This window comes from Dromaius novaehollandiae, chromosome Z, assembly GCF_036370855.1.
Source record: "Dromaius novaehollandiae isolate bDroNov1 chromosome Z, bDroNov1.hap1, whole genome shotgun sequence".
Classification (NCBI taxonomy): Eukaryota; Metazoa; Chordata; class Aves; order Casuariiformes; family Dromaiidae; genus Dromaius; species Dromaius novaehollandiae.
Window position 1 is genome coordinate 154,824 of NC_088132.1, and position 108,522 is coordinate 263,345.

The 108,522-nt window shown below is 56.0% G+C and overlaps 3 protein-coding genes and 2 long non-coding RNA genes across 5 annotated transcripts; all 5 read right to left on the minus strand.

The window, feature by feature from the left end:
* Positions 1 to 217: 217 nt before the first annotated feature.
* On the minus strand, positions 218 to 13,855 carry LOC135324857 (maestro heat-like repeat-containing protein family member 7). Its single transcript, XM_064501860.1, has 23 exons — positions 13,726 to 13,855; positions 13,122 to 13,198; positions 12,755 to 12,877; positions 12,385 to 12,464; positions 12,065 to 12,169; positions 11,839 to 11,959; positions 11,449 to 11,535; positions 10,558 to 10,650; positions 9,940 to 10,120; positions 9,464 to 9,573; positions 8,913 to 9,062; positions 8,562 to 8,716; positions 8,002 to 8,149; positions 7,193 to 7,377; positions 6,966 to 7,103; positions 6,137 to 6,251; positions 5,552 to 5,689; positions 4,511 to 4,687; positions 3,488 to 3,643; positions 2,567 to 2,668; positions 2,027 to 2,129; positions 1,602 to 1,661; positions 218 to 1,260 (listed from the first exon to the last, which is right to left on the minus strand). The coding sequence occupies exons 1-23, from the start codon at positions 13,853 to 13,855 to the stop codon at positions 1,067 to 1,069; spliced, it is 2,928 nt and encodes a 975-aa protein (XP_064357930.1). The 3' UTR covers positions 218 to 1,066.
* Positions 13,856 to 20,274: 6,419 nt separating this feature from the next.
* On the minus strand, positions 20,275 to 26,506 carry LOC135324791 (uncharacterized). Its single transcript, XR_010386053.1, has 2 exons — positions 25,084 to 26,506; positions 20,275 to 24,198 (listed from the first exon to the last, which is right to left on the minus strand). It is a non-coding gene; the product is annotated as an uncharacterized LOC135324791 (long non-coding RNA).
* A 4,430-nt stretch (positions 26,507 to 30,936) lies between these two features.
* On the minus strand, positions 30,937 to 44,574 carry LOC135324858 (maestro heat-like repeat-containing protein family member 7). The gene is made up of 23 exons (XM_064501861.1): positions 44,445 to 44,574; positions 43,841 to 43,917; positions 43,474 to 43,596; positions 43,104 to 43,183; positions 42,784 to 42,888; positions 42,558 to 42,678; positions 42,168 to 42,254; positions 41,277 to 41,369; positions 40,659 to 40,839; positions 40,183 to 40,292; positions 39,632 to 39,781; positions 39,281 to 39,435; positions 38,721 to 38,868; positions 37,912 to 38,096; positions 37,685 to 37,822; positions 36,856 to 36,970; positions 36,271 to 36,408; positions 35,230 to 35,406; positions 34,207 to 34,362; positions 33,286 to 33,387; positions 32,746 to 32,848; positions 32,321 to 32,380; positions 30,937 to 31,979 (listed from the first exon to the last, which is right to left on the minus strand). Exons 1-23 carry the CDS (start codon positions 44,572 to 44,574, stop codon positions 31,786 to 31,788), a joined length of 2,928 nt encoding a protein of 975 aa, XP_064357931.1. The 3' UTR covers positions 30,937 to 31,785.
* Positions 44,575 to 50,999: 6,425 nt separating this feature from the next.
* LOC135324787 (uncharacterized) lies at positions 51,000 to 56,906 on the minus strand. Its single transcript, XR_010386048.1, has 2 exons — positions 55,809 to 56,906; positions 51,000 to 54,923 (listed from the first exon to the last, which is right to left on the minus strand). It is a non-coding gene; the product is annotated as an uncharacterized LOC135324787 (long non-coding RNA).
* Positions 56,907 to 62,482: 5,576 nt separating this feature from the next.
* Positions 62,483 to 76,123, minus strand: LOC135324859 (maestro heat-like repeat-containing protein family member 7). The gene is made up of 23 exons (XM_064501862.1): positions 75,994 to 76,123; positions 75,390 to 75,466; positions 75,023 to 75,145; positions 74,653 to 74,732; positions 74,333 to 74,437; positions 74,107 to 74,227; positions 73,717 to 73,803; positions 72,826 to 72,918; positions 72,208 to 72,388; positions 71,732 to 71,841; positions 71,181 to 71,330; positions 70,830 to 70,984; positions 70,268 to 70,415; positions 69,459 to 69,643; positions 69,232 to 69,369; positions 68,403 to 68,517; positions 67,818 to 67,955; positions 66,777 to 66,953; positions 65,754 to 65,909; positions 64,833 to 64,934; positions 64,293 to 64,395; positions 63,868 to 63,927; positions 62,483 to 63,525 (listed from the first exon to the last, which is right to left on the minus strand). Exons 1-23 carry the CDS (start codon positions 76,121 to 76,123, stop codon positions 63,332 to 63,334), a joined length of 2,928 nt encoding a protein of 975 aa, XP_064357932.1. The 3' UTR covers positions 62,483 to 63,331.
* Positions 76,124 to 108,522: the final 32,399 nt, after the last annotated feature.

Sequence of the window (108,522 nt, forward strand, 5' to 3'; positions counted from 1 at the left end):
GAGCTGCCCCTCCAATGTTCCTCTCCCCCAGGGCTGCCTGCAGGAGACTTTCTCAGCAGTGGTGGGGAAGGGGTGCCAGGTGGCCCCCAAGCTCAGTGGGCCTTGGCTCACCTTCTTGCTGTGGTCACATGAAGGTTGGCAGCGTGGTGATCTCCAGGTGGCTGTGGGCCAGGTCAGGGAGCACCTGCTTGTGGCATACGATGACACAGACCTGAGGTAGGGTAGTGCAAAAGATCTTTTATTGAAAACACAATGGCTGGTTATACAGCAATCTAGCTCAGCCACTCCTCCAAGTATATCCTAGGCACTGTGGCATCTTGTGATAGGTAGGAAGACGTCTTCTGATGCCTGGCAGGCAGGCAGGACAGTCCAGCAGGATAGGCCCACCGCAGCTGCTGGCACGTAGGCAGGAAGGCACATGATCACTGGCAACTCACATGCACACATTCTGGCCACAAATCATAGTTACTACATCATTACTTTCTGCTTTAAAGGTTCTCTGCTGTCTTACACAGTGCCATCCTGTTTTGGTCCCCAACACAAACCCTCATCTGAAAGGGGTAAAATCTCTGTGCAAATAATGCATCATCATGTTGAAGGGGCACCCTCAAGCATCTTCCTGCTCTTACTTTTGGCTTTTGAAGTCACGGCGTGTGAAGAGCTCCATCTGCAGAGGGCCAGCAGCCTCTAGGGCCTGTGCAGAGCTCTGGGCTCTGAGGCACTGGTGCCAGGATGGGCAAAGCCAACGGTGCATGGGCACAGGGACTCACAGCCCTTGGCGTGCAAAGGGGAGCTTGCAGCACAGCAGCTGACTTTGCTGCTGAGGCCAGAGTGTGTGATCCTGATGCCTTCAGGGCCTGAGTTTTCCACCGCTTTGTTTGCACAAAGGAAAGACACTGACACGTGCTGAAGAGACAGGGCTGCTTGTTGGGGAAAAGCTCAGCAGAGGGTGGACTGGCAGCACAAGGCTGGGCTGGGCTGGGCCTGAGGGCTGGAGCTGTCCTGGGGCCAGGGAGGGAGGCCAGGAACAGCCCCAGGTGGCCGCTGTGTGCAGAGCAGCCTGGCATCAGGACACAGGCGAGCTCCAGCAGCAAACACGGCCAGCTCCCCAAGGACGGTGCCACCTCTCCCACGCTCTCCTCAGACGGTAGCACAGGCCTTGGTGGGTGCCTCCAGTCCCTGGAGCTCGCAGCAGCAGGATGGTTTGAGTGGCCAGGGAAGAGATCGACGGGCTGATGTCCTTCTCCAAACCTTGCAGGGCTGAGAGAGAAAGGACCAGAGCAGAGATCAAGCCTGTGGACCTGCACAGACCCCAGGCATCCCCTCCTGACAGGGCCAATCCCACCCAGCTCATCCCACGGCCAAGAGGGAGTGGCAGTGGAGTGGCGGGAGGTTGGGGGGGGGGGGAATGCATCAGCTGGCAGTTGCTGGCCAGCAACGTCCCCAAAGCCCCTGACATCTTCTTGACGCTCTACCCACACGGCACCTGCTCTGCACGGGCAGCAGAGCCCTCCTCGCCTGGGGCAGGGATCAGAGCTCGCCGCCCAGAGTTGGTCTTCCTCCTCGCCAGCACCAGCTGGTGCCCCGCTGCCCTCACTCACCCTTGCAGATGTCCTCCAGTTTCTCCTTGCTCCGGCCCCTCAGGCACTGCCCAGCAAGCCCTAGGCACACACACAGCCCCTCACAAATCTTGCTGCCCAGCCCACCCCCAGCAGTAAAACTCTGCTCCGTGCCTTCCAGCCTGGCTGTGTGCCCTCCTCCCCTCAGGCAGGGCTGACCCCCCGGGTGCTTTCCCCCGTGCGACACCCAAGGAAGCTGGGAAGCTGGGCGGGACTGAACAAGGCTCCCACCAGCCCCACGTGCCTGGGCAAAGATGGGAGAGGGTGACGTGGAGCCCCCAGGCACCGCGTCAGGCACTGGGGGCTCCAGCAGCCACAGCAGCGCCACTTCCTGCTGCCAGCGCAGCAGCCAGGCCTTGGGTCAAGCTGCCCCAGGACAGAGAGGGACCCCAGGGGTTGCCACTCACCAGTGAACCTCACGGCTGCCTCCCGCAAGGGCTCCTGTGGGCTCTGCAAGCACGACAGGCTGTGGCGCAGGTATTCTCCTGCCCTTCTGCTGTCCCTCGCCAGCTGGGGAGAGCACAAGAGCACGGGCTTGGCACGCACCCTCCTCACCCAGCCAGGCACTCCCTCCGCCCAGCACTGGCCTCCCCAGCCTTCCCCTGCCAGGACGCTCACCACTCCCACACACAAGCTGTGCAGTGCTGAGGCTTGGAGGCAGCAGGGGGCTGGCTGCTCCCCAGGGATGCTGCAGTGCTCTCCTGCTCCCAAGGCCTGGCTGGGTCAGGGACTGCTTTAGCATCCCAGGGGCCAGTGAGGGGAGAGGCGCCTGGAGAAGAGCCCTCCGGGGCAGTGTGCTTGGAGAAGGGCAGCAGCAGTGCAGCTCCAGGCTGGCAGCCCCACGCTGCAGCTGTGGCGAGGGGCACAGCTGCCTGCCTCACACATTGGGCAGGGAGGGGGACAGCCCTTGTCCGGGCTGCGTCTGAGGGCTTTGGGGCTGGCCTTACCAGGCACTCGCCGATCCTCCACGTCTGTGCTGCCGCGGTCAGGTGTCCCAGCTGCTCCCACTTGAGGAACTTGGCAGCACCAAGGAGGGCTTCCTGCGAGGCCTGCACAGCAGCAGAGACTGAGAGATGCCATCGCAGCCCAGGGGAGAAGACCCTGCACCCTCCTCCCCCTGGCAAGCCTCACAGCCTTTCCCTGCCCAGCTGGGCACCCAATCTGCCACGGTTCCATGCCCTGGGCACAGACATGGGGCAACCACCATCTCAGGCACCTCGCTCTGCCGCAGCAGCACAACAGACACCCACCCCCAAGAGCTGCTGAGCTGGAGGTAAGGCCAGGAGGAGGCTGAAGGGCTGCAGTCGCACAGACACCCAGGCAGGACTCAGCTTCACACAAGCATTCCCAGCACAGTGCTTGGCTCCCCAGCCTGATCCATTGCTGCTCCCTTGTGCCCCGGGGCCAGAGCAGGGTACTCGGGATGCAGGGCCAGTCCCCTCTCCTGGCTGCATCTCCCTCCCTGGCACTCTGCCCTCCCCGGGCTCAGGGGCTGTGCAACTTGTTGGCTCCCAAAATGCCTTGCCAGTGCTGCACCTCTCGGTGTGCACCAGGGGCACTGCGGGCACAGGGTGAACTTAGTGAGCAGGGGGTCTCTTCCTGCGGTGGGCGTGCCTGAGGGAGCTGGGGCATGCCCCGGCCCAGACACCTCCAGGGCCCCTGGGCAGAGCACAGCAGCAACAGGGAATGGGGGTCAAAGCCCGGCCTCGCACACCTGCAGGCACAGCTGGGAAGCCCCGAGGGGCTACAGTGCTTAGGCCCTTGCAGCCACGGGCTGCTGTGGCACCAGGGAGAGCAAGTCTGGGAAATGCCATGCCCAGCTCCTTGGCCCCTTAGAAACTTCTAAGACCCTGGTTAGAAATCCATACCTGGGCCACGTTCAGGATCTCGTCATGCAAATGGAAGACCAGGGGGAGCAGGCTCCTGTGCACTTGCTCCTTCACCTGCTTATCTCTGCTGCCCACTACAGCCTCCATGACATCTTTGAAGAGGTGGATGGAGAGCTCTCGCACGTGCCTAGGCTCCTGGTGGGAAGGAAGAAGCAAGGGGCATCTCAACACTGGCTGCTCCAAGACCACGATCAGCACGGGGATCGGCATGGCAGATGTGGGCACAAATACTTCGGGCCCTCACTCCGCACCGAGGAGCTGTGGGCCAGGTCTGCAGCCATTGCAAAATGGCCCCAGGCCCACGCAGGGCAATGCAGCAGGCTTCTGTAACACGCTGTGGCCAGGCAGAGCAGAGCTGGGGGAGATGTCCGTGTCTGCAATAGCTCCTCTGGCCCTGGCCACACTCCCGCTAGTCACCCCCAGCAGAGGCCCACAAGAGCTGCCCCAGGAGACGCACCGAGGAGGAGACAGGGAAGGCCCTCCACAGCAGCTCTTGCATGCATCCCCATCCGCTCCAAGCCCCACCTGCCTGCCACGGCAAGCGGCAAGAGCGCATCTGCAGGGATGGGCAGCAGCAGGACAGGCTTCCCTGAGCTCTGCCTGCCTGCCCCTCCTGGGCAACCTTTCTTGATTGCCTGGGGGCTTGCTCCGCGCTCCCCAGCTCAAGAGGCTGGCAGAAAGAGGCAGCCACGCGGCATGGCCTCTCCCTCACGCCCAGGCCTGCTTCTGGCATGGCAGGGGCCAACCACAACATGGAGCAGCCACGGGCAGAGAGGGCGCTGCCTCAACCTAGTCCTGCACACCAGGACACCATGGGCAGGACAAGGCAATGACCCCACATCCACAAGGCAAACAGTTTCCTGACAGCACCCAGGGCCTGTGGTGGAAAGCGCAAATTCGCATGCCGGGGGCATGCGCACAGGGGAAAACACCACAGCCGTGACGCCGCACACAGGCTCACAGACATGCCAACAGGGCCCCCAGCTCTTCCCCCAGCCTTACGTCATCAAAGAGCGGCAGGAGCTTCTCCAACAGCTGCAGAGCGATGCCAGCCACCCTCTCTCTGGCCATGACATGGACCACATGGCTGAGCACCACCAAGGCCTTTGTGCCAATGTCCCTGTCCACATCCTGCAGCTGCTCCATGAGGAGTGGCACCAGGAAATGCATTCTTCGTACCTGCGTGAAACACAACCTCGATTTCTGAAGAAAGACACCTGGCCCTGGCAACGATGCTTGCCTTATTGGACACCATCTTCCTCTCTGGCTTTCCAGAAGCAGGCACAGCAATTACTGCAGCAACCTGCTGCCACGCAGGGCTTACTGGCACAGCCACAGGGGGTGTGGCGACTGGGGGCATAGGCAGGGAGGAGACACCAGCATGGGCTCCTCTCCACCTGACCAGTAGCCCTCTTCTGCACCACACTTGACTGGGCAGGGGCGCTAGTGGCTAACACTGTCTGGAAAGCTGCCCAGGCCACGAGCAGTCTCAACCCTAGCAGGCTTCTTTCCCGTTGGGGCTCAGTGCCCCATTGCCAAGGGCCTGCAGGCACCTACCCCTTGTGCACAGGGGCTGCAGTGTGGCGCGGCACAGCGCAGAGACCCCCCCTCCGCAAGGCAGCACTCAGCATGCCGTGGCCCCTGCCTGGTGGGGGCTGCTGCCTCACGGCCCCAAAGCTGCGTGTGGCATTAGCCTGGCCCTGCGCTCAGGCTTGCCTTCCACCACGCAGCAGGATGCTCCCGCTGGGCACAGCACTCCCACCACACAAGCTCTTTGGAGCTGTCCTGCTTGGTGCAGGGCCAGGAGCTCTTGCTGGTGCAGCCACAACATGCAGTGGCAGGAGCGCTTTCAGGCATGCACTGGTGTCTCTCACTGTGTGCCACAGCCAAGGGCCTGGCCCAAAAGACTCGGGGAGATGCACAGGGCAAGGGCAGAGCTGCAAAGTCCAGCAAAGTCCAAGCTACTGTGTTACCCAGACACCCCCCCCCCCCCCCCCAGCCCCACGCTGCCGGCACGGGTTCACCCGGCTGACCCCTGCTCACCGTCTCCTCCCTCTCACACAGCAGGACGAGGCCTCTGAGCACCAGCCCGCGCATCACCCCGCAGCGACTCTGCAGATACCTCCCAAGGACAACCAGCACATCCTCATCTTCTCCACAAAGGTCACCGCAGGCCAGCAGCTGAAACACACAGCACAATGAGACTGGCACTGTCAGCAGCACTCCCTGCCTCGTGCAGTGCTGCATCCCACCAACAGCTCCGGGCAAGGCCACCGGGCCCAGACGAAGCCCGCCACAAAGGCACCCTTGAGTGCGGAGAGCCCCTGGGGCCCCACTCTCTGCCCGGGGCCTCACTGCACCGCACAGATTGCTCGCCTGCTCCTCCACACTATCTGCAGCCTCTTATCCGCATGCCTTTGAGCAGATGGGCAAGAGAGCTGCCACAAGGCAGGCAGGAAATGCAGGTGGGCACAAGAGTTACCCCGCCACAGAGGGGCCAAGCCCCGGGTAGTAATCACAGTGCACCTGCTCCCCAGCTCCACTCACTGCCGTCCACCCCTCAGCGGGGGCACAGGACACTAGAGGGGATAGGGGCACGCCAGGTGCACCGCCTGCCAGCACACTCACCTCCACCAGGAAAGCCATGGCAGGGATCTCTTGCAAGGCCTCCTCCCTGCGGAGCAGCTCTGTCAGCCGCTGCAGCATGAAAGCACGCAGGTGACTTGATGTCTTCCTCATCTCTCTGGCAGAGGGAAAAAGGCACCATTGCTCTTGAGCAGCAAGGAAAATCTCTTCTGGCATCACCCTGCCCCATCCCTCTCGTCTGTCCCCCATGGCCTATGACAGGCAGGGCAGGGCAGGACCAAGTTTCTGCTCAGCTCCGGCAGCCGACCGCATTTGCTCGTGGACACGTGGTCTTTCCCCACCACACCTCACCATGAGGAAGCCACTGCCCAGCAGCATTCGGCTCCTTTTGGCGCCGGAGACTGGAAAAACATCCTTCCGGTCCTGAAGTCAGCCCTGACAACGCGACCCATTTCCTGCTCACTTTAGATTCATGCCCCCCATGGGCTCTTCCACTAATCCTCTGGGCATCCTGACCCTTCCCTGCTTGGCTGCCCTTGCGGGGGCTGCCTGCACACAGTGCCTGCGGCTCGCTCTCAAGGGCACGAGCCCAGGCCCCGTGTGAGGGGACTCCAGGCCTTTGTGAGGTGAGTGCTCCTGGCCCCCACACTCTCTTGTGCCTGGAAACACCCATTCTCCCTCGGCAGCTTGCAAAGCCTGGCAGCGACGGAGTGGCAGCTCCCTTGGCCGCTCTACTCGGCCACGCCTCACTCACAAGTGCTGAAGCTGCAGCCCCGTTCCTTGAGGCCTGGGCACCCCTGCGGGCTTGGTGGTGTGCCCCATCTGCAGGGCAGAAAGCCTGGGGGCACAGCAGGGACAAGGGGGCTCTCACCTGGCCAGCAAACCCACTCCCCTGTAGAGGGTCTCTGTGCTGAGCAGCAGGTCCCAGCCACGCTTCCTCTCCATGAGCAGCACCTGCGCCTCATAGCCAACACAGCACAGCAGCGCTTTCATCGTCTGCACTGTGAACCTGTGTGCAGAGCAAAGCCCAGGTCACACCGGCACCCCTGGCCCTGCCCCCAGGTCCACAGCAGAGATGGCGGGGCTGAGATGCAGCACCTCACGGCACTGCTCAGAGCAGACTCTTCCCCTTGGCATTCCCTCCAGATCTCGGCCTCCTCTGGCGACAGCTCTGTGGTGAAGGAAATCTGGAAGAGCAGCACCAGGAAGAGCTGGTGGAAAAAGGCCTCCACCTCCTGCAGGTAGCTGGACTGCTGGAGGATCTCATGAAGCGCTCGTGTTGCCTGCCAAAAACACACAGAGACAGCTCTCGCTGCGGAGACGTCCCTGTCGCACGGCCCCAGCACCACCGGGCGTGAGGCTCAGACACTGCCCTGGGCCACGGGACATGCAGAAGGAGTGCACGGTCTGGCTGTCCACCCAGACAAAAGCTGTGGGCGCTCTGTGGACTCAGCTCCTCTTCATGATGTGGACACAACAACCCTTCCTGGGGCGGCGGGAATGTTGCCCTGGGGGCCCTCGATGCACAGGCCTGCCCGGCATGTGCCTTGCTCCTGCCAGGCCCCTAACCATGCCCCGCACACTAAGCTAGACCCTAACCCAGGTTTCCAGCCCACTAAGCAAGGTGCAGGGGCAGAAGAGGGGGGGAAGGCCACCCAGACAGGGCTCCAGGGTTGTGTGTAGAGGGCCTCATGCAGTGCACTGCAGCCCAGGGTGCTGCCGCAGCGCAGGCCTCCCCAGTGGAGCTGGGCAGGGCCCTGCCAGCCGTAGCCCTGACGGGCTGTGCCTGTGCGCCCTGGGGGAGGGCACAGCCTGGGGGTGGATGGGGAAGGGGAGGACTCCCTGCCTCTCGCCCACAGAGGTGAGCCCAGCCCTGGGAGCGCGCGAGGCCTCGGCCGGAAACTCACGGCCAGGGAAAAGACGTCTGTGTCGTCCCCATCCGAGGTGAATATCTCGTGCAGCGGCCAGTCCTCCAGCACGCTGAGCAGCTCCTGCAGCACCCTCTCCGCAGCCTCGGGCTTCGAGACCAGCAGCCTCCACATGGCCGCGGCAGCACTGCAGGCCCAAAGCACCCTGTCAGCAGCTGCCGCGGCCACAGCACCGTGGCCTTGGCGGCCCCAGAGGGCCTGGGCTGGCCACCAGCCCTGCCTCTGCCCACTGCCCTCTGCCCACTTGCTGGCCGCGCCCAGCCGGCCCTGCCCCACCTCCCAGCAGACAGCCAAGCTCGAGCACACAGCTTGCGGGGCAGGCAGGGAGCAAGGCAGCTGGGCTCTGGGGCTGACGGCACACAGACGGTTGGCTCTGGCTGATGCGGCCCTGCCTGATGCACCGTGGCTGGCACAGGGGCACAGCGGGAGGGCCCAGCCCCTCAGCACTCTCTTGAAAAGCTCCATCAATCTGGCAGACCACATGGGATGAGCCCAAAAGGCTGCGAGGCCCCCAGCACTAGAGACACCTGGGCGCATACCTGTCGCATGATGGGCAACACCGCAACAGGGTCATGACCACGTCTTCAGGGTACGTGCAGGTCAGCTTCAGGAGGGCCCTGTCCAGGCTGAGCCGGGCAGACACCTCTGTGATGGAGAGCACGCTTCTCCAGATGCACCTCACTATCTTGGGCACCTGGAGGGGACACGGCGCAGAGTGGGGCTGCTGCCGGAGTGCAGCCATTTGCCCAGCTCCCACTGAGAACGGCATCCCTTGCCACCGCTCTGTGCTGGCCTCAGGGGGGGCCGCCTGTCTGGCAGACCTGCAGTCAGGGGGAAAAACATCCCCCGGAGGGCTCGAACCCCGGCCACACCACCCGCCACCTACTCACATGCTCCATAAGGCAGGCATCCTCTGTCACAAGGACATCCAGCATGTGAGCAGCTGCCTGCGTGTCATAGGCGCTGCAGGCTCTCATGGCCCTGATGGCCATGACAATGACGTCTGTGCTCTCAGAGGGCTGCAGGTATTTCCCAACTACCTACAGGAGGAAGGGCAGCAAGCAAGGCGCATACGTCACACCCCGTGTCCCGACTGCGCTGCCTGCCTCAGCAGCGAGTGGCCCTGGAGACAGACACGGGGCAGGGCTGGCACAGCCACCCCCGGCGAGCCAGGAGCTGGGGCCCTGCTGGGCTGGGGGACAGCACTGGGCAGCAGGCGGATGGTTGGGCTCAGGGGCCCCGGGCGCTGCTCCTGCGCGCGACCAGAGCTCGCTGGCGGCAAGAGGGAAGCCTTTGCCTAGTCCCGGCCCACGGACTGTGTGAGCCCTCTCCCCAGGCACCGCAAGGCCCCGGCAGCCCCGCCGCTGAGCAATCCCTCTGCTCGTCCAAGCCGCGTGCTGACCCCTGGGCTGGCAGTCCCAGCCAGGGAGGTGCTCCTTACCGTCAGGAGTTGCCTGGCATCGCTGGACTGTGAAAGACAGAAGGCGTTGATTGCTTCCCAGTCCTTCTGGAGCTGCAGGTGCTCTGGGCTAGCCGGCCACTGCTCCCTGCCTGGACAGGAGGGGAAACGCAGGGCCCTCAGCGGGAAGGCTGCGTGGGTGCCCGCGGCCCACTGAGGGCGTCAGGGAGGACTCTCCCCTGGCAGCCCAAGAGGGCACGCCAGAAATGTCTGGGGAGCAGGATCCCCTGGGAGGGTCTGGGCCTACGGCAAGGCGGGGGGGAAGGAGCAATTGCTTTCAGGAATACAGCGAGGCAGAACGTCTTGGACCAGACTTTCTGCTCTGAAGCAAGAAAGGAGGCCTCAGCGTAGCAGGTGCTGCCAAAGGGTTTCCAGGTCACTGCTAAGCAGCACAGGCACGAGGCTCTGGCGGCTGGGTGGCTGCGTCTGGAAGGACCCAGCCCAGCGCAGCTACTCACTCTCTTCCCGCAGGATGAATCTGCAGAGGTGCCGAAGAGCAGCCGCAGCCCTGTCACTAGTCCCCTGCTCCTCGTAGGCACAGCAGAGCGTGAGACACCCCACCAGCTGCCCCAGGATTGGGAAATGCTTCTGTCTCCCATGGCCAGAGCTGTCGCTGGTTTCTTCAAAGTGGTGCTGGGCCTGGGGGCACAGGAAGCGCTGGCACCAGGGCTGAGGGGCACCGGTCAGGACCAAAGGCCCAAACCCACAGTCCATCGAGAGCTGGAGCCCACGTGAGCCAGAGCTTTGGGGGGCCCTGCTGGCCCTGGCTCCCAAAGCAGCCGTGCAGCAGCCGAGAGCGGGGAGGGCTGCCACACCTGCTGGGCCCACGACCTGTGCCCAGGGCAGGCCTGCCCTGCGCAGGGCTGGCGGCACAGTCGGCTCATGAGGGAGCTGGGACCACAGCGGGAAACCCAAAGAGGCAGGGCTGAGATCTTAGCCTCTGGGCAGGGTCTTGCTGAGGGCCCTGACCTCTGCCCAGGCCTCCCTCGGAGGCAGCCCGGACCTGCAGGGCACGCCGGGGCCCTGGCAAGGTGTCATGGGGTGGCTGGAGCATGCCTGCACCAGAGGCTCCTTACCTGCAGCAAGGAAGAGCTCACCAGCCTGGCAATCCGCCCCACGGCCCTCACACGCGCAGCTGCTTGCTTGGACTCCGTGAAGGGCAGCAGGACCTGCGAGGAGAAAAGCTGCTGGTCTGGTCTCCCCTGCGCCCTGACTGCTGCTCCGAGGCAGGCAGCTCTGCTTAATGCCTGGCCAGGTTTATGCGTTGGATCCTCGGAGTGGGAGCAAAGCCTGCAAGCAGGTTCTTGCCTCCAGAGGGCCTCGCAGCAGTGGGGCAAATCCCCCAGGTGAACCTGCTGTGGCCACGCTGGTAGCCGGAGCCCGTTGCTACCGCAGCTCCTGCTCCTTTCCAAAACTGGCCCTCCGGGCCTTCCCCAGTACCAGGAGGCTTTGGGGCCAGCACCACCTTGCTGCTGGGCACTCAGGGTGCTGGCCTAGGAGGAAGTCCCAGGGGCAAAGCTTCCAGCCTGACATGGGCAGGTCCCAGGGGGCCGCCGCCCTGCTCGGCCCTGGGGAGGAGAGCACAAGGGATGGGGGAGCCGAGGGGCAGCAGTGGCAGCTGCCCACTGTGTGGGGCCGAGGGAGGAGGCTGCAACTCCTTGCCCTGCTTTGGGGCCAGGGAAGCTTTGGGACAGTATTGGCCTGGAGGCACAGTGGGCAGCACTTTCCCCTGACACTGCAGGAATGAGGGGAGGGGAAGGGATGCTGACTGCCGCCAGGAGACACTGGGCTCACGGAAGAGCGCCGTGGAGAGCTCCGCTCCCGCAAGGCAGCCGGGACCCCCCCCCCACAGCGTGCTCTCTGCAACTGGTGCTGGGCAGGGAGGGGGCGGGGGTCACCTGAGGGTGTAACTTCCCTTCGCGGTGAGGGACTGGCCCTGTGAACCCCACTCTTGGCAAATACCAGACCTTCAGGATGATCTGCATCTCCAGCAGCTGAGAGGCAGGGCAGCTGAGCACCAACACCTGCAGCATGCTGTCCATGGCGTCCAGGGTCTGCAAGGAGGACAGAGGGTCAAGGCGCTTCTTCCCCAGTGCCCCTCGCCTGCCGCAGAGGGGCTCGAATTCCTCCTGCTTGAGGGGGACACCCATGGCCCTGCGGAGCCCAGGGAGAGGCCCTGGCGCAGGGGAGCTGCTGCACAGGCCCAGCCTGGCGGCACTGCCTGGGGCAAGGGGAAGAAGGGAGGCGGGTGGGAAAGCCAAGCTGGGATCCTGCCCCAGCTTGGAGCTTACAGCACAGGCGAGCCAGGGACCACTCCGGAGAGCCTGGCAGGCCTCCGTAGCCCAGCCAGTGCATACCTTGGAGTAGAGGGAAGCATTCAGGCTCTGTGCATCCTCCCTTGGAGGCAGGGAGAAGACGCTGCAGAAGCAGGCATGCAGCAGGCTGTTGTTTTCGCTCTCCGGAACCAGATGCACTTTGCTGCAAGCAGAGAGAGGAGCCTTTCAGTCCCTGAGGCTGGCAGCAGTCCCTTTATGCCCTGAGAAGGTTTTTGCGGACCTTGGGGCGGGAGACCGGGGAGGATACGTGCAGTAGGTGGGGGAGCCACCTCTTGCCCCCAGCATGCTGGCCAGGCACAGGCAACAGTCCTGGCAGGTGGGGCCCGATGCCCTCTCCATCTCCTGCTTCACCCTTTGGGGGAAAGCCCAGGAGACACAGGGTAGCCCCAGGGCCCTGTCTGCCCTCCCGTCTCCACCACTCTCGGGCCCAGCCCAGCAGAGAGCAGAGGCCCAGCACACGGCACTGGCAGATTGCCCCAGCACGGGGGATGCCTCCCTGCTAGGACTGGGGCCATCGGGGCCATATGGTGGGGAGGCCTGGGCCAAGCCAGCAGCTGGGGCAGCTACCTCATGGCACTGATGGCGAGCATGACTTGCTGCCGCACTGCACTGCCCATGTGGTCGCTGGGCTCCTCTTGCAGCAGCACCTGGAGAGCACAGCCGCGACGGGCCATGGGAGCTGCCAGTGCCCAGCGAGCAGCCTGCAGGCCCGGCAGAGCCCGGGTGCCCCCATCCCAGCACTGACACTCAGGGCGGCCCCCTCGTTGCCCAGCGCCCAGTTCGCAGGGGTCCTCAGGGGCTCCTGCAGCCCCGCAGTGGGAAGAAGGGCTGCGCCCACGAGCCATGACCACACACCTCCCTGTGCTTGCACACCCCCATCCTGCCCTCGTTGGTGTGCCAGTGCCCCCTCCACCAGCCCGACCGGGGGTCCCCTCACCTCCAGCGTCTCAGCCAGTTCCAATCTGCACAGCCAAAGCTGCTCCCGTAACCAGGCGTTGGAGCTGGCCGCTGTGCACAGAGTGCAGACAGAGGCCAGAAACCGCAGCTTCTCGGCCTCTTCCTGGTACCAGGAGCAGAGGGACAAACAGAGAGCGTAAGAGGCGCACAGCCACGGCCAGCAGCACCACAGCACTGCAGCGCCTGCAGCCAAGTGTGGGGCACCTGGAAGGGAGCAGCCCTCCCCAGCCAGCAGCCCCCAGAAGGGAGGGGGCTGGGGTGGGGGTGGGGGGCTTCTGAGCATGGCACCCCCGCAGGCACCCACCAGGAGATGCAGGCACAGCCCAGAGGGAAAGGGCAACAGGTACCTTTCCTCGGTGGCTCAGAAAGGCATGCAGGTGCTCCAGGGCTTCCGCCTCCTCTCTGGGAAGAGCCAGGCTGGGAGCTGATGGAGAAAGAGAGCAGGCAGAGCTGTAAGGGCTGGCAAAGAGAGGAGAGGGGAGAGCCGAGCCCTCTGCGCAGCTGCACGCCTGCAATCCCGCACACAGCGAGCCCTGGGCCAGGCACCAGCAACGGGGCACGGAGACCCCATCTCCCCTGGGCTCGTCAGGGTTGGGAGGTGCCCAGCGGACGGGACGGGACAGCACCGGACAGCGTGGGGCGCAGCGCTGGAGCACAGGTCAGCGCCTCCAGGTCAGGAACTCGCTCGCAGACAGGCAGGAAAGGTCCCTAGTGCATGGCTGCCTGGTGCCGCCCCAGCTGCCTCTCCCTGCCCGGCCCAGGGAGCGGGAGCTGGGTCCCCTCTGCTGCTCTGCCCCCGGGGGATGCTGTGCTGCGGTGGGCTGCCAAGCCCCAGCAGGCCCCGACGTTCAGGGCCCCAGGGCGCCCGCAGCAGCCTGACGGGAGGCTGTGGCAGAGCGGGGTGGGTCACAGCCCCCGGCCTGCCCAGCGCAGCGGTGCCCCCTCACTCACCCATCAGCAGTGCCTGGGGCACACACCCCTCATGGGGCTGCGGCTGGCTGCTGCTCTCCGCAAGGACCCCGGCCTCCTCCACCTGCTCCTGCCAGGCCACCCTGGGGCGGCTGGGGGGTCTCTCCGCCATCCTGGAGGACACAGCAAAGGCTCCGTGGGGCTGCCTGGGGGTGCCAGGGAAAGACGTGGGTGTGCTCGGGGGCTCCTCCGCCAGCCCTGCACACTCCTGCCCTGTCCCGGCGCCGTCCTGGCGGACACTGTGGAGCTGAGGCCACGCCGGCACCTGGCAACGCTGCGGGGTGTCACAGGAGCGCTGTCACAAAGGGCCCCGCTGTCACCCTAGTGCGTGCGGCCTGTCACCAGCCCGGGGAGGGGCAGGGCGCGTCCCCTCGGGGGCACAGGGCCGTCTCGCCCCCCCACCCGCAGCACCTCTCTTTGCCCTCAGCATGCCCTGGTCCCCTCAGAGCCGCTCTGATCCTCCTCTGGTGCCCCTTGAGCAGTGCACCCAGCCCCTGCCCTCAGCCCCTCTATGAGCGCCCCACGGGGACAGACTTGGGATGAGGTGTGAAGGCGATGAGCCCCGAAGGAAACCTCTCCTCCAGCGGGGCACCCTGTGGGCTGCTTCATCGCCACCACCAGCCACCCGCTGGGGAGCACGGCCAAAGCCAGAGGTCCTCACCGTGGGCCTGGCATCCCCAGGGCCCTGCCAACACCCGGCACCCCACAGGGCTCCTGGAGGGCTCTCTGTGAGATCAGCACCCTTGGGTGTCTCTGTGAAGTGCCTGTACACTCATGCCTGCAGCAAGGGGAAGAAATGGGAGGAATTTGAGATCTGTGTGCAGCTGCAGGGCTGTGGTCTCGCTGGGATCACAGAGACGTGGTGGGAGAGCCCGCACGCATGGAGTGGTGCAGTGGATGGATGGATGGATACAGGCTCTTTAGGGAGGCCCGGCGGGGAAGGCGAGGAGGGGCAGCCGCCCTGCGTGGGAGGCAGCAGCAGGAACGCATGGAGCTCTGCCTGGGGGTGGGTGGTGGTCTGACTGGGAGCTGATGGGTAAGGACACAGGGGCACACCAGCATGGGTGACATTGTTGTGGGAGTTTGCTGTAGGTCCCCTAGCCAAGCAGGTGAGGTAGATGAGGCCATCTACAGACAGCTACGAGTAGCAGTGCCCCTGGTCCTCTTGGGGCACTCCTCTTGAATCAGCCTGGTATCTGCTGGAGGGACAACGCAGCAGGGCCCAAGCAATCCAGGAGGTTCCTGGAGAGCATTGAGGACAAGTTCCTGAGAGTGGTGATGGAGGACAGGGGCTCTGCTGGACCTCCTGCTTGCAAAGAAGCAAGGGCTGGTCAGGGATGGGCAGGTCATGGGCAGCCTTGGCTGCAGTGACCAGGAGGTGATGGTGGCGCGCAGGATCTTGAGAGGAAGGAGCGGGGCAAAAAGCAGCATTACAAGCCTGGCCTGCAGGAGAGCAGACTTTGGCCTCTTCAGGGATCTGCTTGGAAGACTCCTAGGGGGCAGGGAATGGGGGGGGGGGGGGGGCCACGAAGGCACTCAGCTCCTTCTCGCAACCTCAGCACTGAGATCCCTGGGGCAGGATCTTGCTGTGCTGGAGGGAAGGCATCTGCCGAGGGAGCAGGCCAGGGCTGGGACAGTGCATGGAGCCCATTTCTGCTTGCTAGCTTGGATTGCTAACCGCCCTGCTGAAACACAGGACAGGTGCCTTGCGCACCTTCAGAGCAGCATCAGAGCAGTAAAACCCTCTTCCTGGGCCCTGCAGCCACCTTTCATCAAAACAGCCCATCTAGAAACTCTCCCAGACAAAACGTTGCCCAGAGGCTCCCTGGGCAGGTGCCCGCAGGAGGCGGGCTGAGAGCAAAGGGAAGGAGCCACGGGGAGAAGGACAGCGGCAGCTTCCCACCCACTTGGGGAGCGCAGGGGAAAGAAAGCGTGTCCGGTTTGCTGGCAGCTTTTTGTCTGGCTGTACAGAGACAGCTTTTCCCCCTGGGGAACACTGTCAAGCATCTCCCTGATGCCGTATGTAGCTCTTCAATCCCCAGAGGGCTCACTCAGGCCCCTGGGTCATGAAAGAAGCAAGTGGAAGGACCACGGGGCTCACCAAAGGCACACAGAAGGCTCTGGGGTGCACTGAAATGCATCCCGAGAGGGATGGGGCCATGCCAGAAAGCACCCTGAGGGATCTGAGAGGCACTGAAAGGCATCCAGAGCAATCTACGGTGGGACAAACAACACGGCAAGGGCCTGAGAGATGCCAAGGGCACAGGGAGCACCCAGGGATGCACCAAAAGGCTCTCAAAAGCCTCTGGCGTGCACAGCAAGGCAATCAAAGGCTCCCGGGACTCACCACAAGGCACTCGAAGGCTCTTGGGAGGCAACAAATGAACTTGGAGGCCCCTTGAGGTTGCACCAAAAGGCACACGGAGAACCCAGCCCACACCATGCCTTGCCCAGAGGGCCCCTCTCTGCACCAGAAGTGTTGCAGAGGCCCCTGGGGCACAGCAAAAGGCACACGGGAGGCCCTCAGCGGAGGGAAAGGCCAAGCCAGTGATTGGGGATAGGCTGCCGACTGCTCAAAGAGCTCTTGGGCTGCTCTCTATTTGCTGCTTTACGCACCTCCTCGGTGCCTGGCAGCCAGTGTCTGCTGCACACGCTGGACGGGCATAGCTAGAAAAGCTTCTTCCCCTGGCAGGGGCACTGCAGAGGAGGCTGCTCTTCCGTGTCTGCCAAGTCCTCAGGTGCCCAGGGGCAAAGTGGGGCTGGGTGCAGGTCCAGGCCATCTCACGGAGTCGCTGCTAAAACTTCTGCAGTGCCGGCTGTGCTAAGGCTAAGGCTAAGGCTAAGGGACTAAGGCGACCCTTCATTTCCCCCAGCCTTTCCTTTGGCACACAGAGGGCCCCGTCACCAGCCCACGCTCTAGACTGCTCCCAGCTCATAACCACAGGGAAAACAAAGCAGTACGAATACCCTGCTGACAGCTGCTGAGAACCAGCAAAAGGAAAGAGGTGACGAACCGAGACAGGGATTTGGGGAAGCCCTCCTCTCCTGACCTGGCCCAGCCCGCACGCATGGGCTGTGCTGACCTAGGAGCCTCCAGGGAACCTGCCCTGACCGGGGGAGGCAGCCCTGGCAGAGCCAGCTGCTGCAGCGCAGCACCCAGTGCCACCCTCGAGAGAAGCAGCGAAAGAATCAGGGTTAGGGAGTGTGCCTGTGGCTTTGCTTGCCGGTTTCACTGGCCTCCAGTGCAGGGGGCTGCAGTGAGAGCAGGATCCGGATGGCTGCTCTGGTCATTGCAGAGCATCCTGCCTGGGCTGCGCTGGGAGGGACAAGGCTGAGCTGGGCTGGACGGAGGGTGCCGGGTGTCACGGCAGAAAGGGCAGAAGCCAGGGCAGGTGCTGTTGGCTGCCTGCTGCCCGCGTGGGGCTCTTGTCTGGGACGCTTGGTGTGCTGCAGCCTGAAAGGGAGGGGGAGAGGGCTCAGGTGGGACGTGAGCACTTCTCCCTCTCCTTCCTCACACTGGCACTGCCCTGTGCTATACCTGGAGCCACGGCAGAATTTCAGCCAAGCCTAGCATGCCCGGAATGGCACTAGAGACACTCCTCGAGGCCCAGCCATGCTGGGGCTCTGCCCGGCCCCAGCCTCATGCAACACAACAGCTTTGCTCTGCCTGCTTCGAGAGCAGGCGTGGGAACTCTCCCGGCACTGTCCTGCCTGGGTGCCGGGCTTGGCTCTCACGCCTTTGGGGAATTTGCCGTGCAAAGAGACTTCTCCTGACAACCCCCGCCATGGGCACACACACTCCCATCATCTGTGCTGAAAGCGTCCCCCTTTTGACAGCCATCCCAGGGACCCAGATAGCACAAAACTCCTTGCTCCGCCACCAGCTCCTGCAGGACCTAGTCCCAGCTCCCTCCCACTCGGAGGGGGGGGCGGGGGAGGGGGGGGACCAGGGCAGCGCTGCCCCACTCCTGCCACCAGCCCCAGCCAGCCCCAAACCTCTTCCTTTCCCCCCAACCCTGCTCCCCAGGGAAGGGGCACGTTCAATAGCCCTCTGCACCCTGGCCTCTTCCCTTGCTACTCCCCCACGTGGGGCCACCCTGTTACAAGACAACCCTGAGAAGCTCAGAAAGAATGTTCATACTGTTTAAACTAGGCAGATTAGGATAACTTCTATCTCTATGTTCTGAAAAGAAGCAGTCTTTAATCAAAGGCATCCTAGAACTGCTAAAGCCCTAAAAGAAACATTAAATCAAAATGTTTTATTTCTAGGTATGTATTGCCAATTTGGGAAAAGAATTGGAGGTCCAGGTATCCCTAACTGAACTGTCCTCATTATAATACAAAAAATCACGCCCATAGGTCAAAAAGACCAGTGCCCAGGTGAAGACCCCTCCCCTGAGCATGCGTAGGAGTAAAATGGTGTGTAAGCAAAATTATAGTTGTATGTAAATCACTAACAAATCAGTGTAAAAGGGAAAGTTGCAAACCCGGCAATTTGTTTGTATAAATGCTACTTGAAAAGCTGAGGTGCTTGATCTGTGGGAAACCACTGAGCACCCAGGCTTGCGCAACTCTGAAATAAATAAGCAAATGTCTCTCCTCAGTGTGTAATTATTGGCTTATTGCACACCGGGCAACAAATCCACTTTTCGGACAACACCCACAGCGTCCCTCCTATTCTCCCTGCCCTCCCCATTTCCAAGAGGGACAGCCCCAGCCCCTGGGGACAACCCTGCCTGGTCACAGCAGAGATGGAAAATGCTTCCTGCCCTGTACCAGGGAAAACCAGGGAAATTCCACTGTCCCCAATGACCTATAGGGACTCTTGCATGAGCGGCACATGTCCGGTAAGACACAGACACAGCAGTTCACTGCTGCAGGGCTGAGGAGGCACCGGCACCTGGAACTGCAGCTCCTGGCCTGCCACAGAGCACGACGCGGCCGGCTGGTGGGAACCCCGCTGGCAGAGACCTGCCGCCCGCCCGCCATCGTCACCCAGTAGCCCAGTCTGAGAAGACTACCGCTCCCGGCATGCCGCGCAAAACAACATGGCCGCCCGGAAGCCCAGTGCCGGAAGACTGCTGCTCCCGGCATGCTGGGGGCCGCAGCGCTCGGTGAGGTTTGACGCCGTGGAGATTCCGTTCCGTCCCGCCCCTCTTCCTTCCCGTCCCCCCCCGCCATCCTCCCCAGTCCCCCCGGAAACCGCCGCAGAGCCCCGAGCGCGGCCCCGCGAGCCCCAGCACCGGCCCGAGGCTCCCCCGACACCCCCGCGACTGGCCCCGGCTCAGCTCCGACACTGCCGCTGCCCCCCCGCGACTCTCCCTGGGGCTTCCCCTGCGATTCCTCCTCCCTCTCCCCGACACGCCCCCCGCCCGGCGCTACTCCGCGCAGTAAACCGCACCATAGCCCCGCCGCACCCCCTTCCTCCCCCCACCACGTCCTCGGCCCCCACCGCCCCGGCGCACCGCCACCTCCAGCCCTAGTGCTGTTTCCCCTGGCGCTCCCCGGTTGTGCCGCATCACCCAGGACGCTCCCATCCGCCCGGACCCCCGGCACATGCAGAACCCGCAGCCCCGAGTGTGGCGCCCCCGGGCCCCGCTCACCTCTTCTGGGGGGCAGCTGCTGTGCCGGTCCCAGCAGGCAGTGCTCGGCCATGGCTCCGTTGTCACAGGCTGGCCCCCGCACGAGCTTCCCCCAACTGCAGCCCCAGCTCCGGTGGGTGCCCACCCCCTGCCATGGCCACCAGCCCCACCTGGGGCTCATCCCACCCCCACCAGCTCCCCCTGGCATTCATCCCAGCCCCAGGGCCCACAGCTGCAGCCCATCAGAAACTGGGGAGGGGGCATGGCCATCAGCCCCTTCAGGGACAGCTGGGGCTGCCAGGGCAGCAGAGGCACCCCCACTCCTGAGAGCAGCTTGCTGAAAGCTGAAGGGAAAGCCCTGGGGTGTAGAGAGAGGAAAGGGGAGTAGGCAGAGGACAAGAGAACAAATCGAGAGCTCTGGGTGCAACAAAAGTAGAAAAAGGCAATGATAGAGCAAACACAGTGACTCTGGGGGCATCAAAAGGCAAAGGAAAGGCCCTGGGGGCAAGCCAAAATACAAATGAAGGGCCTTGGTGCACACCAAAGAAGCCATAAGGCATGTCACAGTTCAATGCAGCTGACAGCATGGTGCCTGCAGGCTCCCCCCATCCCCATGGAAACACTGTCTCCCAGCTCCAGGTACATAGGCCCTGGCCCCAGACACACAAGCGACACTGGGGAGTGCCAAAAGCAAATCCAGGAGCAGTCTGGGGACCTCATGCAGCCCTGGAGGGGCTCTGGCTGCCCCCACAATGATGGGAAACCCCCAAGAGCCACGAGGGTCCAGGCAATGCAAGGAAAATTCCCCACAGCTCTGTGAACAGCACTGGGCTCCCTGGGAACCACAGGGACTCCAAAGTACAAGGAACTCAGGGACCAGCTCCCAGCCCTGGACACAATGTGTGAGCTCCTCCCCAGGCATCATCTTCAGGAACGACAGACATGAGCACAAAGAATAAAGCAACTGTTTATTGTTTTACTGTGCAGAAACAACACCTGAAAGCAAGTCTGCCATGGAGCTTGGTGCCAGCATGCTTTCCCTTACCTGTGATACCTGAAGAGTCATCACCACACCAGCATCCATCTGTTTGTCAGGGAAGGGTCAGCTCCTGCTGCTGCCCTTGACATGGCAGGTGTCTGAGTAGCTGACAGCCTACTCCTCTGCTTTTTCCTTCAGGGATAGGATTCAGCTCTGAGAGTTGAGAGGAAAATGCCTGATCCCACCTGTCTGCACTTCTGCCCTGCAAGACACTTCCACAGCTCTCAGCTCACCCATCACATTGCCAGTCTCTGTGATAGGCCAGCGCCATATGCAATCCAGCACTCAGGTCAGTGCAGAGCTGAATGCTGGGTACAGGGGGAAGGTTACCAAGCCCAAAGAAGGGTTCACAGCCTGCTGCTTAGCCTTCGGGGCTTACAGTTTATTATCTAAGGATTTAGCCCTTTTCCTTTATCAGCAAGTCATAAGCCTGAATGTTAAGTGACAAACTGCAAGTCTTAGAACCCCAGTGGTTGCCAAAGCTTTAAAATTTACGGATGGGGTTGGATTTTAAGTTCTGTGCCCTGATCGCTAAATGAGCAAACCGTAACCCTTGACTGATAAAGGCTGAGCCCCACAAAATAAAGTAATAACCCATAACTTCTGAGTGAGAGACCCTCAACAACAAACTAAACAATAAACCTTAAGTGAAAAATCCCAAACCCTCGGCTTTAAGCAAGAAACACCAAAGCACTCATGAGCATGAAAACAGTAAAGAGAAGCCAAGGAGTTTTTCCCGCAGCTTAGGAAGTTTCCCCTTCTTTTAGAAGCATAGCAGAACAGGAAGACACACACCAGGATCGTGTTACAGTTGCTGTTTATAGGCTTGTTTTTTAGCCACCATTCAAATGTGAGCATGTGCAAGAATCACTCCACAGGACTGCACTAAGCTGCACTTCCACTGCACCTACCTGAAAGCCTGCAAGCACTAATTCATCTCCGGGTCAGGCAATTAGTATGTTTGGTCCTCTCAGCTCCGTGGGCAAACAGCCACAGCCAGCGACGCCAGTGACCACACCCAGGGGACAACTGCCTCACACCTCCCAGCCCCGCTCACATACGATGCAGCCCAGGACTTAGCTGTGTCCACACTGCAAGTCAGAGCTCATCCTCCACGGCCGGCCGCGCATCTCTGCAGAGCTCCCAGCTGTGACCAGGCTCCTTTGACTGCCCAGCTGGGCTTTGGCACCTGCAAAGAGGTCAGAGCAGTTACTGAGAGGCCGGGCAACTGCACAGCCCTCCTGCTAGAACTGCTCCCTAGTCCAAGGCCTGTGATTGTTCCCACAGTTGTGACCGACCCTCCGTGCTGCTTCAGTCACCCTCTCTGGTACCATTTCATCACAAAGGTGTCAGAGCGGCTCTCACGGACAGTCAGGCTCACTCAGGCACCCGGCCACCTCCAGCCTTCGCTAGATGGTCCTCTGCAGGGAAACTCTGCCTCTGACGGACACTCTCAGAAAGCACTGCCCAGCCAAGGCAGGATAGAAACTAAGGCCTCCAAAAGCTCCATACTCCGGAGAGATGGAGCTGATGGGAAACCGACTCGTGCTACTGGTACTGTAGGTTATGCTTTCGCTGTGTACTATGGTGCTGTTGCTTGTACACATGTAACCCCATTTCTCTGCTATAGCAAAGTTACTTTTGTAGCTGGCTCCTGAAAGAAACCATAACTTGTGAAAGCAAAAAGTCCAGGTAAGGCAGTTGCGTACTTAAGACATCAGTTGTGAAGGACCTTTACTCTCAAAGCACAAACAATACTGGAACCCCTGGGCTTCAAAGAAAGAAGCCACCTGGAAGGTGTGTGGCCCAACATTAATAATACTAGAAGCAGAAATTGTTTGGAGGGGGCCAGAGCAGCAAAAAGCAAGGAGTTCCAAGGAAAGAAATGAGCCAGAAGCTATGTAAATGATCGCACTTGCTAAGATAAACTCCAAGCATTCTTCATCAGCAAGCGACAGTGGGGAGGGCAGTGGGGGTGTTGACAGCACAGCACAGCCCCTTGGGAAGCACTAGATCAACAACATGGGTTGAGCTGGAGATGTAGGGAAGACACCAGTTTGCATCAAGGCAGACCTGACAGAAAAGTGGGCTCGATGCTGGCGTTGTGATCATGACTCAAGCTGCACCGCGTGGCAGCCCCGTCTGCACACAGGCGGACAAGATGTGGTAACTGCAGACTGCACTGACGAGAAGCAGTCGACAACAGCAGCAGCTCCAGACCGCCCTACCGCAGGCACCTGTCCTAACACCCGAGTACTTGGAGCCTCTGCTGCTCTCTGCCTCCACGACACCTTCCCCAGGAGCCTCTTTGCTGTCTACTACATACCCCACAGCATCTCTGGCCCATTCGTGCTTCCCCCACTGCACAGCCACAGCCCTGTGCCTCTGCAGGCAGAGTCACTGCAGCGGTGTCTGATGTGACCCGAACCAGGCAGACCGATGGCACCCTCTGGGTGCTGCTGATCATTCTCTCTGCTGAGCACCAACCACCTCTTGGCACCTGCCACACTAGACAAAACACACAGAAATGACAGACCTTCAGCTGGACACAGGGACAGGGAGCAGAACAGAAGAAAAGAGGGGTAGAGAGCTTGGCAGAGGGATGGAGAAAGAAAGAGAAGGACAGAAACCTGGCCCCAGGGTCAGGGTGCTGGACTAGAAGGACTAGAAGGAGAGGGCTAGAAGGCCACACAGATGGATGGGGGGCTGCACAGAGGACTGGGGAGCAGAAGAGAGCAAAAGAGGGAAGGGGAGGTGGGCAGAAGAATAAAGAGGGGCAAGGAGGGAAGGGGAGGCAGGCAGAGGGACAGGGAGCAAAAGAGAAGGGAAGAGAATCAAACAGAAGAAGAGGGACTGGAAAAGAGGGACAGGGAGCCGGTCAGAGTGATGGAAAGAGAATGAAAATGATGACTAGCTGGCCAGAAGGGTAGAGAGAGAAAAAGAGGGAGGGGAATTCAGACAGAGAGATGGGATAGAACAGGGGAAAAGAGGGACAGGGAGGCAAACAGATGGATGAGGAGCTGAACAGAGGGATGGAACTAGAGAGAGAGGGCTGGAGAGGCGGGCAGAGGGCCAGGAAGGCAAAGAGAAGTACAGAGAGACAGATGAGAGTGGCAGACGGATGGGGAGCTGGACAGAAGGACAGCAGGCAGGTAGCGGGATAGGGAGAGGAAGAGGATGCTGAAAAGCTGGATAGAGTGATAGGGAGCCAGTTAGAGGGACATAAATACTGACAGAGGGATGGAAAGAGTACAAGAGGGATGGGGAGCTGGCAGAGGAATGAGTAGCTAAACAAAGGGATCGGCACCGGACAGAGCCATGGGGAAAGAAAGAGAAGGATGGCGCGCTGGACAGAGGGACAGGGAGTGGAACTGGATGGATCTGGACAGCCCAGAACAGCACTTGCCACGCTCCAGCCCCACTCGCCTGCCAAGCACAAAGAGGTCTCTGCACACTGCTGTGCCCAAAGTCCGCTTCTGGGCCTGCTTACCTGTTTCCCTACAGCTCCGGGGTGTCTGCGTCTGCAAGAGCCAGCGTGCATGCACAGGCCCAGACGGGGGAGGAACCTTGTGTTCAGTCATGGTATTTTACTACTCCTTGTGCATTAGCCCCTTTCAGATGCTTAACCCCAAATGCCCTCAGCCCTTAACAACTTCAGTACCCATGGCACCTGGTTTCTCTCTGCTCTCAAATCTTCCTTGCTCTTTCCTGTCTTGTTTGAAAACCCTCCCAGACCCCTTCTGTACTTACATGCTTCCTCAAAACAGGATCACTGAAAGCAACAAAATGGGCTGAGCTGCTCCTCTTTGAGTTGCTGGCCCTCAGAACAGCAGCCTGCAAATGAATCAAACCACCAGAGTCACTGGCAGACTCTCCTTTTGGAGCTTTTTCTCCCCACCAAAGCTTTAAGGATGGTTCCCTAACCTGGGCAAATGCAGATCCTCCCTTAAGCACTCTAGCAGTTTTTATTCTGGGGTCCCAAGTCACTGTTATGACATTAAGCAGCAAAGCACAGAAAAGACAGGTGGGGTCACAGCTTATCCATCTAGCCACAAAAATTCCTATTTTAGGCCTCACTGGTTATTCAGTATATGCACACAAGCAAGGTAAATGAGAATACGCAAGCCACAAATACCGCTTGCCCCAACCCCTGTTTTGGAAGCCATGACGACAGTCGGGCTTGCCGTGACAGGGAAGTTAGACTAAGCAGCTGATAGCGATTAATCTTTAGCTGATAGCGATTAATCTTTTGGAAACCCTCTGCATCCACATTTTTGGCACAACCGTGCTCTGCACCTCAGTCAATTCAGACACGCACAAGATCCACTGCTTGTAACACTTGCACAGTAACCCCCCCCCCCCCCCCCCGGCTCTTTAAGATTAGCACCCATTGTGCCACTTGGATAGATGATAATCTGCTGTCTATTTGTTTCCCTGACGTTACTACTTTAGGGGGGATTGAGCAGATTGAATTACCTCTGTGCTATCAAAGGTAAAAGTCTCCAAGATGGTTACAACCTAGACTGCTGCTGAACAGTCTTTCTCACAGCTGGAGAATTTTTGTTCTGGCCCCAAAGGATGATGCTGCTGGCACCCACTTTCCCTTACCGACGTTTTCTAACAGTGCTGCTCCCATGGAGTCAGCAGGTGAAAAGCACTGCTGAAAAAGGCTTGCCTTGTCCTGGGAATTTGAGGGCAGGAAGTGTTACAGCCACTTACTCCCGGTTAGTGAAAGCAGCGTCACATTCCTTGTTCCAGCTCCGTTCCCGACTTCCTTCCAGTCATTTCCACCATGGTCTGCTGCTACTGGCAAAGCCATGTTAACACTGCTGGAGGAAATTACATCCTCCTAAAATTGCTCCAAGTTGGAACTGATGAGAAGGAGCCTTAATTCCACAAGGCTTTAAGCCTGCTTCTATCTTCTGTCTTCCTGTTTCCGCAAATACCATTGCCAGGTAACTACCTGGGGGTTGCACTAATTGAGCCTTCCTGAAGTTGGTCTCTTAATTTTGCACTTCAGACACTTCTCTCTCTCATTCTCACTTGCACACAGAGGCTCTTCTCACTACCACACAGAGGACCAGAGGTGCGGAGTGACCATGCATGGCTGAGAAAATGGTGCAAGAAAGAGGAATTCCAAATCACTAGGAACTATAGAAACATGTAAAACAGAAGGAACCTAGAGAGGAGGCATGGCCTTCCTCATAAGCAACATGCAATCAGTCTGCTGACATTTACAATTGCAAAAAAAGAAAAGATACAAGAGAGTTGAACCTAAGAATTACAGAAAAGCCAACAAGTGTGAAAAAGGGCCTAGTTTGGGGTGATGCATACTGTAGAAGTAAAGATCTAAAATCTTTGTATTCCTAAGTAAAGCCTAAGGTAAAGAGAAACTAATGGGGCAGCTATAAAAATAAAAATATTTTCAAGTTGCAGGGAGAACATTTGAAGACATTGCGTCGGAGATCATACATTATTACCGATTAGGAAAGGCTAAGAAGAGATCCAAAATAATTATTCTGATGGGGGGGGATTAAGGTAGCCCTCAAAAAGTGGAAGTTATGCTCAGAGGCAGAAAACAGAAGTGGCCACAAACTTTCACTTTAAAGCACAATACCTCAGGCCTGAAAAGAAAAATAGTTTGAGGAAAACAATTTGCAGACAGCATGAGAACTGATGAGTATTTTCTCAGCCATGTGAGGAACTGGAAGACTATCAAAGAGTTTGTAAGGCCAATTGATGGTCAAAACTTAAAGAGGGTACTGAAAGTGGATTTTTTGCACCCATTTTACTTCAGGCAAACTTGAGAAAGTTCCGGGGGGGGGGGGGGGGGATGCTCCCCCCCCCCACCTGCCATCTGGTGCCAGTTACAAGCAGTCTGCATTCCTGTACTTCACACTCTGAAAGGGAGGATGTCAAGACTCTGAGATAACACCTGCTTGGGCACCAGGACCCTGAGAAACAGCCTCCTCTCACTGCTGGGGCAGTGTTAATTATGGTGGTCTGGACTATCTCCTCCTCATCAGGACCTTGAGAGAGAACACCTGCTTTCACAGCTGGGGGGGTGTTAATCATTGCAGACTGCAATTTACTCCTCCTTACCCCAGCTATGGGATCTCTCCTTGGGACCACCACTGAAAGAGTAAAGCGGTCATTTGCAAACTCCTTTCTTCAGTGCTGAAGAGTGCTCAAGGCAGCTAGCCTGCCATTGGGGGTGTCTGGCCACCCCCTGCACACCCCATGACTGTGGGTGCAATCATCATAACAGTGATGGAGGAGAGTCGAACCCTGCAGTAGCCAAAAGCTAGGGACTGGGACTGTGTGAAGAGAACTGCAACTGGCCTAGTGACTCCACCTTCCCCTGAAGGGTAGAAATAGGTTGACCCCAAAGGCCCTCTTTGGCTCTCTGTGGGTGACAGGGAGCCTGCCAACTTGCAGATCCCCTTGGGACAGGGATGCCCTCCCACAGTTACTTCCCTGGGATTGAGTGTACATTGGCTGCTGAGGCAACGTGTGGATAAGATCAGTTAGAATTGTTTTGCCTCGTTCATTTGTTTGGGTAGTTACAGTTAGTATAAATTAGCTAGCTTTGTCTGTTTACTAAGTAGCTACTGTTAGTGTAATTAGAAAATAAATACTCTAGTTGAGCTAAGTTTCTGTTAATAAGAAGTGTTGCTTTGTACCGTTGTAACTTGTGCAGTAAATTTTGATCTTTGAAACAAGTTGTGCAGTAAATCTCCTCCCCTCCCTCGTGCCACAAGAAACCCACACAGTCCAGAACTGCAAGGTATTGGTTGTTCTGCAACAGCATGCAAAGGCAAGATTGCCGTGCCTTGAGACATTGCCATGAGACACTGTTGTTAGGGGAGCCGTTTTAACACGGTGGCACTGCTGTTAGTAGGCTGTGAGTAGGCCTGGTATAAGTTTCGGGAGGGGAGGAAGCCAAGAGGGGCGCTTGTTCTGGGGCAGCATTAGACATGCAAAGGTAAGACTGGCATGCCTAGAGCTCTTCTCTGTGATCCCTGGTTGGTGGGTGAGCCTTTTTAGCAGGGTAGCACTTGTTAGGGAAATTTCCTACTCTACTCTAGTTTTGGAGAGAAAGAACATGCAAGGTCATGCGCCCTACAAGCAGAACATCTTGCATGACCTTGCCTTAACCATGCTTTTTGTACAAAGTTGAGGAACTGCGAAGAAACCAGTCTAATCCAGCCAGCAGTACGAAAGTGGCTCAAAGGTAGCACCAGGAAAGGTGCAAAATCAGCTAATGAATAATTACAAGATGCACCATCTAAGGCTGGCATGAAACTATCTCATACTATAACATAGCAAGGGAACTGGTAGAACTAAGAATCCTAGATAGTTCTGGCTGGTTATGTAAACGAAAGTCTTGAATATAGAACAATTTACTATCACTTTAAAAGTTGTAACAAAAATATTGCTCAGGGTCCTTCCTGTGCTTCCAGCCAAGAGGCACCTTATAGCTGGCAATAAAACTTTAAAAACTTAGAAATCCGACTCCTGCTGCTCATTACCGGTGCCTGTGAATGAACAAAAGAGAAGAGAGCATTTTAGCAGTTTGGGGACCCAGATATGGGACCCAGGGGGCTTCCAATCTGGTGAGTGCCAGAACCACATTCAACACAGCTGGCCCAGGGTGATTTCACCTGACAGTCCTTGTGGTGTCCATACTCACTAGGGAGGTACTAAAACCGCGTCAGCACGAGTCATGGGGGGGTTCAGTAAGGAAGGTAAAATGGGAAAGGCTTCAGGAAGTAAGGCAAAAGTCTGAGGAACATCCAAGTGATTTTTTTGAATTGCTTGTGGCAAGTCCTATTACGCTATGGAGGGATGTCTGTGGAAAATTTTAGTGAAAGGCTGGCAGCGAGCTATTTGTCCAGCAAGCGGCACCAGATATCTAGAAGTATTTCAGAAAACATGCTCCAGGATGGCAGGAGAGAATTTACAGAAGATACTATCGTTAGCAACTTACATATGTGATGGACGGTCAGAAAAAGGAAGGAAGGAGAAGGAAAGACGAAAGTGGGAGGAAGTGAGTATGTTGGCACCAGCACTGGGAGGAATTCCAAAGGTTAAAAGAAGGGGAATAAATGTGAGAGGATGAGGTCAAAAGGGAAGAGGGACCCGAGGAGCAGGAATGGGTAGGGGACGGTTGGACCCAAATTGATGTGCATATTGTAGGAAATATTGAAAAGAGATTTACAAATGATTACACTGTCAAAAAACACTAAATTGATACAGTATGTAGATGACTTGTTGATTGTGAGTACTGATTGTGATTTTTTTTTTTTTTGGGGCTGGATACTAAAATATTGTTGTGTGCTCTAACAGAAAAGGGACATAAAGTCTCTCTTGCCAAAATGCAGTTGTACCAGTGTCGCGGCCCAAAAGGAGTCGTTCAGGACAACCTCCCTCCTCTTGGGACCAACGACAAAGTTCATGATGCCCTTGGACTGAATTAAGGTGAAACGACACCAGCCAACCAGTTTTAAGATTTAGTAACACAAAGTTAAGGCATGTGGTCAAATAGGATCAACTAGGTAGACAAGTCCCGTGTCAACAAAAAGGAGGGAAAAAGAGAGAAAAAGGGGAAAAGAGAGAGAGAGGGGAAAAGAGATCACCACCCGTGGATCCAGCGGCATCCCCTTGGTCCTCTTCCTTTGGGAGTCTCAGCAGTGGGGGGGGGGGGGGGGGGTAAAGGGGGGGGCTCCCGTCTGGTGGTAGGTGGGTCCTCTTCACCCGCCGCTCTGAGTCCAGTGATGTTCTGCTGACTCCACTCCAGTCCTTCACTCGTCACAAACAAGCCCCACCCCCTTCACCCAGTCTGCAGTTTTTATAGGTTCTTGCCCCGCCTCTGGGAGGTGCTTCCTCACTCCCCATGCAGATTAGCGGTCTTTAACTGTAACACCCTTTAACTGTAATGGTGCCTCATGCAGTGAAAATTGTCCTGACCCAGCAGGGTCACTCATTAGTTACCCACTAATGGTTGCATTGGTCTGAGCTAGTTTTCTGCGCTGAACCAAATGTGGTTTTAGAACAGTGTGATATGCTAAACCCAGCTACTTTGCTACCAGAAAGACTGCAACCCAAAGAAAAAGTAATTCACAGTTGTCTGGAAGTGACAGACTTGAGGCCAACCATTCCACCTACTCTGAAAGAAGAGCCCCTGCGCAATCTGGATTTACTCTTGTTCTGTGATAGATCATCATCCTATGAAAAGGGTCAAAGGGCTGCAGGGTATGCAGTAGCTATGCAACATATAGGACTGGAAGCTGGATCCCCTCGAGGACGATTTGGGGCTCAGGCAGCAGAATTGATAGCCTTAACCCGAGCATGTATTATAGCCACAAATAAGACTGCTAATATCGATATGGACTCCAAATAGGCTTTGGAACTGGTATTTGGAACGGGAATAGTTTGGAAAGAGAGAGGCTTCTCAACGGCAGTAAGACACCAAATAGCCCACTGACATCAGATTTTAGAGGAATTGAACTATCTGAAGGGAGGCTGTGAAGAGGATGAGGCCAGACTCTTCTCAGTGGTACCCAGGGGCAGGATGAGAGGCAGTGGGCACAGAAACACAGGAAGTTCCGCCTGAACATCAGGAAAAAAATTCTTTACTGAACGGGTGACTGAGCCTTCAAAGAGGCCGTCCAGAGAGGTTGTGGTGTCTCCATCCTTGAGGTACTCAGAAGCCATCTAGACAACATCCTGGGCAATGTGCTCTCGGTGACCCTGCTGAAGCAGGGAGGTTGGACTAGAAGCTTTCCAGAGGTTTCTTCCATCCTCAACTGTTCTTGGATTCTGTGATGGCCCTGGCGGGTGCTTTGTCTTCTGGTGGTGCTTGCTTGTCTTCCGGGGCTAAAGGCAAGGGCCTTGTGCAGGTTACAAAGCTTGTTCCTGCTATCAATTCCTGGAGTTGTGATCTTTGTCAAAAAAAGCATCCCTTGGGGCTGCAGGCCTGCTTTTTGGTAGCAGTGGGAGGCTTAGTTCCCATCAGTGTTAGTGGACTTAGAGAAGGGCTGTTCCTCTCCCAGCACAGCACTTCTTACCAGAGTGCTCCCCAGAACAAACCTTGTGGGAGCCTATTTGTGCTGAACAGGAGCAGCAGCTGGGGCTGCCCAGGAAGGGCTGGGGCTCAACGGCTGCCCCATCTGCTTTGCCGACTCTTACGGCACACATGATGCTCCAGCCCTTTGCAGCATGCTGTCTCTTTGGGTGCCCTCCTGGCATCTGCCGGGACTTTACACGCTCCATCTAGGCTCTCCTGCCTGTGCTCCCAGTGCATGCTGGGCTATGGGGCTGGGAACACCCATGGCCAAGCTCAGGACTGGCAGGAGCTGCCCCTCCAATGTTCCTCTCCCCCAGGGCTGCCTGCAGGAGACTTTCTCAGCAGTGGTGGGGAAGGGGTGCCAGGTGGCCCCCAAGCTCAGTGGGCCTTGGCTCACCTTCTTGCTGTGGTCACATGAAGGTTGGCAGCGTGGTGATCTCCAGGTGGCTGTGGGCCAGGTCAGGGAGCACCTGCTTGTGGCATACGATGACACAGACCTGAGGTAGGGTAGTGCAAAAGATCTTTTATTGAAAACACAATGGCTGGTTATACAGCAATCTAGCTCAGCCACTCCTCCAAGTATATCCTAGGCACTGTGGCATCTTGTGATAGGTAGGAAGACGTCTTCTGATGCCTGGCAGGCAGGCAGGACAGTCCAGCAGGATAGGCCCACCGCAGCTGCTGGCACGTAGGCAGGAAGGCACATGATCACTGGCAACTCACATGCACACATTCTGGCCACAAATCATAGTTACTACATCATTACTTTCTGCTTTAAAGGTTCTCTGCTGTCTTACACAGTGCCATCCTGTTTTGGTCCCCAACACAAACCCTCATCTGAAAGGGGTAAAATCTCTGTGCAAATAATGCATCATCATGTTGAAGGGGCACCCTCAAGCATCTTCCTGCTCTTACTTTTGGCTTTTGAAGTCACGGCGTGTGAAGAGCTCCATCTGCAGAGGGCCAGCAGCCTCTAGGGCCTGTGCAGAGCTCTGGGCTCTGAGGCACTGGTGCCAGGATGGGCAAAGCCAACGGTGCATGGGCACAGGGACTCACAGCCCTTGGCGTGCAAAGGGGAGCTTGCAGCACAGCAGCTGACTTTGCTGCTGAGGCCAGAGTGTGTGATCCTGATGCCTTCAGGGCCTGAGTTTTCCACCGCTTTGTTTGCACAAAGGAAAGACACTGACACGTGCTGAAGAGACAGGGCTGCTTGTTGGGGAAAAGCTCAGCAGAGGGTGGACTGGCAGCACAAGGCTGGGCTGGGCTGGGCCTGAGGGCTGGAGCTGTCCTGGGGCCAGGGAGGGAGGACAGGAACAGCCCCAGGTGGCCGCTGTGTGCAGAGCAGCCTGGCATCAGGACACAGGCGAGCTCCAGCAGCAAACACGGCCAGCTCCCCAAGGACGGTGCCACCTCTCCCACGCTCTCCTCAGACGGTAGCACAGGCCTTGGTGGGTGCCTCCAGTCCCTGGAGCTCGCAGCAGCAGGATGGTTTGAGTGGCCAGGGAAGAGATCGACGGGCTGATGTCCTTCTCCAAACCTTGCAGGGCTGAGAGAGAAAGGACCAGAGCAGAGATCAAGCCTGTGGACCTGCACAGACCCCAGGCATCCCCTCCTGACAGGGCCAATCCCACCCAGCTCATCCCACGGCCAAGAGGGAGTGGCAGTGGAGTGGCGGGAGGTTGGGGGGGGGGGGAATGCATCAGCTGGCAGTTGCTGGCCAGCAACGTCCCCAAAGCCCCTGACATCTTCTTGACGCTCTACCCACACGGCGCCTGCTCTGCACGGGCAGCAGAGCCCTCCTCGCCTGGGGCAGGGATCAGAGCTCGCCGCCCAGAGTTGGTCTTCCTCCTCGCCAGCACCAGCTGGTGCCCTGCTGCCCTCACTCACCCTTGCAGATGTCCTCCAGTTTCTCCTTGCTCCGGCCCCTCAGGCACTGCCCAGCAAGCCCTAGGCACACACACAGCCCCTCACAAATCTTGCTGCCCAGCCCACCCCCAGCAGTAAAACTCTGCTCCGTGCCTTCCAGCCTGGCTGTGTGCCCTCCTCCCCTCAGGCAGGGCTGACCCCCCGGGTGCTTTCCCCCGTGCGACACCCAAGGAAGCTGGGAAGCTGGGCGGGACTGAACAAGGCTCCCACCAGCCCCACGTGCCTGGGCAAAGATGGGAGAGGGTGACGTGGAGCCCCCAGGCACCGCGTCAGGCACTGGGGGCTCCAGCAGCCACAGCAGCGCCACTTCCTGCTGCCAGCGCAGCAGCCAGGCCTTGGGTCAAGCTGCCCCAGGACAGAGAGGGACCCCAGGGGTTGCCACTCACCAGTGAACCTCACGGCTGCCTCCCGCAAGGGCTCCTGTGGGCTCTGCAAGCACGACAGGCTGTGGCGCAGGTATTCTCCTGCCCTTCTGCTGTCCCTCGCCAGCTGGGGAGAGCACAAGAGCACGGGCTTGGCACGCACCCTCCTCACCCAGCCAGGCACTCCCTCCGCCCAGCACTGGCCTCCCCAGCCTTCCCCTGCCAGGACGCTCACCACTCCCACACACAAGCTGTGCAGTGCTGAGGCTTGGAGGCAGCAGGGGGCTGGCTGCTCCCCAGGGATGCTGCAGTGCTCTCCTGCTCCCAAGGCCTGGCTGGGTCAGGGACTGCTTTAGCATCCCAGGGGCCAGTGAGGGGAGAGGCACCTGGAGAAGAGCCCTCCGGGGCAGTGTGCTTGGAGAAGGGCAGCAGCAGTGCAGCTCCAGGCTGGCAGCCCCACGCTGCAGCTGTGGCGAGGGGCACAGCTGCCTGCCTCACACATTGGGCAGGGAGGGGGACAGCCCTTGTCCGGGCTGCGTCTGAGGGCTTTGGGGCTGGCCTTACCAGGCACTCGCCGATCCTCCACGTCTGTGCTGCCGCGGTCAGGTGTCCCAGCTGCTCCCACTTGAGGAACTTGGCAGCACCAAGGAGGGCTTCCTGCGAGGCCTGCACAGCAGCAGAGACTGAGAGATGCCATCGCAGCCCAGGGGAGAAGACCCTGCACCCTCCTCCCCCTGGCAAGCCTCACGGCCTTTCCCTGCCCAGCTGGGCACCCAATCTGCCACGGTTCCATGCCCTGGGCACAGACATGGGGCAACCACCATCTCAGGCACCTCGCTCTGCCGCAGCAGCACAACAGACACCCACCCCCAAGAGCTGCTGAGCTGGAGGTAAGGCCAGGAGGAGGCTGAAGGGCTGCAGTCGCACAGACACCCAGGCAGGACTCAGCTTCACACAAGCATTCCCAGCACAGTGCTTGGCTCCCCAGCCTGATCCATTGCTGCTCCCTTGTGCCCCGGGGCCAGAGCAGGGTACTCGGGATGCAGGGCCAGTCCCCTCTCCTGGCTGCATCTCCCTCCCTGGCACTCTGCCCTCCCCGGGCTCAGGGGCTGTGCAACTTGTTGGCTCCCAAAATGCCTTGCCAGTGCTGCACCTCTCGGTGTGCACCAGGGGCACTGCGGGCACAGGGTGAACTTAGTGAGCAGGGGGTCTCTTCCTGCGGTGGGCGTGCCTGAGGGAGCTGGGGCATGCCCCGGCCCAGACACCTCCAGGGCCCCTGGGCAGAGCACAGCAGCAACAGGGAATGGGGGTCAAAGCCCGGCCTCGCACACCTGCAGGCACAGCTGGGAAGCCCCGAGGGGCTACAGTGCTTAGGCCCTTGCAGCCACGGGCTGCTGTGGCACCAGGGAGAGCAAGTCTGGGAAATGCCATGCCCAGCTCCTTGGCCCCTTAGAAACTTCTAAGACCCTGGTTAGAAATCCATACCTGGGCCACGTTCAGGATCTCGTCATGCAAATGGAAGACCAGGGGGAGCAGGCTCCTGTGCACTTGCTCCTTCACCTGCTTATCTCTGCTGCCCACTACAGCCTCCATGACATCTTTGAAGAGGTGGATGGAGAGCTCTCGCACGTGCCTAGGCTCCTGGTGGGAAGGAAGAAGCAAGGGGCATCTCAACACTGGCTGCTCCAAGACCACGATCAGCACGGGGATCGGCATGGCAGATGTGGGCACAAATACTTCGGGCCCTCACTCCGCACCGAGGAGCTGTGGGCCAGGTCTGCAGCCATTGCAAAATGGCCCCAGGCCCACGCAGGGCAATGCAGCAGGCTTCTGTAACACGCTGTGGCCAGGCAGAGCAGAGCTGGGGGAGATGTCCGTGTCTGCAATAGCTCCTCTGGCCCTGGCCACACTCCCGCTAGTCACCCCCAGCAGAGGCCCACAAGAGCTGCCCCAGGAGACGCACCGAGGAGGAGACAGGGAAGGCCCTCCACAGCGGCTCTTGCATGCATCCCCATCCGCTCCAAGCCCCACCTGCCTGCCACGGCAAGCGGCAAGAGCGCATCTGCAGGGATGGGCAGCAGCAGGACAGGCTTCCCTGAGCTCTGCCTGCCTGCCCCTCCTGGGCAACCTTTCTTGATTGCCTGGGGGCTTGCTCCGCGCTCCCCAGCTCAAGAGGCTGGCAGAAAGAGGCAGCCACGCGGCATGGCCTCTCCCTCACGCCCAGGCCTGCTTCTGGCATGGCAGGGGCCAACCACAACATGGAGCAGCCACGGGCAGAGAGGGCGCTGCCTCAACCTAGTCCTGCACACCAGGACACCATGGGCAGGACAAGGCAATGACCCCACATCCACAAGGCAAACAGTTTCCTGACAGCACCCAGGGCCTGTGGTGGAAAGCGCAAATTCGCATGCCGGGGGCATGCGCACAGGGGAAAACACCACAGCCGTGACGCCGCACACAGGCTCACAGACATGCCAACAGGGCCCCCAGCTCTTCCCCCAGCCTTACGTCATCAAAGAGCGGCAGGAGCTTCTCCAACAGCTGCAGAGCGATGCCAGCCACCCTCTCTCTGGCCATGACATGGACCACATGGCTGAGCACCACCAAGGCCTTTGTGCCAATGTCCCTGTCCACATCCTGCAGCTGCTCCATGAGGAGTGGCACCAGGAAATGCATTCTTCGTACCTGCGTGAAACACAACCTCGATTTCTGAAGAAAGACACCTGGCCCTGGCAACGATGCTTGCCTTATTGGACACCATCTTCCTCTCTGGCTTTCCAGAAGCAGGCACAGCAATTACTGCAGCAACCTGCTGCCACGCAGGGCTTACTGGCACAGCCACAGGGGGTGTGGCGACTGGGGGCATAGGCAGGGAGGAGACACCAGCATGGGCTCCTCTCCACCTGACCAGTAGCCCTCTTCTGCACCACACTTGACTGGGCAGGGGCGCTAGTGGCTAACACTGTCTGGAAAGCTGCCCAGGCCACGAGCAGTCTCAACCCTAGCAGGCTTCTTTCCCGTTGGGGCTCAGTGCCCCATTGCCAAGGGCCTGCAGGCACCTACCCCTTGTGCACAGGGGCTGCAGTGTGGCGCGGCACAGCGCAGAGACCCCCCCTCCGCAAGGCAGCACTCAGCATGCCGTGGCCCCTGCCTGGTGGGGGCTGCTGCCTCACGGCCCCAAAGCTGCGTGTGGCATTAGCCTGGCCCTGCGCTCAGGCTTGCCTTCCACCACGCAGCAGGATGCTCCCGCTGGGCACAGCACTCCCACCACACAAGCTCTTTGGAGCTGTCCTGCTTGGTGCAGGGCCAGGAGCTCTTGCTGGTGCAGCCACAACATGCAGTGGCAGGAACGCTTTCAGGCATGCACTGGTGTCTCTCACTGTGTGCCACAGCCAAGGGCCTGGCCCAAAAGACTCGGGGAGATGCACAGGGCAAGGGCAGAGCTGCAAAGTCCAGCAAAGTCCAAGCTACTGTGTTACCCAGACACCCCCACCCCCCCCCCCAGCCCCACGCTGCCGGCACGGGTTCACCCGGCTGACCCCTGCTCACCGTCTCCTCCCTCTCACACAGCAGGACGAGGCCTCTGAGCACCAGCCCGCGCATCACCCCGCAGCGACTCTGCAGATACCTCCCAAGGACAACCAGCACATCCTCATCTTCTCCACAAAGGTCACCGCAGGCCAGCAGCTGAAACACACAGCACAATGAGACTGGCACTGTCAGCAGCACTCCCTGCCTCGTGCAGTGCTGCATCCCACCAACAGCTCCGGGCAAGGCCACCGGGCCCAGACGAAGCCCGCCACAAAGGCACCCTTGAGTGCGGAGAGCCCCTGGGGCCCCACTCTCTGCCCGGGGCCTCACTGCACCGCACAGATTGCTCGCCTGCTCCTCCACACTATCTGCAGCCTCTTATCCGCATGCCTTTGAGCAGATGGGCAAGAGAGCTGCCACAAGGCAGGCAGGAAATGCAGGTGGGCACAAGAGTTACCCCGCCACAGAGGGGCCAAGCCCCGGGTAGTAATCACAGTGCACCTGCTCCCCAGCTCCACTCACTGCCGTCCACCCCTCAGCGGGGGCACAGGACACTAGAGGGGATAGGGGCACGCCAGGTGCACCGCCTGCCAGCACACTCACCTCCACCAGGAAAGCCATGGCAGGGATCTCTTGCAAGGCCTCCTCCCTGCGGAGCAGCTCTGTCAGCCGCTGCAGCATGAAAGCACGCAGGTGACTTGATGTCTTCCTCATCTCTCTGGCAGAGGGAAAAAGGCACCATTGCTCTTGAGCAGCAAGGAAAATCTCTTCTGGCATCACCCTGCCCCATCCCTCTCGTCTGTCCCCCATGGCCTATGACAGGCAGGGCAGGGCAGGACCAAGTTTCTGCTCAGCTCCGGCAGCCGACCGCATTTGCTCGTGGACACGTGGTCTTTCCCCACCACACCTCACCATGAGGAAGCCACTGCCCAGCAGCATTCGGCTCCTTTTGGCGCCGGAGACTGGAAAAACATCCTTCCGGTCCTGAAGTCAGCCCTGACAACGCGACCCATTTCCTGCTCACTTTAGATTCATGCCCCCCATGGGCTCTTCCACTAATCCTCTGGGCATCCTGACCCTTCCCTGCTTGGCTGCCCTTGCGGGGGCTGCCTGCACACAGTGCCTGCGGCTCGCTCTCAAGGGCACGAGCCCAGGCCCCGTGTGAGGGGACTCCAGGCCTTTGTGAGGTGAGTGCTCCTGGCCCCCACACTCTCTTGTGCCTGGAAACACCCATTCTCCCTCGGCAGCTTGCAAAGCCTGGCAGCGACGGAGTGGCAGCTCCCTTGGCCGCTCTACTCGGCCACGCCTCACTCACAAGTGCTGAAGCTGCAGCCCCGTTCCTTGAGGCCTGGGCACCCCTGCGGGCTTGGTGGTGTGCCCCATCTGCAGGGCAGAAAGCCTGGGGGCACAGCAGGGACAAGGGGGCTCTCACCTGGCCAGCAAACCCACTCCCCTGTAGAGGGTCTCTGTGCTGAGCAGCAGGTCCCAGCCACGCTTCCTCTCCATGAGCAGCACCTGCGCCTCATAGCCAACACAGCACAGCAGCGCTTTCATCGTCTGCACTGTGAACCTGTGTGCAGAGCAAAGCCCAGGTCACACCGGCACCCCTGGCCCTGCCCCCAGGTCCACAGCAGAGATGGCGGGGCTGAGATGCAGCACCTCACGGCACTGCTCAGAGCAGACTCTTCCCCTTGGCATTCCCTCCAGATCTCGGCCTCCTCTGGCGACAGCTCTGTGGTGAAGGAAATCTGGAAGAGCAGCACCAGGAAGAGCTGGTGGAAAAAGGCCTCCACCTCCTGCAGGTAGCTGGACTGCTGGAGGATCTCATGAAGCGCTCGTGTTGCCTGCCAAAAACACACAGAGACAGCTCTCGCTGCGGAGACGTCCCTGTCGCACGGCCCCAGCACCACCGGGCGTGAGGCTCAGACACTGCCCTGGGCCACGGGACATGCAGAAGGAGTGCACGGTCTGGCTGTCCACCCAGACAAAAGCTGTGGGCGCTCTGTGGACTCAGCTCCTCTTCATGATGTGGACACAACAACCCTTCCTGGGGCGGCGGGAATGTTGCCCTGGGGGCCCTCGATGCACAGGCCTGCCCGGCATGTGCCTTGCTCCTGCCAGGCCCCTAACCATGCCCCGCACACTAAGCTAGACCCTAACCCAGGTTTCCAGCCCACTAAGCAAGGTGCAGGGGCAGAAGAGGGGGGGAAGGCCACCCAGACAGGGCTCCAGGGTTGTGTGTAGAGGGCCTCATGCAGTGCACTGCAGCCCAGGGTGCTGCCGCAGCGCAGGCCTCCCCAGTGGAGCTGGGCAGGGCCCTGCCAGCCGTAGCCCTGACGGGCTGTGCCTGTGCGCCCTGGGGGAGGGCACAGCCTGGGGGTGGATGGGGAAGGGGAGGACTCCCTGCCTCTCGCCCACAGAGGTGAGCCCAGCCCTGGGAGCGCGCGAGGCCTCGGCCGGAAACTCACGGCCAGGGAAAAGACGTCTGTGTCGTCCCCATCCGAGGTGAATATCTCGTGCAGCGGCCAGTCCTCCAGCACGCTGAGCAGCTCCTGCAGCACCCTCTCCGCAGCCTCGGGCTTCGAGACCAGCAGCCTCCACATGGCCGCGGCAGCACTGCAGGCCCAAAGCACCCTGTCAGCAGCTGCCGCGGCCACAGCACCGTGGCCTTGGCGGCCCCAGAGGGCCTGGGCTGGCCACCAGCCCTGCCTCTGCCCACTGCCCTCTGCCCACTTGCTGGCCGCGCCCAGCCGGCCCTGCCCCACCTCCCAGCAGACAGCCAAGCTCGAGCACACAGCTTGCGGGGCAGGCAGGGAGCAAGGCAGCTGGGCTCTGGGGCTGACGGCACACAGACGGTTGGCTCTGGCTGATGCGGCCCTGCCTGATGCACCGTGGCTGGCACAGGGGCACAGCGGGAGGGCCCAGCCCCTCAGCACTCTCTTGAAAAGCTCCATCAATCTGGCAGACCACATGGGATGAGCCCAAAAGGCTGCGAGGCCCCAAGCACTAGAGACACCTGGGCGCATACCTGTCGCATGATGGGCAACACCGCAACAGGGTCATGACCACGTCTTCAGGGTACGTGCAGGTCAGCTTCAGGAGGGCCCTGTCCAGGCTGAGCCGGGCAGACACCTCTGTGATGGAGAGCACGCTTCTCCAGATGCACCTCACTATCTTGGGCACCTGGAGGGGACACGGCGCAGAGTGGGGCTGCTGCCGGAGTGCAGCCATTTGCCCAGCTCCCACTGAGAACGGCATCCCTTGCCACCGCTCTGTGCTGGCCTCAGGGGGGGCCGCCTGTCTGGCAGACCTGCAGTCAGGGGGAAAAACATCCCCCGGAGGGCTCGAACCCCGGCCACACCACCCGCCACCTACTCACATGCTCCATAAGGCAGGCATCCTCTGTCACAAGGACATCCAGCATGTGAGCAGCTGCCTGCGTGTCATAGGCGCTGCAGGCTCTCATGGCCCTGATGGCCATGACAATGACGTCTGTGCTCTCAGAGGGCTGCAGGTATTTCCCAACTACCTACAGGAGGAAGGGCAGCAAGCAAGGCGCATACGTCACACCCCGTGTCCCGACTGCGCTGCCTGCCTCAGCAGCGAGTGGCCCTGGAGACAGACACGGGGCAGGGCTGGCACAGCCACCCCCGGCGAGCCAGGAGCTGGGGCCCTGCTGGGCTGGGGGACAGCACTGGGCAGCAGGCGGATGGTTGGGCTCAGGGGCCCCGGGCGCTGCTCCTGCACGCGACCAGAGCTCGCTGGCGGCAAGAGGGAAGCCTTTGCCTAGTCCCGGCCCACGGACTGTGTGAGCCCTCTCCCCAGGCACCGCAAGGCCCCGGCAGCCCCGCCGCTGAGCAATCCCTCTGCTCGTCCAAGCCGCGTGCTGACCCCTGGGCTGGCAGTCCCAGCCAGGGAGGTGCTCCTTACCGTCAGGAGTTGCCTGGCATCGCTGGACTGTGAAAGACAGAAGGCGTTGATTGCTTCCCAGTCCTTCTGGAGCTGCAGGTGCTCTGGGCTAGCCGGCCACTGCTCCCTGCCTGGACAGGAGGGGAAACGCAGGGCCCTCAGCGGGAAGGCTGCGTGGGTGCCCGCGGCCCACTGAGGGCGTCAGGGAGGACTCTCCCCTGGCAGCCCAAGAGGGCACGCCAGAAATGTCTGGGGAGCAGGATCCCCTGGGAGGGTCTGGGCCTACGGCAAGGCGGGGGGGAAGGAGCAATTGCTTTCAGGAATACAGCGAGGCAGAACGTCTTGGACCAGACTTTCTGCTCTGAAGCAAGAAAGGAGGCCTCAGCGTAGCAGGTGCTGCCAAAGGGTTTCCAGGTCACTGCTAAGCAGCACAGGCACGAGGCTCTGGCGGCTGGGTGGCTGCGTCTGGAAGGACCCAGCCCAGCGCAGCTACTCACTCTCTTCCCGCAGGATGAATCTGCAGAGGTGCCGAAGAGCAGCCGCAGCCCTGTCACTAGTCCCCTGCTCCTCGTAGGCACAGCAGAGCGTGAGACACCCCACCAGCTGCCCCAGGATTGGGAAATGCTTCTGTCTCCCATGGCCAGAGCTGTCGCTGGTTTCTTCAAAGTGGTGCTGGGCCTGGGGGCACAGGAAGCGCTGGCACCAGGGCTGAGGGGCACCGGTCAGGACCAAAGGCCCAAACCCACAGTCCATCGAGAGCTGGAGCCCACGTGAGCCAGAGCTTTGGGGGGCCCTGCTGGCCCTGGCTCCCAAAGCAGCCGTGCAGCAGCCGAGAGCGGGGAGGGCTGCCACACCTGCTGGGCCCACGACCTGTGCCCAGGGCAGGCCTGCCCTGCGCAGGGCTGGCGGCACAGTCGGCTCATGAGGGAGCTGGGACCACAGCGGGAAACCCAAAGAGGCAGGGCTGAGATCTTAGCCTCTGGGCAGGGTCTTGCTGAGGGCCCTGACCTCTGCCCAGGCCTCCCTCGGAGGCAGCCCGGACCTGCAGGGCACGCCGGGGCCCTGGCAAGGTGTCATGGGGTGGCTGGAGCATGCCTGCACCAGAGGCTCCTTACCTGCAGCAAGGAAGAGCTCACCAGCCTGGCAATCCGCCCCACGGCCCTCACACGCGCAGCTGCTTGCTTGGACTCCGTGAAGGGCAGCAGGACCTGCGAGGAGAAAAGCTGCTGGTCTGGTCTCCCCTGCGCCCTGACTGCTGCTCCGAGGCAGGCAGCTCTGCTTAATGCCTGGCCAGGTTTATGCGTTGGATCCTCGGAGTGGGAGCAAAGCCTGCAAGCAGGTTCTTGCCTCCAGAGGGCCTCGCAGCAGTGGGGCAAATCCCCCAGGTGAACCTGCTGTGGCCACGCTGGTAGCCGGAGCCCGTTGCTACCGCAGCTCCTGCTCCTTTCCAAAACTGGCCCTCCGGGCCTTCCCCAGTACCAGGAGGCTTTGGGGCCAGCACCACCTTGCTGCTGGGCACTCAGGGTGCTGGCCTAGGAGGAAGTCCCAGGGGCAAAGCTTCCAGCCTGACATGGGCAGGTCCCAGGGGGCCGCCGCCCTGCTCGGCCCTGGGGAGGAGAGCACAAGGGATGGGGGAGCCGAGGGGCAGCAGTGGCAGCTGCCCACTGTGTGGGGCCGAGGGAGGAGGCTGCAACTCCTTGCCCTGCTTTGGGGCCAGGGAAGCTTTGGGACAGTATTGGCCTGGAGGCACAGTGGGCAGCACTTTCCCCTGACACTGCAGGAATGAGGGGAGGGGAAGGGATGCTGACTGCCGCCAGGAGACACTGGGCTCACGGAAGAGCGCCGTGGAGAGCTCCGCTCCCGCAAGGCAGCCGGGACCCCCCCCCCACAGCGTGCTCTCTGCAACTGGTGCTGGGCAGGGAGGGGGCGGGGGTCACCTGAGGGTGTAACTTCCCTTCGCGGTGAGGGACTGGCCCTGTGAACCCCACTCTTGGCAAATACCAGACCTTCAGGATGATCTGCATCTCCAGCAGCTGAGAGGCAGGGCAGCTGAGCACCAACACCTGCAGCATGCTGTCCATGGCGTCCAGGGTCTGCAAGGAGGACAGAGGGTCAAGGCGCTTCTTCCCCAGTGCCCCTCGCCTGCCGCAGAGGGGCTCGAATTCCTCCTGCTTGAGGGGGACACCCATGGCCCTGCGGAGCCCAGGGAGAGGCCCTGGCGCAGGGGAGCTGCTGCACAGGCCCAGCCTGGCGGCACTGCCTGGGGCAAGGGGAAGAAGGGAGGCGGGTGGGAAAGCCAAGCTGGGATCCTGCCCCAGCTTGGAGCTTACAGCACAGGCGAGCCAGGGACCACTCCGGAGAGCCTGGCAGGCCTCCGTAGCCCAGCCAGTGCATACCTTGGAGTAGAGGGAAGCATTCAGGCTCTGTGCATCCTCCCTTGGAGGCAGGGAGAAGACGCTGCAGAAGCAGGCATGCAGCAGGCTGTTGTTTTCGCTCTCCGGAACCAGATGCACTTTGCTGCAAGCAGAGAGAGGAGCCTTTCAGTCCCTGAGGCTGGCAGCAGTCCCTTTATGCCCTGAGAAGGTTTTTGCGGACCTTGGGGCGGGAGACCGGGGAGGATACGTGCAGTAGGTGGGGGAGCCACCTCTTGCCCCCAGCATGCTGGCCAGGCACAGGCAACAGTCCTGGCAGGTGGGGCCCGATGCCCTCTCCATCTCCTGCTTCACCCTTTGGGGGAAAGCCCAGGAGACACAGGGTAGCCCCAGGGCCCTGTCTGCCCTCCCGTCTCCACCACTCTCGGGCCCAGCCCAGCAGAGAGCAGAGGCCCAGCACACGGCACTGGCAGATTGCCCCAGCACGGGGGATGCCTCCCTGCTAGGACTGGGGCCATCGGGGCCATATGGTGGGGAGGCCTGGGCCAAGCCAGCAGCTGGGGCAGCTACCTCATGGCACTGATGGCGAGCATGACTTGCTGCCGCACTGCACTGCCCATGTGGTCGCTGGGCTCCTCTTGCAGCAGCACCTGGAGAGCACAGCCGCGACGGGCCATGGGAGCTGCCAGTGCCCAGCGAGCAGCCTGCAGGCCCGGCAGAGCCCGGGTGCCCCCATCCCAGCACTGACACTCAGGGCGGCCCCCTCGTTGCCCAGCGCCCAGTTCGCAGGGGTCCTCAGGGGCTCCTGCAGCCCCGCAGTGGGAAGAAGGGCTGCGCCCACGAGCCATGACCACACACCTCCCTGTGCTTGCACACCCCCATCCTGCCCTCGTTGGTGTGCCAGTGCCCCCTCCACCAGCCCGACCGGGGGTCCCCTCACCTCCAGCGTCTCAGCCAGTTCCAATCTGCACAGCCAAAGCTGCTCCCGTAACCAGGCGTTGGAGCTGGCCGCTGTGCACAGAGTGCAGACAGAGGCCAGAAACCGCAGCTTCTCGGCCTCTTCCTGGTACCAGGAGCAGAGGGACAAACAGAGAGCGTAAGAGGCGCACAGCCACGGCCAGCAGCACCACAGCACTGCAGCGCCTGCAGCCAAGTGTGGGGCACCTGGAAGGGAGCAGCCCTCCCCAGCCAGCAGCCCCCAGAAGGGAGGGGGCTGGGGTGGGGGTGGGGGGCTTCTGAGCATGGCACCCCCGCAGGCACCCACCAGGAGATGCAGGCACAGCCCAGAGGGAAAGGGCAACAGGTACCTTTCCTCGGTGGCTCAGAAAGGCATGCAGGTGCTCCAGGGCTTCCGCCTCCTCTCTGGGAAGAGCCAGGCTGGGAGCTGATGGAGAAAGAGAGCAGGCAGAGCTGTAAGGGCTGGCAAAGAGAGGAGAGGGGAGAGCCGAGCCCTCTGCACAGCTGCACGCCTGCAATCCCGCACACAGCGAGCCCTGGGCCAGGCACCAGCAACGGGGCACGGAGACCCCATCTCCCCTGGGCTCGTCAGGGTTGGGAGGTGCCCAGCGGACGGGACGGGACAGCACCGGACAGCGTGGGGCGCAGCGCTGGAGCACAGGTCAGCGCCTCCAGGTCAGGAACTCGCTCGCAGACAGGCAGGAAAGGTCCCTAGTGCATGGCTGCCTGGTGCCGCCCCAGCTGCCTCTCCCTGCCCGGCCCAGGGAGCGGGAGCTGGGTCCCCTCTGCTGCTCTGCCCCCGGGGGATGCTGTGCTGCGGTGGGCTGCCAAGCCCCAGCAGGCCCCGACGTTCAGGGCCCCAGGGCGCCCGCAGCAGCCTGACGGGAGGCTGTGGCAGAGCGGGGTGGGTCACAGCCCCCGGCCTGCCCAGCGCAGCGGTGCCCCCTCACTCACCCATCAGCAGTGCCTGGGGCACACACCCCTCATGGGGCTGCGGCTGGCTGCTGCTCTCCGCAAGGACCCCGGCCTCCTCCACCTGCTCCTGCCAGGCCACCCTGGGGCGGCTGGGGGGTCTCTCCGCCATCCTGGAGGACACAGCAAAGGCTCCGTGGGGCTGCCTGGGGGTGCCAGGGAAAGACGTGGGTGTGCTCGGGGGCTCCTCCGCCAGCCCTGCACACTCCTGCCCTGTCCCGGCGCCGTCCTGGCGGACACTGTGGAGCTGAGGCCACGCCGGCACCTGGCAACGCTGCGGGGTGTCACAGGAGCGCTGTCACAAAGGGCCCCGCTGTCACCCTAGTGCGTGCGGCCTGTCACCAGCCCGGGGAGGGGCAGGGCGCGTCCCCTCGGGGGCACAGGGCCGTCTCGCCCCCCCACCCGCAGCACCTCTCTTTGCCCTCAGCATGCCCTGGTCCCCTCAGAGCCGCTCTGATCCTCCTCTGGTGCCCCTTGAGCAGTGCACCCAGCCCCTGCCCTCAGCCCCTCTATGAGCGCCCCACGGGGACAGACTTGGGATGAGGTGTGAAGGCGATGAGCCCCGAAGGAAACCTCTCCTCCAGCGGGGCACCCTGTGGGCTGCTTCATCGCCACCACCAGCCACCCGCTGGGGAGCACGGCCAAAGCCAGAGGTCCTCACCGTGGGCCTGGCATCCCCAGGGCCCTGCCAACACCCGGCACCCCACAGGGCTCCTGGAGGGCTCTCTGTGAGATCAGCACCCTTGGGTGTCTCTGTGAAGTGCCTGTACACTCATGCCTGCAGCAAGGGGAAGAAATGGGAGGAATTTGAGATCTGTGTGCAGCTGCAGGGCTGTGGTCTCGCTGGGATCACAGAGACGTGGTGGGAGAGCCCGCACGCATGGAGTGGTGCAGTGGATGGATGGATGGATACAGGCTCTTTAGGGAGGCCCGGCGGGGAAGGCGAGGAGGGGCAGCCGCCCTGCGTGGGAGGCAGCAGCAGGAACGCATGGAGCTCTGCCTGGGGGTGGGTGGTGGTCTGACTGGGAGCTGATGGGTAAGGACACAGGGGCACACCAGCATGGGTGACATTGTTGTGGGAGTTTGCTGTAGGTCCCCTAGCCAAGCAGGTGAGGTAGATGAGGCCATCTACAGACAGCTACGAGTAGCAGTGCCCCTGGTCCTCTTGGGGCACTCCTCTTGAATCAGCCTGGTATCTGCTGGAGGGACAACGCAGCAGGGCCCAAGCAATCCAGGAGGTTCCTGGAGAGCATTGAGGACAAGTTCCTGAGAGTGGTGATGGAGGACAGGGGCTCTGCTGGACCTCCTGCTTGCAAAGAAGCAAGGGCTGGTCAGGGATGGGCAGGTCATGGGCAGCCTTGGCTGCAGTGACCAGGAGGTGATGGTGGCGCGCAGGATCTTGAGAGGAAGGAGCGGGGCAAAAAGCAGCATTACAAGCCTGGCCTGCAGGAGAGCAGACTTTGGCCTCTTCAGGGATCTGCTTGGAAGACTCCTAGGGGGCAGGGAATGGGGGGGGGGGGGGGGGGGGGGCCACGAAGGCACTCAGCTCCTTCTCGCAACCTCAGCACTGAGATCCCTGGGGCAGGATCTTGCTGTGCTGGAGGGAAGGCATCTGCCGAGGGAGCAGGCCAGGGCTGGGACAGTGCATGGAGCCCATTTCTGCTTGCTAGCTTGGATTGCTAACCGCCCTGCTGAAACACAGGACAGGTGCCTTGCGCACCTTCAGAGCAGCATCAGAGCAGTAAAACCCTCTTCCTGGGCCCTGCAGCCACCTTTCATCAAAACAGCCCATCTAGAAACTCTCCCAGACAAAACGTTGCCCAGAGGCTCCCTGGGCAGGTGCCCGCAGGAGGCGGGCTGAGAGCAAAGGGAAGGAGCCACGGGGAGAAGGACAGCGGCAGCTTCCCACCCACTTGGGGAGCGCAGGGGAAAGAAAGCGTGTCCGGTTTGCTGGCAGCTTTTTGTCTGGCTGTACAGAGACAGCTTTTCCCCCTGGGGAACACTGTCAAGCATCTCCCTGATGCCGTATGTAGCTCTTCAATCCCCAGAGGGCTCACTCAGGCCCCTGGGTCATGAAAGAAGCAAGTGGAAGGACCACGGGGCTCACCAAAGGCACACAGAAGGCTCTGGGGTGCACTGAAATGCATCCCGAGAGGGATGGGGCCATGCCAGAAAGCACCCTGAGGGATCTGAGAGGCACTGAAAGGCATCCAGAGCAATCTACGGTGGGACAAACAACACGGCAAGGGCCTGAGAGATGCCAAGGGCACAGGGAGCACCCAGGGATGCACCAAAAGGCTCTCAAAAGCCTCTGGCGTGCACAGCAAGGCAATCAAAGGCTCCCGGGACTCACCACAAGGCACTCGAAGGCTCTTGGGAGGCAACAAATGAACTTGGAGGCCCCTTGAGGTTGCACCAAAAGGCACACGGAGAACCCAGCCCACACCATGCCTTGCCCAGAGGGCCCCTCTCTGCACCAGAAGTGTTGCAGAGGCCCCTGGGGCACAGCAAAAGGCACACGGGAGGCCCTCAGCGGAGGGAAAGGCCAAGCCAGTGATTGGGGATAGGCTGCCGACTGCTCAAAGAGCTCTTGGGCTGCTCTCTATTTGCTGCTTTACGCACCTCCTCGGTGCCTGGCAGCCAGTGTCTGCTGCACACGCTGGACGGGCATAGCTAGAAAAGCTTCTTCCCCTGGCAGGGGCACTGCAGAGGAGGCTGCTCTTCCGTGTCTGCCAAGTCCTCAGGTGCCCAGGGGCAAAGTGGGGCTGGGTGCAGGTCCAGGCCATCTCACGGAGTCGCTGCTAAAACTTCTGCAGTGCCGGCTGTGCTAAGGCTAAGGCTAAGGCTAAGGGACTAAGGCGACCCTTCATTTCCCCCAGCCTTTCCTTTGGCACACAGAGGGCCCCGTCACCAGCCCACGCTCTAGACTGCTCCCAGCTCATAACCACAGGGAAAACAAAGCAGTACGAATACCCTGCTGACAGCTGCTGAGAACCAGCAAAAGGAAAGAGGTGACGAACCGAGACAGGGATTTGGGGAAGCCCTCCTCTCCTGACCTGGCCCAGCCCGCACGCATGGGCTGTGCTGACCTAGGAGCCTCCAGGGAACCTGCCCTGACCGGGGGAGGCAGCCCTGGCAGAGCCAGCTGCTGCAGCGCAGCACCCAGTGCCACCCTCGAGAGAAGCAGCGAAAGAATCAGGGTTAGGGAGTGTGCCTGTGGCTTTGCTTGCCGGTTTCACTGGCCTCCAGTGCAGGGGGCTGCAGTGAGAGCAGGATCCGGATGGCTGCTCTGGTCATTGCAGAGCATCCTGCCTGGGCTGCGCTGGGAGGGACAAGGCTGAGCTGGGCTGGACGGAGGGTGCCGGGTGTCACGGCAGAAAGGGCAGAAGCCAGGGCAGGTGCTGTTGGCTGCCTGCTGCCCGCGTGGGGCTCTTGTCTGGGACGCTTGGTGTGCTGCAGCCTGAAAGGGAGGGGGAGAGGGCTCAGGTGGGACGTGAGCACTTCTCCCTCTCCTTCCTCACACTGGCACTGCCCTGTGCTATACCTGGAGCCACGGCAGAATTTCAGCCAAGCCTAGCATGCCCGGAATGGCACTAGAGACACTCCTCGAGGCCCAGCCATGCTGGGGCTCTGCCCGGCCCCAGCCTCATGCAACACAACAGCTTTGCTCTGCCTGCTTCGAGAGCAGGCGTGGGAACTCTCCCGGCACTGTCCTGCCTGGGTGCCGGGCTTGGCTCTCACGCCTTTGGGGAATTTGCCGTGCAAAGAGACTTCTCCTGACAACCCCCGCCATGGGCACACACACTCCCATCATCTGTGCTGAAAGCGTCCCCCTTTTGACAGCCATCCCAGGGACCCAGATAGCACAAAACTCCTTGCTCCGCCACCAGCTCCTGCAGGACCTAGTCCCAGCTCCCTCCCACTCGGAGGGGGGGGCGGGGGAGGGGGGGGACCAGGGCAGCGCTGCCCCACTCCTGCCACCAGCCCCAGCCAGCCCCAAACCTCTTCCTTTCCCCCCAACCCTGCTCCCCAGGGAAGGGGCACGTTCAATAGCCCTCTGCACCCTGGCCTCTTCCCTTGCTACTCCCCCACGTGGGGCCACCCTGTTACAAGACAACCCTGAGAAGCTCAGAAAGAATGTTCATACTGTTTAAACTAGGCAGATTAGGATAACTTCTATCTCTATGTTCTGAAAAGAAGCAGTCTTTAATCAAAGGCATCCTAGAACTGCTAAAGCCCTAAAAGAAACATTAAATCAAAATGTTTTATTTCTAGGTATGTATTGCCAATTTGGGAAAAGAATTGGAGGTCCAGGTATCCCTAACTGAACTGTCCTCATTATAATACAAAAAATCACGCCCATAGGTCAAAAAGACCAGTGCCCAGGTGAAGACCCCTCCCCTGAGCATGCGTAGGAGTAAAATGGTGTGTAAGCAAAATTATAGTTGTATGTAAATCACTAACAAATCAGTGTAAAAGGGAAAGTTGCAAACCCGGCAATTTGTTTGTATAAATGCTACTTGAAAAGCTGAGGTGCTTGATCTGTGGGAAACCACTGAGCACCCAGGCTTGCGCAACTCTGAAATAAATAAGCAAATGTCTCTCCTCAGTGTGTAATTATTGGCTTATTGCACACCGGGCAACAAATCCACTTTTCGGACAACACCCACAGCGTCCCTCCTATTCTCCCTGCCCTCCCCATTTCCAAGAGGGACAGCCCCAGCCCCTGGGGACAACCCTGCCTGGTCACAGCAGAGATGGAAAATGCTTCCTGCCCTGTACCAGGGAAAACCAGGGAAATTCCACTGTCCCCAATGACCTATAGGGACTCTTGCATGAGCGGCACATGTCCGGTAAGACACAGACACAGCAGTTCACTGCTGCAGGGCTGAGGAGGCACCGGCACCTGGAACTGCAGCTCCTGGCCTGCCACAGAGCACGACGCGGCCGGCTGGTGGGAACCCCGCTGGCAGAGACCTGCCGCCCGCCCGCCATCGTCACCCAGTAGCCCAGTCTGAGAAGACTACCGCTCCCGGCATGCCGCGCAAAACAACATGGCCGCCCGGAAGCCCAGTGCCGGAAGACTGCTGCTCCCGGCATGCTGGGGGCCGCAGCGCTCGGTGAGGTTTGACGCCGTGGAGATTCCGTTCCGTCCCGCCCCTCTTCCTTCCCGTCCCCCCCCGCCATCCTCCCCAGTCCCCCCGGAAACCGCCGCAGAGCCCCGAGCGCGGCCCCGCGAGCCCCAGCACCGGCCCGAGGCTCCCCCGACACCCCCGCGACTGGCCCCGGCTCAGCTCCGACACTGCCGCTGCCCCCCCGCGACTCTCCCTAGGGCTTCCCCTGCGATTCCTCCTCCCTCTCCCCGACACGCCCCCCGCCCGGCGCTACTCCGCGCAGTAAACCGCACCATAGCCCCGCCGCACCCCCTTCCTCCCCCCACCACGTCCTCGGCCCCCACCGCCCCGGCGCACCGCCACCTCCAGCCCTAGTGCTGTTTCCCCTGGCGCTCCCCGGTTGTGCCGCATCACCCAGGACGCTCCCATCCGCCCGGACCCCCGGCACATGCAGAACCCGCAGCCCCGAGTGTGGCGCCCCCGGGCCCCGCTCACCTCTTCTGGGGGGCAGCTGCTGTGCCGGTCCCAGCAGGCAGTGCTCGGCCATGGCTCCGTTGTCACAGGCTGGCCCCCGCACGAGCTTCCCCCAACTGCAGCCCCAGCTCCGGTGGGTGCCCACCCCCTGCCATGGCCACCAGCCCCACCTGGGGCTCATCCCACCCCCACCAGCTCCCCCTGGCATTCATCCCAGCCCCAGGGCCCACAGCTGCAGCCCATCAGAAACTGGGGAGGGGGCATGGCCATCAGCCCCTTCAGGGACAGCTGGGGCTGCCAGGGCAGCAGAGGCACCCCCACTCCTGAGAGCAGCTTGCTGAAAGCTGAAGGGAAAGCCCTGGGGTGTAGAGAGAGGAAAGGGGAGTAGGCAGAGGACAAGAGAACAAATCGAGAGCTCTGGGTGCAACAAAAGTAGAAAAAGGCAATGATAGAGCAAACACAGTGACTCTGGGGGCATCAAAACGCAAAGGAAAGGCCCTGGGGGCAAGCCAAAATACAAATGAAGGGCCTTGGTGCACACCAAAGAAGCCATAAGGCATGTCACAGTTCAATGCAGCTGACAGCATGGTGCCTGCAGGCTCCCCCCATCCCCATGGAAACACTGTCTCCCAGCTCCAGGTACATAGGCCCTGGCCCCAGACACACAAGCGACACTGGGGAGTGCCAAAAGCAAATCCAGGAGCAGTCTGGGGACCTCATGCAGCCCTGGAGGGGCTCTGGCTGCCCCCACAATGATGGGAAACCCCCAAGAGCCACGAGGGTCCAGGCAATGCAAGGAAAATTCCCCACAGCTCTGTGAACAGCACTGGGCTCCCTGGGAACCACAGGGACTCCAAAGTACAAGGAACTCAGGGACCAGCTCCCAGCCCTGGACACAATGTGTGAGCTCCTCCCCAGGCATCATCTTCAGGAACGACAGACATGAGCACAAAGAATAAAGCAACTGTTTATTGTTTTACTGTGCAGAAACAACACCTGAAAGCAAGTCTGCCATGGAGCTTGGTGCCAGCATGCTTTCCCTTACCTGTGATACCTGAAGAGTCATCACCACACCAGCATCCATCTGTTTGTCAGGGAAGGGTCAGCTCCTGCTGCTGCCCTTGACATGGCAGGTGTCTGAGTAGCTGACAGCCTACTCCTCTGCTTTTTCCTTCAGGGATAGGATTCAGCTCTGAGAGTTGAGAGGAAAATGCCTGATCCCACCTGTCTGCACTTCTGCCCTGCAAGACACTTCCACAGCTCTCAGCTCACCCATCACATTGCCAGTCTCTGTGATAGGCCAGCGCCATATGCAATCCAGCACTCAGGTCAGTGCAGAGCTGAATGCTGGGTACAGGGGGAAGGTTACCAAGCCCAAAGAAGGGTTCACAGCCTGCTGCTTAGCCTTCGGGGCTTACAGTTTATTATCTAAGGATTTAGCCCTTTTCCTTTATCAGCAAGTCATAAGCCTGAATGTTAAGTGACAAACTGCAAGTCTTAGAACCCCAGTGGTTGCCAAAGCTTTAAAATTTACGGATGGGGTTGGATTTTAAGTTCTGTGCCCTGATCGCTAAATGAGCAAACCGTAACCCTTGACTGATAAAGGCTGAGCCCCACAAAATAAAGTAATAACCCATAACTTCTGAGTGAGAGACCCTCAACAACAAACTAAACAATAAACCTTAAGTGAAAAATCCCAAACCCTCGGCTTTAAGCAAGAAACACCAAAGCACTCATGAGCATGAAAACAGTAAAGAGAAGCCAAGGAGTTTTTCCCGCAGCTTAGGAAGTTTCCCCTTCTTTTAGAAGCATAGCAGAACAGGAAGACACACACCAGGATCGTGTTACAGTTGCTGTTTATAGGCTTGTTTTTTAGCCACCATTCAAATGTGAGCATGTGCAAGAATCACTCCACAGGACTGCACTAAGCTGCACTTCCACTGCACCTACCTGAAAGCCTGCAAGCACTAATTCATCTCCGGGTCAGGCAATTAGTATGTTTGGTCCTCTCAGCTCCGTGGGCAAACAGCCACAGCCAGCGACGCCAGTGACCACACCCAGGGGACAACTGCCTCACACCTCCCAGCCCCGCTCACATACGATGCAGCCCAGGACTTAGCTGTGTCCACACTGCAAGTCAGAGCTCATCCTCCACGGCCGGCCGCGCATCTCTGCAGAGCTCCCAGCTGTGACCAGGCTCCTTTGACTGCCCAGCTGGGCTTTGGCACCTGCAAAGAGGTCAGAGCAGTTACTGAGAGGCCGGGCAACTGCACAGCCCTCCTGCTAGAACTGCTCCCTAGTCCAAGGCCTGTGATTGTTCCCACAGTTGTGACCGACCCTCCGTGCTGCTTCAGTCACCCTCTCTGGTACCATTTCATCACAAAGGTGTCAGAGCGGCTCTCACGGACAGTCAGGCTCACTCAGGCACCCGGCCACCTCCAGCCTTCGCTAGATGGTCCTCTGCAGGGAAACTCTGCCTCTGACGGACACTCTCAGAAAGCACTGCCCAGCCAAGGCAGGATAGAAACTAAGGCCTCCAAAAGCTCCATACTCCGGAGAGATGGAGCTGATGGGAAACCGACTCGTGCTACTGGTACTGTAGGTTATGCTTTCGCTGTGTACTATGGTGCTGTTGCTTGTACACATGTAACCCCATTTCTCTGCTATAGCAAAGTTACTTTTGTAGCTGGCTCCTGAAAGAAACCATAACTTGTGAAAGCAAAAAGTCCAGGTAAGGCAGTTGCGTACTTAAGACATCAGTTGTGAAGGACCTTTACTCTCAAAGCACAAACAATACTGGAACCCCTGGGCTTCAAAGAAAGAAGCCACCTGGAAGGTGTGTGGCCCAACATTAATAATACTAGAAGCAGAAATTGTTTGGAGGGGGCCAGAGCAGCAAAAAGCAAGGAGTTCCAAGGAAAGAAATGAGCCAGAAGCTATGTAAATGATCGCACTTGCTAAGATAAACTCCAAGCATTCTTCATCAGCAAGCGACAGTGGGGAGGGCAGTGGGGGTGTTGACAGCACAGCACAGCCCCTTGGGAAGCACTAGATCAACAACATGGGTTGAGCTGGAGATGTAGGGAAGACACCAGTTTGCATCAAGGCAGACCTGACAGAAAAGTGGGCTCGATGCTGGCGTTGTGATCATGACTCAAGCTGCACCGCGTGGCAGCCCCGTCTGCACACAGGCGGACAAGATGTGGTAACTGCAGACTGCACTGACGAGAAGCAGTCGACAACAGCAGCAGCTCCAGACCGCCCTACCGCAGGCACCTGTCCTAACACCCGAGTACTTGGAGCCTCTGCTGCTCTCTGCCTCCACGACACCTTCCCCAGGAGCCTCTTTGCTGTCTACTACATACCCCACAGCATCTCTGGCCCATTCGTGCTTCCCCCACTGCACAGCCACAGCCCTGTGCCTCTGCAGGCAGAGTCACTGCAGCGGTGTCTGATGTGACCCGAACCAGGCAGACCGATGGCACCCTCTGGGTGCTGCTGATCATTCTCTCTGCTGAGCACCAACCACCTCTTGGCACCTGCCACACTAGACAAAACACACAGAAATGACAGACCTTCAGCTGGACACAGGGACAGGGAGCAGAACAGAAGAAAAGAGGGGTAGAGAGCTTGGCAGAGGGATGGAGAAAGAAAGAGAAGGACAGAAACCTGGCCCCAGGGTCAGGGTGCTGGACTAGAAGGACTAGAAGGAGAGGGCTAGAAGGCCACACAGATGGATGGGGGGCTGCACAGAGGACTGGGGAGCAGAAGAGAGCAAAAGAGGGAAGGGGAGGTGGGCAGAAGAATAAAGAGGGGCAAGGAGGGAAGGGGAGGCAGGCAGAGGGACAGGGAGCAAAAGAGAAGGGAAGAGAATCAAACAGAAGAAGAGGGACTGGAAAAGAGGGACAGGGAGCCGGTCAGAGTGATGGAAAGAGAATGAAAATGATGACTAGCTGGCCAGAAGGGTAGAGAGAGAAAAAGAGGGAGGGGAATTCAGACAGAGAGATGGGATAGAACAGGGGAAAAGAGGGACAGGGAGGCAAACAGATGGATGAGGAGCTGAACAGAGGGATGGAACTAGAGAGAGAGGGCTGGAGAGGCGGGCAGAGGGCCAGGAAGGCAAAGAGAAGTACAGAGAGACAGATGAGAGTGGCAGACGGATGGGGAGCTGGACAGAAGGACAGCAGGCAGGTAGCGGGATAGGGAGAGGAAGAGGATGCTGAAAAGCTGGATAGAGTGATAGGGAGCCAGTTAGAGGGACATAAATACTGACAGAGGGATGGAAAGAGTACAAGAGGGATGGGGAGCTGGCAGAGGAATGAGTAGCTAAACAAAGGGATCGGCACCGGACAGAGCCATGGGGAAAGAAAGAGAAGGATGGCGCGCTGGACAGAGGGACAGGGAGTGGAACTGGATGGATCTGGACAGCCCAGAACAGCACTTGCCACGCTCCAGCCCCACTCGCCTGCCAAGCACAAAGAGGTCTCTGCACACTGCTGTGCCCAAAGTCCGCTTCTGGGCCTGCTTACCTGTTTCCCTACAGCTCCGGGGTGTCTGCGTCTGCAAGAGCCAGCGTGCATGCACAGGCCCAGACGGGGGAGGAACCTTGTGTTCAGTCATGGTATTTTACTACTCCTTGTGCATTAGCCCCTTTCAGATGCTTAACCCCAAATGCCCTCAGCCCTTAACAACTTCAGTACCCATGGCACCTGGTTTCTCTCTGCTCTCAAATCTTCCTTGCTCTTTCCTGTCTTGTTTGAAAACCCTCCCAGACCCCTTCTGTACTTACATGCTTCCTCAAAACAGGATCACTGAAAGCAACAAAATGGGCTGAGCTGCTCCTCTTTGAGTTGCTGGCCCTCAGAACAGCAGCCTGCAAATGAATCAAACCACCAGAGTCACTGGCAGACTCTCCTTTTGGAGCTTTTTCTCCCCACCAAAGCTTTAAGGATGGTTCCCTAACCTGGGCAAATGCAGATCCTCCCTTAAGCACTCTAGCAGTTTTTATTCTGGGGTCCCAAGTCACTGTTATGACATTAAGCAGCAAAGCACAGAAAAGACAGGTGGGGTCACAGCTTATCCATCTAGCCACAAAAATTCCTATTTTAGGCCTCACTGGTTATTCAGTATATGCACACAAGCAAGGTAAATGAGAATACGCAAGCCACAAATACCGCTTGCCCCAACCCCTGTTTTGGAAGCCATGACGACAGTCGGGCTTGCCGTGACAGGGAAGTTAGACTAAGCAGCTGATAGCGATTAATCTTTAGCTGATAGCGATTAATCTTTTGGAAACCCTCTGCATCCACATTTTTGGCACAACCGTGCTCTGCACCTCAGTCAATTCAGACACGCACAAGATCCACTGCTTGTAACACTTGCACAGTAACCCCCCCCCCCCCCCCCCGGCTCTTTAAGATTAGCACCCATTGTGCCACTTGGATAGATGATAATCTGCTGTCTATTTGTTTCCCTGACGTTACTACTTTAGGGGGGATTGAGCAGATTGAATTACCTCTGTGCTATCAAAGGTAAAAGTCTCCAAGATGGTTACAACCTAGACTGCTGCTGAACAGTCTTTCTCACAGCTGGAGAATTTTTGTTCTGGCCCCAAAGGATGATGCTGCTGGCACCCACTTTCCCTTACCGACGTTTTCTAACAGTGCTGCTCCCATGGAGTCAGCAGGTGAAAAGCACTGCTGAAAAAGGCTTGCCTTGTCCTGGGAATTTGAGGGCAGGAAGTGTTACAGCCACTTACTCCCGGTTAGTGAAAGCAGCGTCACATTCCTTGTTCCAGCTCCGTTCCCGACTTCCTTCCAGTCATTTCCACCATGGTCTGCTGCTACTGGCAAAGCCATGTTAACACTGCTGGAGGAAATTACATCCTCCTAAAATTGCTCCAAGTTGGAACTGATGAGAAGGAGCCTTAATTCCACAAGGCTTTAAGCCTGCTTCTATCTTCTGTCTTCCTGTTTCCGCAAATACCATTGCCAGGTAACTACCTGGGGGTTGCACTAATTGAGCCTTCCTGAAGTTGGTCTCTTAATTTTGCACTTCAGACACTTCTCTCTCTCATTCTCACTTGCACACAGAGGCTCTTCTCACTACCACACAGAGGACCAGAGGTGCGGAGTGACCATGCATGGCTGAGAAAATGGTGCAAGAAAGAGGAATTCCAAATCACTAGGAACTATAGAAACATGTAAAACAGAAGGAACCTAGAGAGGAGGCATGGCCTTCCTCATAAGCAACATGCAATCAGTCTGCTGACATTTACAATTGCAAAAAAAGAAAAGATACAAGAGAGTTGAACCTAAGAATTACAGAAAAGCCAACAAGTGTGAAAAAGGGCCTAGTTTGGGGTGATGCATACTGTAGAAGTAAAGATCTAAAATCTTTGTATTCCTAAGTAAAGCCTAAGGTAAAGAGAAACTAATGGGGCAGCTATAAAAATAAAAATATTTTCAAGTTGCAGGGAGAACATTTGAAGACATTGCGTCGGAGATCATACATTATTACCGATTAGGAAAGGCTAAGAAGAGATCCAAAATAATTATTCTGATGGGGGGGGATTAAGGTAGCCCTCAAAAAGTGGAAGTTATGCTCAGAGGCAGAAAACAGAAGTGGCCACAAACTTTCACTTTAAAGCACAATACCTCAGGCCTGAAAAGAAAAATAGTTTGAGGAAAACAATTTGCAGACAGCATGAGAACTGATGAGTATTTTCTCAGCCATGTGAGGAACTGGAAGACTATCAAAGAGTTTGTAAGGCCAATTGATGGTCAAAACTTAAAGAGGGTACTGAAAGTGGATTTTTTGCACCCATTTTACTTCAGGCAAACTTGAGAAAGTTCCGGGGGGGGGGGGGGGATGCTCCCCCCCCCCACCTGCCATCTGGTGCCAGTTACAAGCAGTCTGCATTCCTGTACTTCACACTCTGAAAGGGAGGATGTCAAGACTCTGAGATAACACCTGCTTGGGCACCAGGACCCTGAGAAACAGCCTCCTCTCACTGCTGGGGCAGTGTTAATTATGGTGGTCTGGACTATCTCCTCCTCATCAGGACCTTGAGAGAGAACACCTGCTTTCACAGCTGGGGGGGTGTTAATCATTGCAGACTGCAATTTACTCCTCCTTACCCCAGCTATGGGATCTCTCCTTGGGACCACCACTGAAAGAGTAAAGCGGTCATTTGCAAACTCCTTTCTTCAGTGCTGAAGAGTGCTCAAGGCAGCTAGCCTGCCATTGGGGGTGTCTGGCCACCCCCTGCACACCCCATGACTGTGGGTGCAATCATCATAACAGTGATGGAGGAGAGTCGAACCCTGCAGTAGCCAAAAGCTAGGGACTGGGACTGTGTGAAGAGAACTGCAACTGGCCTAGTGACTCCACCTTCCCCTGAAGGGTAGAAATAGGTTGACCCCAAAGGCCCTCTTTGGCTCTCTGTGGGTGACAGGGAGCCTGCCAACTTGCAGATCCCCTTGGGACAGGGATGCCCTCCCACAGTTACTTCCCTGGGATTGAGTGTACATTGGCTGCTGAGGCAACGTGTGGATAAGATCAGTTAGAATTGTTTTGCCTCGTTCATTTGTTTGGGTAGTTACAGTTAGTATAAATTAGCTAGCTTTGTCTGTTTACTAAGTAGCTACTGTTAGTGTAATTAGAAAATAAATACTCTAGTTGAGCTAAGTTTCTGTTAATAAGAAGTGTTGCTTTGTACCGTTGTAACTTGTGCAGTAAATTTTGATCTTTGAAACAAGTTGTGCAGTAAATCTCCTCCCCTCCCTCGTGCCACAAGAAACCCACACAGTCCAGAACTGCAAGGTATTGGTTGTTCTGCAACAGCATGCAAAGGCAAGATTGCCGTGCCTTGAGACATTGCCATGAGACACTGTTGTTAGGGGAGCCGTTTTAACACGGTGGCACTGCTGTTAGTAGGCTGTGAGTAGGCCTGGTATAAGTTTCGGGAGGGGAGGAAGCCAAGAGGGGCGCTTGTTCTGGGGCAGCATTAGACATGCAAAGGTAAGACTGGCATGCCTAGAGCTCTTCTCTGTGATCCCTGGTTGGTGGGTGAGCCTTTTTAGCAGGGTAGCACTTGTTAGGGAAATTTCCTACTCTACTCTAGTTTTGGAGAGAAAGAACATGCAAGGTCATGCGCCCTACAAGCAGAACATCTTGCATGACCTTGCCTTAACCATGCTTTTTGTACAAAGTTGAGGAACTGCGAAGAAACCAGTCTAATCCAGCCAGCAGTACGAAAGTGGCTCAAAGGTAGCACCAGGAAAGGTGCAAAATCAGCTAATGAATAATTACAAGATGCACCATCTAAGGCTGGCATGAAACTATCTCATACTATAACATAGCAAGGGAACTGGTAGAACTAAGAATCCTAGATAGTTCTGGCTGGTTATGTAAACGAAAGTCTTGAATATAGAACAATTTACTATCACTTTAAAAGGTGTAACAAAAATATTGCTCAGGGTCCTTCCTGTGCTTCCAGCCAAGAGGCACCTTATAGCTGGCAATAAAACTTTAAAAACTTAGAAATCCGACTCCTGCTGCTCATTACCGGTGCCTGTGAATGAACAAAAGAGAAGAGAGCATTTTAGCAGTTTGGGGACCCAGATATGGGACCCAGGGGGCTTCCAATCTGGTGAGTGCCAGAACCACATTCAACACAGCTGGCCCAGGGTGATTTCACCTGACAGTCCTTGTGGTGTCCATACTCACTAGGGAGGTACTAAAACCGCGTCAGCACGAGTCATGGGGGGGTTCAGTAAGGAAGGTAAAATGGGAAAGGCTTCAGGAAGTAAGGCAAAAGTCTGAGGAACATCCAAGTGATTTTTTTGAATTGCTTGTGGCAAGTCCTATTACGCTATGGAGGGATGTCTGTGGAAAATTTTAGTGAAAGGCTGGCAGCGAGCTATTTGTCCAGCAAGCGGCACCAGATATCTAGAAGTATTTCAGAAAACATGCTCCAGGATGGCAGGAGAGAATTTACAGAAGATACTATCGTTAGCAACTTACATATGTGATGGACGGTCAGAAAAAGGAAGGAAGGAGAAGGAAAGACGAAAGTGGGAGGAAGTGAGTATGTTGGCACCAGCACTGGGAGGAATTCCAAAGGTTAAAAGAAGGGGAATAAATGTGAGAGGATGAGGTCAAAAGGGAAGAGGGACCCGAGGAGCAGGAATGGGTAGGGGACGGTTGGACCCAAATTGATGTGCATATTGTAGGAAATATTGAAAAGAGATTTACAAATGATTACACTGTCAAAAAACACTAAATTGATACAATATGTAGATGACTTGTTGATTGTGAGTACTGATTGTGATTTTTTTTTTTTTTGGGGCTGGATACTAAAATATTGTTGTGTGCTCTAACAGAAAAGGGACATAAAGTCTCTCTTGCCAAAATGCAGTTGTACCAGTGTCGCGGCCCAAAAGGAGTCGTTCAGGACAACCTCCCTCCTCTTGGGACCAACGACAAAGTTCATGATGCCCTTGGACTGAATTAAGGTGAAACGACACCAGCCAACCAGTTTTAAGATTTAGTAACACAAAGTTAAGGCATGTGGTCAAATAGGATCAACTAGGTAGACAAGTCCCGTGTCAACAAAAAGGAGGGAAAAAGAGAGAAAAAGGGGAAAAGAGAGAGAGAGGGGAAAAGAGATCACCACCCGTGGATCCAGCGGCATCCCCTTGGTCCTCTTCCTTTGGGAGTCTCAGCAGTGGGGGGGGGGGGGGGGGTAAAGGGGGGGGCTCCCGTCTGGTGGTAGGTGGGTCCTCTTCACCCGCCGCTCTGAGTCCAGTGATGTTCTGCTGACTCCACTCCAGTCCTTCACTCATCACAAACAAGCCCCACCCCCTTCACCCAGTCTGCAGTTTTTATAGGTTCTTGCCCCGCCTCTGGGAGGTGCTTCCTCACTCCCCATGCAGATTAGCGGTCATGCGCAGTCCGCCCTTCCGGAACCTTCCAGAAATGGGCTGGGGGCATCGGGGGGGGGGGGGGTCTCCTGCTCATGCGCAGATGGCAAATGAGTACGTGCGGTTCGTGCCAGGCATGCTGTTCCCCTAGAGACGACCTTCTGCCCTTTTCACGCCCTTTTTCCCCTGTGCAGGTGCAAGAGGTTTTTCACCTCGCAGACGGCTCCCCGGGGCGCCGGTGTGGCCTTGCCCAATGCGCCTTGGCAGCGGCGGCTCTGCAGCAGCGGCAGCAATGTCGAGACAAAACCGCACTTAGTACCGGTTCTCTACAACCAGCAACAAACTAATTATTTGGGAAGGATAATTTAGTCCTCTCTCAGGAGAGAGATTGATATCATCAGAGTGAATACAAGCAATCCAAGAAATACCAGTCCCTCAGATGAAAAGGCAGGTTAGGGCCTTTTCAGGTACATTAGGATTTAATAGGTATTAGGTTTCACTATTCACTAGGTTTAGTGAAAAAAGCAAAGGCATTAACACAGTTAACTAAAGATAGTGAACCAGATTTAGTGGTGTGGACTCCAGAGGTGGAAAAAGCATTTAAAGAGTTAAAGCAGGCAGTTCTGAAAGCTCCCTCTTTAGCATTACTGGACTATGGAAAGTCCTTTGTGTTATATTAGAATGAACGAAAGGGAATCGCAAGCAATGTTCTAGTTGGGAAAACTGCCCAGGGCTGGTGTGTGATAGCTTATTCTTCAGCGCAGCTGGATCTGGTAGTTCAAGGAATGACTGCATGCTCTAGGACTGTAGTGGCAATGGCTACAATGATTCAGAAGGTGAGGAATAGTGTTTCAGGACACCCTTTAACTGTAATGGTGCCTCATGCAGTGAAAATTGTCCTGACCCAGCAGGGTCACTCATTAGTTACCCACTAATGGTTGCATTGGTCTGAGCTAGTTTTCTGCGCTGAACCAAATGTGGTTTTAGAACAGTGTGATATGCTAAACCCAGCTACTTTGCTACCAGAAAGACTGCAACCCAAAGAAAAAGTAATTCACAGTTGTCTGGAAGTGACAGACTTGAGGCCAACCATTCCACCTACTCTGAAAGAAGAGCCCCTGCGCAATCTGGATTTACTCTTGTTCTGTGATAGATCATCATCCTATGAAAAGGGTCAAAGGGCTGCAGGGTATGCAGTAGCTATGCAACATATAGGACTGGAAGCTGGATCCCCTCGAGGACAATTTGGGGCTCAGGCAGCAGAATTGATAGCCTTAACCCGAGCATGTATTATAGCCACAAATAAGACTGCTAATATCGATATGGACTCCAAATAGGCTTTGGGACTGGTATTTGGAACGGGAATAGTTTGGAAAGAGAGAGGCTTCTCAACGGCAGTAAGACACCAAATAGCCCACTGACATCAGATTTTAGAGGAATTGAACTATCTGAAGGGAGGCTGTGAAGAGGATGAGGCCAGACTCTTCTCAGTGGTACCCAGGGGCAGGATGAGAGGCAGTGGGCACAGAAACACAGGAAGTTCCGCCTGAACATCAGGAAAAAAATTCTTTACTGAACGGGTGACTGAGCCTTCAAAGAGGCCGTCCAGAGAGGTTGTGGTGTCTCCATCCTTGAGGTACTCAGAAGCCGTCTAGACAACATCCTGGGCAATGTGCTCTCGGTGACCCTGCTGAAGCAGGGAGGTTGGACTAGAAGCTTTCCAGAGGTTTCTTCCATCCTCAACTGTTCTTGGATTCTGTGATGGCCCTGGCGGGTGCTTTGTCTTCTGGTGGTGCTTGCTTGTCTTCCGGGGCTAAAGGCAAGGGCCTTGTGCAGGTTACAAAGCTTGTTCCTGCTATCAATTCCTGGAGTTGTGATCTTTGTCAAAAAAAGCATCCCTTGGGGCTGCAGGCCTGCTTTTTGGTAGCAGTGGGAGGCTTAGTTCCCATCAGTGTTAGTGGACTTAGAGAAGGGCTGTTCCTCTCCCAGCACAGCACTTCTTACCAGAGTGCTCCCCAGAACAAACCTTGTGGGAGCCTATTTGTGCTGAACAGGAGCAGCAGCTGGGGCTGCCCAGGAAGGGCTGGGGCTCAACAGCTGCCCCATCTGCTTTGCCGACTCTTACGGCACACATGATGCTCCAGCCCTTTGCAGCATGCTGTCTCTTTGGGTGCCCTCCTGGCATCTGCCGGGACTTTACACGCTCCATCTAGGCTCTCCTGCCTGTGCTCCCAGTGCATGCTGGGCTATGGGGCTGGGAACACCCATGGCCAAGCTCAGGACTGGCAGGAGCTGCCCCTCCAATGTTCCTCTCCCCCAGGGCTGCCTGCAGGAGACTTTCTCAGCAGTGGTGGGGAAGGGGTGCCAGGTGGCCCCCAAGCTCAGTGGGCCTTGGCTCACCTTCTTGCTGTGGTCACATGAAGGTTGGCAGCGTGGTGATCTCCAGGTGGCTGTGGGCCAGGTCAGGGAGCACCTGCTTGTGGCATACGATGACACAGACCTGAGGTAGGGTAGTGCAAAAGATCTTTTATTGAAAACACAATGGCTGGTTATACAGCAATCTAGCTCAGCCACTCCTCCAAGTATATCCTAGGCACTGTGGCATCTTGTGATAGGTAGGAAGACGTCTTCTGATGCCTGGCAGGCAGGCAGGACAGTCCAGCAGGATAGGCCCACCGCAGCTGCTGGCACGTAGGCAGGAAGGCACATGATCACTGGCAACTCACATGCACACATTCTGGCCACAAATCATAGTTACTACATCATTACTTTCTGCTTTAAAGGTTCTCTGCTGTCTTACACAGTGCCATCCTGTTTTGGTCCCCAACACAAACCCTCATCTGAAAGGGGTAAAATCTCTGTGCAAATAATGCATCATCATGTTGAAGGGGCACCCTCAAGCATCTTCCTGCTCTTACTTTTGGCTTTTGAAGTCACGGCGTGTGAAGAGCTCCATCTGCAGAGGGCCAGCAGCCTCTAGGGCCTGTGCAGAGCTCTGGGCTCTGAGGCACTGGTGCCAGGATGGGCAAAGCCAACGGTGCATGGGCACAGGGACTCACAGCCCTTGGCGTGCAAAGGGGAGCTTGCAGCACAGCAGCTGACTTTGCTGCTGAGGCCAGAGTGTGTGATCCTGATGCCTTCAGGGCCTGAGTTTTCCACCGCTTTGTTTGCACAAAGGAAAGACACTGACACGTGCTGAAGAGACAGGGCTGCTTGTTGGGGAAAAGCTCAGCAGAGGGTGGACTGGCAGCACAAGGCTGGGCTGGGCTGGGCCTGAGGGCTGGAGCTGTCCTGGGGCCAGGGAGGGAGGCCAGGAACAGCCCCAGGTGGCCGCTGTGTGCAGAGCAGCCTGGCATCAGGACACAGGCGAGCTCCAGCAGCAAACACGGCCAGCTCCCCAAGGACGGTGCCACCTCTCCCACGCTCTCCTCAGACGGTAGCACAGGCCTTGGTGGGTGCCTCCAGTCCCTGGAGCTCGCAGCAGCAGGATGGTTTGAGTGGCCAGGGAAGAGATCGACGGGCTGATGTCCTTCTCCAAACCTTGCAGGGCTGAGAGAGAAAGGACCAGAGCAGAGATCAAGCCTGTGGACCTGCACAGACCCCAGGCATCCCCTCCTGACAGGGCCAATCCCACCCAGCTCATCCCACGGCCAAGAGGGAGTGGCAGTGGAGTGGCGGGAGGTTGGGGGGGGGGGGGAATGCATCAGCTGGCAGTTGCTGGCCAGCAACGTCCCCAAAGCCCCTGACATCTTCTTGACGCTCTACCCACACGGCGCCTGCTCTGCACGGGCAGCAGAGCCCTCCTTGCCTGGGGCAGGGATCAGAGCTCGCCGCCCAGAGTTGGTCTTCCTCCTCGCCAGCACCAGCTGGTGCCCCGCTGCCCTCACTCACCCTTGCAGATGTCCTCCAGTTTCTCCTTGCTCCGGCCCCTCAGGCACTGCCCAGCAAGCCCTAGGCACACACACAGCCCCTCACAAATCTTGCTGCCCAGCCCACCCCCAGCAGTAAAACTCTGCTCCGTGCCTTCCAGCCTGGCTGTGTGCCCTCCTCCCCTCAGGCAGGGCTGACCCCCCGGGTGCTTTCCCCCGTGCGACACCCAAGGAAGCTGGGAAGCTGGGCGGGACTGAACAAGGCTCCCACCAGCCCCACGTGCCTGGGCAAAGATGGGAGAGGGTGACGTGGAGCCCCCAGGCACCGCGTCAGGCACTGGGGGCTCCAGCAGCCACAGCAGCGCCACTTCCTGCTGCCAGCGCAGCAGCCAGGCCTTGGGTCAAGCTGCCCCAGGACAGAGAGGGACCCCAGGGGTTGCCACTCACCAGTGAACCTCACGGCTGCCTCCCGCAAGGGCTCCTGTGGGCTCTGCAAGCACGACAGGCTGTGGCGCAGGTATTCTCCTGCCCTTCTGCTGTCCCTCGCCAGCTGGGGAGAGCACAAGAGCACGGGCTTGGCACGCACCCTCCTCACCCAGCCAGGCACTCCCTCCGCCCAGCACTGGCCTCCCCAGCCTTCCCCTGCCAGGACGCTCACCACTCCCACACACAAGCTGTGCAGTGCTGAGGCTTGGAGGCAGCAGGGGGCTGGCTGCTCCCCAGGGATGCTGCAGTGCTCTCCTGCTCCCAAGGCCTGGCTGGGTCAGGGACTGCTTTAGCATCCCAGGGGCCAGTGAGGGGAGAGGCACCTGGAGAAGAGCCCTCCGGGGCAGTGTGCTTGGAGAAGGGCAGCAGCAGTGCAGCTCCAGGCTGGCAGCCCCACGCTGCAGCTGTGGCGAGGGGCACAGCTGCCTGCCTCACACATTGGGCAGGGAGGGGGACAGCCCTTGTCCGGGCTGCGTCTGAGGGCTTTGGGGCTGGCCTTACCAGGCACTCGCCGATCCTCCACGTCTGTGCTGCCGCGGTCAGGTGTCCCAGCTGCTCCCACTTGAGGAACTTGGCAGCACCAAGGAGGGCTTCCTGCGAGGCCTGCACAGCAGCAGAGACTGAGAGATGCCATCGCAGCCCAGGGGAGAAGACCCTGCACCCTCCTCCCCCTGGCAAGCCTCACGGCCTTTCCCTGCCCAGCTGGGCACCCAATCTGCCACGGTTCCATGCCCTGGGCACAGACATGGGGCAACCACCATCTCAGGCACCTCGCTCTGCCGCAGCAGCACAACAGACACCCACCCCCAAGAGCTGCTGAGCTGGAGGTAAGGCCAGGAGGAGGCTGAAGGGCTGCAGTCGCACAGACACCCAGGCAGGACTCAGCTTCACACAAGCATTCCCAGCACAGTGCTTGGCTCCCCAGCCTGATCCATTGCTGCTCCCTTGTGCCCCGGGGCCAGAGCAGGGTACTCGGGATGCAGGGCCAGTCCCCTCTCCTGGCTGCATCTCCCTCCCTGGCACTCTGCCCTCCCCGGGCTCAGGGGCTGTGCAACTTGTTGGCTCCCAAAATGCCTTGCCAGTGCTGCACCTCTCGGTGTGCACCAGGGGCACTGCGGGCACAGGGTGAACTTAGTGAGCAGGGGGTCTCTTCCTGCGGTGGGCGTGCCTGAGGGAGCTGGGGCATGCCCCGGCCCAGACACCTCCAGGGCCCCTGGGCAGAGCACAGCAGCAACAGGGAATGGGGGTCAAAGCCCGGCCTCGCACACCTGCAGGCACAGCTGGGAAGCCCCGAGGGGCTACAGTGCTTAGGCCCTTGCAGCCACGGGCTGCTGTGGCACCAGGGAGAGCAAGTCTGGGAAATGCCATGCCCAGCTCCTTGGCCCCTTAGAAACTTCTAAGACCCTGGTTAGAAATCCATACCTGGGCCACGTTCAGGATCTCGTCATGCAAATGGAAGACCAGGGGGAGCAGGCTCCTGTGCACTTGCTCCTTCACCTGCTTATCTCTGCTGCCCACTACAGCCTCCATGACATCTTTGAAGAGGTGGATGGAGAGCTCTCGCACGTGCCTAGGCTCCTGGTGGGAAGGAAGAAGCAAGGGGCATCTCAACACTGGCTGCTCCAAGACCACAATCAGCACGGGGATCGGCATGGCAGATGTGGGCACAAATACTTCGGGCCCTCACTCCGCACCGAGGAGCTGTGGGCCAGGTCTGCAGCCATTGCAAAATGGCCCCAGGCCCACGCAGGGCAATGCAGCAGGCTTCTGTAACACGCTGTGGCCAGGCAGAGCAGAGCTGGGGGAGATGTCCGTGTCTGCAATAGCTCCTCTGGCCCTGGCCACACTCCCGCTAGTCACCCCCAGCAGAGGCCCACAAGAGCTGCCCCAGGAGACGCACCGAGGAGGAGACAGGGAAGGCCCTCCACAGCGGCTCTTGCATGCATCCCCATCCGCTCCAAGCCCCACCTGCCTGCCACGGCAAGCGGCAAGAGCGCATCTGCAGGGATGGGCAGCAGCAGGACAGGCTTCCCTGAGCTCTGCCTGCCTGCCCCTCCTGGGCAACCTTTCTTGATTGCCTGGGGGCTTGCTCCGCGCTCCCCAGCTCAAGAGGCTGGCAGAAAGAGGCAGCCACGCGGCATGGCCTCTCCCTCACGCCCAGGCCTGCTTCTGGCATGGCAGGGGCCAACCACAACATGGAGCAGCCACGGGCAGAGAGGGCGCTGCCTCAACCTAGTCCTGCACACCAGGACACCATGGGCAGGACAAGGCAATGACCCCACATCCACAAGGCAAACAGTTTCCTGACAGCACCCAGGGCCTGTGGTGGAAAGCGCAAATTCGCATGCCGGGGGCATGCGCACAGGGGAAAACACCACAGCCGTGACGCCGCACACAGGCTCACAGACATGCCAACAGGGCCCCCAGCTCTTCCCCCAGCCTTACGTCATCAAAGAGCGGCAGGAGCTTCTCCAACAGCTGCAGAGCGATGCCAGCCACCCTCTCTCTGGCCATGACATGGACCACATGGCTGAGCACCACCAAGGCCTTTGTGCCAATGTCCCTGTCCACATCCTGCAGCTGCTCCATGAGGAGTGGCACCAGGAAATGCATTCTTCGTACCTGCGTGAAACACAACCTCGATTTCTGAAGAAAGACACCTGGCCCTGGCAACGATGCTTGCCTTATTGGACACCATCTTCCTCTCTGGCTTTCCAGAAGCAGGCACAGCAATTACTGCAGCAACCTGCTGCCACACAGGGCTTACTGGCACAGCCACAGGGGGTGTGGCGACTGGGGGCATAGGCAGGGAGGAGACACCAGCATGGGCTCCTCTCCACCTGACCAGTAGCCCTCTTCTGCACCACACTTGACTGGGCAGGGGCGCTAGTGGCTAACACTGTCTGGAAAGCTGCCCAGGCCACGAGCAGTCTCAACCCTAGCAGGCTTCTTTCCCGTTGGGGCTCAGTGCCCCATTGCCAAGGGCCTGCAGGCACCTACCCCTTGTGCACAGGGGCTGCGGTGTGGCGCGGCACAGCGCAGAGACCCCCCCTCCGCAAGGCAGCACTCAGCATGCCGTGGCCCCTGCCTGGTGGGGGCTGCTGCCTCACGGCCCCAAAGCTGCGTGTGGCATTAGCCTGGCCCTGCGCTCAGGCTTGCCTTCCACCACGCAGCAGGATGCTCCCGCTGGGCACAGCACTCCCACCACACAAGCTCTTTGGAGCTGTCCTGCTTGGTGCAGGGCCAGGAGCTCTTGCTGGTGCAGCCACAACATGCAGTGGCAGGAGCGCTTTCAGGCATGCACTGGTGTCTCTCACTGTGTGCCACAGCCAAGGGCCTGGCCCAAAAGACTCGGGGAGATGCACAGGGCAAGGGCAGAGCTGCAAAGTCCAGCAAAGTCCAAGCTACTGTGTTACCCAGACACCCCCCCCCCCCCCCCCAGCCCCACGCTGCCGGCACGGGTTCACCCGGCTGACCCCTGCTCACCGTCTCCTCCCTCTCACACAGCAGGACGAGGCCTCTGAGCACCAGCCCGTGCATCACCCCGCAGCGACTCTGCAGATACCTCCCAAGGACAACCAGCACATCCTCATCTTCTCCACAAAGGTCACCGCAGGCCAGCAGCTGAAACACACAGCACAATGAGACTGGCACTGTCAGCAGCACTCCCTGCCTCGTGCAGTGCTGCATCCCACCAACAGCTCCGGGCAAGGCCACCGGGCCCAGACGAAGCCCGCCACAAAGGCACCCTTGAGTGCGGAGAGCCCCTGGGGCCCCACTCTCTGCCCGGGGCCTCACTGCACCGCACAGATTGCTCGCCTGCTCCTCCACACTATCTGCAGCCTCTTATCCGCATGCCTTTGAGCAGACGGGCAAGAGAGCTGCCACAAGGCAGGCAGGAAATGCAGGTGGGCACAAGAGTTACCCCGCCACAGAGGGGCCAAGCCCCGGGTAGTAATCACAGTGCACCTGCTCCCCAGCTCCACTCACTGCCGTCCACCCCTCAGCGGGGGCACAGGACACTAGAGGGGATAGGGGCACGCCAGGTGCACCGCCTGCCAGCACACTCACCTCCACCAGGAAAGCCATGGCAGGGATCTCTTGCAAGGCCTCCTCCCTGCGGAGCAGCTCTGCCAGCCGCTGCAGCATGAAAGCACGCAGGTGACTTGATGTCTTCCTCATCTCTCTGGCAGAGGGAAAAAGGCACCATTGCTCTTGAGCAGCAAGGAAAACCTCTTCTGGCATCACCCTGCCCCATCCCTCTCGTCTGTCCCCCATGGCCTATGACAGGCAGGGCAGGGCAGGACCAAGTTTCTGCTCAGCTCCGGCAGCCGACCGCATTTGCTCGTGGACACGTGGTCTTTCCCCACCACACCTCACCATGAGGAAGCCACTGCCCAGCAGCATTCGGCTCCTTTTGGCGCCGGAGACTGGAAAAACATCCTTCCGGTCCTGAAGTCAGCCCTGACAACGCGACCCATTTCCTGCTCACTTTAGATTCATGCCCCCCGTGGGCTCTTCCACTAATCCTCTGGGCATCCTGACCCTTCCCTGCTTGGCTGCCCTTGCGGGGGCTGCCTGCACACAGTGCCTGCGGCTCGCTCTCAAGGGCACGAGCCCAGGCCCCGTGTGAGGGGACTCCAGGCCTTTGTGAGGTGAGTGCTCCTGGCCCCCACACTCTCTTGTGCCTGGAAACACCCATTCTCCCTCGGCAGCTTGCAAAGCCTGGCAGCGACGGAGTGGCAGCTCCCTTGGCCGCTCTACTCGGCCACGCCTCACTCACAAGTGCTGAAGCTGCAGCCCCGTTCCTTGAGGCCTGGGCACCCCTGCGGGCTTGGTGGTGTGCCCCGTCTGCAGGGCAGAAAGCCTGGGGGCACAGCAGGGACAAGGGGGCTCTCACCTGGCCAGCAAACCCACTCCCCTGTAGAGGGTCTCTGTGCTGAGCAGCAGGTCCCAGCCACGCTTCCTCTCCATGAGCAGCACCTGCGCCTCATAGCCAACACAGCACAGCAGCGCTTTCATCGTCTGCACTGTGAACCTGTGTGCAGAGCAAAGCCCAGGTCACACCGGCACCCCTGGCCCTGCCCCCAGGTCCACAGCAGAGATGGCGGGGCTGAGATGCAGCACCTCACGGCACTGCTCAGAGCAGACTCTTCCCCTTGGCATTCCCTCCAGATCTCGGCCTCCTCTGGCGACAGCTCTGTGGTGAAGGAAATCTGGAAGAGCAGCACCAGGAAGAGCTGGTGGAAAAAGGCCTCCACCTCCTGCAGGTAGCTGGACTGCTGGAGGATCTCATGAAGCGCTCGTGTTGCCTGCCAAAAACACACAGAGACAGCTCTCGCTGCGGAGACGTCCCTGTCGCACGGCCCCAGCACCACCGGGCGTGAGGCTCAGACACTGCCCTGGGCCACGGGACATGCAGAAGGAGTGCACGGTCTGGCTGTCCACCCAGACAAAAGCTGTGGGCGCTCTGTGGGCTCAGCTCCTCTTCATGATGTGGACACAACAACCCTTCCTGGGGCGGCGGGAATGTTGCCCTGGGGGCCCTCGATGCACAGGCCTGCCCGGCATGTGCCTTGCTCCTGCCAGGCCCCTAACCATGCCCCGCACACTAAGCTAGACCCTAACCCAGGTTTCCAGCCCACTAAGCAAGGTGCAGGGGCAGAAGAGGGGGGGAAGGCCACCCAGACAGGGCTCCAGGGTTGTGTGTAGAGGGCCTCATGCAGTGCACTGCGGCCCAGGGCGCTGCCGCAGCGCAGGCCTCCCCAGTGGAGCTGGGCAGGGCCCTGCCAGCCGTAGCCCTGACGGGCTGTGCCTGTGCGCCCTGGGGGAGGGCACAGCCTGGGGGTGGATGGGGAAGGGGAGGACTCCCTGCCTCTCGCCCACAGAGGTGAGCCCAGCCCTGGGAGCGCGCGAGGCCTCGGCCGGAAACTCACGGCCAGGGAAAAGACGTCTGTGTCGTCCCCATCCGAGGTGAATATCTCGTGCAGCGGCCAGTCCTCCAGCACGCTGAGCAGCTCCTGCAGCACCCTCTCCGCAGCCTCGGGCTTCGAGACCAGCAGCCTCCACATGGCCGCGGCAGCACTGCAGGCCCAAAGCACCCTGTCAGCAGCTGCCGCGGCCACAGCACCGTGGCCTTGGCGGCCCCAGAGGGCCTGGGCTGGCCACCAGCCCTGCCTCTGCCCACTGCCCTCTGCCCACTTGCTGGCCGCGCCCAGCCGGCCCTGCCCCACCTCCCAGCAGACAGCCAAGCTCGAGCACACAGCTTGCGGGGCAGGCAGGCAGCAAGGCAGCTGGGCTCTGGGGCTGACGGCACACAGACTTGGTTGGCTCTGGCTGATGCGGCCCTGCCTGATGCACCGTGGCTGGCACAGGGGCACAGCGGGAGGGCCCAGCCCCTCAGCACTCTCTTGAAAAGCTCCATCAATCTGGCAGACCACATGGGATGAGCCCAAAAGGCTGCGAGGCCCCAAGCACTAGAGACACCTGGGCGCATACCTGTCGCATGATGGGCAACACCGCAACAGGGTCATGACCACGTCTTCAGGGTACGTGCAGGTCAGCTTCAGGAGGGCCCTGTCCAGGCTGAGCCGGGCAGACACCTCTGTGATGGAGAGCACGCTTCTCCAGATGCACCTCACTATCTTGGGCACCTGGAGGGGACACGGCGCAGAGTGGGGCTGCTGCCGGAGTGCAGCCATTTGCCCAGCTCCCACTGAGAACGGCATCCCTTGCCACCGCTCTGTGCTGGCCTCAGGGGGGGCCGCCTGTCTGGCAGACCTGCAGTCAGGGGGAAAAACATCCCCCGGAGGGCTCGAACCCCGGCCACACCACCCGCCACCTACTCACATGCTCCATAAGGCAGGCATCCTCTGTCACAAGGACATCCAGCATGTGAGCAGCTGCCTGCGTGTCATAGGCGCTGCAGGCTCTCATGGCCCTGATGGCCATGACAATGACGTCTGTGCTCTCAGAGGGCTGCAGGTATTTCCCAACTACCTACAGGAGGAAGGGCAGCAAGCAAGGCGCATACGTCACACCCCGTGTCCCGACTGCGCTGCCTGCCTCAGCAGCGAGTGGCCCTGGAGACAGACACGGGGCAGGGCTGGCACAGCCACCCCCGGCGAGCCAGGAGCTGGGGCCCTGCTGGGCTGGGGGACAGCACTGGGCAGCAGGCGGATGGTTGGGCTCAGGGGCCCCGGGCGCTGCTCCTGCGCGCGACCAGAGCTCGCTGGCGGCAAGAGGGAAGCCTTTGCCTAGTCCCGGCCCACGGACTGTGTGAGCCCTCTCCCCAGGCACCGCAAGGCCCCGGCAGCCCCGCCGCTGAGCAATCCCTCTGCTCGTCCAAGCCGCGTGCTGACCCCTGGGCTGGCAGTCCCAGCCAGGGAGGTGCTCCTTACCGTCAGGAGTTGCCTGGCATCGCTGGACTGTGAAAGACAGAAGGCGTTGATTGCTTCCCAGTCCTTCTGGAGCTGCAGGTGCTCTGGGCTAGCCGGCCACTGCTCCCTGCCTGGACAGGAGGGGAAACGCAGGGCCCTCAGCGGGAAGGCTGCGTGGGTGCCCGCGGCCCACTGAGGGCGTCAGGGAGGACTCTCCCCTGGCAGCCCAAGAGGGCACGCCAGAAATGTCTGGGGAGCAGGATCCCCTGGGAGGGTCTGGGCCTACGGCAAGGCGGGGGGGAAGGAGCAATTGCTTTCAGGAATACAGCGAGGCAGAACGTCTTGGACCAGACTTTCTGCTCTGAAGCAAGAAAGGAGGCCTCAGCGTAGCAGGTGCTGCCAAAGGGTTTCCAGGTCACTGCTAAGCAGCACAGGCACGAGGCTCTGGCGGCTGGGTGGCTGCGTCTGGAAGGACCCAGCCCAGCGCAGCTACTCACTCTCTTCCCGCAGGATGAATCTGCAGAGGTGCCGAAGAGCAGCCGCAGCCCTGTCACTAGTCCCCTGCTCCTCGTAGGCACAGCAGAGCGTGAGACACCCCACCAGCTGCCCCAGGATTGGGAAATGCTTCTGTCTCCCATGGCCAGAGCTGTCGCTGGTTTCTTCAAAGTGGTGCTGGGCCTGGGGGCACAGGAAGCGCTGGCACCAGGGCTGAGGGGCACCGGTCAGGACCAAAGGCCCAAACCCACAGTCCATCGAGAGCTGGAGCCCACGTGAGCCAGAGCTTTGGGGGGCCCTGCTGGCCCTGGCTCCCAAAGCAGCCGTGCAGCAGCCGAGAGCGGGGAGGGCTGCCACACCTGCTGGGCCCACGACCTGTGCCCAGGGCAGGCCTGCCCTGCGCAGGGCTGGCGGCACAGTCGGCTCATGAGGGAGCTGGGACCACAGCGGGAAACCCAAAGAGGCAGGGCTGAGATCTTAGCCTCTGGGCAGGGTCTTGCTGAGGGCCCTGACCTCTGCCCAGGCCTCCCTCGGAGGCAGCCCGGACCTGCAGGGCACGCCGGGGCCCTGGCAAGGTGTCATGGGGTGGCTGGAGCATGCCTGCACCAGAGGCTCCTTACCTGCAGCAAGGAAGAGCTCACCAGCCTGGCAATCCGCCCCACGGCCCTCACACGCGCAGCTGCTTGCTTGGACTCCGTGAAGGGCAGCAGGACCTGCGAGGAGAAAAGCTGCTGGTCTGGTCTCCCCTGCGCCCTGACTGCTGCTCCGAGGCAGGCAGCTCTGCTTAATGCCTGGCCAGGTTTATGCGTTGGATCCTCGGAGTGGGAGCAAAGCCTGCAAGCAGGTTCTTGCCTCCAGAGGGCCTCGCAGCAGTGGGGCAAATCCCCCAGGTGAACCTGCTGTGGCCACGCTGGTAGCCGGAGCCCGTTGCTACCGCAGCTCCTGCTCCTTTCCAAAACTGGCCCTCCGGGCCTTCCCCAGTACCAGGAGGCTTTGGGGCCAGCACCACCTTGCTGCTGGGCACTCAGGGTGCTGGCCTAGGAGGAAGTCCCAGGGGCAAAGCTTCCAGCCTGACATGGGCAGGTCCCAGGGGGCCGCCGCCCTGCTCGGCCCTGGGGAGGAGAGCACAAGGGATGGGGGAGCCGAGGGGCAGCAGTGGCAGCTGCCCACTGTGTGGGGCCGAGGGAGGAGGCTGCAACTCCTTGCCCTGCTTTGGGGCCAGGGAAGCTTTGGGACAGTATTGGCCTGGAGGCACAGTGGGCAGCACTTTCCCCTGACACTGCAGGAATGAGGGGAGGGGAAGGGATGCTGACTGCCGCCAGGAGACACTGGGCTCACGGAAGAGCGCCGTGGAGAGCTCCGCTCCCGCAAGGCAGCCGGGACCCCCCCCCCACAGCGTGCTCTCTGCAACTGGTGCTGGGCAGGGAGGGGGCGGGGGTCACCTGAGGGTGTAACTTCCCTTCGCGGTGAGGGACTGGCCCTGTGAACCCCACTCTTGGCAAATACCAGACCTTCAGGATGATCTGCATCTCCAGCAGCTGAGAGGCAGGGCAGCTGAGCACCAACACCTGCAGCATGCTGTCCATGGCGTCCAGGGTCTGCAAGGAGGACAGAGGGTCAAGGCGCTTCTTCCCCAGTGCCCCTCGCCTGCCGCAGAGGGGCTCGAATTCCTCCTGCTTGAGGGGGACACCCATGGCCCTGCGGAGCCCAGGGAGAGGCCCTGGCGCAGGGGAGCTGCTGCACAGGCCCAGCCTGGCGGCACTGCCCGGGGCAAGGGGAAGAAGGGAGGCGGGTGGGAAAGCCAAGCTGGGATCCTGCCCCAGCTTGGAGCTTACAGCACAGGCGAGCCAGGGACCACTCCGGAGAGCCTGGCAGGCCTCCGTAGCCCAGCCAGTGCATACCTTGGAGTAGAGGGAAGCATTCAGGCTCTGTGCATCCTCCCTTGGAGGCAGGGAGAAGACGCTGCAGAAGCAGGCATGCAGCAGGCTGTTGTTTTCGCTCTCCGGAACCAGATGCACTTTGCTGCAAGCAGAGAGAGGAGCCTTTCAGTCCCTGAGGCTGGCAGCAGTCCCTTTATGCCCTGAGAAGGTTTTTGCGGACCTTGGGGCGGGAGACCGGGGAGGATACGTGCAGTAGGTGGGGGAGCCACCTCTTGCCCCCAGCATGCTGGCCAGGCACAGGCAACAGTCCTGGCAGGTGGGGCCCGATGCCCTCTCCATCTCCTGCTTCACCCTTTGGGGGAAAGCCCAGGAGACACAGGGTAGCCCCAGGGCCCTGTCTGCCCTCCCGTCTCCACCACTCTCGGGCCCAGCCCAGCAGAGAGCAGAGGCCCAGCACACGGCACTGGCAGATTGCCCCAGCACGGGGGATGCCTCCCTGCTAGGACTGGGGCCATCGGGGCCATATGGTGGGGAGGCCTGGGCCAAGCCAGCAGCTGGGGCAGCTACCTCATGGCACTGATGGCGAGCATGACTTGCTGCCGCACTGCACTGCCCATGTGGTCGCTGGGCTCCTCTTGCAGCAGCACCTGGAGAGCACAGCCGCGACGGGCCATGGGAGCTGCCAGTGCCCAGCGAGCAGCCTGCAGGCCCGGCAGAGCCCGGGTGCCCCCATCCCAGCACTGACACTCAGGGCGGCCCCCTCGTTGCCCAGCGCCCAGTTCGCAGGGGTCCTCAGGGGCTCCTGCAGCCCCGCAGTGGGAAGAAGGGCTGCGCCCACGAGCCATTACCACACACCTCCCTGTGCTTGCACACCCCCATCCTGCCCTCGTTGGTGTGCCAGTGCCCCCTCCACCAGCCCAACCGGGGGTCCCCTCACCTCCAGCATCTCAGCCAGTTCCAATCTGCACAGCCAAAGCTGCTCCCGTAACCAGGCGTTGGAGCTGGCCGCTGTGCACAGAGTGCAGACAGAGGCCAGAAACCGCAGCTTCTCGGCCTCTTCCTGGTACCAGGAGCAGAGGGACAAACAGAGAGCGTAAGAGGCGCACAGCCACGGCCAGCAGCACCACAGCACTGCAGCGCCTGCAGCCAAGTGTGGGGCACCTGGAAGGGAGCAGCCCTCCCCAGCCAGCAGCCCCCAGAAGGGAGGGGGCTGGGGTGGGGGTGGGGGGCTTCTGAGCATGGCACCCCCGCAGGCACCCACCAGGAGATGCAGGCACAGCCCAGAGGGAAAGGGCAACAGGTACCTTTCCTCGGTGGCTCAGAAAGGCATGCAGGTGCTCCAGGGCTTCCGCCTCCTCTCTGGGAAGAGCCAGGCTGGGAGCTGATGGAGAAAGAGAGCAGGCAGAGCTGTAAGGGCTGGCAAAGAGAGGAGAGGGGAGAGCCGAGCCCTCTGCGCAGCTGCACGCCTGCAATCCCGCACACAGCGAGCCCTGGGCCAGGCACCAGCAACGGGGCACGGAGACCCCATCTCCCCTGGGCTCGTCAGGGTTGGGAGGTGCCCAGCGGACGGGACGGGACAGCACCGGACAGCGTGGGGCGCAGCGCTGGAGCACAGGTCAGCGCCTCCAGGTCAGGAACTCGCTCGCAGACAGGCAGGAAAGGTCCCTAGTGCATGGCTGCCTGGTGCCGCCCCAGCTGCCTCTCCCTGCCCGGCCCAGGGAGCGGGAGCTGGGTCCCCTCTGCTGCTCTGCCCCCGGGGGATGCTGTGCTGCGGTGGGCTGCCAAGCCCCAGCAGGCCCCGACGTTCAGGGCCCCAGGGCGCCCGCAGCAGCCTGACGGGAGGCTGTGGCAGAGCGGGGTGGGTCACAGCCCCCGGCCTGCCCAGCGCAGCGGTGCCCCCTCACTCACCCATCAGCAGTGCCTGGGGCACACACCCCTCATGGGGCTGCGGCTGGCTGCTGCTCTCCGCAAGGACCCCGGCCTCCTCCACCTGCTCCTGCCAGGCCACCCTGGGGCGGCTGGGGGGTCTCTCCGCCATCCTGGAGGACACAGCAAAGGCTCCGTGGGGCTGCCTGGGGGTGCCAGGGAAAGACGTGGGTGTGCTCGGGGGCTCCTCCGCCAGCCCTGCACACTCCTGCCCTGTCCCGGCGCCGTCCTGGCGGACACTGTGGAGCTGAGGCCACGCCGGCACCTGGCAACGCTGCGGGGTGTCACAGGAGCGCTGTCACAAAGGGCCCCGCTGTCACCCTAGTGCGTGCGGCCTGTCACCAGCCCGGGGAGGGGCAGGGCGCGTCCCCTCGGGGGCACAGGGCCGTCTCGCCCCCCCACCCGCAGCACCTCTCTTTGCCCTCAGCGTGCCCTGGTCCCCTCAGAGCCGCTCTGATCCTCCTCTGGTGCCCCTTGAGCAGTGCACCCAGCCCCTGCCCTCAGCCCCTCTATGAGCGCCCCACGGGGACAGACTTGGGATGAGGTGTGAAGGCGATGAGCCCCGAAGGAAACCTCTCCTCCAGCGGGGCACCCTGTGGGCTGCTTCATCGCCACCACCAGCCACCCGCTGGGGAGCACGGCCAAAGCCAGAGGTCCTCACCGTGGGCCTGGCATCCCCAGGGCCCTGCCAACACCCGGCACCCCACAGGGCTCCTGGAGGGCTCTCTGTGAGATCAGCACCCTTGGGTGTCTCTGTGAAGTGCCTGTACACTCATGCCTGCAGCAAGGGGAAGAAATGGGAGGAATTTGAGATCTGTGTGCAGCTGCAGGGCTGTGGTCTCGCTGGGATCACAGAGACGTGGTGGGAGAGCCCGCACGCATGGAGTGGTGCAGTGGATGGATGGATGGATACAGGCTCTTTAGGGAGGCCCGGCGGGGAAGGCGAGGAGGGGCAGCCGCCCTGCGTGGGAGGCAGCAGCAGGAACGCATGGAGCTCTGCCTGGGGGTGGGTGGTGGTCTGACTGGGAGCTGATGGGTAAGGACACAGGGGCACACCAGCATGGGTGACATTGTTGTGGGAGTTTGCTGTAGGTCCCCTAGCCAAGCAGGTGAGGTAGATGAGGCCATCTACAGACAGCTACGAGTAGCAGTGCCCCTGGTCCTCTTGGGGCACTCCTCTTGAATCAGCCTGGTATCTGCTGGAGGGACAACGCAGCAGGGCCCAAGCAATCCAGGAGGTTCCTGGAGAGCATTGAGGACAAGTTCCTGAGAGTGGTGATGGAGGACAGGGGCTCTGCTGGACCTCCTGCTTGCAAAGAAGCAAGGGCTGGTCAGGGATGGGCAGGTCATGGGCAGCCTTGGCTGCAGTGACCAGGAGGTGATGGTGGCGCGCAGGATCTTGAGAGGAAGGAGCGGGGCAAAAAGCAGCATTACAAGCCTGGCCTGCAGGAGAGCAGACTTTGGCCTCTTCAGGGATCTGCTTGGAAGACTCCTAGGGGGCAGGGAATGGGGGGGGGCCACGAAGGCACTCAGCTCCTTCTCGCAACCTCAGCACTGAGATCCCTGGGGCAGGATCTTGCTGTGCTGGAGGGAAGGCATCTGCCGAGGGAGCAGGCCAGGGCTGGGACAGTGCATGGAGCCCATTTCTGCTTGCTAGCTTGGATTGCTAACCGCCCTGCTGAAACACAGGACAGGTGCCTTGCGCACCTTCAGAGCAGCATCAGAGCAGTAAAACCCTCTTCCTGGGCCCTGCAGCCACCTTTCATCAAAACAGCCCATCTAGAAACTCTCCCAGACAAAACGTTGCCCAGAGGCTCCCTGGGCAGGTGCCCGCAGGAGGCGGGCTGAGAGCAAAGGGAAGGAGCCACGGGGAGAAGGACAGCGGCAGCTTCCCACCCACTTGGGGAGCGCGGGGGAAAGAAAGCGTGTCCGGTTTGCTGGCAGCTTTTTGTCTGGCTGTACAGAGACAGCTTTTCCCCCTGGGGAACACTGTCAAGCATCTCCCTGATGCCGTATGTAGCTCTTCAATCCCCAGAGGGCTCACTCAGGCCCCTGGGTCATGAAAGAAGCAAGCAGAAGGACCACGGGGCTCACCAAAGGCACACAGAAGGCTCTGGGGTGCACTGAAATGCATCCCGAGAGGGATGGGGCCATGCCAGAAAGCACCCTGAGGGATCTGAGAGGCACTGAAAGGCATCCAGAGCAATCTACGGTGGGACAAACAACACGGCAAGGGCCTGAGAGATGCCAAGGGCACAGGGAGCACCCAGGGATGCACCAAAAGGCTCTCAAAAGCCTCTGGCGTGCACAGCAAGGCAATCAAAGGCTCCCGGGACTCACCACAAGGCACTCGGAGGCTCTTGGGAGGCAACAAATGAACTTGGAGGCCCCTTGAGGTTGCACCAAAAGGCACACGGAGAACCCAGCCCACACCATGCCTTGCCCAGAGGGCCCCTCTCTGCACCAGAAGTGTTGCAGAGGCCCCTGGGGCACAGCAAAAGGCACACGGGAGGCCCTCAGCGGAGGGAAAGGCCGAGCCAGTGATTGGGGATAGGCTGCCGACTGCTCAAAGAGCTCTTGGGCTGCTCTCTATTTGCTGCTTTACGCACCTCCTCGGTGCCTGGCAGCCAGTGTCTGCTGCACACGCTGGACGGGCATAGCTAGAAAAGCTTCTTCCCCTGGCAGGGGCACTGCAGAGGAGGCTGCTCTTCCGTGTCTGCCAAGTCCTCAGGTGCCCAGGGGCAAAGTGGGGCTGGGTGCAGGTCCAGGCCATCTCACGGAGTCGCTGCTAAAACTTCTGCAGTGCCGGCTGTGCTAAGGCTAAGGCTAAGGGACTAAGGCGACCCTTCATTTCCCCCAGCCTTTCCTTTGGCACACAGAGGGCCCCGTCACCAGCCCACGCTCTAGACTGCTCCCAGCTCATAACCACAGGGAAAACAAAGCAGTACGAATACCCTGCCGACAGCTGCTGAGAACCAGCAAAAGGAAAGAGGTGACGAACCGAGACAGGGATTTGGGGAAGCCCTCCTCTCCTGACCTGGCCCAGCCCGCACGCATGGGCTGTGCTGACCTAGGAGCCTCCAGGGAACCTGCCCTGACCGGGGGAGGCAGCCCTGGCAGAGCCAGCTGCTGCAGCGCAGCACCCAGTGCCACCCTCGAGAGAAGCAGCGAAAGAATCAGGGTTAGGGAGTGTGCCTGTGGCTTTGCTTGCCGGTTTCACTGGCCTCCAGTGCAGGGGGCTGCAGTGAGAGCAGGATCCGGATGGCTGCTCTGGTCATTGCAGAGCATCCTGCCTGGGCTGCGCTGGGAGGGACAAGGCTGAGCTGGGCTGGACGGAGGGTGCCGGGTGTCACGGCAGAAAGGGCAGAAGCCAGGGCAGGTGCTGTTGGCTGCCTGCTGCCCGCGTGGGGCTCTTGTCTGGGACGCTTGGTGTGCTGCAGCCTGAAAGGGAGGGGGAGAGGGCTCAGGTGGGACGTAAGCACTTCTCCCTCTCCTTCCTCACACTGGCACTGCCCTGTGCTATACCTGGAGCCACGGCAGAATTTCAGCCAAGCCTAGCATGCCCGGAATGGCACTAGAGACACTCCTCGAGGCCCAGCCATGCTGGGGCTCTGCCCGGCCCCAGCCTCATGCAGCACAACAGCTTTGCTCTGCCTGCTTCGAGAGCAGGCGTGGGAACTCTCCCGGCACTGTCCTGCCTGGGTGCCGGGCTTGGCTCTCACGCCTTTGGGGAATTTGCCGTGCAAAGAGACTTCTCCTGACAACCCCCGCCATGGGCACACACACTCCCATCATCTGTGCTGAAAGCGTCCCCCTTTTGACAGCCATCCCAGGGACCCAGATAGCACAAAACTCCTTGCTCCGCCACCAGCTCCTGCAGGACCTAGTCCCAGCTCCCTCCCACTCGGAGGGGGGGGCGGGGGAGGGGGGGGACCAGGGCAGCGCTGCCCCACTCCTGCCACCAGCCCCAGCCAGCCCCAAACCTCTTCCTTTCCCCCCAACCCTGCTCCCCAGGGAAGGGGCACGTTCAATAGCCCTCTGCACCCTGGCCTCTTCCCTTGCTACTCCCCCACGTGGGGCCACCCTGTTACAAGACAACCCTGAGAAGCTCAGAAAGAATGTTCATACTGTTTAAACTAGGCAGATTAGGATAACTTCTATCTCTATGTTCTGAAAAGAAGCAGTCTTTAATCAAAGGCATCCTAGAACTGCTAAAGCCCTAAAAGAAACATTAAATCAAAATGTTTTATTTCTAGGTATGTATTGCCAATTTGGGAAAAGAATTGGAGGTCCAGGTATCCCTAACTGAACTGTCCTCATTATAATACAAAAAATCACGCCCATAGGTCAAAAAGACCAGTGCCCAGGTGAAGACCCCTCCCCTGAGCATGCGTAGGAGTAAAATGGTGTGTAAGCAAAATTATAGTTGTATGTAAATCACTAACAAATCAGTGTAAAAGGGAAAGTTGCAAACCCGGCAATTTGTTTGTATAAATGCTACTTGAAAAGCTGAGGTGCTTGATCTGTGGGAAACCACTGAGCACCCAGGCTTGCGCAACTCTGAAATAAATAAGCAAATGTCTCTCCTCAGTGTGTAATTATTGGCTTATTGCACACCGGGCAACAAATCCACTTTTCGGACAACACCCACAGCGTCCCTCCTATTCTCCCTGCCCTCCCCATTTCCAAGAGGGACAGCCCCAGCCCCTGGGGACAACCCTGCCTGGTCACAGCAGAGATGGAAAATGCTTCCTGCCCTGTACCAGGGAAAACCAGGGAAATTCCACTGTCCCCAATGACCTATAGGGACTCTTGCATGAGCGGCACATGTCCGGTAAGACACAGACACAGCAGTTCACTGCTGCAGGGCTGAGGAGGCACCGGCACCTGGAACTGCAGCTCCTGGCCTGCCACAGAGCACGACGCGGCCGGCTGGTGGGAACCCCGCTGGCAGAGACCTGCCGCCCGCCCGCCATCGTCACCCAGTAGCCCAGTCTGAGAAGACTACCGCTCCCGGCATGCCGCGCAAAACAACATGGCCGCCCGGAAGCCCAGTGCCGGAAGACTGCTGCTCCCGGCATGCTGGGGGCCGCAGCGCTCGGTGAGGTTTGACGCCGTGGAGATTCCGTTCCGTCCCGCCCCTCTTCCTTCCCGTCCCCCCCCGCCATCCTCCCCAGTCCCCCCGGAAACCGCCGCAGAGCCCCGAGCGCGGCCCCGCGAGCCCCAGCACCGGCCCGAGGCTCCCCCGACACCCCCGCGACTGGCCCCGGCTCAGCTCCGACACTGCCGCTGCCCCCCCGCGACTCTCCCTGGGGCTTCCCCTGCGATTCCTCCTCCCTCTCCCCGACACGCCCCCCGCCCGGCGCTACTCCGCGCAGTAAACCGCACCATAGCCCCGCCGCACCCCCTTCCTCCCCCCACCACGTCCTCGGCCCCCACCGCCCCGGCGCACCGCCACCTCCAGCCCTAGTGCTGTTTCCCCTGGCGCTCCCCGGTTGTGCCGCATCACCCAGGACGCTCCCATCCGCCCGGACCCCCGGCACATGCAGAACCCGCAGCCCCGAGTGTGGCGCCCCCGGGCCCCGCTCACCTCTTCTGGGGGGCAGCTGCTGTGCCGGTCCCAGCAGGCAGTGCTCGGCCATGGCTCCGTTGTCACAGGCTGGCCCCCGCACGAGCTTCCCCCAACTGCAGCCCCAGCTCCGGTAGGTGCCCACCCCCTGCCATGGCCACCAGCCCCACCTGGGGCTCATCCCACCCCCACCAGCTCCCCCTGGCATTCATCCCAGCCCCAGGGCCCACAGCTGCAGCCCATCAGAAACTGGGGAGGGGGCATGGCCATCAGCCCCTTCAGGGACAGCTGGGGCTGCCAGGGCAGCAGAGGCACCCCCACTCCTGAGAGCAGCTTGCTGAAAGCTGAAGGGAAAGCCCTGGGGTGTAGAGAGAGGAAAGGGGAGTAGGCAGAGGACAAGAGAACAAATCGAAGAAAGGAAAAGAAAAGAAAAAAAAAAGAAAAGAAAAGAAAAGAGAAAAGAAAAGCAATGATAGAGCAGTGTCCGATGCTGGTGCTGCGCTGAAGGGGGCGGAGGATGGCAGTGGGAGCGTGTGTGCAGAGTCTGTGGGCCAGCAGGGGCAGGCGGGGAGTCAGCCAGGGTGCGAGAGGGAATTTGTCCCTGCCATTGGAGCATCCTGTGAAGACAAGCAAGCCGGGCTCTGCAAAGGCTGCAGCCATCTGAGGCCAGCCCGAAAGAGTGGAGGAGGTTGGAGGCCAATGGATGGTGGAAAATGGGCCAGCAGCCGTTGCTCTGGTAAATGTCTCCAGATTTGAGCAGCGTTTCCCCTCTGGTGACCAGCAGGGCCAGGGTGGCAGGGCCAGGCTGGGCAGCGGCAGCCTCACAGCATGGGCCAGACACTGGGCCGAAGGTGCTTTGCGGGTTGGACATAGGTCCCATCCACACGGGGCCTGCCCTGGGCACGGGGTCCCTGTTGCACCCTGGGGTGCTGCTCTTTACTGCTGTGGCATCGCCCTGGACATGACTTGCAGTGCACAGCCAGGGGGATGGAGAGAGCCACCAAACTGGTACAACTTGGTGGGTGCCTGTCCCTGCTCGAGCTGGGGCTGGGTAGAGCTCAACTGTGGATGCAATCTATGGTAGCAGCAATTATAAGGGAATGGGAAGAGGGCACTTTACCCACTGAAATTCAAAAGGTAATTTGGGATAATGCAACTGAATTTGAAAAGGAATTCCAATCCTGGTGGTATTTGGTCAATTTTACTTATGATCCTATCAACACTAAGGCCACAGCCTTTGTTTTAACAATATGCAATGCTTCGGCATATACAATATACCCAATCATTGTGTTAGGATTAAATCACAGTGGAGCTATACTCTATGGGACCAACGAAATGGAAATGTTAGTGCATATGTTGTATAGGAATAGCAAGGGTTTATTTGTGAAAGTAATACTATCAAAGTCCAAGACATTTGTCTTGACATTGAACAAAATGTTTGTCATTTTGAAATACATCCTGATGAAACGCCTGAAACTATACTTGCATATATTGGAAAGGGATGTGTATGTATGAGAACCTTTTGTAGTCTTATATCCATAGATGACACTGTAGTAGATACAAGTAATCATTCAAATATTTGTATTTGTAACTTTACCAAAATCATGGGATGTGATTTTAATTATTCAGCTCCTATTACATCTTATTAATTGTTACAATCTAATTATACATTAATTCAAAATTTACTGCCTACCCCCTTTGGGATGAATCTCACCCTTATGAAGAAACTACTGCAACATGATGATTTGTGTTGCCTGCTAGAACGCATCCGAAACAGTGGGCAGAAAACTAATCACTGTTCATCATGATACAAAAGAGATACACCACATCTTAGAAAGGGTAAAAAGGGACAGAGAACATCATGGTTGGGAAACTCTTCTAGGATGGTCACCAACTGCAACAGAGATGTATAATCATGTGTTGCACCCAGTAGTAGTTGTGTTAAGTTTAACTGTGTTATGCCTATTGCTTACGATCATATTATACATAAGATTATGAGAAGTGATAGTACGCCTCAAAAGGCTTTGAGAACTCTGTTTAAAGGATTAGCAGGCATGCTTCATAAAAACAAAGGGGGGAACTGTTAAAGAATAGCGAACTGAAACTGTCTAGAGGTAGCCGCTTAGCACAACTTCTATACAACTTGCTTAGCATGAGTAGCTAAATTTGCTGAAGCCTTAGGCCACACTTGGATAAAATAATGAACCTTTACTTAGTTTAGTAAGAAAAGGACCTCAGAGCTGGTTCAGGCAAGATAAGGAAGCTACAAGCAGTCTGCATTCCTGTGTCTCACACTCCGAAAGGGAGGATGTCAAAACTTTGAAATAAGACCAGTACAGGACATCAGGACCTTGAGAGACAACAGCAAAACCCAACAAGAAACGAAGGTACAACTGTCAGCAGAAACCGCAAGGATAAAGATAAGGGGAAAAACAGCTTACCTAGGAACAACGATGAGATCCAATGAGAAGCAGGGGACCCCAGACCTAAAAAATTACTATTGGTCTAACTACCGCGTGAAGGGTCGGAAGCTTAAGTTGAGAAAATTATAATTGTCCAGGGATTTTTTTGTTGGGGTCCCTCTTCGGAGGCACCCAGCTCAAGCTGTAATTACTGCATACGCGTGATTAAAATTTAATTATTTAATTTGCTTTGATTTGGCTCTGAACTTTTCTGTGGGAACCTAGGGTCGGGCCCTGTTATGGTGGCCAACAAGCCTACTTTACATAACACTACCTCTAGACAGCTTCAGTTCAATAATTTCCTTAACAGACCAGTCCCCCTGTTACATGTGGTTAGGGAATTATTTGTTCCTATATTTATATATGTAGCTGATTTCAGTTTTAACATCTGTGCTGAATGCAGAATTGAATAACATTAAGGTATCATTACTAAGGGGTGGCAAAATATTATGGCAAAGTAGTTCTCAGTCTGGAGGCCTTTTCTTCTGTGTCTATTGTGGCACTAATAGTAGCTAACAACATTCTGTATTTTGAAAGCTGGAGATAGAAATCATAAAATGGATGTCTATACACATCCCGTATAATTCGCCCAGATTCTCAGCAAGGCTGTCCACCTTGTCTCATGCTGTAGAGATGTTGATACAAATCATTTCTTGCATTTTTGGTAGGGTATAAGCTGCAAGAGGGAGGGAGCAGGAGCATGAATCTACCATGCCAGGACAGTCTGTCTATGAGGATGTTTAGGGGAACATCAGGCTTCCCAGAGGTTTTCTCTATCACTTTCTCAGGGATCAAGCTGAGGCTGGTAGGCAGGCTTGTAGTTTCCAGATCCTCCTTCTTGCGGTTCTTGAGGAAAGGAGTGACATTTGCTTTCTTCCAGTTATGAGGAACCTGCCCCAGTCACCATGACCTTTCAAAAATAATAGAAAATGGCCTTGCCATGACATTGGCCAGCTCCCTCAGCACCTATGCTTATTTCAATGTTCCTTAACCTGATCCTCCTCCCAGAGAGCAAATCTTGCTCAGTCCAGACTTCCCCAGGGCCCTGAGATTCCTGAGTGCAAATCTCAACGGTAAAGACCAAGGTGAAGAGGGCTTTGAGTCCCTTGGCCTTTTTGGTGTCTTTTGTCAGCAGGTCCCCTGCCCCATTCAGCATTGGGCCCACATTGTCCCTAGTCTTCCTTTTGTCTCCCAGGGGATTCTTCCAAGCAGATGCCTGCACAGGCCCAAGTCTACTCTCCTGAAGTCTAGGGTTGCGATCCTGGTTTTTACCTAGTTGAGGACCTTGAACTCTAGCATCTCATAGTTGCCACTGCCAAGGCTGGCCCTGACCTTCACATCCCCAACCAGTTTGCCTTGTTTGTGAGGAGCAGGTCCAGCAGAGCACCTCTTCTCGTTGGCTCCTCAATCACCTGTGTCAGGAAGTGATCATTGATGCACTCCAGCAACCTCCTGGCCTGCTTGTGCCCTGCTGTGTTGACCTTCCACCTTCAGGGTGGTTCAAGCCAACTGTGAGGGCAAGACATAAGGCTTCTTCCAGTTGTCTGAAGAAGGACCCATCTGCTTTTTCTTCCTGATCAGGAGGTCTGTAGCAGACACCCACCATAATGTTTCCCATATTGGTCTTCCACCTAACCCTGGCCCATGAGCTCTCAGCTGGCTCATCATCGGTCCCAGGCAGAGCTCCATGCGTTCCTGCTGCTCTCTCACTTCAAGGGGAACTCCCCCTCCTTGCCTTCTTGGCCAGTCTTTCCTAAAGAGCTTGTATCCATCCACTGCAGCACTCCAGTGGTGTGAGCTATCCCACCATGTGTCTGTGCTCCCAGTGAGACCATAGCCTTGCAAGTGCACATGGGCCTCAAATTCCTCCTGTTTTTTCCCCAGGCTGCAAGTATTAGTGTTCAGGCACGTCAGAGAGGTACCCAGTTGTTCTAGTTTCCCATGAAAAGTGTGAGAGCTTCCTCCACCATGCTGCTCTCTCAGCATTTCTTTATTTGTGTGCACACACTTGAATTGAGCCCGCATCAGCCCTGCTTTGTTGTTTTCAGGGTTTCTCTTGTCCACATTGCCCCGAAAACTTGGCTTGCCAATCCCGTCCACCACTTCCTCCTTTGCTTGTGGCTCCTCGTTTCTTTCTCCTGTTGTTTCTAATTTAAAGCTCTTCTCACCAGTTGGGCTGGCTTTTTGGCATAGATGCGGTGTGTGTGAACAACGGGTGTGTGCTCATAGGTGAGGTGCTCATCTGCATGAATGCTACAGGAAGGGTATACAGTCTGGGGGAAGTGTTTGTGTGCCGTGGTTGTGTGTGCGCATCACGGCGGAGGTTGTGAGAGAAGTGAGCTCTGTGTGTGTGTGTGTGTGTGTGTGTGCGCGCGCGCGCGCACTTGTGTGTGCGCACAGTGGGGGTGCGTGCGTGCTGTGAGCGTGAGCAATGCTGACTGCGCATTCGGGTCCTTTTGAATGAGATGTGTGAGCTCTGCTTGTGCGTGTATGTGGGCATGCATGTCTGTGCAGGGAGTGGGGGATGTGTGTGCATGCCACATGTTGTACTGTGTGTTAGGATGCACAGCTGAGAGGTATATGGACGCTGTTGCCTTCTGCTGCTGCAAATAATTCTGGCATCACACATGGGGTTTGTATAATCCATGCAGATAGATCGATTGCCAGTCCCAGGCTGGTCACTGCAGCTGGGAAGAGCAGCACTGCTGTTTATTTGGCATTTACAGGTGGAATTTTGCATTTGGAAAGCTCCCCATGTCCTTTGCTAACAGCTCTGCCTGCTACAAAGGGGACAACACCAACAGCACCAGCAGGAGCTCCCACACAAACATGTCTCCACTTGGCGGTGGAGCTGCCAACCCATGGGGCTCAACTGTCCCAGGCTGGGATGGGAGCTAGCACATACTTACTTGTACTGGCTGCTGCTCTCTTCTCCTCTGCTGATGGTTTTCAGGCCTTTTCCACCTCTGCTTCTGCTCCTTTGTCCTGGGCTGGGCTGGAGGATGGGGAGCCCAAATCTCTTCACTGCCAAACTCCTGCCAAGAAGGAGAGAGTGTTTGCAAACAAAACAGGAAATAGAGGAGCTGTTTCCCAGAGGCCCTCTGTCAAGGACCATGCAGCAGGAGCTGGGGAACCAGGAAATTCTCTACCATGTGCTCACATGGGAATGTCAGGGTGGGACCAGGACTTCACTACAATTCCCAGCTGGCCCTCTGCTTTCCTCTGACATCCCTAAGAGCATCTTAGGTGGGGAGGAGGTAACTGCCATCTGCAAGACAGGAATTTCCAGTGAGCTCTTCCCTGGACTCATCGGGGCAGACCAAAAATCTGAATGCTTCTGACCCCAGGTTTTACCCTAAGCTTCAGGGCTCACTGCCCCACTGGCTGCTTCACAGAAGCACAGAATGGCTGAAGTTGGAAGGGACCTCTGGAGATCATCTAGTCTGACCCCCCTGCTCGAGCAGGGTCACCTAGAGCACGTTGCCCAGGACCTTGACCAGACAGTTTTTGAATATCTCCAAGGAAGGAGACTCCACAACCTCTCTGAGCAACCTGCTCCAGTGCTCTGCTACCCTCACAGTAAAGAAATTTTTCCTCATGCTCAGATGGAACTTCCTGTGTTTCAGTTTGTGCCTGTTGCCTCTTGCCCTATTGCTGGGCACCACTGAAAAGAGTCTGGCCCCATCCTCTCTACGCTTTCCCTTCAGATATTTATACACATTGATAAGATCCCTCCTCAGCCTTCTCTTCTCCAGGCTGAACAGGCCCAGCTCTCTCAGCCTTTCCTCATATGAGAGATGCTCCAGTCCTTTAATCATCTTAGTAGCCCTTTGCTGGACTAGCTCCAGTAGCTCCATGTCTTTCTTGTACTGGAGAGCCCAGAATTGGAGACAGTGCTCCACATGTGGCCTCACCAGGGCTGAGTAGAGGGGGAGGATCACCTCCCTCCACCTGCTGGCAATGCTCTTCCTAATGTAGCCTCAGACACCATTGGCCTTCTTGGCCCCAAGGGCACTTTACTGACTCATGGTCCACCAGGATTCCCAGGTCCTTCTCCACAGAGCTGCTTTCCAGCAGGTCAGCCCCCAGCCTGTCCTGGTGCATGAGGTTATTCCTCCCTAGGTGCAGGACTCTGCACTTGCCTTTGCTGACGTTTATGAGGTTCCTCTCTGCCCATCTCTCCAGTCTGTTGAGGTCCCTCTGAATGGCAGCACAGCCCGCTGGTGTGTCAGCTGCTCCTCCCAGTTTTGTATCATCATCAAACTTGCTGAGGGTGCACTCTGTCCCTTCATCCAGGTCACTGATGAAGAAGTAGAACAATGCTGGACCCGGTATTGACCCTTGCGTTACACTGCTAGATACAGGCCTCCAACTAGGCTTTCCACAACTGATCATAAAAAGGGTATGTCCAAAAATAAAAAACAGGGACTGCAAAAAGGGATGGTACTTCCCCCAGTGCAATGCCCATCCAACTGAGAGCAGCACCAGGGGAAAGAGGCTCTGTCCCAGACACCTCTCAAAAGATAGAAGCAGGTTTCTGAGTTTGTCCTTGAAGTGGATGGCCCTGACATCCCAGGGGGAGTTCTTCGGCACCTAGAATAGGCTTGCAATATGGGACATAAAAGTTCTGGTTGAAGGCAAGCAAATCCCATGGCCATTTGGCTCTCCCTTTTCCAAACCAGGTAGTCTAGCCTTCTTTCGTGGAATACCAACACCAAGATGGCCTTGGGCTGAGGGTTGATCTCTGTTCAGTGCACACTCTCAGCCCACGTGAAACACACCTTGGCTGATTAGATGCACGTGGAAATATGTCATGGGCTTGGGTACAAGGCGCTTAGGCTTCAGGCATCACTGAGGGGTTGGGCTTTGTGGTTACTGGGTGTAGGCAAAGCTTTTTGGGGATGGCTGAGTGCTGGGCTCAGTTTTTCTGTTCAGGGTTTTGGGAATGGGCTAGATGAGTGGCCTAGAGCTTTGGCTTTGGGTGAGGGTGTGGGCTAGAGCCCGGTCTAGCACTTAAAGGCGAGCGATGAGGGCTAGGCCTTAGCTTCAGACACCAGATAAGAGTTTGCATAAGGAGGTAGGAGTTGAGGGTCCAGTGTAGCAGTTTGGGTTTGGCTTTAGTGACTAGAGGAGGGGAAGGAGGGAAGGCGGAAGGGTAGGGCTTCAGCTTAGTGCTTAGGCTTCAGGTATGGCCCTGCCAGAGGACTCTCGCAGGCCCTGTGCCAGTGGCATCCCCATTACCTCAAGCCTCCTGACCTCCCCAACAAAGGTGCTGTCTCTTGGCCAAGAACTCCGTGCCCTTCGTGTGCTCATACGGTGTATGGTGTAATGCAGAATAATGTCAAGGAGCTAGGCGGTGGGAAGTAGCTAGACTGTCCTAGGAGGGAAAAGAAACAGTATAAACTGTCCTGCACATCTTAGCCATTACAACTTCTAGCTTGGCATGCTTTATTGGCTATATTAACACGCAACCATTTTACGATCATAACATAATTCTGCTTACTGTGCATAATCCTGTTGTAGAAAAACCTCTCCGTGTCCCTCGCCATGGTCAAACACTCAGCAGTGCGTGGGACTCTCCTGTCTTTTTATTGCCCCCATCTGGATAGCAATGGGGAACCCCTGCATAGACACAGGGGTAATAATTGCCTTCTAATGATCCTTGTGTGCATTTTGTTTGTGTATCCGTCCCCGCCCAGAGCGAAGGTGGCCCCCCCACCTTGCACACACAATTGGTGTAGTCAACAGGATAGACAAATAACAATACTGTGGTCTAAGAAGGCGAAGGGGGAAGGCAAGAGCCAGAGGGAAGTTGCTTGCCCTTGACCACCTGGATGGCCCTAGACTGAGCAGTGGGGGCAGGCAGCCGCGTTACTTGCCATGTTGGCGGTCCGAGAGGACTGGCCAGAGCTGGCAAAAGGGGAAGACATCACTCTGAAGGCAGCTGAATCTGCTTTGCAAGCTATGCCCTTTCAGGCTGCCTCAGAATTCTCTTGAAAGTTAGCAGGATGGCTTGGTTGGGCATTGCTAATGGGTCTTAGAGCCCTAGATAATGACGTAGTATGCTTGCAGCAGCAAGTGAAAGAGTTGGAAAAGCAGGTAGGGGATTTGCGAGATGCAAAGGCCCAAGAAGTGATTACAGCAAAACCTGAGAAAAGCCAAGATTTAGCCTACAAGATGGAGCGGCTAACTTTGCGGATGGCTAATAAGCACTGCGGGAGTTATGGAAAGGTGCCTGCTACTGCTTCTCAGGTGCGGGTGATTATAGCTCAACCTTCCTGGGATCCAGAGGAGTAGGATGACAATATTTGGAGTACCTCATCTGACTTGGATATTAAGTCTGATATTGAGCAAGAACCTGCTAACGCTCAGCTGCAGCTGCTTGTTCAGATGCGGGGGGAGCGACACATAAATAGGGATACCATAGAGCAGTCAAGGACACCAAAGGAATTACGTGAGTTTTTGACTACATTTCAACAACAACCGAGGGAGTTATTACTAGTGTGGATGGCAAGAGCCTGGGACAATGGGGCTGGATCAATAACATTATTAAGGGAAGAACTGAATTTAATGAGCCTGTTGTCCACGGATGCTCAAGTGCAGTATTATGTCTCCCAAATTACATTTGCATGAGACAGCTCTGGTAATCCCACAGTTGCTCCTTTGCTGTACCAGTGGTTATGTGCCGTGGTGGTAGCGGCTTACCCATCTACAGGTGAGCTGGCCATCACGGTGGGAGCATGGCCTATCATGGAAGAAGGAATAAGTGTTGCGGCAGTTGGGGGTGGCCATTGGAGTAGCGGATGATAATGGTCCAGATGGCGTAGAAATAACTTGGCAAATGAAAATGCAGCTATTGAAAGGGGCCCCAAGTGCATTGAAACCGCTCCTGTTAGGGATGGCGATGCCTGCTACTGGTACAGTAGGAGCGCTGGTGAGTAATTTGCGAGACCTAGCTTTGGGGGGTGGACCAGATTCTAAATGGGTAAGGGTGGCTCAGAAAGTTGGAGCAAAGAGACAGGGAGGAGCGACTAAGGTGAGTGGAAAGGTTACACAAAAATAGATGTGGACTGACTTGCTGCAGGCGGGAATATTGTGGGATGAGATCAATGGCTTGCCAACTGCTGATTTATTCAAGTGTTGGCAGCATTTGCCTGCCAATCAACAAAACCAAGTTAAACTCACTGCCCCACCTGCACCCAGTGCTCCCTGGAAGCTGCCTGATAAGAAACAATGAAGGGGAGGCGGGTCCTCTGAAATCCGAGCGTGAGTTGCAGCATATCATCTGAGGGACAGACGCCCATATGTACCCCTGCGAGTTAGATGACACTCGGGAGGGGAAATAGCTGTGCTTGCTTTAGTAGATACAGGAGCAGAAGTTATAGTGCCACACAATGCCCTAAACCCTGGAAAAGCAACAGCGCACTTCCGTGGTTTGGGTGGGTCTGCCACCCCGCTGTCGGGCAATACTTACTTTAGTGATTGGGAAAAACCCTCCCTTCTCCATTCCAGTCTTACTGCCACCCATTCATGCATATATTTTAGGAACTGATGTGTTATTAGGTCGAGATATACACACACTGCAAGGATTCTTCTCTTTTGGAAGGAGTCCCTCACTGCCACAAGCATGAGTAATCACTCTAATCAGAGGGTACCCAAAATGGGACCCTGTAGATTTGCCTGTACCAACTACCTGTTGTGTAAATAAAACAGTACAGAATACCAGGAGGAGAAACAGAAATTCAAGAAACAATAGATGCTCTGTTACATGCACACATAATACACCCTGCCCTATGGGCCTTTAATAACCCAATATGGCCTGTGGAGAAGCCAGATGGCTCCTGGCATATGACTGTGGATTATAGAGAACTGAATAAGGTGGTCCCACCCCTGATGGCTGTGGTCCCCAATATGGTGACTTTGTTAGAAGAAGTGGGCAATATTTGTCAAGAATGGAAGGCTGTGGTGGATCTGGCAAATGCCTTTTTCTCTATTGCTATATCCCCAGCCTCGCAGGACCAATTTGCCTTCACTTGGAGTGGTAAGTAGTATACATCCCAAGTCCTTTTGCAGGGATATAGGCATAGCCCCACTATATGTCATCAAACGGTTGCTGCTGACCTCCCAACACCTCTCCCAGAATGCACTAGTCATCATTACATCAATGATATTTTGAGAATGGGACCATCTGAAGATCAGGTGAAAGAGCAACTAATGGCACTGATGCACGCTTTCCAGGGTAGAGGATAGGCTGTGAACCCCGAAAGGTACAAGGATCAGATATTAGTGTTCAATTTCTAGGAGTAGTGTGGAGAGGACAAGTGAAGGCCATTCCTGAAAAAATGCACAATACTATCCAGCAACGCCTTGTCCCTATGACTATAAAACAGCTGCAAACTTTCCTAGGTCTCCGAGGACTCTGGTGAACTTTTATACCTCATTTAGCATACTTGATGTGGCCCTTGCAGCATTTAACAAAGAAAAGCAGTCAGTGGCAGTGGACCAAAGAGCACCAGCAGGCTTTCAGTTTGTGCAAGGAAGCAGTGGTCCAGCACTCTGAGTTATTTACACCCTATGAAGGATGACGTTTTGAATTGGAAGTTATAGTTATGGGAGATACAGTATTTTGGGGGTTATGACAGCAATGTGCTCATGCACAGCATGAGTCCACAGTGTCCTGGTCCTGCTCATTGCAAGGAGCTACAGCAGATTACACCCCCTTAGAAAAACAACTCCTAGCACTGGTATGGGCCCTGCAGGACACAGAACAAATTACTGGATGCCATCGTGTCACTGCGCATACAGCCATCCCAATTCAAGCGTGGGTAAATGATGACACTGTTAGATCCCATGTTGGAGCGGCCCAAACTGCAACACAATGGAAGTGGAAACATTCTTTGCAAGCTCGACTGAAAGGAGGGAAGAAGGAGTTAAGCACCCCACATGCCACTTTACTGGGAGAAGTACAGTTTAAGCACATGCCCTTACTATCTGAACCGGAGGGTCTACCTCTTCCTGCCCTCCCTGGCAGAAGTGTCACCGGTACAAAAAGCTCCTCCCTTTGAGGTGTTATCTCCTGAACAGCGGGAGTGGCCTTGGTTTTCCGATGGTAGTGCAGTATATTCTTGGGCAGGAGAATGCATATGGTGTTCTGTGGCATACAACCCCGCCACAGACACCATCTGTTTTGCCTATGGAACAGGATACTCCAGTCAATGGGCTGAACTAAAAGCCACAGCTATAGCTTTAGATGAAGGAGATGCACGCTATCTCTATGCAGATAGTTGGGTAGTGTACAAAGGCTTGAAAGCCTGGCTGCCAACATGGGCTGCTGCACAATGCAAAATACACGATAGGGAACTTGGGGGAAGCTCTTTGTGGGGAAAAAAATTGGAGTATTGTGCAGACAAAAGTTATTTCAGTACGACACATTGATGCCCATCAAAGGCAAGAGACTTTTGAAACACAATATAATTCAGCAGTTGACCGAATGGCAAACCCCTCAGAATTGAAACAGGCCCGACAAGCACACAAACGGTCAGGGCATCGGGGGTCTGTCACCGCTCGAGCTTGGGACTTGTCACAAAGTCACTCCATGCTATTGCTACACTGCTATAAGACTGCACATGCTAACTGTTCCACCTGTAGGAAGGTAGTAAAAGTAACTCTAACTAGTACATACGGTTGTGTTAAATGAGATGAACAACCATTTACAACCTGGCAAGTAGATTATATAGGCCCATTGCCCCCTTCACAGGGACAAAAATATATTCTAACTGCCGCAGACACCTACACAAGTCTGATGTGCACATATCCCATCTCTCAGGTGAATCAATCCACCACCGTACAAGGTTTAGAGCAACTGATGTATACCAATGGGATACCTAAAGAAATACAGAGTGATCAAGGTACCCACTTTGCGGGACGTGTAGTGCAGGAATGGGCAAAGGATTTGAGGATCACCTGAATTTTACACATCCCATACCATCCTCAAGCTAGTGGACTAAGAGAAAGAGTGAATGGTCTACTGAAAGAGCAAGTTCGAAAACTCACCCCAACACAGACATTAAAGCGATGGGCAAGCATATTGCCCCAGGCACTATGCATGCTTAACAATATACGTGTGGGAGTACTTACTCCCTATGAGCGAGTGCAAATTAAACCAACATTGGCACCCCCCCACACCCAAATATCAATTATGGAAGGAGGGGTTACCCCCACGTGCTTGCCTCAGGAGAATTAGAATTCTATGCACCCAAACTGTTACTAATTGCCAAGCAGAAAAATATAAGCCTACACTTGCGGCTCGATTGTCCATTGCAGCATGTATGGCTATTCACACCTTTGGTATCTGTTCAAATAACCCCACTTCTACTAACTTCCTCTCAAGTTTTATCGTTCCAGGTATCTGCATCTGTGCCAGTAAATATTTCACAAGGAAAACCGATACTGCAAAGAATTGTAGTCCATAATGCTGGAGTACCTCAAATTCAGCAAACACCTTCAATACATTCCTTAGCTAATGTGTGGATATTAAATCCTCACAAGGAAAAATGATCTGGTACCATCCTGGCAGATGGGCCAGAAGCGACGGTCCTAGTGCTCCTTGATGGCCATACAATACCTTTTTTTCTCCCTGCTAACAGGTTATCCCCTCGGCATTTGTGAAGTATGGCTGGTATGCTGCATCTTGTGCTCCCCAACAAATGTGATCGACTTGCAGGATCATCCCACACCACATATAAATACACGGATCTGGCTAGCTCAGCGTTTGGCTAACTTATCTGCCTTTTGTATTGTGGGTGGACAGTCTCTCGATGATGTACTAACCATATGTTATACAGGAATACTAACCTCCCTTCAAATATTACCAAATTATACATTCTTGAGAAATTCTGATATCCAACTCACCCCCTTGAATTTATAGAGTCTGGGAACAGCCTCTACTAAATGAACACCTTGGATGTATTCATTTCAGATTGTCAATGTGTCCAAAGCATATTTATGTTTTTGCTTTGTCCATGCTACCATACCAAAATATGAGATGACCAATATGCAATTGAAATGTAATAGTACTATGAATATAACCTTTAGAAGCTCTTCTCTTTTAGTTCAAGGAATGGAAGCTTACACTTCTAAACTCTCTAAATCTGAGCTCAAGCCCTCTGAGGACACACTGAGATTTTTGTTTTTTATAAGAAGTAGAAAAAATTTTATATACACTCTTCTCTAAGGGACAGGAAATGGTACTGGCACTGAAAAAATAGCAAACTAATCCATCAGATGAGTGTGAACCAGTGGACTCCATAACCAGAATCCTGGCACTTTCAGGAAAGTTTTGCACATAGTTGGTATTACTCCACAGCGTTATGAAAGTCTCACTATGTTTGCCCTAAGCCAAGGCTTGGTACTTCAGAATAGATCTCACTCTATCCTTTTTCCTTGTGATGTATGATTGCTGCAACACTGCTGTCTTTTCTCTGCTCCCCACTGGTATGCACCAACTTTGGGAATGCTCCAGGCTGGTTGGAGGAAATTGGTAATGCTAAATATGTGCCATGTGTGACTCTTCCACTGTGTTGGATCCCTTGCCTGGGGACATCTCCCTGCTTTGGGTCTCCTGAGCTGTGAAAGGTGGTGCAGTGAGGCTGATGGATCCCAGCAGAAGATCTGGGCCAACGCTTTTGGGAAGCACTCTGGCAAAGATACCATAACTTATAGAGCATTGGAATTGTTGGATTGCAGCAAAGGAATTGGCTTTTCAATGTGCAAGAAAATCTCTTCTGGTTGATAGGAAAACAGTCTGACAGCGTAGTCAGCCCTTGGGCCTGTTGTTCGTCTGTGCACTGCTGGAGTAGGAAACTGTAGTAGCTGAAAGGTAGCCACATGAGGTGCTGCAATGAATGATTTAGCACTTTCTGCCAGCACAGCTAAGAGGTCTCTTCAGGAATGATCTAAAACACAGCAATGAAGGTTGTCATCTCCAGAATTTTCAACACTATATTCTCAATAACTGGGCCTTCTTCTGTGACCCTTTCTGAAACTGTAATTTTCTGTGAATTTTCAGAAGTACTTCACATTGCTCTAGTAGCATAGCATAGCATAGCACCTTCAGAATTCAGTGAGTGATATGAGGAGAGTGCTCAGACTGACACTGCTAACAGTTAAAGGACTGTAGAATGAAATTACTCTTTTGATAGATTAAAGTCAGTAAACAAAGCCAACAGCACGGGGCTATCCAGGATTCAACATAATTCAATGGATTTATGCTCTTTGACATACTATATAATATTATACTGTATATTATTATGTTCTTGTCCTGCATTATTGAGGGTCTGACTATGAATCTCTAGTGCCATTTACTTGGCAGATTCTGGTGGAATAATACGTAATGTACATACATATACATTAATGCTTGCCTTCCATATATACAAAATGTATTTTTTATGTTCCATGAAGGAGAAATTTTATAGTTTTTATATTCTATCTTAACTTCAACTTTATCCTCCCCCCCCCGCCCCGGCCCATTCAATCCTTGTCTATTTCTAATCATTTCAGCTGACTGGAAAACACACCTTTTTTCAGAGAGGATATCAATTTCTGCCAATACTCCCTAAACCAAAAAAGTCTGATGAAAAATTTACATTTTTCCTTGTTTTATACTGAATTATCAAGCTTTAGTTTTCTGATCAAAAAGTTGAAAAAACTTGCCAGCTTTCAAGTTTATTTTTATTGAAAGCTCGGCTTTTCATTAAGGAGACTGCATATAAAAGTTGTTATGCTGCACTGAGATCATGTACAGTTTCCTAAATGGCATAATGCTAAGCTCATTTTCTACATTAGATGTATACAAGGAACATCATGTAAGTCTCAGTGACAAAATGCAGCATCATAAATGTAGTTATTTCACAGAATAGCTTAGAAAAGAATATTAGAAGTTTAGGTTTCATAAAGGTGTTCAGCTAACTTGCACAATCAAAGACATTGGGCCCTGCCTAGACAGTTGGCTTCACTAACAAGGTAATTTGAGATTTTTCACTTAGCAGGTGATTTTAAGTATACTCTTCTTCTTGGTAGTCTTCCCCCTGGTTACACACTCCTCCCACAAAACATCACTGCAGTGCAGTGCTGCTTTCAGACTAAATATGTTCAAAGGCTTTGTATTCGTTTGCTCTACTGCCCAGTACTTTGCCCAGCAGCTTAAACAGTTACGTATCTTCCTCAGTTTTTGTTTCTTGATGCATTTATAGGTAGCAGTCGCACTTCTCACAACTTTGGCTTTGTTCTTCTCAACAAAGCAAACCTTTAAGCTACTTTTATTTTTTTGCCCCGATCATTCTAGCAGTCTTCCCTTTGCTTGTTTGAATTTTTAATTAATCTCGAAAAATGTAGGTGACCAAAGCTGGATGCAAGACTCACTAGTGCCTGTATAATCATATTAGAATTTCCTCCTCTCTGCCAGAATTACCCTACCTGAGGTATTTTAGGATCACAGCAGTCTTTTACAGTTTCCTTGCCTTGGCAGTACACCACTAAAGAGCTTTCACCTAAGAACAAAAATGCTGGGTAATGCACAGCCGTTATCTTTATGCTAATAAATTTTCGTTTCCATCAGCCTAGTTGTCAAAGCTATTTATGTATATCCTATACAATATTCTATCCCCCCTCTTAACTTCCTAAGATACTTCCTGAATTTAGGTCATTGGCAAAGGTGACGAGAACATTTCTCTCTTTCATGCTGTGGTCTTGAAAGACAATCTCAAAAAAGACAACTAAGACCAATATTTAAAGAATTGCACTAGTAATATCACTCCACTTCCATGGTCCCACTTCAACACAATCTATTTCCATCTTCTTTGCCTGTTCTTTATCTATCTTACAGTTTCTCCACTAATCCCCATTTTCTCCTATTTAACTAGCAATTTCTCATGTTCTCAGGTATATCACTGTTTTTGTGAAGTCTGAAGAAGATCTACCATATTTCATCTGTTTAGAAAGTGTGTTATCAGAGAAAGGTATTAATTTAGAACACTATGATCTGCTCTTAATAAACCTCTGTGGTATTTATTACCTTTTGCATTTACTTTCACATCTGTCTTTAATTATTATTAAATTCAAAAAAATGCTTAAGTTCTAAGATAAGCTAGGAACACAGCTTATTGGCAGCAGAAGACACTGTGGGATATGACCCCAGATTTCCTAATGAGCCAGGTTTATTGATTTGTTGGCCATTGATGCTCATGTCCATGGGATTCACCCAAGTGTTCTTTAGCTCTGCAAAACTGGACCATTGTCAGCCATCACATACATTGCAACTGCATCGCGATTAAGGTGTGAGACAATTGCCTGAATTGATTAGACTATAGGAGTCTTCCTTAGGTGCAGCTCAGTCTGTGAGGTTGCTACCTGCTGACCGAGATGAACACACCTTTTTTGCACCTGCTCATTACTCTGTTTGCTTAATCTGTAGCATGCTTGTAGCACATTGTGAAAGAACATTTTAATGTGCATTTTAAATATCATTATGCAGTCCATTTGCCATTCTTGATTGTGCAGAAAGATACACATTTATATAGGGAAATATAGTATTCCATTGACTGAGAAACAGTGATTATGAAATTACTGTCTGTCTTGTGCTAGATACAGATAAAAAGCACTCACAGAAAGCTCTCCAGAAAAATTCAACCTGAGGCAGAATCATGAAGGTAGAAGATAACAAAATTATAAGCAGATGCAAACAAAGAGCAATAAAAAGAAAGGTTAGGCAGCTCTCATATCTGAGAAACTGTAAAATTTGGTAGGAGCTGCAGAAGGACTGTGGCGGACAGATGAGTGAACTTTTGCCTTAAACATTTCTTGGTACATAAGGTGCAAGCAAACCAAAACCCCGAACAAGCCATCTGTTCCCAGCGGAAACAGGACTGAGCTGCTGCGACCCCTGAAATGGTCTCCCTGCGACCATTCGGGACACACCGAGCCTGCGCTGAACCGGACCACGATCGGACAGAGACTTTGGGACCTGGACTGCAAATTACTGCTGCTTAGCACAACTTTTATAAAACTTGCTTAGCATGAGTAGCTAAATTTGCTGAAGCCTTAGGCTGCACTCCCTAGTTCAGTGAGAAAGGGCCCCAGAGCTGGTGCAGACTGGAAAGATAAGGGAATTACAAGCAGTTTGCATTCCTATGTGTCACACTCCGGGAGGGAGGATGTCAAGGCTTTGAAATAAGGCCTGCTTGGGTGCCAGGACCCTGGGAAACAAAGCCTCCCCTCACTGCTGAAACAGTGTTAATTAGGGGGGGGGGGTGTCTGGATTATATCCTCTTCGCCGGGACCTTGGAAGATAACACCTACTGTCACTGCTGGGGCAGTGCTAATTGCTGGAACAACACCTGTTTGTCAGGGCCCTGAGAAAGAAGGGCAGAACCCAAGGAATCAAAACACATTTGTCAGCAGAAACCGCAACAGTAAAGATAAGGGAGAAAAGCAGCCTGCCTGGGAACAACGATGAGACCCAATAGGGAGCAGGAGACCCCAGACCCAAAAATTACTATTGGTCTGAACTTCCGTGTGAGGGGTGGGAAACTTAATTTGAAAAAGCTATAATTGCCCAGGGATTTTTTTGTTCAGGGTCCCTCTTTGGAGGCACCCAACTCGAGCTGTAACTACTGCACACGTGTCATTCCAAACTTTTCAGCGGGAACCTAGGGTCGGACCCTGCTCGAGTTGTAATTACTGCACGCGCATCGCTAAAATTTACACCCAAGGTGAAGAGGACCAACGGGACGCCGCTGGATCCACGGGTGGTGATATCTCTTTCTCTCTCCCGCTTTTCTCTCTCTCTCTTTCTCTCTCTCCTCCCCTCGCCTTCTCCCCCCACCTTTTCTCCCCACTCCGTGGAAAATAAAGTTAAAAGGTTGTACGATATTTGACCGGTTTTAGCGTCTTAATCTCGTCCTTGGGATCGTAAAGAACCCCCCGCCCCGATATTGGATCGGGACAAGGACACAGATTTCAGACATCAGTGGCAAATTGGCCTCTTTTAGGAAAGTTTGAAATTGCTCTTTTGACTTTGCTGCCCTTAGGAATCTCTTTTCCTGTAACTATAGCCCTGAACTCTGAATAGTTTTGGTGTTGCAAGGAGAGCTGATATTTTATCAGTGATTGCCAGCAAAGGGCCAAGTGATGCATACCAGTGTACAAAGAAAGCAGATTTTCTTTGAATTCATGAGAAAGAATGAAACATTCCAAGCTGTTAACATTTCAGTTATTTCGTGCAAGGATTTTTAGAAGTGGTTATTTTAACTATGATGATTCCCTGAGCTGTATTCAGTAGAAATAGGCCTTTGAGGTTACATTGTGCCATTCACAAAGTCACTCATTGTTTATGCATGTTGCATGTAAATACCCTGTGTTGTTTTAGTTAATTGCTGCTATAAAATTTGCTGTAGCAGTCAAAACTGTGTCCGCATAACACTTCAGGACAAAAAAATGGGTTTCCCTCGAGCATCAGCCCCAAGATCCCCTGTCCCAGAAGTGGCCTGGGGAAGTGTTTAACTTGCCTGCGACCATTGAGATGCGTGTCCTCTGCTGCTCATACTGATGTGCTGCTCCTGCAGTACTGTCACTGCAAACTGTATTACCTTTCTGCATCAGCTTCTGCTACAGAAACTCGTGTTCACATGGAACTTCCTGTGTTTCAGTTTGTGCCCATCACCTCTTGTCCTGTTGCTGGGCTCCACTGAGAACAGTCTAGCCCCATCCTTTTTAGACCCTGCCATCAGGTGTTTATACACATAGCTCAGGTCCCCCCAAGCCTTCTCTTCTCCAGGCTGAACAGTCTCACCTTTCTCAGCCTCACCTCATATGACAGGTGCTCCAGTCCTTCAATCACCTTTTAGGCCCTTTGCTGGACTCACTCTACCAAGTCCATGCCTTGTCCTGGAGTGCCCAGAACCGGACACAGTACTCCACATGTGGCCTCACCAGGGCTGAGTAGAGAGGAAGAATCATCTCTCTCAACCTGTTGGCAATGCTCTTCCTCATGCAGCCCAGGATACCATTGGCCTTCTTTGCTGCAAAGTGTACTGCTTGCTCATGGTCAACTTGGTGTCCACCAGGACTCCCAGGTCCTTCTCCACAGAGCTGCTTTCCAGCAGGTCAGCCCCCAGCCTGTACTGGTGCATGAGGTTATTCCTTCCCAGGTGCAGGATACTGCACTTCCCTTTGTTGAACTTCAGGAGGTTCCTCTCTTCCCGTCTCTCTAGTCTGAGAGAGAGGTCCCTCTGAATGGCAGCACAGCCCTCTAGTGTATCAGTCACTCCTCTTCTCTTCCTCTCCTGATATATTTTGGATAACTATGTCATACATTTTCTATTCCTTGGCGGCAATGTAATATTCCCTTTTCCATTGAGTCATTAGACAAAGAGAGTTTGAGAACGAAAAATATATCCCACAAAATACATGACAATATTATTTAATGGATAAGGCTTGTAAAGACAGGATTATAAAAGCCTGCGTATGACTGCGTACATCATTGATGCACAGTCTCTACTAGCTTTGTTGTCTCCTATAGGATCTAAATGCTTTGTATTCCCTTCACTGTCATGAACTGAAGCTGTGATCATGGAGACCTCAATGATCAGGATGTGAAAAGAGGACTAGTCATTCTACATCCCTGTTTCATCATTCTTTTGTCCCTCCAGGTTTCATAATGTGGAAGGATCCAATCAGCTTGAAGCAGAGGGAAAGTTACTCTCAATTACTGTCATAGGGCACTATTAGTGAAGTGGAACTCTTGTCTTGTGGTGTCTAGTTTCTGCAAGCTATGGCTTAGATTGGAAAGAAAATCAACAAAATGGATGAAATTAGACATTGATACAAAGGAAGCCAATCACTGCTTTTTGTTATTGCCAAAGACTGGCTAACACAGACAGTACAAGCCTTGGAATAAGATAGATGGATTGGGAATGCTTGGAAAAATCTATACCTGTGATACTGAAAATAGAAAAAAGAAAGAGAGGCAGCTTGGTAAAAAAATAGCAAGCTGAGCAGGATGTGTTATACATTGAAACACATACCTATATTCAAAGTAGGAATGCAAAAAACAGCAAGAGATGCAAGAGTTTACCAACTGTCAGGAACATTCTGTCCTCAAGAATGTGACAGTGCAGGAAAGCCATGTATAACGTTCACTCAGCTTAATTTTATGTAGAAAAAGACCTGAACCACCAAACCAAAGGGAAGATGTTCACAGCAGCGATAAGATAGAGCATCGAAAGCTGGAGACCTGGTCAAACACTAGTCAGGACACCAGTTGCTTTTAAAAACAAGTTTTCACAACAGATTTTGTACACTGAAAGGTAAAGGAGGAAAAAAAAAAAAAGAGAGAACAAAAGATAAGATGAAAACTTAAAACTGAAAACTAAAATACTTTCATTTTTATCTAAATTAGCTAGAAGCCAAATATTTTTCATACTGAAACATGAGAACGTGTTTCAACAAATATTTGTAACATATGATACCAATTATTTTCAAGTAAGTGATGATGTAATTTAGAAATCCATTTCTGTCGACAAATACTTCCAATAAAAGAATGCCCATGAGCTTTGCTCACAACTTGATGTTGTATAAACTAGTATTTTTAAATTAAAAAAAAGTCCTAAAAAAGTGGATCACATCACTGACCCATCGCAGTCTCTCCCACTTCGAATCCTGATTCCAACTGAAAGTATGTTGCCTGCATCTTCATGTTAAAACTATGAACATTTATGCTAGTATCTTGAAAGGTTCTAAGAGAACTGGCCAGTTTGTTTGCACTGAATTTCTATATGGATAAGATATTTCATTGGGATGGTCCAAAAACTTCACTGACTCCAGGGAGGAAGAGGGGTGTTTTCAGTAAACAAATGCTCATGAGAGATGTCAGCTTTTCATGGACTTTTATGGAATAGTAAAACACTCAAAAATGTCATATTTTGACTGTGAAATATTCTATAGTGCCCCAAAATGTTTGTTTTGGTCCTCATTCTCTTTATGGGCTGAGTATTCCAGCCATGCAGCTGTCTGCAGCACAGCCATCCTTCACTGGAGAGAAGACACTGCTGCACTGAAGGGTCAACAGTCCAGCTACAAAGCCTAGATTATAAAGACAAATAAGGTGATGGCATACCTGAGTTGTAGTGCCAGTGAGACACAGCAGCTACATTTCAGGAGAAGTTTCTGTTTGATTAGTTGTTTTGCTTTGTTTCATTATTTGCTGTGAGGGCAAACACTTTTTCGGAGAGCCCTGCTCATCACCATCCTCTCATCTTTTTAGAAACTGCAGTCTGAATTCCTAGGCTTATATGGTTTTTTGTTTGTTTGTTTATTTTTTCTCTATAATGGTAAAAGCAGGAAAATGGTAACTGAACCTATGTTCCCTTCCTAGCACCAACTGTTGAGGTGGGGGCCAACAGATTAGTCACAACCATGCCAGTGGGTGAGCGGGTGTCCATCATGAATCCAGGAGTTACCTGACTCTTACATGGTGTTTGTGAGGAGTCTACGGATTCAGGAACATAAATGATAATAACAGTAGGTAAGATAAAGATAAATTCTTCTTTCACTTCTTAATAAAGAGCAATGTTAAGCTAAGAGGAAGTTTTACATGATTTATATCTTTAAATTTTTTTTAAAATGCTGATTGACTGTGAACTGCTGCTAAATATGACTCTTTGGTCACTGCAGAGTATTTTGAGCCCTGCTCTAAATTGATAGTGATGATTCCTTATGCCAGATCCTGTTGTCTAGAAGCCTGTGGCATTCTGTGCTGAATGGAAATAGGTTTATTTTGGAAGAAGAATTCCTGCCTTGCTGGATAATAGTCATGTTACTTATTTTAATCTTGTAATACACATGCGTGAAAGTATTGCAGCTTTGGCACTAATCTGCTGTTGTTAGCAAGTTGCTGTTTTGAGCATCATATCAAGGGTTTTCCTCTCATTTATTGCAAGAAAAGGCCATTGGAGAAAAAATTTGTATCTTTTTTGATAACTTTCACTGTAATGAGAATCTTAGGCCAACATATCACTTAGATTTAAATACACATAGCCGTATAGTACTGAACTTGGTACTCTACTCCTATCTTTCTATTTCAAATTTTCAGGACCAGGATTTTTTATTCATTAGAGTGAATTATTTTTAACCAACTGTACTTATCCATTAGCACCTATCATATATTCCCAGAGCACCAGCCTGAAGAAATGTACACAATACTTGATGGTTTCTAATAAAAACTCCTCTTTTCAACTCCTCCCATGAGCCTTAGGGATGCCATTTGTCATACTGCAGTAGATGACACAACATTGTGTAAACACACCTGACAATAAAACAAGTAGTAACCACAGAGGAACTGAATTTTATTCTTATAAAAGTGGATCAATTTCTATTTTATCAACAGAGTCAGGTCTATGTCAGCAAGAGGCTTTCTTGTTCATTTCTCAGAAATAAAGATTTCTGCTCTTCTACCAAGTCCTCACAAGGAAGCTCACCTTTTGGCCTGTCAGGTATTAAAGCTGTGTCTCTAAGCATCAGCCACTAAACTCTGAGGAAGACAGCAGCCTAAATCACATCAGCCTTCGAAAGCTACTGAGAACAGATGCTTCTGAAAGCTGTTTGTTGAAACCTATGCTTTTAGGAACAGTCTTTGTCTCTCAGATGAACAGTTCAGATTGTTCACTTGTGCTGTGGTGCATATTTCTCCTGCACAAGATCTTCCCTTAAATATAAAGCTTTCTTTTATGAGAATGTATGTGGCTTCCTCTTTTTTCCTTAAGTGTGCACATGGTAAAGACAGAAAGTCAATGCAGTTAATTGCCAAAAGCCAAGTCACTGTAAATCACCATAACTTCAGGCTCACCTGGTCCTTCAGTGAGATTGATACTCTGCAGTAGAACAAAGGGTCTGGAGGATGAAGGGAGCAAGGATGTCAGCAAAATCAGAGACAAGGGCAATCAATGAATGACCTTAACTGAACAATAGGAGATACCAGGGAACAAGCAGTGACCTTCTCCCTAAGGTGCAAACAAGCCGCAGTTTTGGGTGCTAGTGAAATGACTGTGATCCTAAGCTGAAGGATAGTAGAGGCATAAGAAAGTGCTGAAGAGGATTGTGACCTGTGCCTTAACAGCAGCAAGCGAGTATATCCTAATAATGCATTCTCTGACCCTTAACTTGTTTCAGATCAAGCTGGAGTGATTTTCTGGATGATTAAGTCAAACCACAGTTTTATCAGAGTCCGAGAGTAAGTGGCCTGTGCTATATGAGAGAACGGACACAGGAGAGTTTTTTAAGACTGGGTTTCCAGCCAGAAGCCAGAGAAGTAAGTTTCTATGAGACAGATCTCTGGTGTTTTGTAAAGGGAAAGAATGAAGCCCAGAGGCAATTTGGTAAGGATGCAAGAAACTGTTCAAATCTTGGTGAATGTCAGATCATGAGAAAGCAGCAGACCAGAATGAGGAAGAGTGATAGCAACAGAGCAAAGAGATTTATTTATTTATTTATTTTTTTACACCTCTCCCAGGAGTTCCAGTGAGGAACAGCACAGCAGACTGCATATAGGAAATTGTGCTACGGGAAAGAACTAGAATTATTTTCTCGATGCAACTGAACCCCCATCCAAGATGCTTTCCTCCCTTTGAGAAAGAACTCTCAAGCAAGGGTTGAGAAAGGATGCAGTCTGATCTTCTAGCTAAGCAAATGTAGTAAAAGCTTGCGGTTCAGGTTTGGGAGAGAGATGTTTAGAAAACTTCCTGGTTACTTCTCCAACCCCTAAGAAAAACAAGAAAATAGAGAAGGGAGCCAGGAATACTATTTTTTTTAGTCATCAAAAGAGTTTGAGAAGCTTATGAGTTTATGCTGGCACAAATTTGTTATTCTTAGTTCTTCCATTTAGTAAAATAACTACCTCTTCTTACCAAGCCACAAGGAGAACTTCCTGAATTACCTGCTCAAAACCCATTGTTAATGAAATCATCAGTCATTTTCTGCTTGCTGGAAATCATGATAATATATTTCTGAAGAGCTGCAGACACTTACAGGTTAAACATGGAAACATCTTGTTTATAATCAAGCCCTCTTCAAAATTGCCAGGTGTTCTCACTGCTGTTACTAGCACGACGAGACACTTTCATCTTGCCTGATTCTGTCTTCACTACAAAGACATAATCTCTTTCTTCGCATGGATGAATGCTCCACACAGAGCAATACACTGTTTGTCAGTCAGGTTCCTCAGGCCTGATTTTACTCAGGCCAGTGATTTTACCACACTCCTAAACTAAGATTTGATTTTCATCAATGACATTTAAATTAAACAAGTAAATACGCAGACCTTCCTGTCTCCTGTACTGGAAAACAACTTCATAAAGCTTGGGTCGAAGAAAAGCATTAGATTGTTTCTGAGAACTCTATGCACCTTAGGTAACTTTATTCAGGGACAAATGTTCCTGTCTATTTCTACTGGCAACTTCAGCAGCCGTTTTCATGACCTACATAGCCAGATTTGTTACTTAGAAAGGATATTGTTAGATGAAAGAAAAAGCCAAAGGTGGACCAGATGAAAGACAGTGAGACAGAAGAAAGATGTAAAGGCAAAATAACAGAAAAGAAAGGCATAGGGGAGGTGAAGGAATAATGACCTTCTGCTAATCTGTCTAGCTATTGATCAAATGCTTTCGAAACTCATCTCTTTTTTTTCTTTCCATTTTGTTTCCAAAGAGATTTTATGCTAAAAATATTGACTATGTGGGAGGAATAGTAGTGGTTCCATACTTCTGATAGGATCAGAGCTCCTGAGACAAATGGATGAATTCTTAAATTTGAATAAACCAAAGTTTTATGTCATTGGAAAGGGAGCTTACTAGCACTACCAAGAAGTCGTCGTCAAATTGTTCTTTGGAACAAAGCAGTCTCCTAGTGCATTCTGCATGTGTCCATGGCCATAGTTCTCAGGTACTTAGGAACAAGCATACTGGTAAGAACAAGAACTACACACACTATTTATATCCAAGAGTACCAAATGGCAGATGCTTAAGGAAATATAAGGTGATGCAATGCTATCAAGCGTAAAAGTATGCTAGATACTGTCCTCAACTCCAGTTATCTGTGGCTCTCCACATAGACCCCTAAGTGGGATGCCTTGTTTAATTATTACATGCTGTAATCCACCACAAAAGAAGTGACCTCAGACAAAGGGGAAACTGGAGGGAGGAAGGAATCCTGCAGAAGCCCGGATGTTTCAGTAGGAGCTTGTAGGGGGTATGAAATCATAAGCATATGAAGGATAAGAAGGTGATCAGGAGCAGTCAGCATGGATTCACGAAGGGGAAATCATGCTTGACCAACCTGAGAGGCTTCTGTCATGGGATGACTGGCCGGGTAGATGAGGGGAGAGCAGTGGAGGTTTTCTCCCTTGACTTCAGGAAGGCTTTGGACACTGTCTCCCTTAACATCCTCACAGGCAGGCTCAGAAAGTGCGGACTAGATGAGCAGACAGTGAGGTGGTTCAGAGAGTTGTACTCAAGTGGTGCAAAGTCTAGTTGGAGGCCTGTAGCTTGTGGTGTCCCCCAGGGGTCAATACTGGGCCCAGTATCGTTGAACTTGTTTGTCAGTGACCTGGATGAAGGGACAGAGTGCACCTACAAATGTGCTGATGCTACAAAACTGGGAGGAGAGGCTGAGACACCAGAGGGCTGTGCTGCTGTCTCGACAGGCTGGAGAGATGGGCAGAGAGGAACCTCCTGAAGTTCAACAAAGGGAAGTGCAGAGTCCTGCACCTGGGAAGGAATAACCTCATGCACCAGTACAGGCTGGGGGCTGACCTGCTGGAAAGCAGCTCTGTGGAGAAGGACCTGGGAGTCCTGGTGGACACCAAGTTGACCATAAGCAAGCAATACACTTTGCAGCAAAGAAGGCCAATGGTATCCTGGGCTGCATGAGGAAGAGCATTGCCAACAGGTTGAGAGAGGTGATCCACCCCCTCTACTCAGCCCTGGCGAGGCCACATTTGGGGTGCTGCATCCAGTTCTGGGCTCTCCAGAATAATAGAGATACGGACTGAGTCCAGCAAAGGGCTACTAGCATGAGGAAGGGTCTGGAGCATCTCTCTTATGAGGAAAGGCTGACAGAGCTGGGAAAGTTCACCTTGGAGAAGAGAAGACTGAGGGGGAGATACGTGCTTAAATATCTGAAGGGAAGGTGTAAAGAGGATGGGGCCAGACTCTTTCCAGTGGTGCCCAGCAACAGGACAAGAGGTGATGGACACAAACTGAAGCACGGGAAGTTCCATCTGAACATGAGGGAAAACTTCTTTAATGTGAGGGTGAGTGAGCACTGGAACAGGTTGCCCAGAGAGGTTGTGGAGTCTCCAGCCTTGGAGATATTCAAAAGTGATCTGGCCACTGTCCTGAGCAAGGTGCTCTAGGCAACACTATCTGAGCGGGG

What these genes read in the sequence shown, in the direction of transcription:
- LOC135324857 (XM_064501860.1), bottom strand. Translation starts at nt 13,855, where the DNA reads ATGGCGGAGAGACCCCCCAGCCGCCCCAGGGTGGCCTGGCAGGAGCAG. An exon ending in AGATGCAGATCATCCTGAAG is followed by an intron (nt 10,651 to 11,448) that starts GTCTGGTATTTG and finishes TTCTCCTCGCAG; the next exon opens with GTCCTGCTGCCCTTCACGGA. An exon ending in ATTCATCCTGCGGGAAGAGA is followed by an intron (nt 9,574 to 9,939) that starts GTGAGTAGCTGC and finishes CCTCCTGTCCAG; the next exon opens with GCAGGGAGCAGTGGCCGGCT.
- LOC135324859 (XM_064501862.1), bottom strand. Translation starts at nt 76,123, where the DNA reads ATGGCGGAGAGACCCCCCAGCCGCCCCAGGGTGGCCTGGCAGGAGCAG. An exon ending in AACTGGCTGAGATGCTGGAG is followed by an intron (nt 74,733 to 75,022) that starts GTGAGGGGACCC and finishes TGTGCTCTCCAG; the next exon opens with GTGCTGCTGCAAGAGGAGCC. An exon ending in TGAGCTCTTCCTTGCTGCAG is followed by an intron (nt 72,389 to 72,825) that starts GTAAGGAGCCTC and finishes CTGTGCCCCCAG; the next exon opens with GCCCAGCACCACTTTGAAGA.
- LOC135324858 (XM_064501861.1), bottom strand. Translation starts at nt 44,574, where the DNA reads ATGGCGGAGAGACCCCCCAGCCGCCCCAGGGTGGCCTGGCAGGAGCAG. An exon ending in ATGCCTGCCTTATGGAGCAT is followed by an intron (nt 39,436 to 39,631) that starts GTGAGTAGGTGG and finishes TGTCCCCTCCAG; the next exon opens with GTGCCCAAGATAGTGAGGTG. An exon ending in ACTGGAGGACATCTGCAAGG is followed by an intron (nt 31,980 to 32,320) that starts GTGAGTGAGGGC and finishes TTTCTCTCTCAG; the next exon opens with CCCTGCAAGGTTTGGAGAAG.